Source organism: Peromyscus maniculatus, chromosome 17 (genome assembly GCF_049852395.1).
Source record: "Peromyscus maniculatus bairdii isolate BWxNUB_F1_BW_parent chromosome 17, HU_Pman_BW_mat_3.1, whole genome shotgun sequence".
NCBI classification, from domain to species: domain Eukaryota; kingdom Metazoa; phylum Chordata; class Mammalia; order Rodentia; family Cricetidae; genus Peromyscus; species Peromyscus maniculatus.
Window position 1 is genome coordinate 49,999,971 of NC_134868.1, and position 121,896 is coordinate 50,121,866.

The 121,896-nt window shown below is 45.4% G+C and overlaps 2 protein-coding genes across 3 annotated transcripts in view; one reads left to right on the forward strand and one right to left on the reverse strand.

Moving 5' to 3' along the window:
• Plat (plasminogen activator, tissue type) overlaps window positions 1–6,187 on the reverse strand; it is a 24,670-nt gene extending 18,483 nt beyond the window's left edge. Inside the window, exon 1 of one of the 2 annotated variants that reach the window (XM_006982991.4) lies at window positions 6,000–6,187. The gene's annotated coding sequence lies outside the window, so the exon portion shown is untranslated. The remainder of the gene's footprint in view (window positions 1–5,999) is intronic. The other variant, XM_076553641.1, reaches the window with a different exon arrangement.
• Window positions 6,188–67,985: 61,798 nt separating this feature from the next.
• On the forward strand, window positions 67,986–121,641 carry Ikbkb (inhibitor of nuclear factor kappa B kinase subunit beta). Its single transcript, XM_006982992.4, has 22 exons — window positions 67,986–68,094; window positions 68,371–68,497; window positions 76,433–76,527; window positions 77,757–77,874; window positions 81,368–81,437; window positions 92,124–92,212; window positions 93,196–93,285; window positions 96,184–96,308; window positions 100,682–100,789; window positions 103,671–103,800; window positions 104,301–104,495; window positions 105,063–105,177; window positions 107,064–107,187; window positions 107,765–107,916; window positions 108,081–108,142; window positions 109,675–109,784; window positions 111,023–111,072; window positions 111,166–111,265; window positions 111,463–111,610; window positions 116,672–116,799; window positions 119,311–119,401; window positions 120,335–121,641. Exons 2-22 carry the CDS (start codon window positions 68,393–68,395, stop codon window positions 120,386–120,388), a joined length of 2,259 nt encoding a protein of 752 aa, XP_006983054.1. The 5' UTR covers window positions 67,986–68,094; window positions 68,371–68,392; the 3' UTR covers window positions 120,389–121,641.
• The last annotated feature ends 255 nt before the right edge of the window (window positions 121,642–121,896 follow it).

Here is a 121,896-nt window from a genome sequence, read left to right on the forward strand (position 1 = left end):
GGCCTTTGCATGGCTCTGTCCTCTTTACATCCCTCACATGGCCATCTTTCCCCAACAAAATCTGCTCTCAGGAAGGAATTTAATAACTCGAGAGGAAGGAAAAAAAATGACTGAATGAAGAGATGAATAATGATGCTGCTCCCCATGCCTGGATAGAAAATGAACTTCCAGCAAAGCAAACCCAAGTAGCTAGTCTTGGCATCCTCCTCCAGAGCTGGTTTTCTGGGGCTTCTGTTGTGATATAAGTGGTAAATGGATAGTGTGCTTTTACTCACACACTGGCCATAGTTCCCTTCTTTATAGTATATGGGAAAGTGATTCGCAATAAAGGAACTCCGTCCATGTGGTCAACTATATACATTCAGTCGGAGATTGTGTGCAAGCAATGCTGTTGTTCATTTAGATGTCGGTGCACTAGAGGACTTGCACTCTGTACTTGAGCAAGGGAGCCAGCAGGTAAGATGAGGCTAGAGCCTGACAGGCCACTGGGAAGCCACACTGCTGTCATACTTCGTACCATATGCTACGTTGTACTGCTTCCGTCTTTGCCAAGGACACTCCAGGGGTTCTTATAGCTTTGTTGAAAAATTCCTCGGAGAGCTGAGTTGGAGAGTCAGCTTGTAAGAACAACAACAATCCCAAGATAACACATGGCCTCGAAGCCACACTTCCACCCACACGCCACCAACACAGCCCAGAAAGCCAGCCAATTAAGAGAAGTCTCCGGAACCCCTGCAACACCACAGACATGTTTTTAGAACAGATAAAGAGGTGAGGTGAGTTGTGAGTAGGTAATGGGTCTAGGAAAGGGGACCAAGTTACCACATCAGCTCCCCTCTGGCCTGGTGGCACACACCCAGAACCCTGGCACTTAGTGGCAGAGGAAAATGGACTGTAACAACTTTGAGGCCATGCTGGCCTATAAATTGAGGTCCAGCCACACAGAGACCCTGACTCGAAAGAAAGGAAAACCAGCTTATCTTTCCTTGTCCAAGCAAAGACAGCCCACCTCACCCCTATAGACAGTACAGTCTGGGGCTTTTATTTGCCTCCCTGTGCAGGGAGTGGACGTACCAGTGATTAAATCAGCATGCTGAGCAAGCTAAGCTCTACCATTGACCCACATTCTCGGCCCTTGTTTTTTTTTTTTCTTTCTGGGGCCTTATTGTTTGGTTTTGTTGTTGTTTGGTGTTAGACAGGATCTCCCTAGGTAGCTCAGGCTGACTTAGAACTTGCCGTATCCTTCAGGCTGGTCTTGAAGTTGTGACCTTCCTGTGTTTGTTTACTGGATGCCTGTATGACAGGCATGCACCACCACACCCAGCTAAACTATTTTCAAAATCGGCCAGCGTGTAAGAAACTCGAGTGCTGATGAGACGCTTCAGCAGGTCAAGGCAATGATGACCTGAGTTCAAGCTCAGAGCCCCACGTGGTGGAGGAGAGAATCAACTGGAAGTTGGTCTGTGATCCCAAGCATGAGTGCTCATGCACGCACACACACATACACAAACAAATGAATAAACAAATAAATGTGATTTTCAAAAGCAATTCTTAACTTCTCGAAAAAGTAATTTTCCATAGGTCAAATGCTTATCTTCTCTTTTCAATTTTGAACAGAGTTCTTTATAACAAAGAGAGAATTTCCCCTTCTTCCCTCCCTCTGTCTTGGTCTGTGTGTGTGCACGCCTAAGCTACATGTTGACTCTCCTGCTCTACCTTCTACCAGGAGACCTGGTTGTTGGAAGAAGTAAGCAAGTGTTGGTTGTGGGTTTAGGAAGTGTATCCTGCATCCTCTTAGGATAAAAACAAAAGAAACTGGCTTTAATGATCTCATAGCTTCAGAAGAAAAGGCGAGCTCAGCCAGTCAGTGCCATGCAATGCAATGCTCATTCCAAAGGGGTGGGGGGTGGGGGGTGCTAAACAAAGAGAGTCCAGGATCCATCTAGGCTCCCAGCCTCCTTTCACTCCCTAAAGCGAACCCCACCCTACCCAGGTGCAATGAATCAACCATGAAATGCCCCTGGCTGGTAACACTCTTGAATCAGGTCATGATCAGAAGGGTTCATCATTCCATTCCACCAATGGATCTGAATTTTACCAGCCTTTCCAGAAAGCAGCGCTGCAGTGAATGAGAACTGAGCATGGATGAACACGGACCCCCACTTACTCAGCAGGGATCTTAATGCCAACACTTGCCTGGCATTGGGTTTTTATGGTTTATTAATCACTTAAGACAACATATCTCACTTTACAGATATGAAACCAAGACAGACCTTCAAAAGAACTCTCTGAGGTGGTTGGTAGCTTGGGGACTGACACCTGCCTCCTGAGTTATCCCAGTCTCCGACCTCCTCCTCCTCCTCTCCTCTCTCTGTCTCTCTGTCTCTCTCTCTATATATCTGTCTCTCTGTCTCTGTCTCTCTGTCTCTCTGTCTCTCTCTCTCTCTTTCTCTCTTTAAATTTCAGGAGCTGTGGGTTACACCCAGAGCCTTGCCCATACTTAGCAGCACATGCTCAACCACTGACCCTAAACCCAGCCCTACTAGTAACATTCTCAGTAACAGTGCTCAGAGAGAGCTAGCATTTCTCAATGCAAGGAGCATGACCCTTGAACTCTCAACTTAGACCCCCTAAGTGCCACTTACAGGTCTGGGTGGGCAATGCTGCTTCTCCGAGCCTTAGTTTCCTGGGCTTCCTAAGGAGCTAATCCTTTCCATCTTGGGTATTTTTCCAAAAGTTAGAGAAGTAAGAGATACAGATCCTGGAGACCTGATGCATGGCCGGTATGCACTGCACTCGTCATGAATACCCTCGTCAACAGCTCAAATTGCTTTGAAGCTACTGATAAAGAAGAAGTGCCAAGCTCTCTGGGGTCCTTACAGTCTTCAAGGGTTAATAACAAATTTTCCTAGCTCATATGACAGATGATAGAATTTGTCATGCCCTTCCTTCATCCGTGTTCAGAGAGCAGTATGAACAGGAGCCATTATTTCCTGAGAGCAAAGTGACATCTTGTATCCCATCTTTAATCTGTTTTCTTATGTGTCTTTTTCAGGCCCATTTACACCACACACCAGGGCCTCTAAAGCTCTTCGGGAATTTGGAATTAGCAGCTGACACATCTAACTACTTCCGTGTGATGTCCTTAATCCTTAGGTGTAAGCTAACAGAATGTTTGCCTCCACATAAAAGACTTTCAGTACAAAAGTCTACAGTTTGTGGGGCCAGCCTAACCTTGCAGTGATCACTTCAGAGGCCCCAGGTGGACTCGGGTCTTCTAGGTCAATCCCCAAAGAAAATTCTAGAGGTCTCTGTCCGATGTGTACCAGGAGCATCGCATAGTCAGTCTGTACACCTCAGTCGGACCTGTCAATCACAGGTCACCCCCAGAATCTTGGCCAGTGGCATGGTAAGCGCTGCTAAGGACACCTAGTTCCTTAATTACTGCACCGAGAACAGCTGGCTCGTGTTTCCTGGGCTGTGCTGACACAGCTCTCCTGGGCCGCCCCTTCAAACATGCCAGAGATATGAGTGCTACATGCCCAGCATTCTGCTTCATTCTCTGTTCTGGTAACCAGGAATCGAGTTTAATCTCACCTTGTGTTCCTATCTATGAAAGTTTGTCTCCCACAAAGGTGAAAGTAGACAGTCGGGCCAGTATTAGAAGACGATGGCGCTTAACCAAGGCTTTGAGACTCTCTATTTGTAACTTCCTTTTTCTTTCCTTCCTTTCTTCCTTTCCTCTTTCTTTCTTCCTTTCCTCTTTCTTTCTTTCCTTTCTCTTTCTTTCTTTCTTTCTTTCCTTTCTCTTTCTTTCTTTCTTTCTTTCTTTCTTTCTTTCTTTCTTTCTTTCTTTCTTTCTTTCTTTCTTTCTTTCTTTCGTTCTGAGATAAGATCTCATTGTATTCCAGGCTAGCCTCAAACTTCTGATCTCCTTGCCTCTATCTCCGGAGTGCTAGGGATCACAGGTGTTCACCACCACACCCAGTTTATGTGGTGCTGGGAATCAAGCCTAAAGGCTCCCTGCATGCGAGGTGAACACTCCTCCAGCTAAGCTACAGCCCCAGCTCTGGCTCTAATTTTCTACAAATCTGGGTCATCAGCACTCTGGGTTTGAAGTGAGACCTGTCACATGGCTAGCTGGAAGCTGGCATTCATTCTCCGTTTCTGTGTTTAGTCACTTCGTGCAGAATTTTCTGCCAATTTGCCCAAAGCAAATGGCCCCCCAAAAGGAATTAGCAGAATAGTCCAGTTCTTCGTGACCCGATTTTACCAGACCACAGCTGAAATCACTCAGAGAAAACAAAGAAGCGAGAAACGATTCTGAGACAATAGATGCACAGTGGCCGAGTAGTCAGATTGCAGTAACTATTTCAACTCAGACCGCAAACGGCTCTCACTCACAGACTTGGTGTCTCAGAGAAGTGTGGGAATTTTACGATTTGAATGGACTAAGCCCACTGCCATTGCTGATGAGCCACGTTGCAGCCTCCACCACAGACTGAAAACAACCACATATGTTTTCACCTTAAAGCTCACACCAGTTCTTCCAGTTGATGAGCCCTGCAGGACTCTCTGAGTCATTTTCACTCCCTGACTGAGCACACTGCTCAGTGAGCGCTCTGAATGCATGCAGCTCTTCCTCTCCTCCTCAGTCCCAAAAGCCTTCGCAGAAACACAGATGCTCCTCAGCCCCTCCCGGCTGCATCAAGCATCCTGGGTCTGGGAGGAAGCAGACCAGCTTCACAGGAGGCTTCCCAAATAATCTGGGGGTGCCCTGGAAAGTCTGCCCTGATCCAGCTTCGGTGTGTGTGTGTGTGTGTGTGTGTGTGTGTGTGTGTGTGTGTGTGTGTGTGACTAGTATTGCTTCTACAGGCTGGCTCTCCTGAGAACATGTGAGGTGGAATAAACTGATGGGCAGTTTCCAGTAGCCAGTCTGGGATTGAATAGGATTTAACCCCGACTGGCTGTATGCACTCAGCATGCTGCTGACCTGCATTGGTTGGTTCTGGATCGGCCAGGGTCTGGAGCGCAGCAAAAAAATTCCTAAATAGTCTTTCAGTAAGTATACTCCATGTATTTGTGATTGTAAACCCCCACCTGAACCACACACACACACTTTTTTTTTATATGCCCCCACCCCATTATCCGATGTGGAAGGCCACTGTATCATTCCAAACTGGCCACCAAGTAAACCATGGCTACCGCATTTCTTGGCACTGAAGTTTGTTCTTAGTTATCTGGGAGCTCTGCATACTTTCCCTCCCTCCCCCACCCTCCGGGGTCCTCCCACTGTCTCTGTGAGGTTAGGAAAACAAAGGTCCTGAATCCCGAGAGAGATCCCCAGAGCTTTTAGACTTTTCCTACCGCAGCATGAGAAATCAAACGCACTGGTGGGTGATGAGCAAGGGGTGAAACTGACTGGTAAAATGTTGAGAGGATGTGATGGACCGGGCGAGGGACCAGACGCAGTTTTGCATCCTGACTCCAAGTGGTAATGAGAGGTTCCTAAAAGTCCCGACTTCTCTCTCCCAGCACTTCCTGCCTATTAATCATGCTGTCCAGGCAAATCCCCCTCCTTGTTGCCCAGCCTGTTTCTTAGCGGGGCCACTGAGGAAAGAAGGCAACCATGCAGCATCCGCCAGGATCCTCTCAGCTCTCTAAGGCAGCTGAATGCAGCTACTGCCCGTTAGTGCCGCTCCCTCCCGCTGTCTGTGCAGAGAACCGGAGTCATTCTTTTTACTTTCTCCCCTTACTGTGCAAGCAAAACTTCTGCAAGAAACGCATCTCTCCTGTTCTCTCCCTCTAGGAACCCCTTCAGCTTACCCGGGGTCATTGCGAAGACCTCCCCCTTAAGTGCGGATGCTAGCTGGTCCTCTTTCTGCCCGAATTATAAGTCAGTGCTTCCAACAAGCATTCCTTCACTGGCTCAGTTTATCCCCCAAACACTTCAAAAGGAGAGGAGTCGGCTGTGACATGGGCGCAGCAATGCAGCTTACCGCGAATTCTTGCTTCTTTCTCAGCCTCGCAGGGGCTTCTTCTTGGCGCTGAGCTGTTGGGTTACCGCAGGCTCTGTCTCCCTCAACAGTTCAAGCCGATTTTAAGGGTGAAGGAGGGGTGGGGCCAGCGGCTCTGTGTAGGCGGGTTCCTCCTGTGCCGGTGGGTGCCGGGTGGACCGGGCCACTCCAAGAGCCAATGGAGCAGTCTGTGTCTCTAAGGAGGGGGAGGAAGTGCGCGCGGAGGAGCACAGCCAGCCTTGGCTGGGCGCCAGCTTGATTATTCACCGTCCTGATGTCATCGAATCACAGGAATTTTCAGAGTTGGAAGGGACTTAAGAATCATCCTGTTTTCAAATCCCGGTCTCAAAGGCCTAAAAGGGACTCTTAGGATCGGCTGCTCTAAGCCCCTGTGGTGACCATGAGTTTATAGTTCTAAACAGCCCCGCCCGGCTAGGGATGTCTTCTGGAATTTGAAGAAGTAACAACACTCCAGGACTCCTGGACACCGGGCAGACGTGTGCGGGGTTGGGAGTGACTGGGGACAGTCAGCCCATGACGTCAGGGCTGTTGATGCTCTCCCTACCTCTGACCTGCTGCTCTCCCAGGCCGCTGGGCTGAGGCGCTTCCCGGCCACTTCTCAGCGGAGAGCTCTCAGGGAATTGAGAAAAGGGAAGGACAAATGGAGCAGGTCTTTTCCGCGTCGGCCCTCTGAAATTCATTACAAGCCATCCTTCCCCTAAGCCTTCCCCCTCAATGAGAGCTCCTGAAAACTGCCCTTCTGATGACCTACACCCTTTCACAACCGACAGAAGCCTCAATGGTCCCGGGGCACCAAGTCACCCAAAATTCCAGTTTAGTCTTCCTCTGCAGCTGTCTGCACATCACAGAGGCTCGGCCAGTGACCTCGGTCTGTCACTCTTGGCTGGTGAGTAGCCAAGAGGAGTGTTTCTTAGTGGTCATAGTTGCTCCAGCTTTGCTGAAATGCACACAAAGGATAGGACCATCTAAAACCGGATAGTTCCAGAAACCTCAGCTTTTGTGTTTCTACCGTCCCTGCGTTTGTTTCCCCTGTCAGACTCCAGGGGAGCCCCAGACGCCAGACGTAAGGCAAGCTGAGGCCCTGACAATGGGAACTTTGATTTTAGTCAAAGGATTGCATGGGGTGGGACAATGAAAATAAATCTTGGTGACATCACATCCTGGGAAACGTGCCTAGAAGCCCTTTGCTCTGAAGAGAAATAAAATCCACATCTGATAACAGGGACGGGAGGGTGAGAAGTGTGGAAGAAAGAATCCCTAAGGCAAGCTTCTGCAGTGGGGGTCCTCTCTGCAGAGAGTGTTGTGGGCAGAGGGCAGTGGACAGCTGATGGGCACCGGGACAGAGACCAGCATGACACCCAACACCAAAGAAGAAGTGATGTGGTTCCGAGAAAAGCCCAAGGAAAGAGACATGGGCAAGAAGCTGGCTGTGTGGCTGCGGACCAGGGGGCAGGCATTCTGTTTACCACCTAAGAGGGCCTCCTTTTAAAGGGAAGCACCCAGCTGGGGTTATTGGAGCATACCCTGGTGCTGTGCCCCCTTATGGCACGCCATGGCTGGTCCTGTCTCGAAATTAGACCCTACCAAGATCCAAGGCTCACAGACCTGCATCTCCCTGCCCCCACTTTTTCCAGAGGATGTATGGGCTATTAACAAATGCTGTGGTGGTGAGGGACTGTTCCTCTGTGATATAACTATATACCTGTGCTCCCATAGGTCACCCCTCACCCATACTCCTGTACGTAATCCTCGTTTAAACTCACTGTTTAATTCTCCAAGCTAGACTCAGGAATTCTTTCTTTTGCCTGTCTCAGTAACGTGTCTAGGGTGAATAGATAACTGTTCATATTTCCTAAGAAGTATCAGCATTATACTGTCTAGGCCTCTATCTAGACTGGAGACTTGGAACTGGCCAGCTGGACCAGATGTGTGAATTGCACACTCACACACATTCTGAGAAACAATGGATGTGACAAAGGGAAGTATGAAAGCAACTCTTAGAAATGGTGATGCCTAGGGAGAATCACTCACCAGGCATGCTGGGGGGGGGGGGGGGGCGGGGTTGTACTGTTCTTTCAAATCCCTACTAAGTTCCAAATGATAAAAATTTAAAGTGAAAAATCAGGTAATTCTCTTGAAGTAGTCCTTCATCAGAATTTTTAATCTAATAATAATAAGTTTTTAAAGTCCACATGTGATTATAATAGATCTAAAGCATTGGGTTTTGTTTGTTTGTTTGTTTGTTTGTTTGGAGACTGACTATGTAACTTAGGCTGACCTTGAACTCCCAAGACCACAACACACCATCAAGCCTGGTCTAAAACACTGTTTTGATTATGTGACACTGGAAATAATTAAGTTCAAAAATAGAGGAACAGTGCCATACAACAAATCAGTGTAGTACGGTATTGTATAGTATTAGGATGGTTGACAAAATAATTACATAGACGTATCAAAATTAGAAATATCACCTTTCCCCCAGGTAAGTGGAAAACAAGTTTGTATGTGAACTGTGGTGTGAATTCTACAAGCCCTACAGGAATGAGTGGATAAAGATTAAAACAGAACATTAAGTGTTGGAGTGCTGTAGCGACCGGTAGGTTATTTTCAGTTCCTCTCATGGTACCTGCTCACTGCTCTGAGAAAAAGAAAGTGACTCCATACTGGAGGCAGGCAAGTCTGGATGTGCCCAGCCCGTGACTGTATCTGACAGGCAAGAGGAAGCAATGGCTGTCCATAGGAGCAGCTTCCAGGGGTAGCGATTTGCCTTTAATCACGTGTCATGCACTTGTTCATGGATTTATCCAACTTCTTTCCCCATACATTCTATTTTTAGTCCATTCCTTGGCAGTGGGGATCAAGTTTCTTCGGTTGGTTCTTTGAATCTCCAAAATAGGATTTTCCCCCCTTTGGGCTTACCGCCCCTCGGTGGAGCTTCCAATCCCACGCAGAGTCACCCAAGAGCTATGTGGCCCATTGAGAGACCAGGGTCGGACACCAGGAAGTTTGTTCTCTCGTCTCTCTGTTTGCCTTGTGTTTAGATTGCTTTCTTGTGTTTCAGATGAGAGTGGTAGAGTCATAGGGTGAGTACGTGACTCAGATGGAAAGCCATGGGAAAGAAAATGCTCTTTGCTGAATGATTTGCTATTGGGGGTTTAATAAACCACTTATGGTTTTCAGGACTGGGGATGTGGGTCAGGGGCAAGGTGGCTGCCTCTGCTCAGGTGGGAAGCCCTTTGGAAGGGAAGGTTCTGTGTTTTTTCAGAGGTGGTGAAGGGGCCTTTAAAGATTTCCGGCATCAAACTTTCTCAAAGTGTCTTCTAAGGCACGCTGCTGTCCCACACATGAACAAAACCACCGTATCCAGTGCAAGCTGGAGGACAAGAGGTGTGTGGCAACTCCGTGCCTTCTCCTTGACTTTTCTATAAACCTAAGACTGCTCTCAGAGGGCTGGAGAGATGCCTCGGTCATTAAGAGCACGTACTGCTCTTATAGAGGACCTGCGTTTGGTTCTCAGCATCCACATCAACTGGCAGCTGCCTGTAACTCCAGCTCCAGGGGCTCCAACGTCTAAGCACACATGATTACAAAAATAATAAAAACATAAAAATAAATCTTCTTAAAAACTGCTCTAAGAAAGTCTATTCATTTAAAAAGTGCTTAAAATGTATATTAGAGCCATTTCTGATATTAAAACAGATCTATAAAACATATACTATACACATTATACATAAGCTCTTACTTATTTTGATGAGATAAGTTGCTCTGTGAATTCATTCACTGCCCCCTGTTTTCGTGCCAGCATATTTCATGCCCAGGCAGAAGTGCTCTGTCATACTTTCGTACCTTTAAACGTGTCCATGATTAATACGTTTAGCATAATAGAGCTATTCTAATCCAAGCTGTCGTTTCTTTCTTTCTTTTTTTCTTCTGTTTAGTTTTATTTTACTGTGTGGTACTGGATCTAGTACTCAGTCTTTATGCTCGGTGAGTGCATTCCCCCTGTCCAGCTGCCCACACCCAACCCTTGCATTTCAAGCTTGAGGACACAGAAAAGTGACAGCCCGGAAACCCTGCCAGCCAACGCTGGGACACGAGACTTCGGCCCTTACTCATCTTTTCCTGTGGCCTGCGGAATGTTTTGTTCCCTTTTAGCCATCCTGGGAGCTCTTTGGAAGTTTATTTTGTTTGTTTGCTTATTTTAAAAATAATAACAACGGCAATAACCCAAACCAACTGACTACATCAGTCCACTTCCTTCTGGTCCCCAAAGGAGTTGTGTTGTGGGCAGGCTCTGTGGGGAGAAGCCTGGAGCCTTCACTGAAAGCTCCTCAGGAGCGAGGCCCACTCCGAACCGAACTGGCACAGTGACTTAGGCAGTGGCTGCTCTTCCATCTGCCTGTTCTGGTTTCCCGCTGGGGCCTGCAAGTGTCCAGGGGAACAGGATCAGCAGTGTTTACGCTGAGCTCACCTTCCCCTGCGCACCCACCGCGGGACACCCTTCTCCGCCTTCTTCCTGGGCCAGGTATTTTCACCTAGTAAACACAGCTTCAGTATCACTTCCCACAACACCCCCCTCATGCAAATGAGGCATGATTTATAAAGATGCCCTTTTACCTCATTCTAACTGCATCACACATTTTCCCCCATGAAGGATTTATAGCAATCCAAACAAATCTGAGGTCATTTTCCTGGCCCCAGCCTTCCTTTATCTATGGGGCACAGGGTTTCCTGTCTGATTTTAGTCACAGACTGGAATGGTGACATCTTGACTGTCCCTTGATCTATCTTACCACCTTTTCAGGAGTGGCTGGGTAGTCCACAACTTTTATTAGAAAATTGAGGAAGTAAATCGGAGGTGGAATTCGGCAGAATAGGGTACCTGCCTAGCCCGTGAGAGGCTCTGTGGTCTTCCAAACCAGCAGTGAAAAGAGAGAGAGAGAGAAAAGAAAAAGAAAAAGAGAAGCCATGAGGAGGAATCAGCAGACAACAGAGCACTGAATGGACTCTGTGGAGCTGATACCTCACCTAATGCTGCCTGAAGAAAAAGACCCATTGTCGTCAGCACTTAGCTGGCAGAGCCATGGCCAGGCACTCCCCTCATTCTAAAGTTACCCGTGGCTGTGTGAGGACTAGTACAGACATTAGATTGTGATTTCGAAAACTGAATCAGGTAATAAGAGCCGTTGGCGTGGGTTTTTAGAATGCACTGTACACGAGGTCCTGACACAGGTACTCAGCACAGACACAGGTACTCAGCACAGACACAGGTACTCAGCACAGTCACAGGTACTCAGTACAGACACAGGTACTCAGCACAGTCACAGGTACTCAGTACAGACACAGGTACTCAGTACAGTCCAGACAGCCCAGAGAGAGCGGCTTTGGCTGAGGATGCAAAAGGCACCTGGTGTCCTTTGATATACAAGGGACAGGTGAGACCCTGGAGGAGGGAGCTGTCGTCATCACCTACCTGTGAAAGGTATCTTCGGTAAAGTTAGCGGGAGAGATAGTATTTAGCGCAGCCAGTGAGACCTCCTGGAGACATGATTCTTTTAAACGTGCCTAAAAGCAAGTTTCTCGACAGGAGGTGTGCACCCGGAGTGAGGAGGCAGAAAGAACAAAGGTGGTTAGTGTGCAGAGGATGGAAGTGCTCTTTGTAGATTGGTAATTACCAAGGTTAACCACGATGCTGCCCTCCCAGGGGATCTTGGAGAACTGAGGTCAGTACTCTGAGGGCTACTACACCCCGAGAACGGCTCTTAGACCCTGAGTTTCAGCAGGTCACCAGCACCAGAGCCTTATTAAGTTTCTGTTGCCCCCTGTCAGTGGTGCCACGGAGAACCCAGCACCTGTCTCCTCACGGACCGAGGCTGATAAAATTTCATCTGCCTGCTACCCATGCCGACGGCACGTACAACTCAAAATCACCACCGTCCACCAGCCGGAAGGGACCCTGCTATGGCAGATCCATGCACCAAGTGGCCTCCCAGAACTCTGACCCTCCTGCACCCGCCTCATCTTCACATGTTCATAGCAAGGCTCGTGGCTCTGCACTGTTCCAAAGACCTCAAATGGTTCTTTATCCACGTGTCTCTTGCCTCGTGGGAACAGAAAAGCCTTCTTTGAGTCTTGTGACTGTCAAATCTTTTTCCTGGGCCTTTCTGCTCCCAAGCCCTTCAGAAACTATTCAACACAGGGATGCTTGCTCTCAAAGGTCACGACCTCCTGACTGGGGGAGGGTATTGACCCCGGGTTGTTGCAGCTGTAGAGGCATTCAACTCTCATCTTTTTCTGTGTTGTCATGCCTGAGAGGACAGGTCACTCCATCCAGGGAGATGCCCAAAGCAGCCTGTGGTGAGAGGAAACTGTCCCTGTGTCCTGGTACCCTGTGGGAAGCAGAGCGATGTCAGGGGAGCATCCTGGCCCATGGCCACTCTCTGGCTGACAGAAGCAGGGATGGATGTGTGGGGGTGAGATAAGTAGACCACATCTGGAACACATCTGCCCAAAGGCTCTGACTTTCTGTGTTAGCAGTGACATTGTTGAGAACTCTAGCCATGACCAAGGTTATTTGCCGAGGGCAACTAAGCCAGGCTTTTGACTTCTCCAAGCTAGTTGTCTTGCCTGTAAATTGGAGTTTGGGAGAACCCCAAACTTTTGTGACACTGGGAAGTACACATACCACTGAATTATTTCCTCCTTGGGGATATGGCTTAGTGGCAGAGTCCTTGCCCTTGTATGAACAAGGTCTTTGGTTCCATTCCCGGCACCACGAACAAAACCCAGTCTCCACGAAGCTCCTTTGCAAAGAGTCCAGACTGGAACGGAGGTGGCGTGGAGGCTGGAGATGGGATGAGCAGCCTCGTGCGTTTCGTGGGGTCACCTTGAGGCCATCTAGCTGAGCCGTGACTGGGGTGGGGTTGACAGCAAAGGGTTGGAAAGACCTCACAGCACATTTTCCTAAACACCCCGTCCTCTCCTAAACAGGAAGTGGGCCCGAGTGCTGCCTTCCTGTAAATGACTTGAGGTAAAGCAACAAATAAGAATGCGTCTGGAGTTGTTCTATCCGGCTGGGAGTTGGGCAAAAAGAAAGGGGGTGGGGGGGTGGGAGTACAGACGTGGACTAGTGTGAGCAGGTGATAGCCCTCCTGTACTGAAAGCAGCTCTTGTCTCTGTGGTAATCCAAGCTTCCACTACTGTAATGAGGAGCTATCAGAGACCTGTGGCTCCCCCACCCCCACCCCAACAGCGTGCATTTGTACATTCCCCAGAGAGAACATTCTGGGGGCCCTGGACCTACATCCTTATTTCCCTAGGCGTCGGGTCCATTAGGTGTGGCTGGGTTCTCAGAAGTGACGGCTGCTGGCCACTGCTGCACGGTTCATTCTGCGACGCTGTATGTCTCCTCTCTGAGGTGTTCTGAAGGAGCTGGACCTGATGTGCTGGAGAAGGTACAGCACCTCCTGAGGTGGAAGCATTGGCCTGGGTGAACAGTGAGCCGGCCTGCCAGGAGCAGACCACACTTTGTCCTCCATCTCTCTGCTATGTGGGCTTCTCTCTCAGTCGGGTGCTACAGACCCTGAGTCACTGACACTGTTAACTCCAGGCTCAGATTTTACATACAGCCCGTGACCATTGACACATCCTCAGGATCTGCCTAGCCTGGGTTACAAATCTACTACTATGGTTGGTGAGTAGCATCTCTTACCTGAACAAGCAAGAGAGGTGTGCTAGTTACTCTTCTGTTACCACAACAAAATACCTGAAAATATCTGAAAGTCTCAACGTACCTTTGAGAAAAAGGTCATCTGGGGGGTCACAGTTTGGAAGTGCAAGTCCAGGAAAGCTTGGTGGAACAAAAACTCCTAGGTCCTGAGCCCAGTAGCCAAGAAGATAGAGAAAGAAGTTGGCACAGCCTCACTGAGTGCTCCCACGACCTGGGAACCTCCCACTAGGACTCAGGCCACAGGCCTGCCACCTCCCAATAAATAGCTCCACCTTACAGACCAAGCTTTTAGCACATAAGCCTTTGGGGGATAGTTCAGATTCAAACTCTAGCAAAGGGATCCAGGATCACAAATAATGTGCACAGAATACTGCCCCTCGAGGAAATGTTGCTCTTCCTCTCTAAGATTCTCCGCCCCCGTGAATAGGAAGGGAATTCTGTATTCCCAAAGCAAATACGAAACAAACCAGGCTTTCAGAATCACAGAACTATAAAAAGAAAAATCTTTCATTTGGTCTAGCTGATTATTTTACATTTTCATCTCTCTGGACTCTTGTATACTCAACCAGCCAGTGGTGTAACCAAGGCAAGACTCCAGTTCTCTTCCTAGCACATTGTGAAAGGAACATTATGCCTAAATAATTAAATCAGATGAAGTTGAATATTGCCATAAAGGCAGGGATACTGTATGCCGAAGAAGGTGGGTATAAAACGCCTTTGCCAGTCAGTGCTACTATCATTTTATAGCAAACTGACTCTGGTATCTGCACGCCCTGACGATGAACTCCCCCTCTGACAGAGGTCGTTTTAGACAGCTCTTGTCAGGTTTCTGCTCCCCACTGCCCAACTGTGTGCTTTTCCGGGGGCCTCATAGGCTCTCTCAGAAGCACTTTGCAGGCAGGCGAATCTCCTGTAAATAGTTGGGCTTTTCACGACACTGGCCAGCTGCTCTACTTTGCCATTTCATTCTAACGTCCTTATTAGGAGCTGAATAGCCTTGTCTGCGTCAAGTAGATCCAGTGTCTCGGTATTCAAGCCGCACGGTGGGCCCCCTCTCCCTATGAGCGAAGAAGACAGCAGCTGGGTTATCTAGGGAGTCCTAGCTCTGCCTCTGCCATCTTGCATGTTTTGTGTCTGGAATGTTCCCCAAAGGGCTGTGTGCTAAAGACTCGGTCCCTAGCCTCTGGCTCTGTTGGAGATAGTGAGAATCTTCTGAGTTGGGTCTAATGGGAGGGGTTAGGTCACCCAAGGTGTGTTCTTGAAGGGGGCATTGAGATCCTGACGCTCTCCTCCCCTTTCTCTCTTCCTCTTCCTTCTCCTCCTTTTCCCTCTCCTTCCCCCTCCTCTGCTCCCCACCTTCCCCTCTCCTCCTCTCTCCTCTCCTCCTCTTCAGTTCCCCTCTTTTTCCCCTCCCCTCGTTTTCCTTCTCTCCACCTCCTCTTCTCTCCTCTTCTCCCTTTCTTCCTCCTTTCTCTTCTCCCTTCTTCCCCTCCTCTTCCTCTTTCCCTTCTTTCCTCTCCCCTCCCCTCCCTTCCCTTCTTCTGGTCGTACTGCTTTGAGGCAAGTTGTCTCCATGGACACGTGGTCCTACTGTGGCGTTCTATGCTGCCACAGGCCCCAAAGAAACGTGGCCAAGCAATGATAGGCTGGAACCATGAGCCCTAATAAATGTTTCCTTGTGATAAATTATGTATCTTGGGTATTCTTCACTAAGAGAAAGGTGAGGACACACCATTCTGATATGAAACCAGCCTTCAACAAAATATAATCCAATGAGTGTCCCCGTGTTCTGATAAAACTTTATTTGGAGAATAGGGCAGTAAACTGGACATAGTGATGCAGCGCACGCCTTTAATCCCAGCACTCGGGAGGCAGAGGCAGGTGGACCTCTGTGAGTTCGAGGCCAGCCTGGTCTACAGAGCGAGTTCCAGGACAGCCAGGGTTACATAGTGAGACCCTGTCTCAAACAAACAAATGAACAAACTAACTAACAACAAAAAAAAAAAAAAAAAAATCTTCCAAAAAAAGTCAAGTGGTGATTGTCTTGACCTAAGCTCCACACTAGATGTTCAGGAGAGAAGAAGTGAGTACTGTGTACAGAGTGGCCTTAAGGAGACAGCACCTTGCCTGAGGAGGGAGTTCGGATGAAGTGACTTTAAACACAAGTGTGGATTTACCGAGCGGGCCACGCCAAAGGAGGAAGAGCCTTGCCGGACAGAGGTGCGTGCGGAAGCAAAGGCTGTAGAATGCACAGCACGGGAGTTTAGGCAGCCACCTTGGACCAGAGCGACGGGCACTGGGGAAACCGGGAGCCAGATTCAGATAGAGAAGAGGCAGGCAGCTCAGGGTGGGGCCTTGGGCCCTTCCGGGGACCTTCGGGCCTTCTTTGAAGGGTACAGCAAGGGGAAGAAGACCTAAGGATCCGCCGCCATCTAGCAGACAGGTAATCTCACTTCGTCCTCACACCGTAATGGGAGGGTTGCTTAAGTCTCCGCGACAGCCAGATCATAATTCAAAACCAGATCTTCCCTCTCCATGGTGTTGACTCCTGCTGGTCCCATGCCGAGGAGCCTCCTCCCCACAGCCTGTCTCTCAGGCTGGTTCTGGCCCGCCCACCAGCCACAGGAGTTGGAGAAGGCATAATGGCCCAGGGCTGGACTGGACACAACTTCACTGGCTGAGAGAAAGAAAGCTGAATTCTGGGTAGTGTGAGAGATCACGCCGGGGTGGGTGGGTGGGGTGGGGGTGGGGTAGAGGTGGGGGTGGGGGAGAACCCTTTTGGTTTTCAGTCCCCAGTCACCAATCCATGTTAGGCAGAGACCCCTTGGGCCCTGCACTGTTGCTAGGGGAAGCCAGAGCAGTTTTGCTCTTTTTCTGCAGCATGAGATCAGACTCGCAAGGAATTCCAGAAGGCCGGCAGAGGGCTCAAGGCCAGCTCACCTCCTCCAGCAAACCTCACCCCCACAAGAGGACTCACGCCCTCCAGCACCCTCCCACCCACCTCACCCACACGCCAATCACTTGACTGTTCACTCGGGGGAACACTCTGGCTCTCTTTTCTCTTTAAAAATGAATCTTACTTACGTGTTTGGGATGTGGTCTTTACGGCTGTTTCTGCACCACGTGTGTGTCTGGTGCCCACAGAGGCCAGAAAGACCCCCTGGGACTGGAGTTCATGTGGCCATGAGCGTCATGTGGGTGCTAGGAATCGAACCAGGGTCTTCTGAAAGAGTAGCCAGTGCTTTTAACTGCTGAGTCATCTCTCAGGCCCCAACCCTTTGATTCTTAATTCCACCATCCCCAAAATTGGCGTAACCTGCAGGAACAGGTTTCTGTTTTCCCTGCCGTATATGCCAGGCATGGGTAAGTTCTTAATAAATATTTGTTAGGTTTAACAATGGATGCTGGAGGACGCCACGTGTGCAGGTATTTCACACTTCTTCACACTTGTTCCACACTGAGACCTGCCACCACTTTACAGACCTTTGTCCTTACAGGAATCTGGCATCTGCCACACACAGTAGGACTTGAGGCGGTATTTGCTCAACAGAATTGCAGTCTGGGTTGGTGTGGGGCTCAGTGGTAGGGCCATGTTTGTGAGTCTGAGGCCTGGAATCCATTTTCAGCACAGTCAAAATAAAAAAGCAAAATGCAGAGTCTCAGGCTCCTCCCAGACTAGGGAACCTTGATTACAATCAGATCCACAGGTAATCCATAGACACATCCAAATTTGAGGAACACTGGAGACTTGGTTTGGCACTTGTATGCAGAAAAAAATCAAGGATATATATATATATATATATTTTTTTTTTTTTTTTAAATGGGGCAGGGAACTTAACCCAGGCTAGCCTCAAACTCACTCAAAGCTGAGGACCTTGAATCTCAGATGCTCTTGCTGCCACCTCCCGAGTGTTGGGTTTACGGGTCTAGGTCACCATGCCTGGTGTATACGGTTCTGGGAACTGAGCCCAGGGCCTGGTGCATTATGGGTAAGCACCCCATCAACTGAGCTGCCTTACCAGGCCTGCTCTTTGGATACTTGGAAAGTGTTACGGTGTATACATCTGAATCCAGATCTCTTCCAAGTCCAGGAGACATTTGCGGCACCTACCGGATCACGCTCCCATGAGAGTGTCTCTAGAATCATCCGTCCATCCCTGGGGCTAGCGCAAGGCTACTGCTCGGATCCCCAGCAGCTATGATGGTTGGGCTGGGTAGGTCAGAAGGAAGTACAAATGGAAAAATGGTTAATGACACATGTGAGGTGAGAGCCAAGTGCCTTGCCTGTGGAATTCCCGTCTTACACAGCCATGCCTATTCTGAACCCTATTTCATAATTCTTTTGCCAAGCCTTTTGAGGTTGAGAATAAGGTAAGGAGACCTTCCTAGGCCACAATTTTGAGGAAATAGAAATACGTGCACCCAGGGCTCTGCTCCTGGTGCCCCAGGAAGGAGTACAGTCCCCACCCCAAGGCCTTCCCCTTCAGCTCTCTCTCTTGCCACAGCAGGCAGGGACTCTATACTTCCAGCCACAGTAGGTCAGCTTCAGAGGCAAACACTTCTGCTCAGATCTGCAGCTCCAGGCAGGATGGTTAGTGCCAGGGTGGCCTGCAGTAAGACGCCTGCTGTGGATCAGGTTTCCTCTTGGTGAAATGGGATCCATATGCACGTTGCAGGATGGCTTTGAGAATTAGAGGAAGAATATGCATTCAGCCTGCATACAGCCTGCCCTGCACATACGGGAGGCTCAAAGGTTAATAGCTATCAAGCAGGATGTGATGGCACATACCAGTAATCCTGGCACCTGAGAGGGTGAGGCAGGAAGAGTTCAAGGCTGATGGGGCTACACGGTGAGGCTGTGTGTGTGTGTGTGTGTGTGTGTGTGTGTGTGTGTGTGTGTTTAAATAGTTTCATTGCTCAGAGAGTTGCTTTGGGTTGGAGCGTGTTAGAACGCTTACATAACGCGTGCTAGGCCCTGGAATTTGGGGTGTCGATTCCCTTGTTTTTTGGTGTCTTGACAGTGTTAGGATTGTAGATGTGCGTTGGCACACACCTGGCTGAGGCCCTGGGTTTGACACTAACCCTCCACAAGAAGGGAGGGAAGAGGAGAGAACAAGAAGGGGGGAGGAGAGGAAAGGGGAGACAGGGAGAAGGAGGGGAGCAGAGAGGAGGGGAAGGGAAATGGGGAAGAGTTGTTCCCAATAATGCCTTCTTCACATTGCTTCCTGCCTTCAAAGCCTTGTGACTCTCAGCTTCCGGGACAGAATGTGCAAACTCATTAGAACTTACTTCTTCATCACCCTCTGTTTTTCCTCTTCTTCCTCCTCCTCCTGATCTTTCTGCTGTTGGAATGCAACCCCAGGACCTTGCAGTTACTTGGTGAACACACTATCACCGAACACAAACCCAGATCTCCAATTTCTCTTCTGAATGTCCTGTGAAATTCTAAGACATTTCACTTCTTTATTTCTAATTTACATTAATACTATTCCACAAACATAGAAGTAAGTCTGGTGTCCTTAGAGTATTGGTTAATTATAAAAACAAAGTTGCTTAACTTTTGTATTTTAGTCATTGACAAAGAATATTTCATGTATTACAAAAGCTATTTCTTACTTTTTATTAAAGTAACCTTAAGGAGGCTGGTATATTTCAGTGGTAGGCATATACTTAGCTCAAACCCCAAAGCATACCATAAATTAACCTTCGGCTGTGTCGTAGTTAGGGTTTCTACTGCTGTGATGAATCACCATGACCAAAAAGCAAGTTAGAGAGGAAAAGGTTTATTTGGCTTACACTTCCACATCACTGTTCATCATTGCAGGAAGTCAGGACAGGAATTTAAACAGGGCAGGAGCTGATGCAGAGGCCATGGAGGGGTGCTGCTTATTGGCTTACTCACCATGGCTTGCTCAGCCTGCTTTCTTAGAAAACTCAGGACCATCTGCCTGGGGGTGGGGGAGCACCACCCACAATGGATTGGACCCTCCCCCATCAATCGCTAATAAGAAAATGCTTTACAGGCTTGCCTACAGCGTGACCTTATGGAGGCATTTTCTCAATAGAGGTCTCCTCCTCTCAGATGGCTTTAGCCTGTGTCGGGTTGACTTAAAACTAGCCAGGACAAGGTGTCTGGCAGCAGGCAGGTTGTTGCTGTGATTTAATTGAAATCCCATTTCCACAAGCCTTCCCAGGCAAAGGCCGCTTCTTCCATGCTAACACATCTTCTTGTAATTTTGCAACAAAAATGACTTCATCCCATTAACTGCTCACAAACTGTTCATTGATTCATGGAATTGCAAACTGATAAGACTTTAGAGCATAGTTCTGGCTCTGTTTATGCAAGAGATGTACGCTTTTATTTTTGGTAATGTTTATGACTATTTTGATTATCATTTACTGATAGCGTTTCTGCTGCCCTCCCAACGTCTTCACCCCGACGGCTAAATACGAACATTTTGGGAAATATTAAGCAGCTTAATTAAACAGGGAAGAATGGAAGCGAGTTCAGACTGCGCTGACTGAGCCGGAAGTGGGTTCCCTCACACAGACCCTTCCATCTGGTCCTGGTGCTCTGACTCAACTCTGGCGATCACGTGTGATTACAACTCTCCTCTGAGGTGGCCGAGAGAGAACTTTGTACAGCTTTGTTGTCAGATTTTCCTTTATCTCTTTGACCTCGAGTCCTCACAATGTGTGTGTACTTGGTTTTCATGCTAAATCCCATTCATGTCTGTTCATCAGCTCTCCTTGTGTTTGCTCTTCTAGTAAGCTCAGACTTTGCTGACACAGTGGGTAAATGTGTTCTATAGGACAATAATTGATTATAAAACAGACACTCAGGATCATCAGCAGAAACATTATTGCTTATAACCCATCACTAGCAATTCTTCCCTATTAATATGCATGAATATGCAAATTAATGAGATCCATTATATTTCCATATATGAACATGGCACAGGTTGACCAAATCCCACATCCTGGCTAGTAATAATGGTGTACACTTAAAATCCCAATATTCGCAAGACTGAGTAAAAGAGTACTCCAAGTGGAAGTCTAGCCTGGGCTACATGAGCAATTAAAAACAATCAAAACACCACCAACAAATACAATCTCTCCTGTTACACATTGGTAATTGTCTTTCTGTGGCTGGTTTATTTCACTTACTGTGTTCTGGGTCCATCTACTGTACCTTAAATGTTAGAACTCCATCCTTCTTTACAACTGAATAATATTCCATTGTGCATATATACCATATTTTTTCATTTATCTGCTAATGGAAACTATTAATAACAAGAAATTCCATTTACACAAGAACAATGTTTTGTGTTAAGATAAAAACATGAAAAAATCACTTAGTTCTTTTCGGAGTTTAAGTTTATGAGTTCTTTTTTTAATGATTTATTTACTTATTTTCATATGCATTGGTGTTTTGCTTGCATGTTTGTGCAAATGAAGGTGTTTGAGTTCCTGGAGCTGGAATTACAGACAGTTGTGAACCATCATGGTGATACTAGGAATTGAACCCTGATCCTCTTGAAAAGCAGCCAGTGCTCTTAACTGCTGAGCCATCTCTCCAGCCCCAATTTATGAATTTTCCAACACTAAAGTCAGAAGTTTACAATCCCAAATGTGGAATTCATTTAGTAAAGAATGACCTATAGATGCTAGATGTTACAGACAGTAGATGAGAGGTACAGTAAGGAGAATTTTCATGGTACCAAAATCATCTGTAGATTGTAAATTATGAAGAGAAAGCTTACCTTATAGTAGAGTGATCTGGTGGTTACCACTTTGGTCAAGTGATCAAAATAAACCTCATGAGTGGGAGACACTCTGGTTGTATGTTCCTCTTCATGAGACATATAAAGTGCTCTTTGCCTAGAATGTATAACTAGAGTCTATTTAAGGCTATAAACTTATGCTTCCAGTTTCACGGGTGTGTTAGTCAGGGTTCTCTAGAGTAACAGAGCTTATAGAATAAATTTCTCTTTATATATAGAAAGTGGATTTATTAGAATGACTTAGAGACTATGGTCCAGCTAATTCAATGATGGCTGACTTTGAATGGAAAGTCCAAAAATCCAGTGGTTGCTCAGTCTACAAAACTGGATGTCTCAGCTAGTCTTAAGTATATGCTGGAATTCCAAAGAAGTAGGTGCTAATGCCAGTGAAGGAATGAAACTTGCTAGTGAGATGAGAGTAAGCAGGCAAAAAGCAAAAGCTTCCTTCTTCCATGTCCTTATAGAGGCTTCCAGCAGAAGGCATGACCCAGACTAGAGGTGGGTCTTCTAGGCTCAAATGGTCTGGATTAAAACTGTGTCTTCCTACCTCCAAGATCTGGATTAGAAGCAGATCATCCCACTTCAAATTAAGTAAAAATATCTCACAGGTATGCCTTCCAATTTTGGACTTTAGTTAATTCCAGATATAGTCAAGTTGACAACAAAGAATAGCCATCACAATAGATTTCTGGGGCTAGACAAAAGGTAAGTGATGTCAAGGGATCAAGTACACAAATCTAAGCAGTTTGAACTGTAGAGCACCCCCCAAGACTATCAAGGTCACCAATGGAAGAAAGGCAAGGCAAAGCACATTTAACAAACAATTTCAGGGCAGTGAAGACAGTAAAAGATGCACCTGAGACAGTTTTTGGGTTTTGAACATGGACTGTGAACAGTGTTGTGTTGGTCAACTTTGTCACAAACACCTGCGATTACCAATGAAGACAGGAAAGGTATATGGCCACTCATGACTTAGAAGTTTAGTACAGCGCTCTTGGGACATGGAAAGGGAGCAAGTAGATGGCAAATTTGCTTTCCTCATGGCCAGAATGCTAAAGAACAGAGGAAGAGGCCAAGGTCCCACAATTCCTTTCAAAGGTGTGTCCCCAGGGACCTGAAGACTTTCCACTAGACCCACCTCTGAGATGTTTCCATCACATCACAATAGTGCCATTAACCAATGCATGTGACTTTCAGGGACATTCTGGAGCTAGATACCAAGTGCACTATGGGATTGAGACACAGCCTTCTAGGTCTGTGAAATACCACTGGTAGTGTAGAGAAGAGTATCCCTGTTCTTTCAAAACTCACATGCCTTTGTGACAGCGGATCACATAGCAAAATATAGAATCAACTTTATGTCTTCATCTATTACCTGTTATCTGTTATCTATCTATTTGAGAGAAGGCCAAAGGAACAGAGAATGTAGACATGGCAGATGCAAAGCATCCTTTATCTGGGAAGAAAATTTTCAACTTCTCTGTGTGTTTGAAATGTCCCCTCACTCATCACCAGAAAGAGTAACTAATATACTTCTTGTTTTCATTTTTGTTTCAGTTGAAGTTTTCCATACACAGTTGAAATTTTCCTTTATTTTAAAAAATTAATTGAATATTCATTTTCTTATGTGCTTTACTTTTTAAGTCTTATATGTATATACTTGATGGTGGGAATAGGTTTAGGTCAATGACATGAGCTTAGTTCCTAGGATAAAATTTGTCATTCGGAGGACAGCTTATGCAAAACCCCATGTATGCCTGCAATCCTAGTATTTGGGAGGCTGAGGCAGGAGAGTGTTCTGAAGCCATTCTGGGCTACACTATGAGATCCTCTCTCAAAGCAAAACAAAACAACATGAAATACAAGAATAGGAATGGCTGCAAAAATCCACTTTCATGGCATGATTTTTAAAAACCATTGCTGATCCCATAGGAACATGGTCGGATAAGACATGCCAAGTTGCCTTCTGTTGGTGTCTTAGTCTTACTGTTGTAACCAAGGAAACTTTTACAAAAGAAAGGATTTAATTAAGGCCTTGCTTACAGTCTCAGAAGGCTAGACTATGGTCATCATGGTGGGAAGTAGACAGGCAAGGTGCTAGAGCAATAGTGGAGAGCTTTACATCCTGATCTGAAGGCAGCAGAGAGAGAAAGAGAGACACTGAGCCTGGCTTGGGCTTTGGAAACCTCAACGCCCACCCCCAGTGACACACTTTCTCCAACAAGACCACACCTCCGAATCCTTCTCAAACATTTCCACTAACTATGAACCAATCATTCAAACATGAGTCTATGTGGGCCATTCTCATTTAAATTCCCACAGGTGGGCTTGGGTTACTGCCTTTCAGCTCTCCATGACCCAAAAGGCTTCCCCATCAAGCAATGGAGGCCACACACATAATTTGCAGACAGTAGCAGCAGAGCTAGGCCCACTAACTAGATTCCTGGTTCTATAATAGCCCAACTTGGATATAACTCAAATTAAATCGGGAAGTTTTATATGCTGTATCTCTACGAAAGTATAAGACAATATAATTTATATACATTTAAATCCAAGCTTAAATTTTTATAGCATCCTTTCTGACTTTAGTGTTGCTTAATAATTAGCCTTTGAATACAGGATAGCTATTGCTCTTGTAGATTCTGTAGAAACTGAAGAAGATAATAAAAAGAATGGAGCCAGGTTATTCAGAGTGTTAGGAGAGCTTGTAGTAAACTAATAGAATTGGTTTTATTTCACATTTATTTATGGTTTATACCTAACGCATGTGTGTCTCATGCACATTGTGATGGGTAATCTTGGTTGTCAATTTGACTAGACCTTAGAATTAAGAGACATGCTTTACTGTATAAGGTTAACTCTTAGAAGGATTAACTGCCAGGGGTGGGGTGGGGTGGGGTGGGGTGGGCTGTCCTCCTTACATTTGCTGTTGTTTGTCAATTTGATACAGGCTAGGGGCAGCTGAGAAATTTCTCTTGATTAAGGATTGATATAGGAGGGCCTGACTCACAGTAGGTGGTGAGACCCCCAGAGAGGTGGTCCACAGTGGTCTAAGAAATCAAGCTGTGCCCGCCATGAGGAGGGAGCCAGTCATCAATGCTCCTCTGTGGACTTGGCTTCAATTCCCGTCCTCAAGTTCCTGCCTTGAGTTTCATTTCTGACTTCCCTTGGTGTGACCTGGGAGTTAAAGGGTGAAATAAACCCATATTTCTCCCCGAGCTGCTTTTGGCATGGTATTTACCACAGCAATAGAAATCAAATTTCTAGGGTAGCAGCTCTTTCAGAGTAGGCAGGTCTAGATATAAGGTCACAGAGGAGGCTTGTTTTCTGCCTACTTTTCCGACACTAAAATAGCTGCACCTGCTTACCTCTTGTTTTTTTTGTTTGTTTGTTTGTTTTTTCACTCTAAAAGTGCTCTCTGTCCTTGAGGATGAGGTATGTTTCTTTCCTAGATGCAGCAGAAAGATAGATTCTGTTGTCTAATAGAATCTGTTCATCTTGTGCCATTTTACTAGGACATTGAGACCATTGATATTGAAAGTTATTGTTGAGCAGTGTTTATTAATTCCTATTATTTTGTTGTGGTGGTTATGAACATAGAAACATTCTAAATAAAATACTTGAAAACCAAGTTCAAGAACAAACCAAAGGGCTGGAGAGATGGCTCAGCAGCTAAGAGCACATTCTGCTCTTCCAGAGAACCAGGGTTCGATTCCAGCAAACAGGGTGGATCACGAATAACTCCAGTACAAGGGGATCCAGTGCTGTCTTCTGACCCCTGTGGTTACCAGTCATGCATGAAGTGTGTCTTAGTCAGGGTTACTATTGCTGTGATGAAACCCTATGACCAAAAGCAACTTGAGGAAGAAGAGGTTTATTTGGCTTATACTTCCACATCACGGTTCATCATCTAAGGAAGTCAGGACCGGAACTCAAACAAGGGCAGGATCCTGGAGGCAGAAGCTGATGCAGAGACCATGGGGGGTGGGTGCTGCTGACTGGTTTGCTGTCATGGTTGCTCAGGCTGCTTTCTTATAGAACTCAGGACCACCAGCTACTCACAAGGGGCTGTTCCCCCTCCACCAATCACTAATTAAGAAAATGCTCTATAGGCTTGCATATAGCCCCATTTTATGGAGGTGTTTTCTCAGTTGAGGTTCTCTCCTTCCAGATGACTTTAGATTGTGTGAAGTTGACACAAAATTATCTAGCACATGGTGCATAGACATACATTCAAGCAAAACATCCATATACAGAAATAATAAGAAAAAATTTTGAAAGAATACATAAGAAGATTATCAACTATGATCAAGTCAACTTCATCCTAGAGATGCAGGGATCATTCAACATAAATAAACCAATACATGTAATCTACTACATAAACAGATTAAAAGACAAATACCATATGATTATCTCATTAGATATAGAAAAGGCCTTTGACAAAATCCATCATTCCTTTGTGATAAAAAAAAGTCCTGGAAAGACTATGGATACAAGGGACATACCTCAACATAATAAAGACAATTTAAAGGTAGCCACAGGCAACATCATCCTAAACAGAGAAAAACACAAAATATTGCCACTAAAATCAGTTAACAAAAAAAGGGTGTTCACTCACTCCATACCTACTTAATATAGTACTTGAAGTCTTAGCTTGAGCAATAAGACAACTGAAGGAGATCAAGGGGATACACACAGGAAAGGAAGAAGTCAAATTATCCACATTTGCAGATAATATGCTTTTATGCATAAAAGACCCTAAAGACTCTACCAGGAAACTTCTACAGCTAAGAAGTATTTTCATAAAAGTAGCTGGATACAAAGTTAACACACAGAATAAGTGGACTTCCTATATACAAATGTCAAGCATACTGAGAAAGACATCAGGAAAACATTTTTTATAATAGCCTCAAAAAATATCTTGGAATAACTCTAACCAAACAAGTGAAAGGCTTATATAATAAAAACTTTAAGACATTGAAGAAGACATCAGAAGATGAAAAGTAGGATTAATATTATGAAACAGGCCATACTACCAAAAGCAATCTACAGTTTGAATGCAATCCCCATCAAAATCCCTATACACTTCTTTTTTTTAAGTAAGTATATATATTTTCATATAATATATTCTGATCACGGTTTCCCCTCCCTTACTTCCTCTCAGATTCTTCCCAAGTCCCCACCCTTCCAAGTCCACACTTTCCTTCTCTCTCTCCTAAGAGAGAAACATACAGCTAATGAAAAAAGACAAAATAGAGAGTAAGACAAAAGGAACAAATAAAAAAACAAAGAAAGAGCACAAGAAAAGTACACACACACACATACACACACACACACACCATAAAAACACAAAATCAGGAACCATAATATAAAAGCAAAAGACTAATAAGGTAAAACAAAAACAAAAAACCTTGGAGTTTGTTTTGTGTTAGCCATCCATTGCTGGCCATCCAGGGCATGGGACCTGCCTTAAGTGTTATGTGTATACCCAGTGAGACTCCATTAAGAAATTAATTTTCTTGTACCTTTTGAGAGTTGTTTTGTGTAGAAGCATGTGGTCAGTTTTCAAGAAAGTTCCATGAGCTGTTGAGAAGAAGGTATATTCTTTTGTGTTTGAGTAGAATGTTCTATAAATATCTGCTAGGCCCATTTGATTTGTGACATTATTTAACTCTAGCATTTCTCTGTTTAGTTTTTGTCTGGATAACCTGTCTATTCGGGAGAGTGAGATATTGAAGTCACTCACTATCATTGTGTTAGGGTTAATGTGATTTTAGCTGTAGTAGTGCTTCTTTTATGAACTTGGGTGCCCTTGTGTCTCATGCATCAATGTTTAGAGCTGCAATATCCTCTTGGTAGACGTTTTCTTTGATAAGCATGCAGTGTTCTTCCCTGTCTCTTCTGATTAGTTTCGGTGTGAAGTCTACTTTGTCAGATATTAAAAATGCGACGCTTGCTTCTCGTGTCCGTTTGCCTGGAATATCTCTTTCTATTCTTTTACCCCTTTGGAGTTGATATCTGTCCTTGATGGTGAGGTGTATTGAAAGATGGATCTTGCTTTCTAATCCAATCTGTTAGTCTATGTCTTTTTATTGGTGATTTGGGGCCATTAATCTGTGAGAGTTATCAATGAGCAGTGTTTATTGATTCCTGTTGTTTGTTGCTGTTGTTGTTATTGTTTGATCTTTCCCCCATCTTTTGATTTAATGGTCTGGAATTATTTACTCCTTGTGTTTTCTTGGGTATGGTTATTCTCTTCAGGTTGAAATTTTCCTTCTAGTGCCTTCTACAGAGCTGGAAAGGTAGGTAGGTACTGCTTAAATTTGGTTTTATCATATAATGTTTTTCTCCTTCTATGTGGTTGCTAGTTATGCTGAGTATAGTAGTCTGGCCTCACATCTGTGGTCTCTCAGAGTTTAGAACATCTGTCCAGGCCCTTCTGGCTTTAAGAGACTCCATTGGGAAGTGGGTCCTATTCTAATGGGTCTGCCTTTATAGGTTGCTTGTCTTTCTCCCTTATATCTTTTAATATTTTTTCTTTGTTCTGTACATTTAGTGTTTTGAATATTATGTTGGGAGAATTTCTTTTCTGGTCCTGTATATTTGGTATTCTGTATGCCTCTTGTACTTTGATAGGCTCTTTCTGTAGGTTAGAGAAATTTTCTTTTATGATTTTGTTGAAAATATTTCCTGTGCCTTTGACCTTTGTTTCTTCTTATTCTAGATCTATTATCCATAGCTGTGGTCTTCTGTAGTGACTCAGAGTTCTTTGAAAATTCTATTTTGGGTTATGTCTTGCTTGTTTTGGATTTGATATTTTCTTTGACTGAATGATGCAATCCATCCTCTTTGTTTTTAAGACCTAATATCTTCTTTCCCACTTCATCCAGTCTATCGGTGAGGCTTTCTTCTGAACGTTTGTTTGAATCCCTAAATTTTTCATTTCAAGTTTTATTTCACTTTGGGCTTTCTTTAGAGAGTCTCTCTATTGAATTCTGCTTTTTTGTATTTTGAATTGTTTTCATCATTCCATTCAACTGTTTGTGCTTTCTCCATCTTCATTATGGTATCTAGTCATATCATCTTTGAGTTCCGTAAGCTTGTTTATTGCTATTTTGAGTTAATCATCTTATATGATATGAGTCATTTTTCTTGGGGGGTATTATTATGGAAGTACTAGTTTTGGGTAAAGGATTATTGCTTTGGATATTCATGTTTGTATGTTTGTGATGGGACCTGGACATGTAGAGTTAGGTTTTTGGTCATGTTTCTTGGTACAGAAATATTGTCTCTGCTTTGTTGAGTGGGTGTTTGAAGTGCTGTTTCTGTTATCCCACGTTACCAGGTGCTTGACTTGGCTTGGATTTCATCAGTCTTTGAACAATTCAGTGTTGATGTTCTAGTGGGATATCAGAAATAGTTGTGGCTCATCTTGAGGTAAGTGAGGCTTCTGTGTCCAGGAGTAGCCCTTCTGCAAAATTAGAAGATTCTTACAGCCAACCTTCATGACCTCTCCTCAGGTACTAGATGTTTGTAGAGTTGGTGATATGAGTCTAGGATACCTACCAGAAGAGGAGGGGTAGGATAGTGAGCCCCAGAAATCAGGGATAGGACATGTGGTCCTCAAGTAAGTTGTGGGCGTGGGTGGGATGGGTCTAGTGTCCATTCCAGAGAGGGGAGGTCCTGGAGCCATGACTATGGTTAGAATTGGTGGAACAAGTCTAGTGTTTCTGTCAAGAGAAGGGATCAGGTGTGCACACCAGGGATGTGTGGAATTGGTGGGGATGGGTATAGTTAGTGGTGGGAATCTAGGCTCCTTGCCTAAAGGCTCTCAACAGGGATGGGTGGGGTTAGCTGCGATGGATGGAGTTAGCAGCAAGAGTTTGGGAGCACTGCCTGAAGGGAGAATCCAGAAGAGGTATAGGAAGGGAGGTGTGGGACTACATCCAACTTTTTTATGTGGGTCCTGGGGAATCAAAGTTAGAGTATCAGTCTTTCATGGTGAACATGAACACTTCTGTCTTGCCCTACCCGCCCCCCTTTTGTTTTTGAGACTGGAACTTGCTGTGTAGACCAGGCTGACCTAGAACTTACAAGGGTCTGCCTGCCTCTGACTCCTCCCTGTCTTAGTATAATATTTTATTTATTCTTTGACATTTCATAGGTGTAAGTAATATTTTTTTAATCATATTTGTTGCTAACTACAAACCCCAACTCTCTCCAGGCAGTCCCATGCTACCCATCCACCTTCATATTCTCTCCTTTCTTTTTAAGGGGCCACTGAGTGTAATTAGTGTTGCTTATGGGAATGTTGATGCGTCTTGTTGGCTTGATCATGTACCTAGCTGCTGAGTTCATGTTTCAGTGGTGATATCATGTTTGGATGGCAGCATTTCACAATACTCCTCCACATCCTCTGGCTCCTACATTCTTTCTTCCCCCTGTTTGTGACAGTATTCTTGGGAAGACATGAACAAACTTACCCCAGATATAGAACCAATGAGAAACCAAAGTCAGGATACCACCAAAATCCAACGTGCTCAATCAATGAGTTTTATTAGGATTACTAACGTAAGTGTGGGTAAGAGGTCACTTATAAGAGCAGGAGTGACTCAAAGATAACTATCATCAAAACCCACCTTGTTGTTGTTTTTTGCTCTTCTGTGGGGGCCCACCACCCAGCTCCCAAGTAAATCACACATGGAGCTTTTTCTTAATTATAAATGCCCAGCCTTAGCTTGGCTTGTTTCTTGCCAGCTTTCCTTAACTTGAATTATCCTATCTATCTTTTGCCTCTGGGCTTTTACTTTTCTCTTACTTTCTCTTACTCTGTGGCTTGCTGTGTAGCTGCGTGGCTGGCCCCTGGAGTATTCCTCCTTCTCTGGCTACTTCTCACTCCTCTCTCTCTTCTTCTTCTCCCATATTTCTCCTTCTATTTATTTTCTCTGCCTGCCAGCCCTGCCTGTGCTTTCTCCTGCCTGGCTATTGACCATTCAGCTCTTTATTAGACTATCAGGTGTTCTAGACAGGCACAGTAACACAGCTTCACAGAGTTAAACAAATGCAAAATAAAAGTAATACACCTTAAAATAATGTTCCCCAACACCACCCAGCGTGGGTAATGACTCACAAAATCTGGAAACTTAGAGTACACCATACATTATGCAGCTCAGCGAGTTGGAGGCTGTGTCTTCCAGGCAGTTCAATTGGTCTGGGCCATTTCCAGGAAGCTCTGCTGATCTCTGCCTCTTTTGGCAGTTGGCTGATCTGAGAATATCTCTCAGTATTCCTTACAGCTTACATATATTTAGGATGTGAGAGGCTTAATAAATCTTCTCAACTGTAGGGACTTCCTGAATTTAGTAAATTGTATACTTCCCGTGTCTTAAAGAGCTTGCCTACAGAATGGGATGTTTCACTGTTTTGTTTTGTTTTGTTTGTATAACATTCTGTGTGTTAATTAGTTTCCCTCCAAGAGTACAGTTTTATTTCCGAGGAAATTAAAACACAATACTTCCTTTTATGCAATATTCCTTGAACCTTGGGTGTGTGTATTGGTTGATATATATGTCCCATTTAGGGCTGAATACTCACTCAATAATCACTTATTCTCAGCACTTTCACCATTATGAGCCTCTGAATTAAATGATGATCATTTCAGAGAAAAACTTCTGTAGCCAAGGTTGAGACAGCACTAATCTGTATGCATAAGTATAAATATTTAAAACTTTTTAAAGATTTATTTTTGATTATGTGTCTCTGTGTGGGTGCATGCATGTGAGTGTGGGTGTGGGTGGGAACAGAGGACAGAAGAGGGTGTTATATCCTCTGAGCTATAGTTTCAGATGGTTGTGAACTCCTGACATGGGTTCTTGGAATCTTCAGTCATCTGTGAAAGCAGCAAAAGTTATTAATCACCAAGCCATCTTCTCAGCCCTCATATTATTTAGAAGTCAGCTGACAAGCATTTCCACTTAACAAGGCAACACTAGTATGTTCCCCCCATAGGGCCTATGACCTCTTTAGCCATAAAATTTTGCCCAGGTCTACAGGACTAGCCATGAGTTGTTTTCTGTGGATCAGGCCTTAAATCCAATTCCCAAATAAATGGTTACCCCCATAACCATTGTACCACTGTTACACCAGTGAGCACATCTGGTTTACCATTAGGTGATACCATTGATAGATTTTTCTCTCCCAGTGGCTTGAAGAACAACTTCTGACATTATAAAATCAAACAAACCATCAGGGAAGAAGCTTTTAGGTCAGTTCCAGTTTGATTTCTCTGTGTTCTGAAATCAAAGTGTGTGGTGTCTTCAGGAATAGGATCTTGCCGTATAGTTCTAGTGGGAAATCAAGAGCAATGGCATTGCCCTGTGTTGTTTGGGGAACCTCTGGGACCTTCCTGACCAATAACTTATAGGGAAGTATCCAACATTCCACACTGAGATTTTCAATAAAGAACTCCATGTCTTCTAGGGAAGCATTGTCCACCTGCCTTGGCTACTACCTTCCTTCCTTCCTTTCTTTTTATTTTTTAAATTATGTTCTTAAATTAGCCTACAAAGTGATACATTTCTGTTGTGATTTGAATGAAAACATTCTCCATATGCTCATGGCAGTGATGGAGGAAGTACATCACAGGGCTTGGACCTTGAGAATATAAGACCTCACCCTAAATTCCAGTTTTCTTTTCTTTTTCTTTGAGACAGGGTTTCCCTGTGTAGTTTTGGTGCCTATCCTGGATCTTGCTCTATAGACCAGGCTGGCCTCGAACTCACAGAGATCCGCCTGGCTCTGCCTCCCGAGTGCTGGGATTAAAGGCCTGCGCCACCACTGCCCAGCCCAGTTTTCTGTCTTTGCTTCATGTTTGTGGTTGCAGACGTTATCGCTCAGCCTCCTGCTCTGGCTGCCCTGACTATCTGCAGTCATTCCTCCCTGACATGATGGACTCTTATGCCTCTGGAACTGTAAGTCAAAATGAACTTCTCCTTCTATAAGTCGTCTTGGTCAAGGTGTGTTATCACAGCAATAGAAAAGCAGCTAATACAGTTTCAACAATGTTTTTCACACATCCTTAGTTTTGCTTAGCTGACCCCATTCCTCTCCTCGTTCATATCACATATATCATACTATCCCTCACCCTCTAAGGCCTCTTCCCCTCCTCCTCTCATGGGTCTTTTTTAGCTTCCTGAACTCTATAGACAGTCCAACTTAAATACATAAATCTAAAGCTTCCTAGGTAGGACCCACGTATGGGAGAGAACAGGTGGTGTTTGTCTTTGGGGGCCTAGGTCACCTCACTTAGTGTGACATTTTCCAGCTCCATCCATTTTCCTGAAAATTTCACAGCTTTGTTTTCCTCCATAGGCTACTGAGAACAATGTGTGTGCTGTAGTGTTCGGATGGACTAGTTTATAGATGTCTGTTAAGTCCACTTGCTCTATGGTGTCATTTAATTCAGATATTTCTCGTTTATTTTTGTCGGGAAGGCCTGTCGAGAGTCGGGGAGAGAGATAACCTACCCTGCTGTGCTGGGATTAATCTGTGGCTTTGACTGAAACTGCACTAGTCTTACGAACATGGATGTGTCTGTGTTTGGGCATGTATATTTGTAATGGTAATGACCTCTGAGTGGATTGCTCCTCTAGTCGGGGTGAAGTGACCGTCTTTATCTTGTCTCACTAGCGTTGGTTCGAAGCCTGTTTCCCCAGATACACCTGCTTGTTCCCTAGGTCCTTTTTCTTAGAATTCCAACCCTCTTCTTCCTTCCCGTCTAGGGTAACAGCTGTCTTCTGTGGAGAAGGGAATTTCATGGGGCAACAAGTAGGTGGCGGCCACTCTTCGATTCCATCTACTAGACTGTGTCTTTTGATCAGGTCATTGAGACCATTAATATTCAGTGTGATTATTAAAAGTTTGCTATTGATCCTGCCGTTGTTGGTTTTGTGGTGTTTGTTATTTTTTTCTTCTTTCTTCCTTTTTTGCTTAACTATTACTCTAAGCAAGGTTTATTATTTCCTGTGACCTCAGCGGTAGGTTTGTTTTTCTCTTCAGGATGGAAGATTCCTTCAGTATTTTCTGTGGAGCTGGCTTAGAGGTCATAAATTCCTTTAGTTTATTTTTATCACGGAAAGTTTTTATTTTTCCTTCAATTATGACACATGGATTTCCTGGGTACAGTAGCCCGGCTTGGCAGTTGTCTTTTAGAACTTGAAATACATCATTCCAAGTGCTTCTGGATTTAAAGTTTCAGTTGAATAATATGGTGTTATTCCGATGAGCCTGCCTTTGTAGGAAGTAGTGTTTCTCCTTTGATGTTTCCAACATACTTTCTTTGTTCTATATATTTAGTGTTTTAATTGTGATATGATGAGGTCTTGTCTGTTTGACGTCCTAAACATCTCCTGCGTGTAGATTGATATCTTTTCCTAACTCTGGGAAATTTCCTGTTGTTAATCTTTTGAAAATGTTTATGCCTTTGGAACAAGATTCTTTTTCTATACCTGTAACACGCAGTGCCATGTATATATTGGAATTCCCACTGTTACTTGCTTATTATTTTGTCTTTATCTTGTTTTATTTCTTCCACATATTTTCAGACTTGGATATTCTGTCTTGTAGAGACTCCCCAGAGAATTTTTTATTCCCCTCACTGTGTTTTTATTTCCAACATTTCAGATTAGTTTTTCTTCAGTATTCTCTTTGTTGAGATCTCCTTTAATTTTATCCATCTCTTCACTCCGTTCAGCTGTTCCTTTGTATTGTTCCAATTGTATTGACTGTACAATTATTTTCAGTCCTTTCTCTAGGATTTCATCTAACACCCCCCACACTACATGTCATCCTGTGGGGTTAATAACTTTTGGAGGAGTCACATTGACTTGGTTTGTTCATGTTTGTTTGTTTTTTTAATGTTGCTGTACTAGGATTTATGCATCTACTTTTATTTTTTTTTTCTTGGTTTACTTCTTATCACCTGTGTTCCTTCAGTGGAAGTATTTGTAGTGTTCGTGTGGGATTTGGATATAGTAGAGTCGGATGTGTAGTTTAGAAAACATCTCTGCCCAGGAGCTCAGTATACCTCATAAAAACTCTATTTTACTCCTAGAGTAGGTTATTCACTAGGAGAGCAACCACAGTTGTTTGAATCTGTCACTGTTCAATTGTTGTTCTTGCCAGTGAATAGCAGTGGCTTCTATAACTTCAATAACTGTTGGAGGATAACCAACCGACCAGTTTACTCAGGCCTTATCGTAAGGTAAGAGTGGGATTAGTAGGGTGGGTAAGGAAAAGGATTAAGCATTAGATCAACTGTGAGAAGAAAAAAAAATCAAGGTGGGTAAATTAAAGGGGTCATGACCCACAGCTTGAGAACCATTGCTCTAGGAGGTTCCACATTGTGCTGTGTGGTGGAGGGAAGAGTGGGGGCCATCCATTGGTCTCTGCAGCCTTGGCCGTCTCGGGATTCTGCCATGTGAGTCCTTCCCTGGCAGTTCCCTGGGATCCCCACCCTCCATTTTCTGATCCCGAAGTTCTGCTATCTGTGAGAAGCAGGGCTTCCCTCGCCTGTCCTCACTTTCTCAGGCGCTCTTTCTTCGTAGACTCTTTCTACTTTTATTAATACAGAATCTCTATTTCTGCTGCTTTATGTTCTTTATAATTCTTTGTCCTGAGGCACAAGAACTTGAAAGCCAGCAGGTGTTCTCCGGACTCAGATCCAAACCTGTAATTCTGGCATACTCACAATACCCTTCCTGAATCTCCTTTTGTAAATGAAATTGCAAGGTGGATTCATGAGGTGCCGTGTTCAAACTTATGGGGGAGATAGGAGTGATAATGTGCCTAAGCTCACGAGTCACAAGGAACCTGGCTCTCACTAAGCATAGCTTGTCGTTTTTTTTAATATCTTTTGGAAAATGAGCATTGACCTTGTAGCCAATTTTAATTCCATCACTGGCGTTAAGTGTCTGGCTATCAGGCACCAGGAAACACGAACTAGATCTCAGCATGAGGGGTTTCTTTGTTTCTTTGCCTTCTCGGATCTCCTTAGTGTTCTGTCTGTCCATGCTGCCTTACCCTGACAGTTGCAAGCCTTTCAGAAAAAGTCCTTGATTGTCTATGGACTAGGAATGCCTTTAAGCCAAGGCCAAGGCCAAGGCCAAATTTTGTAACATGCCCCCAGACCTTAGCCCAACTGACTCCATGATGGAAGTACCATTCAGGCCATGAAACTCAGCATGTAGGCAGCACCACCTACCAAAACAAAAACAAAGACCCAATCCGTCACAGACCATAGTTCTGGGAAAGTCTCTAAATGCACTAACCTGGGTTTTTTTGCTTCTGTAGTTCCACTTCTGGCTAACTGTTGTTGCTAACTGAATATGTCAACCCAGGATGTGGTTTTTATGCTTATCACACCCTGAGACAGGCTCAGTGCTACACTTGGATCTTGAACACCCAGTGTAGTCAATGGCTGGCTTATAAAGACTTTCTGTTGGCTTAAACTCGTGTCCAAGTGGTCTTCTCTGGTAGATACCCCACAACAGTTTTTCTGGGAGATTTTATTCACTTCACAAAGTCAAAATTATTTCCTTAAAACCATCTGGTTGATGTCCATCAGCCTCACAGGTGACTCTGTCTGTCTGCCTTAGTAATATAATGTTTCCAGTTATTTCCATCTACAATGAACAGTTTCTCATTGAACCCATACACATAACTACAATGCCACAAAGTAAGAATACTCAAGAAATTCCCAAGTTCTAAAAGAGCTGGAGTGCAAAAGGTAGATGCTTCCCAGGTCCATTTACAAAGGTACACTTTACTAGTGTTGCCAGAAAAAGTGGGGTTCCCTCTTTTGGAGTTTAAGTCACGTTCCTAAAATAATTTAGAAATGGACTCAGAAAGGAAGATTGCGAACCGGACAGACCAGCAGTAGATATTGTCCGTTTCCAAGAGGAGGGAGATGGGGAAGAAGGAAAGCCATGCAGTGGGAGTCAGGAAGCAGTGAGTGGGAAACTTCAGTGAAGGAGTGAGAAGTCCCAAATGTCCACAGAGGTTTTGGTTAGTATCAGAAAGAGAGAGACAGAAGGAAGGCAAAGGAAAGTTACAGAAGAGAGGGGAGACCATATGGCAGAGGCTCCATGAGCAGCCCTGTGAGTTAAGGCTTTCTGGGAAGGACAAATACATTGTCTCTTTAAGGGGATAATTATTGCTCCCATCCTCTTAGCATCGCTTTAGTTAAATCAGCCTCCCTAAGGGGTGGGTTCCTGGCCAGGTGACTGACATGCTCAGTTGGATTAATAGTTAAGGGAGGAGACAATTGTATATAATGTTCTAACTGTGGGAACAAATCAGAATGCTACATCTCCACCCAGAACCAGAGGAAGAATTCATCCATTTGACCAGGAGGAGGTTGTTCTCTCTCATTCTCTCTCTCTCTCTCTCTCTCTCTCTCTCTCTCTCTCTCTCTCTCTCTCTCTCTCTCTCTCCCTCTTGGTTTATCAAGACAGGGTTTCTCTGCGTAGCTTTGCACCTTTCCTGGAGCTCACTTGGTAGCCCAGGCTGGCCTCGAACTCACAGAGATTCACCTGGCTCTGTCTCCCAAGTGCTGGGATTAAAGGCATGCGCCACCACCGCCCGGCTATTCTCTCTTAATGGATCTCAACAAAGTCCCAGTATCTCTACTTTTCTATATGACCAAAGTTGATGTTTTCCTTTTTGGCATTACCAAGAAAAAAGGAGGATATTCAATACCAACAGAGGCAAATGGGTTCATCCATAATGGCCAAGGCTATTAATCTTTGTTTAGCTACCTAACAGCAGATTGCTTACTTGGAGGGGGAAAAAAGACTTAACAGTTTGCCAGCTGGAGAAAAATAGGGCTGGAGAGATGGCTCAGCAGGTAAGTATGCTTTCTACAAGACTGGCAACCTGAGGTCAATCCCCAGGATCCATGGAGTAAATGAAAACTGAAGAGAAGTTGTGTCTGAAGACATTGATTGACTTCAGACCTGTAAGAGGTTGGAATGTCACAGGTCCAAGGCTAGTTACCTTATCTTGGGCTAGTCCTAGTCCTTGGGACAGCCATTCCTTGCTCATCTCTGTCTGAACTAACATTGTAACAGGCCCCCCACCCCGGCCTTAGCATAACTGACTCCATGGTGGAAGTACCATTCAGGCCATGAAACTCAGCAGGTAGACAGTACCACCTGCCAAAACAAAAACAAAGACCTAGTCCATCACAGTCCATAGTTCTGAGGCAGTCTCTAAACACACTAACCTTGCTCTTTTGGCTTCTGTGGTTTCACTTATGGCTAAATGCTCTTGTTAACTTCAGTATGTCAGCCCAGGATACGGTTTTTGTGCTTAAAAGCTCACCCTGAGAAAGGCTCACTGCTACACTCCGATCTGGAACACTCAGTGTAGCCACTGGCCAGCTAGTAAAGACTTTCTGTTGCCTTAAGCCTGTGTCTAAGTAGTCTTCTCTGATGGATACCCCACAACAACATCTTGTGACTGATAGAAACCTTTTGGAGTCTATTAACTGAGTTGACCACTAGCTTCTTCTACCAACCCAGACGCTATGATTGTCATCAGATATCATCTTAGACCTATAGAAGAGCTTCCCCCATCTCCCTGTAGCTACCTCTCTGATATATCCACTAATATATTTTAAACATTGATTTATGATGTTCCTTGTTCTGTAAAACTATAAAATTTCATGAAACTGCTTCCACATTTGAGCATGAAATTTGGGGTAACCTAAATCTATGTCCCTGGGCTGTGATTACTCAAAATGGCTTCAGAATAAGCTGTCCTTTGTTTACTTTGGGATGAGAACTGTAGTTTGTTTGTACATTGACAAAACCAACTCCTACAGGTTGACTTTTACATATGCACCATGCCACAAGTACACACACACACACACACACACACACACATATGCACACACACAAAATAAACAAGCAAACAAATAAATAATAAATAAACGTAACTTTTTTTGAGACAGGGACCCAATCTGCAGCACTGGCTGGCTGCAGAACTCTCTATATAAACCAGGATAGCCTGCCTCTGCCTCTGCAATTAAAGGTGTACATCATTATGCCCACCTTAAATGTAAATTTTAAAAATCTACAAAAGCAAAACACTAAAGAACCAATCTATTTTAGTTAATATATGAGATTTATCACAATTTACATTTTTAAAAAATGACATTTATTATATATAGTGTTCTGTCTGCATGTATGCCTGCACACCAGAAGAGGGCACCAGATCTCACTATAGATGGCTGTGAGCCACCATGTGGTTGCTGGGAATTGAACTCAGGATCTCTGTAAGAGCAGCCAGTGCTCTTAACTTCTGAGCCATCTCTCCAGCTCTGAACCAAAGCAGTGATAAAGAATACAGTCATCCTTATCAGTTGATTTAGTCTCACTCAACTAATTCTTGATCTGTGTGATTGTATTTATTAGCTTAAATACCCATCAATTTGTTTATCAGCGTTCTGAAAGTTAACCAACCCAAAATAATGTTCTTAAAGTGACCAGAATCCGGTACTTGTCAGTTTGTCAGTCATTTACATCAATCTCTTTGAAGACAAAGATTTTAAATGATTATGTTAAAATATTTTAACAGCCCATTAAAATGTAGTTAACTCATCTATGAACTGTTAGAACAGATGAAGGGGGACGAACCTACAGATCTACAACACAGGACAACAACAGGATGTCTGAGAGGAGCCCCAGGGAGAGCCCATTATCAGTGGCATTGGGGTAGCAGAAGCCAGAGGCCTCCAGCTGGACCAGTGACTTCTGGCAATGAACACTTGCAAGTAAAGATGGATGGATTAAAGGGTCGACTGTAATTCCATGGGCCACACTACAGCTTCCATGACAAGGTTTCTTTCTCTCTCTCTCTCTCATTTTTTATTTTTATTTTTATTTTTTTTTTTTTTTTAGTGGCTGGAGAGACAGCCGTGGGTGCTGGGAACCGAACTCTTATATTTTTGGTTGTGAGCCTAGCCTTTAACGGCTGAGCCATCTCTCCAGCCCTCGTTTTGTTTCTTTGTTTAGTTTGGTTTTTCTTTTAATTTGCTTTTGGTTTTGGGGGGAGGTTGCAAGGGCAGAGGAGGGATTCAAGGGGACGGGGAGATAAGTGGGATTAGAATGCATGATGTGAACTCTACAAAGAATCAATAAAAGTTTAAAAAATGCAATTAACAGGAAATTCATGTATTTCCACAATACAATGTTTTAATAAAATAACTAGGGATATGGCTGAAAATATTCTGCTGTGGCATAAGACTAACTAGGAGTTTCATATATTTCTAGAACATTAATAACACATATTTATGTAAATATAACCAAAAACTAAGCATTTTTTTCCACAGTTTTTCCCATGGATTAAACAATGAGCTAAATTAGTTTAACATCTTTCTGGAAGATCCCAGTTTGTTGAATGTCAAAAATTTTGATTCAGATTTTGATTTGGGGAAGTATGTCAAAAAGCTTTCAAAAACTTTAAAACTCTGATTAAATGGAACAGGAGTCGTTTATCCAGTTAAATGAAGTCACGCAAGACTTCAAGCCCAAATATAGAAAGATAAATGGCTGTGATAAGAAACAAGCAAAGCAAGAACCTAGGTCAGTTAGCAACTTGACACCTGCGAAGGGGGGACCCTCAATTGATTGGCCTTTGGGTGCTGTGGATATCGCTCTATATAAATAAAACACTGATGGCCAGTGACCAGACAGGAAGTATAGGTGGGACAAGGAGAGAGGAGAATTGGGGAAACAGGAAGAAGGGGGAGAGACACTGCAGCCACCGCCAGGACAAGCAGCATGTAAAGACGCCGGTAAGCCACCAGCCACGTGGCAAGGTATAGATTTATAAAAATGGGTTAATTTAAGATTTAAGAACAGTTAGCAAGAAGCCTGCCACAGCCATACAGTTTATAAGTATTATAAGCGTCTGAGTGATTATTTTATATGTGGATTGTGGGACTGCGGGGCTTAATGGAACCTGGAGAGAAGCTCTCCAGCAACATTTGGGAATGTCTGCAGGGGCATTTTCTTGATTGACAGTTGGTGTAGGAAGGCACAGCCCACTCTGCGCTGTGCTGTCTCCAGGTAGGTGAGCCAGGGCTGTATGAGAAAGGTAGCTGAACACGATGAACCTGGGAGCAAGCCGGTAAGTGGCGCTCCCCCGAGGTTTCTGTTTCAAGTTCCTGCCCTGCTTGAGTTCCTACTCCAGCTTCCCTTAACAGTGGACTGCAACCTGTAAAATGAAATAAACCCTCTGCCCCAGTGTCATAGATGGTCATGGTGTTGTCATGGCAACAGAAGCCAAATTCAAACACCAACAACAGAGAAGACTTGGATTTCCTAACTAACCGAAAGACTTGATAAAAATGTTGCAAGGGCAGAGGGTGGATAGGAAGGGACAGGAAATGAATGGGATCAAGATGCATGGCGTGAAAAACACAGTGTGTGTGTGTGTGTGTGTGTGTGTGTGTGTGTAAAATGAAACAAAAATATGGTTTTATTTGCTTGAAACAGGGCTGACTTCAACTTGGCATATTCATGTCTCTCCCTACCAAGGCAGGATAGGACATAAAATCTTCCTGGGAAGACCCTAGATTTCTAGTCACATGACTTAGAGAGTAAGGTGGCAGCCTCTCCAGCATTGTATCAAGAGCAACTGGATATCATAACAGAGAAGACAGAGCTCCGGTTTGGCAGTGTTTTTATACTAAATCTCACTTTTATGAGGTTTTCTCCACCGCCCCATTAATGCTTGGAGTAGAACCCAGAGCTTTGTTATGCCAGGCAAGCTCTCTACCACTAGGCTATACCCCAGCCCATTTTTGAGATTATTTTAACAAATTAACTGTCTTAGTTAGGGTTTCTATTGCGATGAAACACCATAACCAAAAAACAACTTAGGGAGGAAAGGTTTATTTGTCTCACACTTCCCCATCACTGTTCATCACTGAAGGAAGTCAGGACAGGAACTCAAACAGGACAGGAACCTGGAGGCAGGAGCTGATGCAGAGGCCAGGGAGGGGTGCTGCTTACTGGCTTGCTCAGCCTGCTTTCTTATAGAAGCCTGGACCACCAGCCCAAGGGTGGCACCGCCCACAATTAAGGAAGTGCCTTACAGCTGGGCCTTATGGACGCATTTTCTTAATCGCATTTCAGATAGCTCTAGTTTGTATGTGAAGTTGACATAAGACTAGCCAGCACTTCACTTAAGTTTACATAGTTTAAACATGTGAAATTCTTTAGCTGCCCTTTCTTGGTCAATCTTTCTATAGCAATTTAATTAGCTCTCTCTCTCTCTCTCTCTCTCTCTCTCTCTCTCTCTCTCTCTCTCTTTCTCACACACACACACACACACACACACACACAGAGAGAGAGAGAGAGAGAGAGACAGACAGAGAGAGAGAGAGACAGAGAGAGAGAGAGACAGAGAGAGAGAAATTCAGAGAATATATTTTAAATGGTAGTTTTGTCCTAAAGTAAAGAATTGCCATTTCTGGGGCAACTGATTGATATTTTTAATTTCACACGAATTGTGAAATTTGTATAACCTGGGATATAGAAGAGTTTCAAACTAAATTCCTATGATACAGGGACTCCAACCAACACCTACTTAAGAGATTCCAATGTCCTCCCTCTAAAGATGGATGAATTAGGGAGTCTGCTTCCTCTTGGATAAGGATTTCACCTCTCATCAGTGTGGAAGAAGGTATAGAAAAGCGGTCATCATCCTTCATCTCCTCAGAAAGACTTCTGGGACCACAGCTCTCAGGAGAGTCAGATGTGGAGAAAGATGCATCAAGATTAAGTATGAGATAAACCAATGTCAGAGGGAGACTAGAACCTGTAACTACACAACAGGTAGCTAAATAGAGCACGCCCAACAATGCCTGCAGTCTCCAAACATCAGAAAAAAAAAAAAATGGGTGCTGTGTAAATGACCTGTGAACATCATGATGCAAAAGCTTTTGAGTGTTGGACCTGTCCCAGTTCTCTGGCTTTTCTCTTTAATGCTTTCCTCTTCCTCCATAAACTGTCTCTACTTCTATTACTCATTATGTCTATGAATTCCTAGTCTAATTCTAAAAGGATATTTATTTTCATTTTATGCATACGGTGGTTTGCCTGTTTGTATGTCTGTGTACCATGTGTATGCAGAGCTCACAGAGTCCAGAAGAGGGCGTCAGATCCTCTGAAACTGGAGTTACAGATGGTTGTTAGCAGCCGGGTGGTTGCTGACAATCCAACTAGAGCCTCAGGAAGAGCAGTCAGTGCTCTTACTGGCTGAGCTGGGCTGCTCTGCTCCCCTACTCTGCAGCCCAATTCTGGGAACTCTTGCTTCCGGGTCTCCACCCTTCCTGGCCCACTCTATCTCCTGTTCTCGTCATTTGAGGTTCTAAGCAGTAATCGGACTTGCAAAAAGTTCAATAGGAGGTGCTGTTATGTCCAGGAATGTTGTTGTTACTGTTGTTGTTTTGGTTTTTCGAGACAGGGTTTCTCCGTGTAGTTTTGGTGCCTGTCCTGGCTCTCGCTCTGTAGACCAGGCTGGCCCTCGAACTCACAGAGATCCGCCTGGCTCTGCCTCCTGAGTGCTGGGATTAAAGACGTGCGCCACCACTGCCTGGCCTTGTTATTTTTATTCCTTAGATGCCTGTTTGTTTTCTGAGGAGAGACAGAAAGGATATGGATCTGGATGGGAAGAGAGATGGGGATGGGACTGGGAGGAGTAAGGAGAGAGGAAACTGTAATCTGACTATATTGTAAATAAAAAAAAAAAAACTCTATTAAAAATCTATTTTCGGCCGGGCGTTGGTGGCGCACGCCTTTAATCCCAGCACTCAGGAGGCAGAGGCAGGCAGATCTCTGTGAGTTCGAGGCCAGCCTGGGCTACCAAGTGAGCTCCAGGAAAGGCGCAAAGCTACACAGAGAAACCCTGTCTCGAAAAACAAAAGCAAAAAAAAAAAATCTATTTTCAATAAGAGAAAGCAAAGACAAGAACACTAAAAAAATTGTAGAAGTGGATGGTTAGAGTCAATAGCGAATACAAACTATCCCAGCTACCTCAGCACCACACAAGCTGTTTTCTCTGACACCAACCCCCCGGATGGAGGGGTAAGACCTTGATGACCTTAAAAAAAATGGATGCTGAGTGCTTTGTGTGTGTGTGTGTGTGTGTGTGTGTGTGTGTGTGTGTGTGTGTGTGTGCTGTAGATAGAACCTAGAGAGGGGAACTTTCTAAGAAAGACTCTAACCACCACAATACAGGTTCCACTATGAAAACGTTGTTTTGTTTTGCCTAATTTTTATGTGTGTAGGTGTTCGATTTGCATGTATGTCTGTACCCCACATGAGCACCTACAGTCTGAGAAGGCCTAATGAGAGAGCATTAGATCCCTTGCAACCGGAGTTACAGTTGGTTGTGAGGCGCAATGTGGGGGCTGGTGTGATGGCTAAAGTTGTGTTTTAAGTTTAAATTACCGTGTTTAAGAGATCCATAAAACAAAAATGCCTCTAGCCTGTGAGCCCTACTCACCCAAGGACAGGTAACTTCTTGTAAAATAACAAGCCATGTGTTTTCACTTCCGTAAATAAGCATGGTTGCCCCAACTGCCACAAGATGTGCTTGATCACATGTAGGCAGGAACCATGTCAGGATGTATGCTTGCCCTGATTGGATGAAAGTGGGACATACATAACCTTGTGGGTTTTGCCTTTATAAGCCTTTGACTAATGTAATTTCATGTCTTACTCTAGGAGTCCCAGGTATGGACCTTGCCAGGGTCCTTCATCCTGGCCAGTACTTAATAAAGCTTGCTTCAAATTTGACTCAAATGTGGTGGTAATCTAATTGTATTGAAATATTATTTTGATTTGTACTGAAATATTAATTTGATTGTATGTTAATAAATAAAGTTGTCTGGGGGTCAGAGCTATTAGAGCCATAGCAAGAGTGTGGCGGTGGTGGCACACGCCTTTAATCCCATAGATATCTGTGTGTTCAGGGTCAGAGCTATTAGAGCCATAGCAAGAGTGTGGCGGTGGTGGCACACGCCTTTAATCCCATAAGATCTCTGTGTGTTCAGGGATACAGCCAGCATTGGAGACATATGCCTTTAAGACCTAGGGGGCTGTACATTCAGACAGTGACGAGGCAGTCATGTGTTTGGGTTTACAACCAATGAGAAGGCAGAACAACATACTTTAAAAATACGAACCGACAGGAAGTAGCTCTCTTTTTCGCGAAGCTGGGACAGCAGGAGGAAGGGTGAGATTTTAGCTCTGAGCTCTGACCTCTCGGCTTTCTCTTTTACATTGTTTCTGTGTTTCTTATTTAATAAGACGGTTGGTTACATCTACATCTGGCGCCCAACGTGACAAGAATCCATTAAAAACTGCTTGGCTTGGCGGCAGGTCCGCTTTCCCGCAAGGGCAGCAGGCGGCCCGCGGCGGCGGCGGCGGCGGCGGCGGCGGCACACGGCGGCAGGCGGCGATCGGCTTCTTAGTCCGAGCTGCTGGCGTCCTAGTCCGGGTAGCAACTTCTAGCCCGGGCCTAGGTCTGTGAGCAGCTTGCCTAAAGCCGGTGCTACAAACAACTCAGACCTGCCCTGCCAAACAGGGCCCTGCCTGTAAAGCCAACGCACGTGGTCGGAGCTTAAGGAAGCCAGACCCAAGCCTTGACTCGGCACAAGAGGGAACACGTGGCTGCATTTAAGCTTTAGCCGGCTACGCTTTCTTGTGCGTTCTCTCTTTCCTCTCTCTCTCTCTCTCTCTCTCTCTCTCTCTCTCTCTCTCTCTGGATTTACACCTGGGACACTAGGTGGCTGCTTTGAAAATCCCCTCGGATTTCTACTGTTCTATGCAGATTTGGTAAGTCATAATATATCAGATATTTTAAAGGAAACTATCTAAAAGAGAATTTTTTTCCACATTAAAAAACAAATGGGTTTTATGTGTACATTGGAAGAAAATTGGTTTTTGTTCGAAATTTTAGGCAGTCTGGCAATGGAACAACTATATAATATTAGTATTGGTGGAATTATGCACCTCATCACTATAATAATCCACATTTTAATATTTAAAAAGATAGTCAATTTAAGTGCCAGGATAACAGCGTTAGAAGAACTTGTTAAACCTGTAAAAATTCAGACAGAAGAAATTAACAGTGAAGTTGTTTCAAGTCGGGATCATAAGGTTGCAGAAAGAAAGCCTGTTTTCACACAGTCACCCTTAATTTATCCTGTAACAGTACAGCAGATGCCTGATCAAATGGCTACACAAAATACTTGGGCTCCAATTGAAATGTTGGATTTAAAAAGGTTTAAGGAGGCAATAGTATCTTATGGCATGCATTCCCCATATGTAAAGCAAATGTTAAACACTTGGTCAACATATAATAGGATAGTACCACAGGACTGGCGGGACCTCGCACAAGGTGTTCTGGAACCCAGCCAGAGACTTCAATTTCTGACTTGGTTTAAGGAGGAGGCTAAAAACATAGAAAAACAATGGAGGGATAAAGGAGTACAAGTTTGCCAGGATCAGCTTATGGGCGAAGGCCAATATGCTTCAGCACAAGCACAATGTTTATATGATGTCCAAACCCTAATTTTATGTCGAACGGCAGCCTTGAATGCATGGGACAAAGTTGAGGAACCAGGAAAAAAATCTGAGTCATTTACAAAGGTGAAGCAAGGCCCAAAAGAGTCTTTTACAGATTTTTTACAAAGACTGGCTTCAGCAGTAAAGAGAACGGTCTCGGATTCAGAAGCTGGTAAGGCAATAATTGAATCTTTGGCCTTTGAGAATGCGAATGCAGCATGCAAAAGAATAATCAGGCCATTAAGGGCAAGATCTGCACCTATGGAAGATTGGATTAGAGAAACAATTAATGTTGAAGCTGATGAGCATGATGATACATGGGTAGGAGAAGTAATTTCAAAAGGTTTGAGGAGTGTTAGATGTTTTGGATGTGGAAAGCAAGGACATTTGAAAAGGGACTGTAGACAGGTCATTTCCAGAAACAATGTTTCTTCAAGGAACAATGGCAACAGAATGCCCCTTCCTTCTGGAGTATGCAGAAGGTGTGGTAAGGGAAAACACTGGACCAACGAATGTAGATCAACAAAGGACAGACAGGGTAATCCTTTGCCTCAGTCTTCGGGAAACTCCCAGAGGGGCCTCAGGCAGGCCCCCAGTGCAAATCCAGTTCAAACCTTTCCGGCAGCCATAGAGGAAATGCCTGCTCTGGAGAGCGATTAAATAACCAAATGCCTATTGGAATAAATCATGCTGGTCAGAATGATGAAACAGAGAGAATAGAAAATTCAGGAGAAAACATAAAGAAAATTTTTTGGCAAACTTCTATTAATGAACAAAGACCAAAATTAACGATAAAAATAAATGGTGTTTTGTTGTCTGGTCTGGTAGACACAGGTGCGGACGTTACCATAATTGCACCAGAATTTTGGCATCCAACTTGGCCTCTTCAGGAGGTAAACGTTCAACTGTTAGGAATTGGGACATTATCTCAGGTGAAACAGAGTGCAAGATGGCTCGAATGTATAGGTCCAGAAGGACAGAGAGGAAAATTAAAACCATATGTGGCTAACATAACTATGAACCTGTGGGGTCGAGACTTGTTGCAACAATGGAATACTCAGATTAACATCCCTCCAATCTCAGAAACAAATCATAAACTAGCACATGTTACTGAGAGAAATATTAGAAGATATTGTTCTAATGAGTGGTCACCAACCATCCATATTATACAAGAACAGGGCACAATAACTGATGATCTTCCAAAGACACCAACAGCTCTACCTTTAAAATGGTTAACAGACAAGCCTGTATGGGTCCAGCAATGGCCTTTAACAACAGAGAAACTCCAGGCTTTAGAAGAGCTGGTAGAAGAACAGTTAAATGCTCAGCATATTGAAGAATCAACCAGCCCTTGGAATTCTCCTGTATTTGTTATTAAAAAGAAATCTGGTAAATGGAGAATGGTAACAGACCTTAGGGCAATTAACAAAGTAATTCAGCCAATGGGTTCTCTACAATCTGGGATGCCTTTGCCTACTCTGTTACCAAAAGGATGGCCTCTCATAGTTATTGATTTAAAAGACTGTTTCTTTTCAATACCCTTACAAGAAAAAGACAGAGAAAGATTTGCTTTTACAGTGCCTACTTATAATAATTCTCAACCGGTTAAAAGATTTCAATGGAGGGTCCTCCCACAGGGAATGTTGAATAGCCCAACTCTGTGCCAATATTTTGTACAACAGCCATTGGAAGTGATACGTAAAAAATTTCCTAAATCTATAATTTATCATTATATGGACGATATTTTACTAGCTGACTCAAATGCAGATACTTTAGAAATAATGTTTGAAGAAGTAAAGAAAATTTTGCCTCGCTGGGGATTACAAATTGCTCCTGAAAAGATACAAAGAGGAGATTCTATTAATTATTTAGGATATAAAATAGAGCTACAAAAAATTAGACCCCAAAAGGTGCAAATTCGGAGAGATAGACTACAGACTCTTAATGACTTTCAAAGATTATTTGGAGATATTTCTCATCTACGAACTATTGTTGGGGTAAAAAATGATGAACTGACTAATTTGTTCAAAACCTTAGAAGGTGACAAGGACTTAAATAGTCCAAGAGAATTATCACCTGAAGCTGAGAAAGAATTAGCATTGGTAGAAAAGAAAGTGCATGAAGGACACGTGAATCGTATTGATCCAAAGCTGGATTGCATTTTGGTTATCTTACCTTCTAGGCGTTCTCCTACTGGAATATTAATGCAGAGGGAAGATATTATATTGGAATGGATATTTTTACCAAATAAACCAAATAAAAAATTAAAAACTTATGTGGAAAAAATCTCTGACTTGATTTACAAAGGAAAATTGAGACTTCGTCAATTAGCAGGCATAGACCCAGCAGAAATTGTCGTACCATTAACTAAGGAGGACATTGAAAAATTATGGACAGAAAGTGAACCTTGGCAAAGAGCTTGCAGTAATTTTTTGGGAGAAATTAACAGCAAATATCCCAAAAGCAATAGAATTGATCTTATAAAGAGAGCTGAATGGATCTTGCCTCGAATTGTACGGCAAAAACCCATATCTGGAGTTCGTACATTTTATACAGATGCCAACAAAGAAGGAAAGGCAGGTTACAAATCAGAAAATTTAAGTAAAGTGGTTCAAAGTCCGTATAATTCAGTGCAAAAATCAGAATTGTATGCTATTCTGTTGGTATTAATGGATTTTTCAGAACCTCTCAACATAGTAACTGACTCTCAGTATGCTGAAAGAGTGGTGTTACATATTGAGACTGCAGAATTTATCCCTGATGCTTCAGAATTAACTTCACTATTTATTCAATTACAAGATACAATCAGGAAAAGGAATCATCCTTTATATATAACTCACATTCGATCCCATACTGGTCTGCCAGGCCCTCTAGCACAAGGCAATGAAGAGATTGATAAATTATTGATAGGAAATGTGCTGGAGGCCTCAGAATTTCATAAAAAACATCACGTTAATAGTAAAGGTTTAAAAAAGGATTTTTCCATAACCTGGCAACAAGCCAAAGAAATAATAAAGAAATGTCCTACTTGTTCCTTCTACAATCAGACGCCATTACCAGCAGGATGTAACCCAAAGGGTACTCAGAGAAATGAAATCTGGCAGATGGACGTGTTTCACTTTGCAGAATTTGGAAAATTGAAATATGTACACCACACTATCGATACTTATTCAGGATTTCAATGGGCAACTGCTTTGAGTTCTGAAAAAGCTGATTCTGTAATCACTCATTTGCTAGAAGTTATGGCCATCATGGGTATACCTGCACAAATCAAAACTGACAATGCTCCATCATATGTCTCTGTTAAAATGAAACAGTTTTTTGCTTATTACAATATAAAGCATATTACAGGCATACCACATAATCCTACAGGTCAAGCAGTTATAGAAAGATCAAACAGAACTCTAAAGGATATGCTAAATAAACAGAAATGGGTAACAAAAACCCCCAGAAATAGACTGCATAATGCTCTTCTAACTTTGAATTTTCTGAATGCCAATGAGAAAGGAACAACAGCTGCAGAGAGACATTGGATAATAGAAAAAACTACAGAATTAAATCAGCCTATATACTTTAAGGATGTGCTGACCTCAGAATGGAAACCAGGGTATGTATTACATTGGGGACGTGGTTTTGCTTTTGTTTCTACAGGAGAAGATAAGCTGTGGGTACCATCAAAATTGATAAAGGTTCGATTTGAACAAGAGAGACCTCTTAATTAGAGGAGGTGATAGTTCATCAACCAGCATGAACATCCAATTTAAACTAACTTGTATCAATAAAACATGCCTTTTCATTTCATCAGATAATAACTTGCCAAAAAGGAACATCCCCAAAATTAGTCTTGGGGAAAGGTTTTTGTTTTTGTCTTTTAGGAGAATGAAGGTTAAGGAATCTGAAGAACACTGGACAAATGAGACAACTGAAGAAAAGGGACAAATCATCTATCCCAAGAAACAGAGTGAAACGATGTATGGGTATATATTATCTAAAAAAATTTTATGTCTTCCTAAATGTTTGTTTCTGCTTTTCTCTAAAGATTTAACACTATTGGTCTTCTAACAGTCCCAGTTCAATTAAAATTTAAAGCTGACTTTGGAGTTGGAGAATGGCTCTCTCCTTCTTTAAAATCAAGCATGTTGTTAAAAGGAAAATGCAAACTCCCTGTATCATGCCAGAATAAGAGCCATCTTCTGCTATGGTACAGGACAAAAGCAAAATTAATTAAGGGACTATTCTATTACTAATCTCAACTCTTTGATTCTATTCTGATTCTTTAAACTGTTCTCAAAGTATAAATTTTATATCAAAATTTACAAGATTAATATATATATATACATTTTAAACTTTGTTAAGATATGAATGGTCACATAGAGTACTAACTAATTCTAGAAAAAAGGCTAGCTGCATATATATGTTTTTGTGTTCGAGTCTCTTATCAGTTTTCTGCAGGAAATCACGGCCAGGCCTAACATCAACTGAAGTCTCCAGAAAGAAGATGGGGCCCCACAACAACAACAATTCCACGTGGACAATAATAATATCATTAAGCTGACAAACATCATCCACAGATCAGCTTTGAACTACAAGGTGCTCAGAGCAAATTTGAGATGACTAGCTGAGATGATCCAGTCTCAAAGACTACTTGAATAAGGACTTGAGATAAACCCTGAACTTTGGCATTATACACAGACTGGATAATGAAGGATATAGTTACCTCTCCTAGAATTTGACAATTAACCTAAAATTTTTCTTTCAGGATAAAGAAAACTTCGCCCATACCCAGCAGGAAGCAATTTTAAGAATACGACGCCCACATTCCCAAAGAGGTGGTGTGGGGCGGGTGGTTTTTTGGTCTTTTTAATGGGTTTTGGGTCTGGGATAATTTTCAGTATTTAGGGGGGTTGGTTACAAGTTATTGTCAAGGGTTAGGAAAAAGGCTAAGCAAAGGAGATTAGATTTAAAGTTCTTGTTTAAAAAAAAAAAGAGAAAGAAAGAAAAGAAAAAGACAATTACTAGTTTTAAATACTTTACATTGGATTGAATTGTTTTATATTGTACACAAATTTGAAACTGATATTGTTAGAAAATGCTATATGTATATTTCTAATTGTATTTATTCCATCCATTTAACAATGTAATGCAAATTTCTGATCCTTGAATGTTATTATTATCAACTATTAGGATATAAAGAAATGAAAGCTAGTAGTTAGACATTATCATAGAACTTGTAGTCATATTAGATATGTTTTAAAAATTGAGCAGAGATGTTTTAGACAGGTCATCTTCAAACCCTTCAGAGATCTACAGAATATGGCATTTAAAATGTTTTAATAACTTAGAAAATTTTTCTTTTTTGAGACATGTCGGCTCCTGGCAGTACCAATCTACTTTAGAGAAAATATGGGCATTGAAGAAACTGCATATGGAGTCAACTTTCATTCTGGCAAAAGTTAGCCACTGGACAACAAAGTATCCTCGAATCAACAGGACAAAATGGACAGACAGATCACGACAAGGGACTACTGATTCTTGCCAAAACAAGTGTGGTTATGGCTTTATCAAAAGGCATCTTCTGAGGCCAGGACAATATGGCCCCATCCCTGAAGTGGCCTTCGCATCCGGAAAAGGTACGGTGCCCTTTTCTTCGAAGGCAGCTTAACAGGCAGAGGGCCGATGGATTCTGTTGTACAATGGAACAGCAGCTGAAAGCTCATGCCTCTCAAAAGTAGACTGGCATTTAATAGAGGGATGTGGAGAAGAAGGGGATGCTGAGATGAAGCCATATATACACAGCCAAGAAGAATGGACAGCTGAATTAAAAAACTGTCAACAATTTCCAGAATTTAAAATCCTGAATCATGACAGGACACTAGTGGAATTCAGGTGTTTCTGGTACGTGGACTGCTCTCACCCAATGTGAGGTTGAACTGTTGACCTTGTGTACATCCTACTTCACAAATGAGTCTGTCAGATACACTAAGCCTATAGGCTGAAGATGATGCCCCAACACTGCGGAGAAACCTCAGGTGACTGCCCAGGCAGCTGGCTGTTTCTGTCAACTCACAAAATTTTTTTGGAAGTTGCTTGCATGCACTTCCTGTTTTTATTTTTGTTAGCTAATATTATTCCCTTCTTGGGTCTCTGAGGGAGTTGAAGATTAGTTAGTTATGGTTGAAGATTAGTTAGTTATAGTTGAAAATTAATTAGGATAGAAAGTGCATTAGATACATCTTGGATTTACCAAAATAGGATAGATAATGGAATTATTTTCTCTGATTCGTCAAATACCTGTTTAGGTATTTATTACTTGTATATATTGTATATAGTTATTGTACTTTTGTATATAGTTTTTCTTTTGTTAGTCATAACCTTTTGCTTTTTTTCTTTTTATTAAAATAGAAAAGGGGAAATGTGGTGGTAATCTAATTGTATTGAAATATTATTTTGATTTGTACTGAAATATTAATTTGATTGTATGTTAATAAATAAAGTTGTCTGGGGGTCAGAGCTATTAGAGCCATAGCAAGAGTGTGGCGGTGGTGGCACACGCCTTTAATCCCATAGATATCTGTGTGTTCAGGGTCAGAGCTATTAGAGCCATAGCAAGAGTGTGGCGGTGGTGGCACACGCCTTTAATCCCATAAGATCTCTGTGTGTTCAGGGATACAGCCAGCATTGGAGACATATGCCTTTAAGACCTAGGGGGCTGTACATTCAGACAGTGACGAGGCAGTCATGTGTTTGGGTTTACAACCAATGAGAAGGCAGAACAACATACTTTAAAAATACGAACCGACAGGAAGTAGCTCTCTTTTTCGCGAAGCTGGGACAGCAGGAGGAAGGGTGAGATTTTAGCTCTGAGCTCTGACCTCTCGGCTTTCTCTTTTACATTGTTTCTGTGTTTCTTATTTAATAAGACGGTTGGTTACATCTACACTCAAAAATTGTTGTAGTGGCCTTATTCTCTTCCGGTGGGATTAACATTGGGAATCTGAAAGTGAAGCCAGTGCTCTTAACCGCTAAGCCATGCCCAGCCCGCCAGTAAAGTTTTATTGAGTACTGATGGTGTACCAAGGAGTAGTAAGGATGTTTCAGTAAGCAACGTCTTAGATCCAATAGGGTAAGAACAGGCACTCGGAGAGGAGCCAAGAATGATTAGCAGCCAGGTATGCATCCTTCGTATACAGTTTCCCTGCCACCACAGCCTGCTAACAGGTCTTTGGGGACTTCTATAATCTGAACTTACAGAAATAGGAGCCTAGGTGGGTACAGTCAGGAGCGCTTCCTGAATGATTTCCTCTCCTAAGACACTGTTCCTTCAGAGAGGGGGAACTCAGGGCTTCAGGTTTTCAGTACCTGAAGCCTGTGCCCTGTGTGGTCTGACTCCTTGGGAGTTTAGCCATTTCTCAGTATACTCATAGGTTCTTACCCCTACTCCCCTCATTCTGCAGACCTCTCGCTACTGGGTCACAACGGTCTGGCCAAGGCTCACTCTTTCTATCAGCTCACTCCCTTTTACCAACAAAAGATAGATTTCCTCATGTGCTCAACTAAATGAGTGTTTTCCTGACTTGTCTGGCAGAGGGCTATTTGTTGACAGGGCAAGACTCGACTCACATGGCCCTCTCTCTGAAGGCTGGCCTTAAACAAATGTTGACAGATAAGGAAGGAGTAGCTGACTCACTGAGTCTGGGATGCCTCCCCATCCTAAGAGCTCTGTTTTATTGCTTTCCTGTCCCTGAGACCAGCTTCTCCTCCTACGATTCAGCTTCAGGCAGTACACAAAGTATGTTTTTCTCACTCAGAGGAGCTCAGGGTTGCTTTGTCTGCTGTTATCAGCTGAGTGAGCAGAGTTTAATTTGCTGACAGTATAAAATGACCAAGAATAATTATTTTCTGTGACTTTCTCTGAGAAGAACATTTTTATATTAAAATCAACAGTGTAAGGAAATTCTTCTCATCACTACTGCAGTTCTACCTCTGCAACAGAACCAGAACCAGAACTCGAATCAACACTGCCTACAACTTATTTTGTCCTCATTCCATGGCTCTCTCTGGATGTTATGTCCCCCAGAAGATTCTAAGCACCTCCGAAGCAAGCTATGTTACTTTGGTCTCCTGGAATCATTGATGCCTACGGCTCTGCCAATCTGTTCAGTAGTTCCTCATTGCATTCAGTCTTAGAGCCTACAAATTGAGTAATGACCTGTAAATGGGCTCTTCACATCTGCAGAGTGAGGCTGAGATCTGCTGAAGGCAGTGATCTGGTTATGGCCTTTTCTGGGAGGGAAAGTGGGCTTAAGTTGATAAATACCTTAGGACATGACAGAATCTGTATCCCAATCCAGGGCCATCATTTATAGCTGTCTTGTTTGTTTGTTTGTTTGTTTAACTCTTTACTCTTTGCTCTTTGGGGTCCCACCACCCAGATCCCAAATAATCATATGGAGACTTATTCTCACTCATAAATGCCTGGCCTTAGCTTGGCTTATTTCTAGCCAGCTTTTCTTAACTTAAATCATCCCATCTACCTTTTGCCTTTGGGCTTTTACCTTTTTTTTATTTCTGTATATCTTTTCTTTCCTTCTTATTCTGTCTCTGACTGTGTGGCTTGCCTCTGTCACCCTCCTCTCTTCCTTTTCTTGTTACTCTCTCCCTCTTTCTATCCTTCTTTTAGTTCTCTCTATCTGGCAGCCCCGCTATCTGGGGCTATCTACCTGGCTATCCCCCTCCTGCCTTGCTATTGGCCATTCAGCTCTTTATTAGACCAATCAGGTGTTTTAGACAGGCACAGTAACATAGTTTCACAGAGTTAAACAAATGCAACAAAAAAGAATGCCACACATCTTTGCATCATTGAACAAATGTTCCACAGCATAAATGAATGTAACACATCTTCAACTAATATTCCACAACCATCATTAAAACTATTTAATATTTAACTTTATCAGACTATGGTTAGTTGAAAGCAAAAAATTATTTTGAGCTGAGCAAGATGACAACTCTTAAAAGACATTGATGTAAATTTGGGACATGACAGGACATCAATGAATATGTCCCAACACAAAATGGTAAACTTACTTAAAATATTATAAGATATTTTGTGACGTTCTTTAGGTGAAGTTCTCTCTTTTCACATGTGTCAAGTTAATAGTCAAGATCAGGCATCATGAGAGATGACAGGAGAATTCCTTCGTGACATCATTCAGGTTGTCTCCTAGGCAACTGCAGATCTTGTCAAGTTGATAATGTCAAACCATTAGAATGGCAGAACACTTGCTTTGCGTGCTCAAGACTCCAATTTTAATCTCCAATACTGGGGGAAGAAATCACAAAACTCATTTCATTTAAGTATCTATTCGTGCCAAAATGTTTTTAATGACCATTTTATGAGTGGATATTTTGAAGTGATTTTAGTACATTTATTGCCCTATGTACCTGTGAATTAGAAATGTGCAGAGGCATATGTATCATTTTTATGATGTATGCAAAATCTTGGGAGTTAAAGCATATAAATGTACTCTATTCAAAGTGACCAATAAGTGCTCTGTGTTATACACATGTATCATATTGAGATGCAACATGTAAAATGGGCAGTGAAAAAAAATAAAAAAATAAAAAAAATTATTTTGGTACCTCTACTATTTTTTTTTTTTTTGGTTTTTCAAGACAGGGTTTCTCTGTGTAGTTTTGGTGCCTGTCCTGGAACTCACTCTGTAGACCAGGCTGGCCTCGAACTCACAGAGATCCACCTAGCTCTGCCTCCTGAGTACTGGGATTAAAGGCGTGCGCCAACACCGCCCGGCCTACTTCTACTATTTTTAATCAGTACTATTCATATGAAAAATACGCATTGGGGCAGCCCTGCTATTTAAAGTCCTGCTCTACATCGATTGCTTTGACTGTTTGTTTGTTGTATATGTGGCATGCCCTTATACACCAGAAAATGAATGTCTGTGGTCATTAGAACTAAATTTTTAAAGGATTTTTTTTATTTAATGAGTATGTGTGTTTAAATGTATGTATGTGTACCACATGTGTGCAGAAGCCCACAGAAGTGAGGATAGGTCATTGGATCCCTTGGAACTGGAGCTGCAGGTAGTTGTGAGCCACCATGTGGATGCTGGGAATTGAGCCCGGATCTTCTGTGAGAGCAGTACACTTTCTCAATTGCTCTTCATCTCGCCAGCCCACTAGCACTAAATTTGTAACAAGTCTAATGTTCTGATTTTTGTTAATGAGAAAGAGCCGTTTTCATACTGACTCAAAAATTCTAATTTTTTTCTTCAAAAATAGAACCTGAGTTAATACATAGATGACTTCTGCATAGTTTTTCTGTGTAATGATGCTTAATTGTTGCAAATTCCTTTATATGTCAAGTACATTTATGTATCTGCTGTATTATATAAGACTTCTAAAAGGCAAAACTCAGGAGACCACTTTACCAAGATGTGTCCTCCAAACTAGATTTGTTAGTGGTCCTGATCTTTTCCAGGTCTGTGTTCATGTGTTCCTAATTGTATTATGAGTATTTTCTTTAAGCAAAGGCAATTAGTCATAATCTAATACCATGTATCCAAGCAGCATCTCCTAATAATAAAAAGGCATCAACCATTGGTTCCCTATGGAGTACATCTGTATCTTAGTCACTCTTCTATTGCTGTGAAGAGACACCATGATTAGGGCAACTCTTATTTTTAAAAGAAGAAGAAGGAGGAGGAGGAGGAGGAGGAGGAGGAGGAGGAGGAGGAGGAGGAGGAGGAGGAGAAGAAGAAGAAGAAGAAGAAGAAGAAGAAGAAGAAGAAGAAGAAGAAGAAGAAGAAGAAGAAGAAGAAGAAAGCATTTAATTGGGGGCTTGTTTACAGTTTCAGAGATTTAGTCCATGATCTTCATGGTAGGGATCATGATGGCATGGTGCTAGAGACATAGTTGAGGACTACGTCCTGATCCACAAGAACACAGAGATAGAGATAGAGAAATAGAGACAGACAGACAGACAGACAGACAGACAGACAGATAGGTAGGTAATAGATAGATGAATAATTCTCTGTTGAGGAGCCCCACTTGGCAAAGCCATGGAGTTACTGACTGTAAATGACTGGTTGCTCCCATCTGTAATTTCTCTCATAAGCCACTACATTTATTCCTTAAGAACTGATATGGGTGGTTTCCCATTGCTTGTGTGTTTATTTCATGAAAATATTCCATCTTTGATCACACTTATAGTTGTAGATGATCAGGAAGGTGATTTCTGTTTAAGCTGTATAATTATGATGAATAGAAATACTAGAATATTTTTCATAAGCTGACACAGGAAAATAACAGTATTCTCAGTCACAAAGACAGCTAATTTTAGACTTCAGAACAAATCCAGAAAATACACAAAGACAAGATCCCAGGTGTTCGTTGCTAAATCAAGGTCAGACTTGAAGCAACTTTGGTAGACATAACCCTCTGCAATAATTCTCTTTCTGCACGTACCCCAACCACTCAAGTTTCAGCCAGCTAACTGTTATTGTTAAGTCCTAAATTTCAACGCCATTTTCTGTCCGGGAACCCTGACCAACTCAGAGCTACATGCTTGGCCAAGCATTACTGACCGGTTAATGTGACCCTTCTCTCCTGAGACCCTGAAAAAAATCATGTGACTCCTTATGTGTATCAGTTTGGCTCTATCTCTGATTGTTTACTCAAGAAAAGCCTTGTGGCCCTAAAAATGTAACTCATATGTGTGCAGAATGTGGCTGGAAAGGAGGGATGTGAAGGAACTGTGTACAGCAGTGAGGGGGTGAGGGAGTGTGTGTGGGTGGTTTGCAGAGGAAGCTGTGTAAAGCTATGGAGAGAACCCCTGTAAAAAGAGCTGTGCAGAGGGTAAGAGTGCATGTGTGTGTGGGTGTGTGGGTGGGTGTACAGAGGAAGCTGAGGAGAGAGAATGAATAGCTAGGCAGGAGAGAAAACAAGAAAGATTTTAAGAAAGGATTTTTTTCAAGATGAAGTAAAAGAGAAAGTTACCATCAGAAAGCATGTGTTTCCTTATTTTCCCCTCAGATAGATAGAAACTTATTTCTTTTTCTTTTCTTTTTTTCTTTCTTTCTTTCTTTTTCTTTTTTTTTTTTTTTTTTTTTTTGTTTTTTTCAAGACAGGGTTTCTCTGTGTAGCTTTGTGCCTTTCCTGGAACTCACTTGGTAGCCCAGGCTGGCCTTGAACTCACAGAGATCCACCTGCCTCTGCCTCCCGAGTGCTGGGATTAAAGGCGTGCGCCACCACTGCATGGTGAAACTTATTTCTAAAGACCCTCAGATAAAAAAAGTTTTCTAAAGGCCTGCACTCTGAGGTCTTCTATTCACAACTTGGATCAGTTCAGGGAGCTGGACTCCCGGGCTTTGGTAGATAGATAGATAGATAGATAGATAGATAGATAGATAGATAGATAGATAGATAGATAGAAGATAGATAGACAGATAGACAGATAGATAGAAGATAGATATGATAGATAGATAGATAGATAGATAGATAGATAGATAGATAGATAGATAGAATAAGTGAATGGATGGATGGATATAGATGGAGACAGAGACAGAGAGAGGGGAGAGGGGGGGCTGGCATGAGCTTTTGAAACCGCAAAATCCACCTGCAGAGACACACTTCCTCCAATAGGACCGCACCTCCTAATCCTTCTCAAATGGTGCCACTCTCTGGTGAGCAAGCATCAAATATATGAACCTATGAGGGCCACTCTGATTCAGACCATCACAATCTGTAAACAAGTATTTCTTTTTTAAGATACCTTTTCTTAAATATTTACTTTTATAGGTTGTACTTTTGTAAAACTTTGTAATTGTTGTCTGTTAAAAGTGCAACTTCTAACAAAAGAAGTAAAAGAAGAGTATTTTTAAAATTTTTAGAGCCCTGAGTTTGAGGCCAGCCTGGTCTACAAAGCAAGTTCCAGGATAGCCAGGACTGTTACACAGAGAAATCCTGTCTTGAAAAACAAACAAACAAACAAATAAAAATTTTAGAGCCCACCTTCAATCCTCTTGGGACGCAGCCTCTTGGTGCAGATCCATGGTCTCCCTGGTTTGCCGAGGGCTGTGGCAGTATACAGCAGGTGACAACTAGTGTTTGACAAGTTGAGCCATCAGATGTATAAGTTCCTGATGTGGAGCCCCACCTGGAAAAGCTGTCGGGTCATTGGCTGTGGAAATCCGATGTTTTCTGTCGGTAGCTTTCTCGGGTGCCACTGCTATGCCTCCCTAATAAGAACAGCTGGGGGTGCTCTCCACAGCCCTTTGGTGGTGTGCTTAACATCTCTGGGCACACATTTAGCTGTGGATTTCTGTTTAAGCTGTATAATTCTGATGAACAGAAATATTACCAGAATATTCTTCTTTACTGACACAGGAAAGTAACAGTATTCTCAGTCTCAAAGACAGTCTCCGACATATTTTGCAAAGACCTTAGAACAAGTCCAAACAGACTAAGCTGCCCCTCCAGAATATACACAAAGTCTAATTCCCAGGTGTTGTTTATTGCTCAATCGAGGCCAGGCTGTTTACGTTGAGATAGAGCTCCCTGCAGTGGCTCTCTTTCTGCACGTACCCTGACCGCTCAAGGTTCAGCCAATTGTTTAATGTCTGGGACCCCTCACCAACTTAGAGCTATGTGCATGGGTCAATGTGACATTACTAGCCTAAGAGACACTCCGTGACTTATCTTGTGTTGTGAGAATGGGTAGGACCTGAGAATGTAACTTATAATTGTCCCGAGTTTGACTGTGGGCAGCAGTGGTGGTGTGGAGAGAGATGGCTGTGTAGAACTATGTGAGAGCTGCTGCAGAACGTGAGTGAAGTGTGTGTGTGTGTGTGTGTGTGTGTGTGTGTGTGTGTGTGTGTGTGTATGTGTGTGTGTGTGTGTATGCTGAGTGAGAGGTGAGGAAGAAGAAGCGTTAGGGAATGTGAGAGAATGAGTGACAACAAATGATGTGAAGGAACAGTATAAGAACTGGCCAGAGGGTAAGAGTGAATGTGTGAGTGTGTGTAGGCGTGCGTGCTAAGTGAGGAATGTAGCTGAATGGGCAGAGAGAAAATGTAACATAGAACTGTCCAAAGCTGGGCAGAGAAGAAGAAGAAATATGAGAGTAAGATGAGAGAATGAATGAATGAAAGTTTGAGTGAATAAATGATGTAATAATATGTGAAGGAATGTAACAGAGAGAAGAAATGTGTAGATGTAACTGTGCCAAAGAGATTTGTAACTGTGTGGAGACAAGGAAAATGAAACTGTATAGAGAAGACATATAGAAGAAAAATGTATGTAAAAGAAAGATGGGTAGCCATGTAAAAAAGATGTATGTATGTAAAGATATGTATCTGTATGTAGCAGTGTGGAGATATGTAGCTGTATGGAGACAGAAACAGTCAGAAACCATTTTTTTGTTTGTTTGTTTGGTTGGCTGGTTTTTTGGTTTTCTGAGACAGGGTTTCTCTGTGTAGTTTTGGTGCCTGCCCTGGATCTCACTCTGTAGACCAGGTTGGCCTCAAACTCACAGAGATCCGCCTGACTCTGCCTCCTGAGTTCTGGGATTAAAGGCGTGTGCCACCACCGCCCAGCCAGAAACCATTTTTTTTTAAACCTTTCTTTTTTTTTTTTTTTTTTTTAGATTTATTTATTTATTATGTATACAGCATGTATGACCAGAAGAGGGCACCAGATCTCATTACAGATGGTTGTGAGCCACCATGTGGTTGCTGGGAATTGAACTCAGGACCTCTGGAAGAGCAGTCGACACTCTTAACCTCTGAGCCATCTCTCCAGCCCCAGAAACCATTTTTTAATATGAAATTTTTACTTCTTATTTTTACCAGTCAGATAGACAGAAACTTATTTCTAAATACCCTCAGATAGAAAAAGTCTAGCTCTCGCCACCTTCATGGACTTTCTTGCATTATCGTGGCGGTAGCCTTGGAGCAGGCTCTCCATGGACCACCGATCCTGGCTCTTCCTCACCGCCCTCCTCAGCCACTCCTTCACCCATCTCCACGGCTTTGTAACTCCCTGCTCCCTCTGCGGAACTGTTCTACACCAGGTGCCCAGTTAGGCTATCCGTTCTCTCCTTCCTCTAGCCGTTCCGGTCTCTGTAGGGTTCTCTGAGAACTGTCCCTGCTGCGCACCTCGGCTCCATCTCCCAGCCTATCTTTTTTCTCAGTAGGAACTCATGGTTCTGAGTTCTTCCTTACCACTCTCCGCCATCATTCCTTCCAGATCACCCGTTCCTGTGTGACACCCTCCTGTCCCCAGAACTACTTTCTCCCAGGGACCCCACAGCCACCACTCCTGACTGGGACCCAAATAGGCTACCTATGCCCTACTACCCCCTCCATTTTTATGTCTTTAAGTTACTGCTAGTCCAACCTTGTATGCATGCCTCAGCTATTCCTCCCAGCCTACTTCCATTGCCTTGGGACTTTCTACCAACCATAGCAAAACCCAGAGTACGCCCAGTTCTTCCCCTGACACCCTTTGTGGAGCCAGACCCTGAGTCCTACTCAAGAGAACTCCAGAATCAGTCCACTTTCCATGCCTATCGCCCACCCCACCCATTGAGCCTAATGGGATTGCTTGGAGTCTGAACAAAGAGTACTAAACAGAACTTTAGATCTGGAAACAATTGTTCTGAATGTTAAACCCCAGGGTAGCCCAAGACTGAAAGCCTGGCATCATTCTACTGGTTCACAACCTATTAGATTAGGGTAAAAGCATTAGATCAGAAAACAGCATCCATCTTTCTGCTGCCTCCAAGAAACACACCTTACCGTCAAGGACAAACATCCATCACGTTAGAATAAGAGGATGACAAAAGGTATTCCAAACCAATGGAACCGAGAAGCAGACAGGCACAGCCACTTTAATACCAGACAAGATAGACTTCAAATGAAAACTTACCAGAAGAAAAGGTAAGGATGCTACATTCTCATTAAAGGAAAAATTTGACAAGCCATATAGAAACCTACTACTGTGAAAGTTTCCTATAATACATAGATACATAAATGGAATTTAAATGGAGTTACTATATAATGGGGGAGGGTGGAGAATGCCCCAACTAGACATCATAAATTACCAAATAAAATCCTCAGCACGAGGAATAGGTTACATCTTGTTGAGTCATTGGCCAAAGGGTTCCCATAGATGCCCCCCCATGCAAAAGCATTACAGACTATTACCAGTGTTATTGGTTGTCCTCCATAATCTAATGGCAACACCCTGTTGCTGAAGACACCATATATTTATATCATCAAATGTGGAGAACCCGAATTGATGCTCAACTAGATGCTTCATTTACTATTGATTAATCTTGATGACACTGGAAGGTACTCTGCACACTGCCAGAGGGGACAGGTATTCACCACTATCACCCGGCTATAAGCTACAACCCACAACAATGACCCGCCTGCAAAATATTTTGGGACAATAGTGGCACAAACGCTATGGAAGTAACCAATCAACCACCATTTGATTTGGAACCAGTGCCCACTTTAATAGATGAAACTCATACCCCACACTGTTAAGGAGGCAGAGAACCTGAGACTAAACAGGTCATAGGCCTGGGAGGAAACTCACTATAATTATTCTGATAGATTAGCATAGCACGACAAAGGCTCCAATGCCACATTGCTATGTTCACAGGTCGGTGCATTGCTGCACCCTCATCAGAGACACTTCTTCTTGCTGTAGATGGAAATGAACACAGAGACTCGCAACTGGACCACATACAGAGGGTGAGAGACTCTGAGGCACTCATCTCTGAGTGGGGGATGTCTGTATTACACTCCTCCTCTCAAGCCTCAGGGATCGATGTGGAAGAGGAGGTAGAAAGATTATAGGAGCCAGAGGTGATGTATGACTCCAAGGAAACGGCATTTTCCAGACCACAACAGGATCAGTGCACATGTGAACTCACAGAGACTGTGACAGCATGAACAAGACCTTCAGAAGTTCAAGCCAGGCAAGAATCCCAGCATGGAAAAGGAGAGTGTACACAGTTCCACTCCTAGCCAAGAAGCTATGGAGTGCTCAGGAATAGTTGGCCAACACAAAGTAGACTCCATATTTTTTTTTATTTTGTGTATGCATGTGCCTTTGTTCGTTTATTAAAGAGAAAGAAAGAATATGATGTAGAGTGGGTAGGAAGAGGGCATTCTTGGAAGAGTTGGGGGAAAGGAAAGAATATGACCAAAATATATTGTATGAAAACTTTTAAAAATAAATAAAGAAGAAAACATTTAAACTACATTTATTTGGTACATATGCACATGTGTGTCTCAAGGTGTACTCATGAAGGTCAGAAGACATGTTGGAGTTGGTTCTCTTCTTCTACTACATGGGGTCTTGGGATTTAACTCAGACTCTCAGTTTTGGGGGCAAGCACCTTTGTCTACTGGAGCCATCTTGGTGGTTTCTGGAAATATTTTTTTTTGTTTGTTTTTTGAGACAGGGTTTCTCTGTGTAGCTTTGCGCCTTTCCTGGGACTCACTTGGTAGTCCAGGCTGGCCTCGAACTTACAGAGATTCGCCGAAATATTTTTTTAAGTAATATTTTTCATTAATTCTTTGACAACTTCCTATAGTATATCTTGATCATATACATTTCCAAAGTCTCCCCTCTCACTAGTCTCAAATTCTCTCCCTGTAGAGAAAATGTTTTCTGTAACCTACTAAGTCCAGTTAGAGCTGCCTGTTGAGACATGGAGTGATTCTGTTGGCTTGACTCGGGTAGGTGACCACAGCTGCTCTGATTTCATGAGTGCAACAACTGTGTCCCATCTAGACATCAGACCCTGGAAAACACTCCTTCCCATCCTCTGACTTATACATTCTTTCTGCCCCTTCTTCCTTGGTGTTCTCTGTGCCTTGGGGTCGGGGGAATGCTGTCTAGATGTCCCATTTCAGGCTGACACTTAAGAGTCACTGACTGAATAGTGTTTTTGAAATGCTAGGACATCATCCACAGGACAAATGGAATTAAGAGTACGAGAACAACTCTTCTGTAACTCTTAGTTGTTTAAAATTTATGTCACAGGCCAGGTAACATCTGCTCCTCTGCAGGATCAGCTCAGAGGGGTGCATCTCATCCCAGTCATGAGATGCAGTTGAGACCAAACCACCAGATGGCTAATCAGTGGTGCCTTCAGAGAATGTCCTTCAGAGGCAAGGGAAGAAGTTTTCAGAATCAAAATGCAACTCCTCAGGCATGGTAGCCTCTGCCTATAAATCCCAGCTCTTGGAAGGCTGACCTGAGGCAGGAGGATCATAAGTTTTAGACCATCCTGGGCTTCACAGCAAGACTCTGCCTCAAAGCCAACAGCAGAATGGAGTTTCTTGTGCCAGCCCTCCCCAAAATAATTCAAGCCAAGAGGTTATGGAGAGATGGTTCTTGTGTGTGGTGGCCCGTCACATAGGCCCTGGAACCTCCACTCATTACCCACCTCTGTGTCAGAACTAACATTCTGTGACTAATAGATTTTAAAAGACCTTTGGAAATTAACTTAGTGGATTGGTATCTTCCACTAACCCAAACGCTAAGAGTGTCATCAGATAACATCTGATGATTCAGAGGAGATCTTACCCTATCTTGCTGTAATCACCTCTGGTGTATCCATGGATACATTTCAAGCTTGCCTTGATTAACTATTTTCTTAGTTCTGTAAAACTATAAAATGTCTTAAAACTGCTTCTACATTGGAAGCATTACATTTGGGGAGACCTAAACACATAATCCTGTGCTATGATCACCCATATAAGCTTCAGAATAAACTATGTTTTTTTCTTCCTTTGAGGTAAGAGCTGTTTCTTTTGATGACAAGGACCACCCTTGATTCCTTCTTTTATTCTGTCTATATTTGATTCATACACAGGAATCTTTTATCTCAAGACTGAAGTGGAAAAAAAAACCCCAGAGGGAAATGTTGTAGAATACTATTTCAAGGTATGTTACTTTTCTTTATGCTCTGGAACATTTGTTTAATGATGCAAAGATGTGTTTGATTAAATAAAACTCACCTGCAGTCAAGAGGCTGCAGCAGCAACTAGCTGACAGGAAGTGGTAGGGAGGAGCCAGGTGAGAAAGGGTTTATATAAGGAGAGATGAGGAGGTGAGCTACTTGCTATTCAGCCTCTGAAAAGCAGAATTCCACCTTAACCTTTGAATCTTGAGTTCTTTAGAGGGAGAGAGGTTCAGTTAAGTTCCCTTCATAGCTTTGCAAGAGTTGGAGCCTGAGGGAACAGATTCCCCTCCCGCTATGGCCCTTGCTACTGGGTAGTGGTGGAGTTACAGTTGCTGATTGGGACAGCTGTGGCTTAAAAGGCAGCACCCATTGAAAAAAGGACAACAGGAAATGCAATTGTCCCGGTAGGAATGAAGATATTCTAGTAAGACACTGGAGCCCCTCTTTTTGGCTCCTAAACTATAGAAACAACAGGCCCCGAGAAATTGGAAGTTCCCCAGGAGTATCATGCTGCGGCCATGTGGGAAGCCTGTGTAAGAAAGCTGTGACCTTACTGTGAACTATGGATGAGGCAGAGTTTGGAATGTTCTTCCCACAAGGTGGCCTTCTAGAAATAATTGCATAAACTATGATAAGTGGATGTACTGGACAGCAGGGACATGAAGGGAATGCCCTGGGACGTCCACATTATCTCTGTTAGTGGGAAAGGCGAAGGCCTGGGAGGGATATTCTTGGCTCTTTTCACATGACCAAAGACGATAAGACGGAATGCCAAGTGTATATTCCCGTGTTGTATTTATATTTGCTTAATCTCACTGTAAACTCACATGTAAAACATGTGTCTCATGTTGCTTTAATAGTAAAGGAGCGAGAAGTACTTTGTTTGCATTACTCTTGAGTTCAAATACTTGGAGCACCCAGTTATCCAAGGAAGATCTGTGGCATATCCTTCAATCCACTGAGACTTCATCTTGCTGGTCGCTGCCCAGGCGGGTATAAAAGGCCGGTAAAGCCAGGCGGTGGTGGCGCACGCCTTTAATCCCGGCACTCGGGAGGCAGAGCCAGGCGGATCTCTGTGAGTTCTAGGTCAGCCTGGGCTACCAAGTGAGTTCCAGGAAAGGCGCAAAGCTACACAGAGAAACCCTGTCTCGAAAAACCAAAAAAAAAAAAAAAAAAAAAAAAGGCCGGTAAAAGTCAGAAGCCTTGTGCCAGACATCAGAGATGCTTGTCTCCGGCAAAGAGTTTTCACACAGTTCTGACAAACGTCACCCGACTGGAGAGGCTGGAGCCTAGAAAACGATGGTGGACCAGAACACACCTTGAGCAGGACTGCTTAGTTATACACACCTCCTGCCTTTCACTTAAACCCAAACCTCATGTCGGGACCCCAAAATTGGGCTTGGGTTGGCAGAGGCATGGGTGGGAGTGATTGGGCCACTTTCTGTCTTTTCCCAAGATAGTCACATTGAATAAACCTCTCTTTCTGCTTTTGTTAGTTATGTGGTGAATTAGGTTATGGAGCGTGAGTGCCTGAACCTGACTTATTAAAGGGGGGAGGTAGAGCAGGGGAGGGGGCAGTGTCCAGATTCTTGACCTAATAACTAGTAATTTCAGATGTTCCCGTTGTTACCAGTGCTGCTGTGGGGACCCACAGAGGTTACTTAGTGAGATCTGAGCTTGCTTTACCCAGTAGGGCTGCATTAAGGGATGGCTTGAACGTTCGTGCTTACCAGGTGTTTGGAAGGGTTGCCCCACCCCTTGGCGTTCCTGTAAAAAGCCCCTTTGAAGAGACAGAAGGGGCCGGTGGATATTGATCCAGGCCCTCCGTGGATCCTGTGTTTGTCTGTCTTCTCTCCCCTCTATCTTTCTACCTAGTATTTCTTTCTTTCTTTCTTTCTTTCTTTCTTTCTTTCTTTCTTTCTTTCTTTCTTTCTTTCTTTCTTCTTTTTTTTTAAGATTTATTTATTTATTATATACACAGAGGAGGGCGCCAGATCTCGTTACAGATGGTTGGGAGCCACCATGTGGTTGCTGGGAATTGAACTCAGGACCTCTGGAAGAGCAGTCAGTGCTCTTAACCTCTGAGCCATCTCTCCAGCCCCTACCTAGTATTTCTTTCTTTTTTTTTTTTTTTGGTTTTTCGAGACAGGGTTTCTCTGTGTAGCTTTGCGCCTTTCCTGGAACTCACTTGGTAGCCCAGGCTGGCCTCGAACTCACAGAGATCCGCCTGCCTCTGCCTCCCGAGTGCTGGGATTAAAGGCGTGCGCCACCACCGCCCGGCCCCTACCTAGTATTTCTTATCCCTCTCTCCTCAAGAGTACCCTGGGGAAAAAGTGGGAGCTGGCCTCCCACAAGCTGCACCTCCAGCGTAGGTAGACACTACTAGTTTTTGTTTTGCTTTGTTTTCGTATTTCCCCACCGTTTTGTTTGTTTGTTTGTTTGGAGGGGGATGGTGGTGTACTACTTTCTGAGGAGCATCAGTGTTGATCATTCTTAGCCCTGCACCAGGAGCATTCAGACTCATGAATGGGCAGTGTGTGTGGGGGGGGACAGGAAGGCAATTCTTACTACAGTCCTGGAGGGGGCTCAGCAGATTTCCCCTCCTGCAAACTGCCTAGCTTGTGGGATCAAGCTCAGCCCGGGGGGGGGGGGAGGGGGGGAAGCGCCGAGGTAAAGAATTCTCCATGCCCCGCCACCGCCAAGTCCAGAACCCCCTGGCGGGCTGTGTGGCTCCGTCTCGGCGGCTCGCGGCTCGCACGTCTCCTTTAAGAGCCGCCGAGTCCCCGTGACGTCAGGGCAGGAAGTGTTTGAGGAAGTGGCGCTGGGCTGGCTGCGTGGGGACCCTAAGTTTTCATGTCCTCTGTGGGTGTCGCTGGCGGCCCCGCGGCCCCTGGGGCAGGTGAGTCCCACGCGAGGGGCCGCTCGCGGCGCGTGGAAGGGCGCGCGCTGCGCCTCTTTCCCCCCGGGGGGTTCTGTGGCTGCGGCGGCGATCGGTGGGGACCGGACCCGCCACCGGGCCACCGGGCCCCGGCAACTTTTATTTCTGAGCTAAACCAGAGTCTGTTTCCTTCCCTCACCTTGAAGGGCGGCAGCCGCTGCTGCACCCCCTCCCCCGTCCCTCCACCTGCCGCTGTTTGTCCCTCTGAACTTGTCCTCTCTTCCTCCTTGCTTCTAGAGTGAGCAGGGAGGGCATCGAGATGAGCTGGTCACCGTCCCTCCCCACCCAGACCTGTGGGGCCTGGGAAATGAAGGAACGCCTCGGGACCGGGGGATTTGGAAACGTCATCCGATGGCATAATCAGGTGAGGACTCTGGCCCCGGGGACAGTAGGTGGGCTTGCTTGGTGCTGCTTCTGTCGTGGCCGGTGTGCATGAGTGGGCTCCCTCCTGTTCTTGGCATGATCTCATGGGAGAAGTAAGAAAGGGGGTCGCCAAGGGGTGTGGGGGGGTCTGAGAGCTGCTAAACTGACATTTAAAAACCTTATTAGCCATGCTACTTCAATAAGAAGAGTAAGCTGCCATTCTAAGTATTTCAAATTTTATTTCTACTAATACTAGACTAACATGTAATACATGGCATGCTGGTGGACGTTGTAGAATACGGACAGTGTTAAAAGATGAGAGCAATAAAATATTTTAAATAACTTTTACATTTAAAATTTGTTTTTTAAGTAGTTGATGGTTCCGCGGTCTTTTGCAGTACCGTACTGAACAAAACACAAGAGTTAAGGGTAATGGGTGAAGATGGGCAGCGCATGGGATGCCGAGTGATGTGGATTGATCTCTTTTTGGATCTGATTATATTCTCATTACGTTAGCCCTTAAGTGTCTGGCGTGAGTTTCTTGTGTTAGAAGTTTTTGTTCTCCCGAATGTTTTGGTTTGTTCTGGCGGTTTAAGTACACTGAAATTCTTTGCAAGACTCCCTTTGAGACACCCGTCTCCTATATGAGAGTTATTTTATGCAATTTGAATAATTAGTCGATAGTCATTCCTAAAGCATACAGTCACTTGTGGTATTTCTGTAGCTCCATCCATCCTTCTGCTGCAGACCACTTACTTCAGACCAGACATGCTGTATAACTGTCGAACTTGGGGGTCACAGCCTGTGCCCTAAGCCACCTGTCCTCAATAAGCCAATTAAAAGAGTCAAATTAATAGTGGAAAGCAGGAGATGCCATCAATGCAGTCACATTGGGAGGAGGGACAGAGAGACCCCGAAAACCTCCCAAGTCCGTCTTCAGGATCCTAAATGGGTTTAGGCTTAAATAGAAGGCCAAGGATATTCACATCAAAGCAGCCCAGTGATCCAGCCTACCACTGACTCATTTTTTGTCATCCTCTTAAGATTTTCTGAGAATTTGTTACAAATCTCTTCTCCAGAAGACAAACCCTCCTCCTGGGTGGTGCCTATTCCTTTCCCAACATGAAATTTCTGGGGAAATTTACATCTTTTTGGGGTTCAATGTTTGAAAATGTTTCTCTCTCTCTCTCTCTCTCTCTCTCTCTCTCTCTCTCTCTCTCTCTCTCTCTCTCTCTCTTTTGAGACAGGGTTTCTCTGTGTAGCTTTGTGCTTTTCCTGGAACTCATTCTGTAGCCCAGTCTGGCCTGGGACTCACAGAGATCCGCCTGCCAGTGCTGGGATTAAAGGCATGTGCCACCACTGCCCAGCTTGAAAGTGTCTCTCTAGAGTATCTTCATTTCTGCCTGGCCAGTTCCGGGACCTGCTGATGGACCCAGGAGGGTGCTCTCCAGAGGCGCGTTTTTACTTTGTATTTTTTGGAATTCCAGTCTTGGGTAACACTTGAGATACATAACCAAAATTGGAAGCCACCCTTAGAATCCTTCCTAAGCAGCTCCAATTAAGGTCTTGACTCAGAATTGAGTGGTCCAGGTGAGAGACTAGCCTGGCTGATGGTGGTGATGATGGCGAGAAGTGGGCAGATTTAAGATTCATTTCGGGGTAAAATGAACAGGACTTGGCTGGGATAGAGGGCATAGGGGGTCGGAGTTGGGGAGGGGGAGTCCGGCTAAAGTCCTGCTGTCAGAAGAACCTGCCTGTAGCCCTCTGATGTCCTCATGGGAAAACCAGGGGGCTGCTTTGGATGCCTAGAAGCAATCTTTAATCCACAGCTGAGATCAGAAGATGCAGCGTGTTTTCCGTTGGATGTGCCGCTGCATTGAAGAATGCAGCTAAGAGGTGGTAGTTGAACTTGGCATCAGGCTTCTTCCTGCTACACACCTGCTTTCTCTTGTCTGTAAGCAAGAGAATACATGTAGCTGTCCCAGGAGTGCCCAAGTCAGAAGTGCTGCCCAAGAACCAGGGTCATTGCTGTAAACCTACTGCCTGCCAGCCTCAGGTGTCTTCCGAGTGGGTTTCGTTTTGCATTACGCTGCTGCTCAGTGCACCGGTCTTATCTTACAAGCTTCACTTCCAGGGTGGACAGCTCTAATTCCCATTGTGTAGCCAAGGAAACAGAAGCCCGGGGGACTTAGGTAATATGCAGAAACGTGTTAACGTTACATCTGTTTGGACCCAGACCGTATACCCCACCCCGGCTTCTCCAGGTTGGAACTAGAGTTTAGGACACGCCCAGCACATTCCCAGTTATTTTGGAGGCACTATTTGGTTCTTTACAGTCAATCCAAGCCATTTTTGAAGCACTAAGGAGAAACGAAGAGGTGCTCGAATCTGTATTCCCCAGGAAAAAGAGCAGTGTAGTGATGACCCTACTCCAGTCCCCTTGGTTCCTGATTGCCCCCTGCGGCGTGGGCTTGACAGTCTTTGCTACATAGGAACACCCCTAAGTCTCTCAGCTCAGGACCCAGCACAAACTATTTGTGGTTCAGGTAGTCCAATGTTTTCAGAAGACCTTGAGATATAAAGAGAGAGGAAAAAGATCCAACTCCAGGGGCCTCAGCCTGCAACTCCTTTTGAGGGGAGGCAGGGGAAGGAGTCACAGTCTCACAGTCACACAGAACGTGGTTGGGATTCTGACTGTCACTTGCCACATTGTTGGATTTGGGTCGCAGCCTCTGGCGTGTATTCTCAGCATGACTGGAAAGACATGAGGCAAATCCCTGTGGAAATGTCTCAGGATCTTTTGCAAATATTACATCGTCTGTATGATCTAAGCGGGAGGAGGCTAGCCAGTCTGGAGGACCCGTGTGAGGATGACAGGAAGTAGTGAACGTGCTAGCTGTTAGAAGGCAAGGTGTTAGCAGTTATTCCTCCTAAGAGGCAGTGCTAACCTTTACTGATAAGGCTAAGATCACTCTGTTTGCCTCCGTGTTTTAATGTGTGATCTTGGAACTCCGGTCCTTAAGGACCTGCTGGGCATGGCCCTGAGCTCCATGCAGGCAAATAAAGACAAGACACTGTCCTTAATTTGTCTTTACTCACACTGAATGAATTCTTAGAAATATGACTAAGTCTAGATTTAAGTGCTCATGTGTGAAAGTGATAATGACTACTGCTTATCAAGAATATCATGTGTCAGCGAGGCATGGTGGCACATGCTTTTAACCCCAGCACTTGCAACGCAAGAGGCAGAGGCAAGTGGATCTTTGTCAGTTTGAGGCCAGCCTGGTCTACATAGTGAGTTCCAGGACATCCAGGGCTACACAGTGAGACGCTGTCTCAAAACAAAACATCATGCTAGCTGGGCCAGGTACTCTCTCCATAGTCTCTTGCTTGCTCAGTAGCAAGGGAAGACTTTGAGGAAATAGAACTTCGTCAGGTTCTTGAGAGGAAGTGGACTTTAGGTGGCCTGTCAGGAAACGAGGCGATTACGTGGGTAGAGCATCATCTAAGGAAATGATTGATAGTTTCAGACTTTGCCCAGGGCTTCCTATGGATCAGACCCTGCATTTCATTTTAGTTGGCATCACTGGATGGGTGGAGTTTTTTCTCCATCTGTGGATGAAGAGCCAAAGGTCTAAGGGATTCAGTGCTGCGTATTTACTTTGCTCAAGGAAACGGCAACACGTTGGTCCCTTGAGTCTGTTCCCGACATCTGTGGGCAAGATTGGAGGCCACTGTGTCGTCTTGTGTCTGCACTGCGGGAAGACGGGAGAAGTTGTAGCCCTTTCTCATGTATCACTTGGTACGTCAGGGATAAAGATGCATCTAACGCTTTTTTTTTTTTTTGAAAATTATTTTATTTTTGAGATTATAGTATAATTACATCATTTCCCTTTTCCTCCCTCCAACTTCCCTCATATACCCCTTCTTGCTCTCTTTGAAATTCATGGCCTCCTTTCTCATTAATTATTGTTATATACCTATCTGTATATCGATATACATATATGTTCATAAATACAACTTGCTCAGTCTGTATAATGATATATGTATAGATATAGATACACACACACACATACATGTATGTATGTATGTATGTATGTTTTCAGGGCTGACAATTAGGTATTGGATAACCAATTGGCGTGGTCTTCCCTGGGGAAGACTATCTGAGCGTTCCTTAGCTGCCTGTAGTTGTTCGTGTAGGTTTGAGGCCTCCTAGGCTTTCCCCTGCCCACGTTAGCACGTCTTTTCTTTTTGTTCTCGGTCAGCTCACCTGCAGGCAGTCTTGTTGGTAGGACTTGATTGGTGTAACTTCTGACATCCCTAGGAGACATAGTCTCCCAGCAAACCCCCAGTTCCTCTGGCTCTCGCCACCTTTCCTCCTCCTCTGCGACGATCCCTGAGCTTGAGGTGCAGGGGTTGTTGTCCGTGTGTCCCAGACCTTCACTTTTAAGTGCTCATTTGAGAATTTTGCACAGTGTATTTTGATCGTACTCAACTTCTGTCTCCCGACTCTGACCAGCTCCCTCCCTCCCCACCCCCTCCCCACCTAGCTTTCCTTTTTTTTGTGCCTCCTCCCCCTCCCACCCAGGTGTGGTTGACCTATCACAGAACATTCCCTTAAAGAGAACTTATTCTCCCTCTCTAAGCATCTATGAACTGCCTAGCTAGGGGTGGTGGGACTTACCGCCTCCCTCCTTCTCCAAGCTCGGATTTCCCCTGGCTTGGGCCTGTGCCTGCTCCCATAACTGCCCTGAGTTCATCTATTTGGTTCAGAAAACACTGTTTTGTTGTGGTCACCCACAACCTCTGGCTCTTACAATCTTTCCCAGATGATCCCTGAGTTTCGGGAGGAGGGGCGTGATACAGATGTCTCATTTAGGGCTGAGCATTCCACAGTCTCTTCACTTTGATCGGTTGTGGACCTTTGTGTTAAATGCCATTCACTGCATGTAGAATAGAAACTTCTCTGAAGGACAAAGGCCTCTACGTGATGACGTCTCACCCATAGCTGCCTTACGACCCGATCAGCTCTAGGGAGTCTCACCTCTTAATACTGTTACGGAAGTAATTAAATGTCAACATTCCAGCCTTAGCATACAGCATTGGTTGGATTTGCTGTTGATGAAACTGCCCTAGAACTGGGCAAAAAAAAAAATTTGAATCTAAACACTAATAGGAAGTGAAACTGAAAACTAAGCTCCAGTCAGTTTGTGAATGGGCAGACCACTTGGAAACTCCTGATCTCGAGGTATGGCATTTTCCGAGCTGTGGCCTCGGAGAATGTACATCAACTAGAGAAATGCTTTTCTAATATGGCTTCTCACTCTCCAAGACCGTAGATGGACTTCTCCCTGGGTTTGAGTGTGTAGCCACGGTGATTGATTCAGCCTCAGGAGGAGCTATAATATGAAAAGGAAGTCAGCTCTTCAGAGAGAGCCTTGAAATCCTGGCTAAAAATCAGGATTCTGACAGACAGACAGAAAAGGAAAGGGCGATGTGGGGACAGAGCCCAGTTAATGACGCCACCTCCTGTGAGCTGGCCTGTTGAAGTCACAGAAGGGGACACATAGCTACAGCATGAATGGACTATGGAGATGTGTCTTTAAGTGATAAGGTCAGTCTAAAATTATACATGTGTGACTCAATTTACATGAAATGTCCGAATCGTGAAATCCATACAGGCAGCAGTAGATGGGTGTTGTCTGGGGCTACAGAGACTCCAGGGAAGATGGGAAGTGACTTGTACTTCCCATGGCGTGGGGTTTGTGGGTGGGGACCCTGCCCCGACATTCGTCATTATTTTGGTTGTATACTTAGAATATAGCAGGAAACTAGGTGTGGAGATTGCTGCGTTTTGGATAACTCAAGCACTAGTTTCGGACTACAAACAGATCTGAGAATACTTTGGAGGTTTTGTAATATTTGTGCTCGGGCATTAGAGTGGTAATGAACACCACCATCCATTCCTGAAGCTTTCAGGCTGACTTGTTGATCGGTGACCACATTTAGACAACTGCCCCGCTGTGTCTGGAGATTTCCATTTTCCTTCTCTTACCAGGTAGTCTAAGCCCTTGTGGGAGTTTGGGCCGCTGGGACAAATACGAGGCAAGCTGGATCCTAACGACAGCCACCTACACACTGGGAGGTCTTGCCGCAGTTCCCTGCATGTCATTTTAAGCCCCACTCATTCAAGTGTGTGAATTGCACACTTACAAGATAGAGGATCCTTTTCCTAACATGTACAAGTGAGGAAAATGGTCTCTGGGGCCTCTAGGACCTCCTTCACAGGGGCTGACAGTATTATCTGTGTTGACTGTAGTTGATTTTGAAGGTCTTTAGAGGTTTCAGTCCTTTGCCTTTTATACATGGAAGCAGAAATCTTATTGTGTGTGGAAAATAACCCACCATCAGTTTTGAATGAGTGAGTTTTTATTTTAAGTCTGTAGTAAGCAAAAGCGGAAGGACAAACAGAAATAGCATGCAGCTAGACAGCAAAGCACCATCGAATTGGGCGCTTAGAACATTCAGAGGACATTCCGGAGCAGTCCAGTTGGCACCACACACTAAAGCCTCATCAGGTAGGTGATTACATCAACCATCAGAAATCCACTGGGGAAGCCCCTGCCGAAATTGTCGTGCTAGAGTTCCCAGATGAGAAATTCCCAGGCAGAACAGAACATTCTTTCCATGGATAAACTTCTACTTTCCTGTTCCCACTGTAGGCGTTTTTTATAGCAATAGATTGTAGTAATCTCTGTCGGAAAGGATTTCTCTTTCTTGCTGTTCCCAGCAAACTGGCTGGTGTCACTGTGAATGGGGAATACTGATAACTATTGTCCTTCAGCCTTCCTCGAGGCCACCACTTCTGTCTCCAGGACACGTCATACCAGGGCTTCTCTGTGCTGCTCCTGCCAAAACCATAGACTCTGAACCCTCTCAACCTTCATGTTCAAAGGACTCCTTTGTGTACCTGTTAACCAAAGGAACCAGTCACCCAGCTCATTAGTCACAAAATATTGATTTTCCCATTGCAGAGACCACAGTGCGGTTGAGAATGTACTTCAGTTGGTAGAGCGCTTGCCCAGTGTTCACAAAGCCCTAGGATTGATCCCTGTATGAGCTGCACAGTGGTCCATGCACACCTGTAATCCTAGCCCTTGGGAGGAAGGAATCAGGAGGATCAGAAGTCCAATGTCATCCTTGTAGCCATAGTGATCATCAGTCGGGCCTGGGGTTCATGAGACATTCTAAAGTAAATAAGTGTGTAAACTGACAGTGAAGCCGAGCTTCAGAAGAGAGAGCGTATGCATCATGCTCAGGACTGTCCTCTTGTGAAGCTGCCAGATACCCGCTGTGGGCGGGCTCTCTGTCTGTGTGATGTTGCTACATCCTCATCTTCATTCATTGAATCGGGGCAGGTCAGTGTTCCTGTTTCATAAAGACACAGTCTCTGCATGGTTTACCCAGAGGTTGCAGAGCCGGTGAAAGGTGGAGTTTGAGCTGTGTCCCATTGACTACCCGGTCCTTGTCTTGTCTCTGAAGAGAGAACACTCCTGCGCGAAGTAATGGAGACACCCACTGTGCCAATATTAAGTCGACTCACACGGAAGTGCCATTTTTATATGTGAAACTGGCCAGTCACCAACAATGCCTTGTGGTTTAACCTAATATGGCAGCGGTTGGGATATGGAGAGAGACGTCCCTGGACAGGAATTTGCTACAGAGGTTTTGTGGCGGGTACAGGGACAGAGCAGGCTTGGAGGATTGGTGTCCCTGGTTGGGGAGAGGAAGCAAGCGAGCTGTGATGTGGGGACGCGGAAGAGGGCAGCCAGGCTCTCCACTTGTTCTCCAGGGCGTCTGTGTGGCCGGCAGGGCTCTGTGGTGCTCGGGTGTTTGGGGGTTAATTGTTCTGACACCTAGTGTGCCCTTTCTGTAGGCGACAGGCGAGCAGATTGCCATCAAGCAGTGCCGACAGGAACTCAGCCCGAAGAACCGAGATCGCTGGTGCCTAGAGATCCAGATCATGAGAAGGTGAGGGCCTGGGCCCATACCTGGGGACGCCACTCCCGCAGCCCTGCCAGGCTGGAAGGGAAACCACAGCACGTTCTACCTGCTGTGTCTAGAAAAGAATCCTAAGTCTCTTCCAACACCGCCTGGGCTGCCCCGAGAGGCGACTGTCCTCAAGGCTTCTAAAGGAGTAACATTTAAATACTACATTGACTTGGTGGTCAATTCTGTTACATTAAATCTAAGATAGTCGTCATAGCTAGGCATGGTGGTGTGTTCCTGTAGGTGCAGCTACTTGGGAGGCTGGACACAGGAGGAATAGTTGAGCCTAGGAATTTGAGACCAGCATAGGCAACATAAGACCCTGTCAAAAATTACTCAAGTAATTAAGTTAATTAAAATAGTCAATCATGATAAGTTTTTATATTTCAACGAAAATCCTTGTTTTCCCTATGTTTCTAATTCCAGAGTGGCATGTGACCCTCTGCTGCTGTTTGCTCTCTGTGGATATTCACACAGTGTGGAGATAGGATCTCTCTGTCCTGGGTGGATGCTATCCTTCCACCTGGTGAGACCTGTAGATGAGCACTGTGAGAGTTAGCTTGAAGTATCAAGCAGATGCTCCCCCTGCTCACTTAACTTTCATTTTTTAAAAAGTATTTCATTTTTATGTGTATGAGTTTTGCCTACATCTGTCTGTGTCCCTCATGCATGCTTGGCGCCTGAGGGGGCCAGAGGGGGAGTTGGATCCGCTGAAACTGGAGTTGAGAGACAGTTGTACTCCAGCATTCAGATGCTGGGGCTCAAACCCAGGTCCTCTGGAAGAGCCCCGAGGTCTTAACTACAGAGAGAGAGAGCAGTTGTCTCCTTCATCAATGAATCAATGAATGGTCACCTGCATGTTACATCATCCCTCCCCTTCAATGGCATGAGGTCCCTGTCGCCACCTGTCAGAAGCAATCTTACAGTACAAGGAAAACTTGAAATCGGACCCTTTAAGGATGATTAAATGATACATGATATGCTTGTAGGGAGTTTGAGTTTGGAAGGCTAAGGAAGGCTGAGTAAATACATGTTAACTTACTGAGTACCAGGTAAGTCTCCCATTCCTGGACCCCCATCTTCTCCTGTTTGATTGGCAAGGGGACTGGTTATTCTGTGCTTTGTTGGAAGGTGAGATCAGCTAAGATATGGAACAAGGGGGTTGGATTTGAACTGAAGTTTGAATGCTTATTGGTTTCCCCTCTTTCTAGGCTGAACCATCCCAATGTGGTGGCTGCCCGGGATGTCCCAGAGGGGATGCAGAACTTGGCACCCAATGATTTGCCTCTACTGGCCATGGAGTACTGCCAAGGAGGAGATCTCCGAAGAGTGAGTCTTCCTGGGTTGTGAGATGTAGGTCCATCTAGGCAGGGCTGGGACGCTGGGAGGGGAGAAACAGAGAGACCATTCACCATCATCCAGCAAGCTCAAGGAGTCAGTGAACTAACTTCGTCTACACGGACTCCCTCTTCGATACCGCCTTTGGGGTGGTTTCTGTATGTGTAAATCTAAAGGCTGAGTCAGAAGTGCCTGCAAGAAAGCTGAAGACGGGCTGTGTCACATGACCACTAACGTGACAAGGAAGAGTACCATCAGACCTGGACCACAGGGAAGAAACAGAATGAAGTCTCAACACAAACTCTTCCCCCTCTGGCATGTTAGGGCCACTGCAAGCTTTGGGGGGGGTCAGCATCTGGGCTGTCCAATGGGGAGAGACTTTCTTTTGAGGTCAGCATCTGTGCTGTCCAATGGGGAGAGACTTTCTTTTGGGGTCAGCATCTGTGCTGTCCAATGGGGAGCGACTTTCTTCACAGACGTGACCATGCTCCTCAGAATCACAGCGGGCGGAAGGGAGCTAGCTTAGTCATCAGGGAACAGGTCCAAACCCACACTGGGCAGAGGGCAATGGCAGTTCTCCCTGGTCACAGGGACAGTTCTGTGTGCCACCCAGATGCTCTTTATGCTTTTGTAGGGTGCCCGCTTTATGGTTTCAGCATATTGGTACCCAGATAGAATCCCTGCACTGCAGGTAGATGCCATGGCCCTGCGACATTAACCAGATACATCACCAGCTACATACAGTGGGCGCGTGGAGCTTGGGTCACAGACCACCCCAGGTGTAGGGCATCTCCCCATCTGTGAAGCTGGGCCGTGTCATTTAGTGTTGGGAAAACTAAAATCTCCAAGTGGGTTGTTTTTCAATATACTCATGCTATAGCTCCGGTCAGCTCTCGCCTCTAAAAGAGTCACAGCCCGGGGCTTGGATGCTCACTCACTTCTCTCTTGACATAGCAGTTTCCCAGACGGACGTCATGCGCTACGCTCGTTATTCTTTGGGGCCTTTCCCCTTATTTTAAAAAAGGAAAGTTTCCATGAGGGATTCTCCCGCTGGAAGGGTGGGAAGTCCTGAGAGTGGTGTAGCTTGGGAACAGGATATGACCTGTTTCCGTAAGTAGGATGATAACGGGAGAGGAGAAATGGAGAGCTTCACGGCACCACCGTGACTCTCCTGGTCTCTGACCTGTGACAGTCACCCGATTGCTATCTGCGGTTAGGTGGAAATGCCACCGTGCTGTTGTAAGCTGTTAGAATCAAGTGGCAAGTTTGTCGGGCCCTGACTGAGAAGTGAGTGGGTGTGACCAGGTGACTGGGTGCTCAGAAATGCAGTGGAGATACACACTTGCCCTTTTGGGCAGCAAAGAACCCGTAAGCCAAGGGAAAAGATGATGGAAATTTCAGCATGACTCTTGGCATGGGCTGCAGGGTGATCTAGGGAGAGGCAGGATGTGGCTGCATAAAAGGGCCTCTGTGCTGTCACTGGAAAGGGCACTGGGAACAGCTTTGATGATCTTGTTCTCTTTGTTTCCTAAATAAGGTAGCCTGCCTTTTCCTTCTCTTAAAAGTTCAAAATCGGCCTGGAGAGATGGCTCAGAGGTTAAGAACATTGGCAGCTCTTCCAGAGGACCTGAGTTCAATTCCCAGCAACCACATGGTGGCTCACAACCACCTGTAATGGGATCTGGCGCCCTCTTCTGGCTTGCAGGTGTACATGCAGATAGAGCACCATATGCATAAAATAATGAAACAAATAATAAATGATTTTGGTTTTTAAAGTTCAAAATCTGTATTAGTGGCCAAAATCTATGTTATATCTTAGAGCAGTGGTTCTCAACCTTCCTGACACTGTGACCTTATAATACAGTTCCTCATGTTGTGATGACCCCAACCATAACATTATTTTTGTTGCTACTGTTGTGAATCGTAATATACATACCTGAGTTTTCTAATGGTCTTAGGCGGCCCAGCTCCCTGAAGGGGTCGTGACCCACAGGTTGAGAACCACTGCCTTAGAGAGATCAGCTTCATCAGCAGATAGTAAATTTAGGAATCAGAGTTAATTTCAAAACTTAAGTCCACCATGCTTGGTTTGGGGGAAGTTAAGACAGGAGACTCCTTTTTTCAAGAATTTGAGATCAACTTATGAAGTATGGTGAGACCCTGTCCCCTGCGCCCCCCCCCCCAAAAAAAAAAACAAAACCCACAACCTCAAAGCAAACCAAAGCCATGAGAAGAGTGAAATGTATGGTGCAGAGGTAAACAGACTTTGGCATGGTCATGAATTTGAATGTTAATGACCACAAGCTGACTCGCAGCAGCATGTGGAGCCCCTCGATAAACCGGAGAGCCAGAAACCAAAGGATTCAAAGCTCAGCTTCAGGAAGTTTAGCTTCGCTTTACAGCCCTGCCTCTCAACTGTGTGTGCCGCCTGATATTAGACTCCCCAGTCTGTTTCTTCACCTCTGAGGTGGAGATTTCAGCATCAGGGCCGTGATGCTGGGTGGAGCAGGTAGAGGACAGTGGGACCCAGGGCAGTGATGCTGGATGGAGCCGGTAGAGGGCGCTGTGGGACTCTGGACAGTGATGCTGGGTGGAGCAGGTAGAGGGCGCTGTGGGACTCGGACAGTGATGCTGGGTGGAGCAGGTAGAGGGCGCTGTGGGACTCTGAACAGTGATGCTGGCTGGAGCAGGTAGAGGGCGCTGTGGTGGGACTCTGGACAGTGATGCTGGGTAGAGCAGGTAGAGGGCGCTGTGGGACTCAGGACAGTGATGCTGGGTGGAGCAGGTAGAGGGCGCTGTGGGACTCTGAACAGTGATGCTGGCTGGAGCAGGTAGAGGGCGCTGTGGTGGGACTCTGGACAGTGATGCTGGGTGGAGCAGGTAGAGGGCGCTGTGGGACTCAGGACAGTGATGCTGGATGGAGCAGGTAGAGGGCGCTGTGGTGGGATTCTGGACAGTGATGCTGGGTGGAGCAGGTAGAGGGCGCTGTGGGACTCTGGACAGTGATGCTGGGTAGAGCAGATACAGTCCGCTGAATTCATCCCTGCAGAACTAGGCACAATGCCAGGCACTCAGCAAGTGCACATTCTCCACATTAAATTATCCAAGAAGACTCTCTTAGAATGGCTGGAGGGTGGCTTTTGGTGAGTCTTCTCTGCCTGCCCTTTCTGCAGGAGTCTCCAGAGCAAACTCAGTTACTACTGACGTTAGACCCTGGCCACTTTCTTCAGACTTGCAGCCGCAGTGAAGCTGACTCAAATGCTTCCTGCCAGGGCCAGGGAGGTGAATACATGGATACCTGCAGACGGCTGCCTCGCTTTGACCCTGGAGCAAGTCCTAGTGCCCCAGCTCCTCCCAACCAGCTCCCCTGGATCCCTGGTATAGGGCCAGCACTCAGCTGTCTGAGTGACAGAAGACGCTGGTGGGCTTCTCAGGGGTCCGTGACCACCCACATCTGACCCCCCGCTTTTCATGTTCTCTGTAGTACTTGAACCAGTTCGAAAACTGCTGTGGCCTGCGGGAAGGAGCCATCCTAACCCTCCTGAGCGACATTGGTAAGTCCCCGCCCTAGAAACGAGGCCAGGCCCTGCAGGGTAGATGTGTGTCCAGTCAGGCATTTGGGGAATTGTCTCTGCCGCGGGTGTGGTGAGATGTGGAAAGGACCTACTGGCGTAAGGAGTTCAGCCAGGGCTCAAATAGAGTTCCTTCCTTCCTAAGTCATGGTGCAAATGACTGTGTGTGCACAGTAAGAGATTTCCCTTCCCACCAAAGAGATCCACTCCCTGCTTTCCTGGAACGGCCAGTGAAATAGGTTGTCATCTGAATAGTTCATCCATTGGTAGTGAAGTTTCCTTCTCTCACAGCGGCAGTCACTTGCCAGCCACAGGCATAGAAAAACCCGCTCTTCAGCACACTGGTACTGTGGGTGTCCATATTCAAATGCTTGCAGCACCCTGAGAAGGCTGGCCCCAGGGAGGAGAGTCACGTGGGCCTGTAGAGATGTGTGGTGTCCCCTAGATCCTGGGGCCCCACTAGGGAACTGAAGTGGGGCTCTGATGGTCAGCTCTGCCTGTCCCCAGGAGAAGCAGATATTAGAAGTGCCACAGAGCTTGCTTAGGGCTTTAAAGATGATGATGATGATGATGTCATCGTCCAAGGTTGGTGCAAACTGATAGTTTGGGTTCTAGAGTTATCTAGAGTTTAATCCTTGAACGTATGTCCCCATTTTGGGGAGTGACCCCATCTTCATCCCCATTTCATCCTTTCAATCTATACGTATATGATTTGTTTACTCAAATTTAGTTTTTCCAGTTGGCGTACAGAAAGTGTGCAGTGATGTAATGATGTCATGGGTCCTTTCCTTAGGTTATCTGGTCGTTAGCTTTTACCCCATTTGTGCAGCTGTATTCTCTCATCTTTCAGAAACTTTGCCAGCTTGAGTCTAAGGCTCTTACTCTGCTTCTTCAGGTAGAGGGGAGGGAAGGGGTGTTGTGAAATGGGGTCGATCTTCCATTTTTTTTTTAAAGATTTTTTTATTATAATATACAGTGTTCTGCCTGCATGTATCCCTGCACACCAGAAGAGGGCACCAGATCTCATTACAGATAGTTGTGAGCCACCTTGTGGGCGCTGGGAATTGAACTCAGGACCTCTGGAAGAGCAGCCAGTGCTCTTAACCTCTGAGCCATCTCTCCAGCCCACCATGTTTTTAAGGGTGAGATCCAAGCAGTGTGACGGAGAGTTTCCACCTTCCTGTGCATCCCACGGTTTCCTTTAGGATGGAGTCCTGTGGAGGACTAGGTGACATCACTGCAGTCTGACCTGCTGGGTCAGGGGGCAGGCACCCCTTGGCCTCTGGTTTCCCCGTGTGTTGGTGCACATGTGTCTGCAGGAAGGGCCCTGTCTGTACACCTGCGGGATCTAATCCAGAGGTCTAGAACTCCGTTTGTTTTTGTGACACCATGTCTCACCCACCTGTGTTTTGCTTAGATGTTTACCTGATTTTATCTCTTAAGTCCATCAGCCAAATTCCTGATTTGCTCCTGTTGGCTTGGGTTGAAGGCAGGACTAGAAGGTGGGGGGGGGGGGTGATTTTCTTTTGTTCTCCATGGCTTCCTTTTGGTTACAGCTTCAGGTCGCTTTCCTTTGATGTTATTCTCCCAAGTATTTTTTATTCTATTCATTAGATTATTTCTGCAGCTCTCATACAGCAGTGAAAAGTCTCTAAATGGGGACAGGTGGCTCCCACCTGTAGTCTTAGTTTTTGGAAGATAGAGGCAAGAATATCCCTGTGAATTTGAGGATGGCCTGGGCTACAGTGGAAACGCTGTCTCAAAGGAACAAAAACGGAAAGCTCTTTAAATAATTGGTTTGTGTTACACTAACTGGATTACTGCTTCACATGACATTTTACTTCCTTGGGAGTGGTGCCTTCAGTATTATCTATTCAAGGGCCTCCTTGGTGCGGGTGGAACCGTGGCCTCGCACGTGCTGGGCAAGCTCTGTACCACTGAGCTCCACCCACTTCTTTGGCCGGACTTCTTAAAATCAGGACCTTTGGTCACTGCTCTGTCTTTAGCATCTAGAAAAGTAGTAGCTGGTATATACCGCCTTGTCTGTAAATATTTATAATAGATCAAATGCTCCGAAAGGAATTAAAATTAAAAAAAAAAATCTGGACATCTCTGTATTAATACCCAGCTTATAAACCAGCTCTTCCACTTCCTAGCCATGTGCCCTGAAGCATGGTACTTCATTTTTCAGAATGTTGTTTCATTACCTGTAAGTGAGAGCCTTGCTCACCTCCTTAGCATCGTTGAACGTAAAATGAGATGCTATACATAAGCTCTTGGCATAGTGCTCTTCCTAGAATGATACACAGTAAGTCACTGTGGTCCCCCACCCCCGTCCCCCCCCCCCCAGCTGGATCCTGAAAACCCTCAGTCCCTACTGTGGATTTCTAATGAGGTTGGAGCTAGCAAACCCAATAGGTGGGAGGCTCATGAGATGCCTTTCCTGGAAATGCCTGGTCTTCCCCAGACACATGCATTGCTGGGATGCATTCCTATCCTTTGACTCTGGTTGAAGTTGCTGATAGATTTACATTTTACTTGCATACCCCTGCCATTTCTGATTTGTATATGAGACCATTAGATTTAGTCTCACTTCTAAGTCAGTTTAAAAGCTTGACTTCGAGTGGCTCAGCTAACAACCGTTTTGTATTCGGAAACCGCTCCTGAGCATATGTCGTTCCAAGTGCAACCCCACATTCTCTTTGCTGGAGTCACCACAGCTGTTCCCTGCCTGGTTGATTCCAGTTGATTAGCCAAGCCACACTCCTGGTGACAGGGTCCAGATTCATTGCCTTCTCATTTGGGTTAAATGTATTTGCGCCTAATATCTGGGCCCTAATTTCTTAGGACGCCCACATAGAACATCATCAAGGTAACAGACACACAGACAAGATTCTTCCAGTGATTTTAAGGTGCCAAGTACAACTCCAGCAACTTGTAAGTAGAGTATACATGTGAAAACAGGTAGATGCCTGGCAGACACAGATGAACCCTGCTTCCTAGAGCAAGCCTGTCTGGTCATTGCCTTATACTGGCAAGAGATGCTGGGATAGACATGGAGGCAATGGTAACAGTTTGGACTTCCCCACAACATGACCCCGGAATAGCCCACGGGAGTCACAGTTACACTGAATGATCATTGTCCTTTAGAAAACCTCAGAGTGTTTTTTCTTCCTGCCAGTGAAGCAGCAGATTCCCAAGCAGTCAGGACTGAGCGGCAGGTGGCAGCCCTCTCTGTCCTACCACAGAGTCTTGGTCAGTGACCCTAGGCTGTCACTGAACTAACTCATGGACCCCTTCCCTGAATTCCTGAATATTAGAACTGTAGGCATATTGCACATGTCCAGACCTCACCTCAGCTTCCACGCTGCCTTCTCCTTGCTTTTCTTTATTCTTGCCCCGTCCCATTCACCTTCCTTTTCCTGGACCGGCTCTGCCCTGCTTTACTTATTGCTGGTTTTGCCTGCCTGGCATCTTGTGGCATCTCTCTATCAACCGTACCTCCACACACACACACACACACACACCGAGTCTGTGCTCTGATATCTGTGTCTGCAGAATCTCTCTCCCAAAGCCACTTCCAAATTGAACCCTAGACTTCTTTTCACATGATCCCTTTGTGGTATCTTTTTCACCGGACCTGTCTTTCCGCCTACCCAGACATGAGTGTCAAGTTTCAATCTCATCTTTTGGGTCAGCAGTTAAGAGGACTTGCTACTCTTATGAGGGATCCAGAACTGGTTCCCAGACCCCATATGGTGGCTCACAATCCAAGGGATCTAAAAACCTCTTCTGGCCTCCATGGGCACCAGACATGCACATAGTACACATGCATGCAGACAAACACTCATACACACAAAATAAATCTTTAATTCTCACCTTTGAAAATCATCCCCTGTTGCTGCTTCATACCTTTCTCCCTCTGCCTGGCTGAAAGGACACTAAAGGACACAATCACTCTCCAAACTGAGCTGGGGCTGTAGCTCAGTCAATAGAACGCTTGCCTAGCATGCATGATGCCCAGTGACTCATGAACTAGACAGAGTGGCACATGTCCCAGTTCTGGGGTGAGGGTGGGGAGTAGGAGCAGCAGGATCTGGAATTTAAAATCATCTTTAACTACATAGTTTGATGCCAGCCTGGGCTGGAGACCAGAGGCCATGCCTCAAAGCAGGCAAACAAAAGGATGAGAATACAAGGTCACCAAATCCAGTGTGTCTGTCGTATTATGTCCTGTTCTCCCGTCTGTCCCTACAGCCTCCACTAATATGTTATCGCCGGAAATCGTTGTCATGACCTCATACCGGCCTCCTCATTGGCTTTTGCTAGTCTGTTTTTCAGAACGGTGCCTTCTCTTACATTTTCGAGACAAACCTCCTATGTATCGCAGGCTTGCCCTGAACTCACCGTGGAGCCTAGTCTGGCCTCACACTCAGAGCTGTTCTCTCACCTCAGTTCCTGAGTGCTGGAGTTATACAGATGTGCATTACCATGCCTGGCCGAAAGGAGACTTTTACCATTGTCTGCTCCAGACCTCTCCACCCACCTTCTTTCCAAAGTCAGTGGCTAGCCTGCTGTGCACAGGACTCCTGTGGCCGGCTTCTCCATTTCCCGGCTGCCCTGTGCCTCACCAGGGACCCTCAGCCTTCCCATCTCTTAGCCTTAGGCTTCGCTCGTCACTCTGGATTTCCTTCACAGAAGTTTGCTGCTCTTCGTGGTCACTGAGCAAATGAGAAAATGACGCTACGCTTTGATCTTAACACTTGGTCTTGCCATTTTTCTGCCCTGCTGTTTGCACCAGACTAAGTCTGTTTTGCCTGGCAGGTCCCACAACAAACTGGGCAGCTCACGGTAGGCTCAGCGTTTTAATGAAGAACACAGACATCCTCTTTTATTACCCAGTGGCAACTTGGACCACCCACTGGTTGACCTCCCCCCATCCCTCCCTCTCTTCTCTTCCTTCCGCCCCTCCCGGCCCCAAATAGTCTACCACTAAGATACACCCCTGCCTCCTACCTGTTGCTTTCTGACTTTTCTTTTTCTTCTGATTTCTACCCATCCCCTCACTCCACCCCAGAATCTTCTGGTCCCTTTGTCTTCCCATTTCTTCCCAGGGGAACTTATCTCACACAAGCATCCTGAAAAGAGCTTACCAGGCTCTTAAGACTTGTAGGAAAAATCGGGATTTCACGGGCACACCCCTTCCAAAACACTTTAACCTGCCTGAAAGCCTGGCTGATCTTGTCTGCCCCCAACTTGTAGTTTATCATCTAAACAATGTGCTTTGGAATTCAGGTCGTATTCTTCCTGTAAGCCCAGGGAGATCCTGGGTGTAGATGTGGGTACCACCCTGACAAGGAGCACAACGATGCTCTTTGCTATGGATACTGCACCTGGATCTCTCTGCAGAATCCACACGATAACAGGCCAAGGTGTAGTCCGGGGAACTGTTTGTCTATACTGCACCTGGATCTCTCTGCAGAATCCACACGATAACAGGCCAAGGTGTAGCCCAGAGAACTGTTTGTCTATACTGCACCTGGATCTCTCTGCAGAATCCACACGATAACAGGCCAAGGTGTAGTCCAGAGAACTGTTTGTCTATACTGCACCTGAATCTCTCTGCAGAATCCACATGATAACAGGCCAAGGTGTAGTCCAGAGAATTGTTTGTTTCAGTGCTGGGGATGAAACCCAGGAACTTACGCGTGCTAAGCCCTACAGTGTAGTCTAAAAAGGAGTGTTTGTTACAGCTTGTTTCCCTAATTGGAACATGAGGGGTTAGTTATGTTTTTGTGTATTGGGGTTTTCAGTTTTTAGGGGTATTTTCTATCGTTCCATCCAAGGGTTTAAACACAGCATTATTTTTGAGTTTCATCATTGAATGTTTCATCCAGTTTAAACCAGTTTAGGTTCTCCCAGTGAGATCATCTTAATCGGCTTCCTGACACTGTTCCTTAGGGCTATTTTCCAGACGGCCTACAGCCCATCGAGGACCTGTTTTTCAAACGAAGCCCTTGCCCGTCAGAACGTTTAGCCACCTGGGGTTCACTTAGTCCACAAAAGCACCTACGATTCTACCTGTCTGATTTCTTAGTTCTAGACATGGTTAAGTCAGGGAAAATACTTGAGAATACACAACTACACTAAAACGAGGATCTACATTTGTGAGCAGCATTGCTTCGTCAAAGTCAGTAGCCATTAATACATCGCGAGGTCTGACTACCGCCCGCCGTCCCTCCCCTGCACAGGCCTGGTGCAGCCTGGGTCAGGGCAGCCTAAGGTGGCGCGGCGTGCTCTCCGCCGTCCATGCGCTCCTCCTCCTGGACGGGGTTCTTGGGACTCCTGCCAGCTCGCCCACGTTACGGGCCTCAGATGCTACACCTCCAACTGCAGGGCCCTTGTTCTAGGCTGTGTTTGTTCTTGCTCAGATCCAGTGGGACTCAGCTTGCACACGGCACATGCCGTCACACATCCTCTGCAGCAGCTGAGCGCCGCGAAAATGGCCGCCCTTTGGACAGTGTTTCAGGTTGTGGCCTGGCCTGGCTCCTCTCTGCCCATGGTTCAGGTTCAGTAGCAGTACCCCTCCTCTCTGCTGCGCTGTATGAGTGTCATGGTTCGACTTTTTATATCTTCACGCTAAGATTGTAGGCCTGCGCCACTGTGCCCAATCTTTACTTTAAAAAAAAAAAAATGGTCATGGGGTCCAATACAATCCATTCGGCAGTACATCAACACCTTTTTAAGTTAAAATCTATAGACCTAAATTGTTGTAAAGTTGCCTGTTTTAGTAACTGGAGAGATGGCTCAGTTCAAGTATTGCCTATGTGTTCTAGGTAGATTTCTATCACTTCAATAAAACACCATGACCAGGGGCTGGAGAGATGGCTCAGCCGTTAAGAGCACCGACTGTTCTTCCAGAGGACCCGGGTTCAATTCCCAGCACCCCCACATGGCAGCTCATAACTGTCTGTAATTCCAGTTCCAGGGGACCTGACACCCTCACACAGATACATAGGCAGGCAAAACACCAATGCACATAAAATAAAAATAATTAAAAAAAAAAAAAAACCACCATGACCAGCTGGGCACGGTGGCACACGCCTTTAATCCCAGCACTCAGGAGGCAGAGGCAGGCGGATCTTTGTGAGTTCGAGGCCATCCTGGTCTATAGAGCAAGTTCCAGGATACCCAAGGCTATATGGAGAAACCCTGTCTTGAAAAAACAAACAAGAAAACACCATGACCAATTTTACTAGTAAAAATCAAAGTACTGTTGAGAAGCATTAGGTTTTATAAGTCAACAGTTGAGTAGAATTCTTTGGGTCCATGGTCAGCAGCAAATCTTTGGCTTTGTTTGGATAGCAATTGGACATAGCAGTCTACTGTTGACCATTATGACAGAAAACAAGAAGCAAGCAGGAAATGATAGGGCCAGGTTTGAATGGAGAAATATAATCAGTACAGTATGGCTTAATGTTCTGAGTCTGAACTCTCTTCACTCAGTGGTTTTGCAGTGTGGCTGATGTGGCTTAGTGGTTCTGAGTGTGAACTCTCTTCACTCTGGTTTTGCAGTGTGGCAGATGTGGCTTAGTGGTTCTGAGTGTGAACTCTCTTCACTCAGTGGTTTTGCAGTGTGGGTGATGTGGCTTAGTGGTTCTGAGTGTGAACTCTCTTCACTCTGGTTTTACAGTGTGGCTGATGTGGCTTAGTGATTCTGAGTGTGAACTCTCTTCGATATTTGACTGCCAGATATGGTTTTAGGGAACACCATCTGAAAGTCTTCCCAGAGTCAGCCTGCTCTCTTGATTTCTGTGGAAGACTTGTCTTCTGCTCTCTGCTGGTGGGTACCCATCTCCCCCCACTCCCCCTGCCTGCAGAGATGACCACCTCTTCAGTTTGCCGGAGATTCCAAATGACTCAGTCCATCCTGATAGGGGTGGTTTCTGTGTGTCGTATGTTTATGCATAGGTATAGATTAGTATGTGGACATGCTTGTACATTTGTGATGTGTCACCGAAAGGGCTTGATATTAAACCTCTCAGTGTTATTGATTTTATCCCCTGCCCTTTTTTAGACGGTGTCTCTATGTAGACCAAGTTGGCTTTGAACTTGATATTTAGGTTAGGGTGACCTCTGCCACATGGTAATCTTCGTGCTAAGATTGTAGGCATATGCCAACTATTATTTAAAAAAAAAAAAAAAAAAAAAAAAAACACTTGTGGGGTCTGATACTATCCCCTTGGCAGTACATCATCAGCATCCTTTTAAATCAAAAGCCGTACACCTAAATGGTTTTAATGAAGCTGCCTGTCCTAGTAACTGGAGAGATGGCTGAGTTGGTGAGGTGCTGGCTATGTATCCCAGGTAGGTTTCTATCACTTCAGTAAAACACCATGACCGAAAGCAATGGGGAGGAAAGTTTACTTCATCTTACATTTCCACGTCACGGTCTATCATCCAGGGAGTCGAGACAGGAACCTGGAGGCAGGAACTGAAACAGAAAGAGGACATGCTGCTTCCTGGCTTGCTTCTCATGGCTTGCTCAGCCTGCTTCCTTAAAGCACGCAGGGCCACCAGCCCAGGGATGGCACCACCCACAGTGAGCTGGGCCCTTCCAAATCAGTCATCAATCAAGAAAATACCTTAGAAGCTTGCCCACAGGCCAATCTGCTGGGGACATTTTGTCAATTGAAGTGCCCTCTTACACAAGTCCAGCTTGTTTCAAGTTGATGTAAAACTTGCCAGCACACTGTGCAAGCAGTTACAGCACCCAGAGTGAAAAGAGTGGAAGCATGCACCCGTGATCCCATCCCCAGGGAGGCGAAGGTAGAAGGGTCCCAGGAACTGCTGGTAAACTGAGGGAGATGAGTGCTGAGCTCCAGGTTCCGAAACTCTGTTTGAACACACACACACACACACACACACCACACACACACACACACACACCACACACACACACACACACACACACACACACACACACACACACACACCCCACACACGCACACACACACACACACACAAGAGATAGGAAATGATGGAGGAAGACACCTGAGTCTTTGGCCGTCACATGCACATGACGTCACATATGTCAACACATACAGTACACACAGGCTCAAAGAATTGCCTAGCATAATGTGGCTCTATCGTAATAATCCAGGCAGTCCTGGATTATTAACTAAATTTCAGCCTATTTCTAACTGTTGCTCCACATTATGCAGTACCCACATGTGTGTGTCATGATGCTGTTTTGGGAGAAAGATCTTTTGAGGCAGGTTCTTCACACAGAACCCCGTGCTCGCCTTGAACTCATCACCCTGCAGTTCCTGAGCCCCGGAATTACAGGCACCGCCACATCCAGATTTTCTCTTTCCCTCTCCTCCCTCTCTGCTACTGAGCCACAGTCCTGGCTCCCCTTCTTTTGATGATGTGAGGAAGGATTGAACTCAGCCCTGCACCTGCTAAGCAGTGATGTTTTCAATTTTATAAGCTAGTTTTTCAGAGTGGAAACTGTAGGTCAAGTCAGATATATATATTTATTTGACATATTACTTTATGTGTACACACACACACACACACACACACACACACACACACACACATATATATTTGGCATATTACTTTATATGTATACACACACACATTTATTTGGCATATTACTTTATATGTATACACACACACACACACACACACACACACACACACACACACATATATATTTGGCATATTACTTTTCAAAACTACACATTTGTATTCCTCCCAGCAGTGTAGTGGAGTTCTCTTGTTACTGCTTGCTCTGCAGTTTTTGATACAAGTATGAGCAGTTCTTCAGTAACTTGTTTGCCATTTATATTTCTTTTATAAATCACTGTTTTCTTTGCCTTTGTTTTTTTTGTTTTGTTTTGTTTTGTTTCCCCATTACTGGGTATTGAACCTAGGCTTCCATTCTTGTTAGGCAAGTGCTCTACCACTAAGCTACATCCCAAGCCCTTTTTCTTACTTTTGATTTTGAGACAGTCTCACCGAGTTGCCCAGGCTACCTGTGAACTTGCCATCCCCCTGTCTCGGGCTCCCGAGTAGTGGGATCACAGGCCTGTGCTGCTTCACCTGGCTCTTTGCTTCTTGATGATTTTTAAAGGCTGTTTGTGTGTTAGCTGTGTTTGCTGTGGGACTCATACTGCAGACGCCCTAGTCCCTTTGCTTGAGCTTTGTTTAGGATGCCTTTGACCAGGAATTTTCGAAATGTTTTGTCTTCCTTGCCCTTTGTTAACCAGGGCCTCCTGTAGACCGGCCTTGGCCTTCCCAGAGGAGGATCTTAAACTTGCCCCCACCTCAAGTGCTCCCATACCCCACCATGGCTTGTCTTTTTATGCAGTACTTCAGCACTTGACCAATGCTGGGCGAGCACTGTCCTCACTGAGCTGCACCATCAGTGGATGATCCAAAATCTCCCAGTTAAATTCTGCTCTCTTGGCCTGATCCCCTTCACCTGGCCTGAGCAGTGTCCACTCCCAGGCTGCTTCTGTCCCCTGAGAGTTGATACACCAGAAGCCAGAAAACGTGTCAAGACAACACTATATCGTCTTTTACAGGCTGGTCAGTTCTGAGGGAAAAAAGCATGTGCTAGACATAATAAAAATATCATTCTCCATTGCACTCCCTCAGCCTCGGCTCTTCGATACCTTCACGACAACAGAATCATCCATCGGGATCTGAAGCCAGAGAACATCGTTCTTCAGCAGGGCGAGCAGCGAGTGAGTGGCCTTCCTGGGACTTGGGGGGTCCCTAGGGCTGCTGGGGTCGGCTCTGGCAGGGGAGGGTTTCTTAAGCTGCTCATTTCTGTATTTCCTCGAGCCGCACTCCGGTTCTCTTGAGAATTTCTTATGTTTTGATGCCTTTCTGTTTTTGAATCAGCGGTGCAAACTGTTCTTGCTGGCGGATTGAGGCAAGCTCGGATGTATCACGTTCTTTTTATTTATTTTTTTTCTCTCCAGCTCTGAATGTATTACATTGTTAATCGCCCAAGTTGCAGGAACCCGATAAGGAAAAATGTTTATTATTCCAGCCTCAACCCGACACCTCTTGGAGATAGACTTTTTCTTTTTCGTTTGTTTGTTACAATGAGCCGAAGCTGGTTGTGGATGTGGTTGAGAAGAGGCAGGCAGAGCTGGCACCTGCCCATCGCGGGCCTGCTCCGGCTCTGCCATTACACACGAGCTGTTCATGGCCCTTCTCAGTGGTAACCTCCCCACGGGCTTAGATACCGTAGTCTTTCCCAACTTTGTTCAACGAGGGGTCACCCATCCCTCCCAATACAGCTTCCCTCACAGTTCCTAGCCCAGCCCATGACTGTGGCAGGCTCATCGAACACTCATTCTTCCAGTAATTCCGGATATTTCCTGAGCAGGGCCTGGCCTGGCCTCTCACATTACAGATCCAGGCTCGGGGACCCTGAGGTCCGATATGTAGGCTCTTAACTGATAGATGGCAAAGCAAGGAAACGTTTGCCCAACATTCTTATAGTGCCCCAAGTGTACCCTGCTGAGGGCATTCTCCTGTGAATATGGTGGCCTTAAGGTATTAGGAACCAACATTAAGGTATTAGGAACCAACATTCTTTGGGAATTCAGAATGACTTTGTTGTAATGGCAAACCAACTCACGCTGTGGAAGGTGACTGCCTTCTTACAGCCTTCAGATTTCTTCTCCTCCCCCCCACCCCCCCTTTTTTTTTCCAGTTAATACACAAGATTATTGATCTAGGATATGCCAAGGAACTGGATCAGGGCAGCCTGTGCACCTCCTTTGTGGGGACCCTGCAATACCTGGTAAGCAATGGGCCCAAGTGTTTGCTTCTCAGTCTCTCTGATGCTCCTGTCTGTGGGTCTGTTTGTCCTGCCTGCCTGCATCTCAGGCCTGCTGGCTCCGTGGATGTTCAGAATTATTGTGTGAGTTCACAGTTGATAATTCACTCACGTGAGTGTTTTTGTGCCCTCTGCTCTGATGTGAGAAGGGCTGGCCTGTGTGCCTTTACCCAAATTCCGGAACCTTTCTGTGCCACGGAGTTCCGATTATCTGTAGAGGCTGTGTTCTTGAAGGGTCACAGGAACCAGTGAGGAAGAGGTGGGGCTGTGACTTCTTCTCTGTGTGTTGTGTGGTCTGAATGCTGCAGTATGATTTGATCAACTCATTCTTCTGGAACATTGTGTGCCAGACAGTGTGCACAGAGCTGGCAGTACAATGAGAAAAGAGATAAGCATTTCACTACTCATTGAGAGCTTAGCATTCGAGAAGAACGCAGGCATTAGTCACCGTGATATACAGATAACCCAGAAACCACCATTGCCACGAGTGCCACTGATAAAAGCACAGCGTCGAAGGCTGTGTGAGGAGAAGGCCGTGGAAGGATGGGGAGAGGGGACCCTGGCAAAAGCAGAGCGCACTGGAAGACACACTAGTGCGGCTCAGGCTTAGAGGATGCGGAGAGGGTCTGAAGTTGAAACTGGGGAGGAAGAAGGGACAAGTTCTTATCCCTTTCTGCTGGCCTGAAGGGTTTTAAACCATATGGTAAAAACCTGTGGAACAGCATTGGGGGGCTCCACACTGAAGAAGCTGCCATGGAATGATGTGGAGAGTGAATTGCAGCGAGTGAGTGGCGGGTGGTAAGGCAGCCGTTGGAATAGACACGTTCACAGCTGGGCAAGGAGGGTAGGAGGTGCAGAATGATTAAATTCAAGGCAAGCTTGCTCGGCTGGGACACAGTTTTGCACAGCTGTCATCTCAGCACTTGCCTGTAACCTAAGTGCTTGGATAGTGGAGACAAGACAGCATGAGTTTGGGGCCAGCCTGGACTACATAGTGAGCGCCTGTCTTCAATAAAGCGTGGGTGGGGGTAGGTAACAGACACTAAGGAAGACTTAGTAATAGCTGACTTATTGGTGATAATGGCCGTCAGATTGGGGTTGAATAATGGAATCTGAGTTCAATGAACAAAAAAGGTTGAAGGTCTCAGGGCTTAAAAAAGCTTAAGCATCCCATTTCTTAAGAAAGAAATTATGTCTTGTTTTTCTGAATTCATTAATGTTTCCTATGTAGACTACCAGTTAGAATGGGATCCCTCTGTTTCTCTTCTGCTGTATGGAATGCGGCTTTCCCAGCGGGACTGTGGGATGTGATTCAGGCAGTGCATCCATGGGATACTGTAATTATATACATCCTGCTAAGTACCCTCTGGAGTCCTCACTAGCTCAGCAACAATGAGGTGAGGTGAACCCGTGCTCTGACCACGATTGGCAAATCCTCGTATGGCTCCAGGAACTGGACCTGACGAGAGATAGCGAGGGAATGAAGCAATGACTGACGGCAGGAATGCTGGGACTGGGTGGACTGAGCTCTCTGATGGAGAAACAACCGCACCTCAGAAGCTCACTGTGTTAACAGAGAGGCGAGGTTACAGTTGAACATGGAGGTGGGCCAAGGAGCTCGGTGTGGGTTGGAGCAACCTTCAAGCCATAATATTTGGGGCACGGGAAAAGCTATGGTGGACATTTTTTGGCACACACATTTAACAACATTTATACCTGGGCCCTCTAGAAAATCTTTGCCATCTCTCTGAGCCTCACCCTAGTCGGGAAGGCTTTGCGGTTTTCCCATGAGTCTGAGGCTACGCCTTTTGACATGGTGGCGGCCATGTCAACAGCACACGTTCACTCGGGTCTTCATTCACTCAGGGCTCCCACTCAAGACGCTAACAGTTTTTCACCTGCGTGAATTAAAGGCCCACCCATAGCCACACCTGGAGACTGAGCTAATCATGCAATTTTAGCCCAGTTCCTCCTGGGTTTGACTCCCTGACCCATCTATGACTCTTGCATGTCCACGTAGATCATGACTGGTCCTGTCTTTGAGCCTTTGCTTGGTGGTATTCCTTCCTGGGATGGTTCTGCTGTGTGTTTCCTGCAAGCCTTGTGAGCCCAGTTCCTGTCCTGCCTCGACTTTCTCACCCTCCTGGGTCACTGTAGCTCTCTTAACCTGGACAGCAGTCATGCATCTTGGCTTTCTCCTGCTCGATTGTAAATATCCCATTTCGTTGTATGGCTCTATGTTACTTGATTCAGAGTTACCTGGTTTAATATATATGCACTGTGCATTGGGTGTGTACAAGCTGATGTCTTTTTGTTTGTTGGACATAGCTTGGCTCTCCGTCTCCTATGGTCTGGGTCCTGCATGTAATCTTCAATAAATACTACAATCTCATTTTTAAATACGGAAAGATTAAATGACTGTGAAATGCACAGTAGATTTACTCTGGTCTACCTTGAAGTGATTCCTCAGGATCCTGACTCCTCAGCTGTCCTGTCCACACTTCTCATTAACACAGTCTCATTAAGATTTGAAGTAGAGTCGGGTGGTGGTGGTGCATACCTTTAATCCCAGCACTTGGGAGGCAGAGGCAGGCCGATCTCTGAGTTCAAGGCCAGCCTGGTCTACAGAGCAACTTCCAGGACAGCCAGGACTACACAGAGAAACCCTGTCTTGAAAAACCCAAACAAAAGGATATGAAGTACAAAAGCCCTTACGTACCCACAGCTGACCCTGTTCAGGTTTATCTCGCTCTTGAGTGGACATACTCTGCCCTGGTGGTGAAGGCAGGGAGCTGGTTCTCCTCCTGGTAGCTCTTCCAGCCAGAAAGAGGGCAGCGTAGGCAGCCCCGCTGTGTCTTTCAGGCTCCAGAGCTGCTGGAGCAGCAGAAGTACACTGTGACTGTGGACTACTGGAGCTTCGGCACCCTGGCCTTTGAGTGCATTACCGGCTTCCGGCCCTTTCTTCCGAACTGGCAGCCCGTGCAGTGGTGAGTTGACCGGGTACTGGGGCGAGGGCGATCTCGAGGGGAGAGCGAGCCCCTGGCTCCACGTCTTGTCACCCGGTCCCTTTCTGGTCCCCAGGTTAGGCCCACATGGTCTGTGGTCTGTTCTCCCTTAGGACCCAGCAGTGGCTGTTCAAGCTTCTCAGCCTTGGACAGAGGAACGGTTGCTAACAACGTCTGTAAATAGAGCCCTGGTCCTAATAGGGTCAGTGTCAACAAGGGGGTCCACTCCAGACCATGGCAGGACTGTTAGCAAATGATTAGTAAAGGGAACAGGTGTACACACAGCAGGTAATGAAGGAATATTTACCCTTGTAGTAAAATTTGTCAACAGTAAGTCTCTATGTAGAAAGTTTTTACTTAAAGTAGTTTTGTAGTAGTAATAAGTTTATGTGTTTTAAACGTCGAAGTATAAAAGAATAATAGTGTAAAAGATTGTCTCGTGAAAGTTTCCATACCCCTGGTCTCCCTCCCCAAAGATGTGATGACCACTAGTGTTGTGTTCTTCAGGGATGCCTATGCCCTCCCCCCAGGTCGTCCTGGTTGTTTGTTTTATGTCGGCCTCTCTTTATACTCCAGTGGTGTCATAATCGAGCACTGCTGTGTGTGTGCCTTGAAAGCATTTGACACCAAAACTTTCTTCAGAGCAATTTATTTGACATACACAGACACACACACACATACACACACATACACACACACACACACACACACACACACACACACACACACACACACACACAAAATCCCTGTCTGGGGCCTAAAAGTGCTGTACCGTTTGCCCCACAGATTAATTTTGTAGTATTTTGTGCATTTGAAAAATACAGAAATAATGGAAAGTCCTGACTTTGGTAGCACATACACTAAAATTAGAAACATTTTTTTTTTTTAACTTTAGAAAAGAATCAGCTATAATCAGATTATCTGGAAACAATCATTAACCACTTCCGTCTATCTTCTTAAAGACTAGCTCCTTCTTCGCCCTTTGATATAGCCTGCTTTCATGCTCAGACTGAGCATGCTCTGTCTTCCTGGGCTTTGGAAGGTCTCTTTGGTGTTCCACTCACTCACTGAAATGCAGCTTGCTTTTGGAAAGTTGAGTGGTTTATGATTGGTGCTTCTTAAAATAATACCACAAATAACATCCTTGTAGGTAAGCTGTTGCTCACAGCTATTCATCTGGTTATTTATACATTCCTATAAACAGAATGAACAGATTTAAAGAGCACACACATTTTAAAGGCTTTGAGGTGTCTTGTGCCACCTGCCAGAAAAGGCTGTACAAAAACATACTTCTGCAGGAGTACACCAATCTGACCTTTTCCCTGTGCCATTCTTAATGCCGGGGTCTTCATTTTCCTAAGTACATTGTAAGATTAGTAAAAAACACCAACTTTTCAAAGTACAAGTATTTACACCAAGAAAAACTATGTAGCAGAAGATGACCTTAACCTCGGGTCCTCCTGCCTCCAGCTCCCAAACGCTGGAAGTGCAGGCATGTGCTCCCACACCGTTTTATCCAGTGCTGAGGATGGAACCCAAGACTTTCTTGCATGCTGAGGCAAACATTCGACCAACTGAGCCACATCTCCATGAAAATAGTTTCCGATAAAAAAGGAACCATGGCCTTTGGAATCAGTTCTAGAAGGAAGGTTGGGGTGGTGGCAGCAGACATCAATTCCACAATTAGAGCCACATGCTGGCATGGCAGAGGCAGAGAACACTCTGGAAAGCCACTGTTCTATGATAACTACTTACAAACCAGGCTTTGGTCTTTCAGCCCATGGGTCCTGGGATATGGGAGAATTAGGTACTTAGTTCATAGTCATACATTATAATGTAACCATAAAGTAGTAAAATAGCTTCAACTTATTTGTACTCTGTTGGTTTTAGTTGGCCAAGGGATTGGCTGTTTTCTTTTCAATTCAAAGGTTAACTCTTCAAAGTTGGTGGGTTCCACACCTCAAATGGAGGAAAGCGTCACAAATGTTGGCCTTTTCTCTGCTTATAACAAGATAAGTGAGACCCAATAGAACTGAAAGAAGCTGGGTGGTGGTGGTGCACACCTTTAATCCCAGCACTCAGGAGGCAGAGCCAGGCGGATCTCTGTGAGTTCGAGGCCAGCCTGGGCTACCAAGTGAGTTCTAGGAAAGGTGCAAAGCTACACAGAGAAACCCTGTCTCGAAAAACCAAAAAAAAAAAAAAAAAAAAAAAAAGGAACTGAAAGAAAAATACTGTTTGAAAACGCCCTTCGTGGCTCAGCATCTTCGCAGTGTATCTGTTGTCTGCAAAATCTTTTCCCTAGAACCACCCTTACTGTTGGCTGCTTCAAAGTCACCTTCACTGAAACCCAGTTTCTGTGGGCTGGTTTTCCAGAGGACCTCATTGCCTCTGCTGTTAGCATCACTTCCTCTCAAATAACAAGATGCAGCCTGAGCAGTCCGTGCTTTCCTTGACACAGCTGCTTCTGGTTTCCTAGGAGATGCTCAGTGGTTAAGAGCACCCACTACTCTTCCAAAGGTCCAGAGTTCAATTCCCAGCAACCTCATGGTGGCTCACTACCACCTGTAATGACATCTGGTGCCCTCTTCTGGCCAACAGTCCGTGCTTTGCTTGACACAGCTGCTTCTGGTTTCCTAGGAGATGCTCAGTGGTTAAGAGCACCCACTACTCTTCCAAAGGTCCAGAGTTTAATTCCCAGCAACCTCATGGCGGCTCACTACAACCTGTAATGAGATCTGGCGCCCTCTTCTGGCCAGCAGGGACACATGCAGGCAGAAAACTATATACATAATAAATAAATCTAAAAAAAAAAAAAGAAGAAGAAGAAGAAGAAGAAGAAGAAGAAGAAGAAGAAGAAGAAGAAGAAGAAGAAGAAGAAGAAGAAGAAGAAGAAGAAGAAGAAGAAGAAGAAGAAGAAAGACTGTTTTCTTAGGAGCACATCCCGTTTTCGTTAGGAGACCCTGACTCCACCCGTCTGTTTCTACTAGAGCTGTATGATGCCAGCGCCCTTTGCCAAGCACATACCACCTTTTCATACTTCCTCTCTGCCCTAGACGGGCCAGCTTGCTGGTTGCCAATGATAACTGTTTAAGGCTGAGGCATTTTCTTTTCAGTTTGAGTCCCCCTATTTAGGGGAGAGATGTATTTGGACTTTCATACACTAGAAATTATACCAGATTTTGAGTCCTTTGTTCTGGCCCTTTCTGGTTGTCTAATATTGAACAACACCTACTCATTTCCTTACCACTAAGTGGCAGACTAAAAATAATGTTACCACATGGGGTTACCGCTGAAACCAAAGGGACCTGGCAAAGTACTTGGTTGTTTATAAAGCATTATTCAAATTTAAGTTGGCCTTTTTACCAAGAAGGTTGGAAGCCACTTGGATTTAATTTTTCCCCTTCCAGCACTACCTCAAATACCTTTGAAAGTTCCCTACATTGGGAAATATGAAAGCTCATTTATTCTAGAAAAAATGCTTAGCCACATAATTATAAAGTATGGGCTTCCCTTGCTTTACTAGGTAGCTAAGTGGAAAAGGCGTATGTCATCAAGCTTGACAACCTGAGGTCTGTCTCTGGGGCCCTAGTGGTGGAAAGAGAGAACCAGTTCCCTTACATTGTCCTCTGATGCCCCATGCATGCCATGGCAAGTATGTGCATGCATGTACATGAGCATGCATGCATGCGCACACTCGAGCACACACATGAATAAATAAATAAATGTAATTTTAAAATGAGGCAAAGTACTTGTGTGCATACTTTACATTTCAAATAAATTGGATGTGCACACAGTGACCATGGTTCAGAACCCCAATTTTATCCTCTATCAAAACATGAGAGCTGGCCTGGAGAGGTGGCTCAGTGGTTAAGAGCACTAGCTGCTCTTCCAAAGGTCCTGGGTTTGATCCCCAGCATCCACATCAGGCAGCTCACAGGCGTCACATATCCACACATACATATATGTGTAATTGAAAATTAAATCTTTTTAAAAAATGAGGGCTTCTATTTGATAAATGAAGAGTAGAGGAAACCAGAGACGTAATCAAGGATGAGACTGGGGTCAGCCGTGCTTCCTGAGGTCATGAGGTCATGAGCGACCTTGCTGGGGGTTGTCTTTCAGCCTCTCTTTCCGCAGCACTGACCACCCTTTGTTTAAATGCTGGGGACGGAACCAGAGCCGCACTCTTGCTGAGGACTCAATGCCACTGAGCTAACCCCTGAGCACGCTACAGACCACTCATAAACCTGTCAGCCTCGCCCATTAGTTCAAAGCTTACACAGTGGTGAAGTTACAAGTGTAAACCGGGTATTTGCCTGGGTGACATAAGGGACCTCTCCACATGGCCTTTACAGGCACTCCAAAGTCCGGCAGAAGAGCGAAGTGGACATTGTTGTCAGTGAAGATCTGAACGGGACAGTGAAGTTCTCCAGCTCTTTGCCCTTCCCCAACAATCTTAACAGGTAAGGCCGCCCGGCATATTCCTCTTGAATACATTTGTCTTCTTTAGAAATACAGGGGTAAGGTGACATTGGATACATTTGTTTGTTTGTTTGTTTTAATTTTATATGTTTGAGTGACTGGTACCTGTTGAAGCCAGAAGAGGGATCAGATCCCCTGAGACTGGAGTTGCAGACGGTTGTGAGCCACCATGTGGGTGCTGGGAACCAAACCTAGGTCCTCTGCAAGAGCAGCCAGTGCTCTTAACCACTGAGCTATCTCTAGACCCTCTGGTAACGTTTGAATGGTTAGCAGAATGCCATCCTGTGCTTGAGAACTTGACCAGTCCGTCTCAGTCTCAACATTAGACATAGGATGGGGTCTCCCTAGAAATCTTGTTTTATGAATTGGTTGGCTGTTTTTTGCTGTGGTGGAGATGAAATCCCTGTCTTTGTTCATGCTAAGCAGGCACTCTACTCGTGAGTTACATTCCCAGCTCCCAAACCATCTCTCTGCTAAATTCACGTAACAATTTATTTGTGTACCTTACTGGTTTTGAGGGAGGCTAAGACAAGAACTCAAAGCAGGAACCTGAAGTAGAAATGGAAACAGGACCATGGAGGATGCTGCTCGTTCCCTCTGGCCTGCTCAGCCTACTTGCTTCCTTTCTTTTTCTTTTTTTCTCTCCCCTTTCTTCCCCCAAGACAGTTTTTCTGTGTAGCCCTGGATGTCCAGAACTTGCTCTGTAGACCAGGCTGGCCTTGAACTCAGAAACCTGCCCGCCTCTGCCTCCTGAGTGCTGGGATTAAAGGTGAGCGCTGCTACCACCCAGCTCAGCCTGCTTTCTTATGTAGCCCAGGCCCACCTGCCTAGGGATGGCGCCGCCCACAGTGGACTAGGGCCTCCCCATGTCAACTGACAAGTAAGAAAATGCTGGGCTGGAGAGATGGCTCAGAGGTTAAGAGCATTGACTGCTTTTCCAGAGGTCCTGAGTTCAATTCTCAGCAACCACATGATGGCTCACAACCATCTATAATGAGATCTGGTGCCCTCTTCTGACGTGACATGCAGACAGAACATTGTATACATAATAAATAAATAAAATAAATCTTAAAAAAAAAAAAGAAAGAAAATGCCTCCTAGACATGGCCACCAGCCAGCCTTTTCAAAGCAGTTCATTTGAGGCTCCCTTTTTCCAGGTGACTCTGGGTTTGACGTTGGCAGCAGAAGCTGACTGATATGTCTCTACTTTGAAGTGTGTTCACTTCAGCTTAGGGTTGGTCTCTTACTCCACGGGAAGTCATTTGAGGATAGGGATTGTACCTTATTCCTCTTTGTGTTCCTTGTCTGGCCCGAACAAATCAATCTTTGAGGTTTGAATGGCTTTGCGATCTAGTCTTCGAGCTAGAATATAAGCAGTTATTTAGTGAATCAGAATTGGGTCATAATACAAAAGGAAGCTCCAGGTTGAAGACTACTGCGAATATTCGGGGACAGGAGAAGGAGCCATCTGGATTACAGTGGTGTGGAGTGACATTGGGTGTGCTGTAGTTGGGGGAGGGGTGGGGAGGGTTCGAGAAGACATGGACAGATGAAGACAGAGGAAGTTCAGCGGGGAAGGTTAGGCTGAGCAGAGGCACATGGGATTGGCCCTAAGGGGGCGGTGTGGGGCAGCAGGAGGAACTTGAGATTCTCTCAAATCAGCAGCTCAGGGTCCAGACCAGGGCTACTTAAAACTTCTACTTGGAGATGGTGGCACACACCTCTAACCCCAGCACTAGGGAGGCAGAGGCAGGTGGATCTCTGAGTTCGAGGCCAGCCTGGTCTGCAGAGTGAGTTCCAGGACAACCAGCATCCAGGACTACATAGTGAGACCCTGTCTCAAAAACAAAAACACAACCTATAATTTGGGATCCCTTTGTGCCCAAGAAATGTTCACATTACTCCAGGTATGTAAATACAGAGTATATAAACATATAAAAGCATGTAAAGTATATATAAAGATTAAAGTATACAAATAAAACATCTGTTGATAAGTCGTAAAGAGATTTATTCATTTTTAAATTCTTTGGTGTATATAGTTATACCATTTATGAAAGACAAATATTAAATTTTATTGAAGAAAAATATTAAGTATATACAGATATTAAATTTTTATAAGATTAACAAAATATGTGTGCTTCATCTATTTTTACACAAAGAGTTTTAAAACTTGGCTAAATTTGTTTTTCCATATTTTCTCTGTGGGTGTATGTTTACACATGTGTATAGACCCAGAAACTGTGCTGATCACGAAACCACAGAGCCAGGCATGCATGCTACCGCTGAGCTACACCCCAGCTCTAGAATGCGTTATCAAAGCTTCGAGGTCACCCCAAGTCCTAGGGGGTGACCCTGTCAGAAGGAGAGAAGCTCCTAAATTGTTACGTTGTTTGGAAATGTTTATGCATTTTCTGTTGGGTCACTTGGCTTCATTTTTGATAATCATTTGGTTGCCACCGTGTGTGTGTAATGCTGAGACACACTCAAGGCTGTGCTGCGTTTAAAAATGAGCGTATGTGTTTCATGTCTGTGTATGTGTTTGTGTGCGTGTGTGTCTGCAGGCCAGAAGGCAGCCTTGGGTTTCAGCCCTCAGGGCCTGTCCACCTTCTTTTTTTTTTTTTTTTGAGACAGAGTTGATCACTGGTCTGGGATTCAACAAATCGGCTAAGCTGGCTGATTCTCCAAGGATCCACTTGTCTGATATTAGCTTTTTTTTAATATATGGGATCTGGGCTCGAACTTAGGTCCTTGTGTTTGCAAAGCAAACCCCTCACTCCATCTGAGCTGTCCGCCAAGGGTGTGCTTTGGAATCTGCACCTCCAGGCGGCCTGGCTCAGGCCTCTGTACCTCTGCTCCCCTCAGTGTCCTGGCTGAACGTCTGGAGAAGTGGCTGCAGCTCATGCTCATGTGGCACCCTCGGCAAAGGGGCACGGACCCCCAGTACGGCCCCAACGGCTGTTTCCAAGCCCTCGATGACATCTTGAAATTGAAGGTAAGAACAGGGTCGAGGCAGCTCCAAGGCAGCCGCTGTGGTCCCCAGTGGGACTTAGCAGGTCATGGGACACTTGGCTTGTGAGGAAATTCAGGTTCCTCTGAGTCTCTGGGCTAAGATAAGAGGACGGGAAGCCTGAGCTGACGGACATTGCTGCCAGCTCGCTGGCGAGGAAAATGGGACTCAAGCTAGCCCTTAACCTGCAAGTATTGGGGATAGCAGAGAATCTGGGCCAATACATGGACCTGTCTGTAAAGAAATTCGCTTTCTGGGTTGGTGAGATGGCTCGGTTGTCAGGTAAAGACACTTGCGGCCAAGCCTGACAACCCCTACAGCCTGCCTAGTGAAGGAGAGAACCAGCTCCTTCAGATTGTCCTCTGATCTCCACACATGCACGGCGGCATGCACATGCCCTCCCCTCCCCCGGTCCACGTACAAACACGGAAGGCAGATAAGTGTCAGGAGGACTTTTTCTCCAGTAACGTCCGGTTGTGTTGCAGCTGGTTCATATCTTGAACATGGTCACAGGCACCGTGCACACATACCCTGTGACTGAGGACGAGAGTCTGCAGAGTTTAAAAACCAGAATCCGGGAAGACACGGGAATCCTGGAGGAAGACCAGGAGCTGCTGCAGGAGGCGGGGCTGGTGCTGCTCCCTGACAAGCCTGCTACTCAGTGCATCTCAGACAGCAAGGTGAGTCCCTGCCTTCCTGCACCCTGCCCTGTCTCCCTCTGACTTGGTCGCCTAGGAGACCGTCAGCATGACAAGCAGTTAGTGACACTCTACAGCTTGCTCGATGGTTCAGAAATCCCGTGTGGCTTGCTGAAAGATGCGTCATTCCATAGTCAGTTTGTCACCTTGGTTGCCAACATCGTGCTCTGTCCTTCTGGTCAACCAGAGCTATTTGTGACCACACAGCTGTGCTGCGCACCTGTGCTCACCCCATCCATGTGCGACACGGAGCCTGCCCCGAAGTGCTAATGGATTGACGGGTGGAGGTCACATTAACGTCTGAGAACCAGGCTTCACAGGGAAGTGTGATGTGTGCAGGGAACTGCCACACAGGAGAATCAGTCAGCCTAAGTAGAACATGATGTAAGTTAGGGGCAGGCTCAGATAAAAAGATGAGAAAGCAGGCTGTGGCGTGTTCTTCGTAGGCTGAGGTGCCGTCCTCGGTGAGCGGTTGGCAGCGCTCTGACAAGGTGTAGCTGGGAAGGAAGTGCAATCCACAGGTCTCATTCTGTTCTTGTCCCTTTGCAGCCAAATGAGGGTCTCACGTCGGACATGGACCTTGTTTTTCTCTTTGACAACAGTAAAATCACCTATGAGACTCAGATCACTCCCCGACCCCAGCCGGAAAGCGTCAGCTGTATCCGTAAGTGAATCGTTTATTAAAATCGGTCAGTTGTGGTATTTAGGGTAAAGTTGGAGGGGGAGACATGAAGGAAGCGTGTTCTTCTGGTCCTGGGGTTCTAAAGCCGCCTTTAATTGAGATGTGCAGAGACCAGTCCAGACACTCACTAGAGTACTGTACAAAGGATAGGAAACGCTACCTGCTTCTGTGATTCAGTTTTGAAGTTGCATTGATATTTTAATAACAAATGTGTATTGGAGGGTAAAGGCAGGAGGACCAGGAGTTTAACTTTATAGCAAGTTCAAGAACAGCCTGGGCTACATGAGACTGTTTTTAAAATAATAATAATAATAATAATAATAATAATAATAATAATAATAATGCCAGGCAGCAGTGGCGCACACCTTTAATCCCAGCACTCAGGAGGCAGAGCCAGGCGGATCTCTGTGAGTTCGAGGCCAGCCTGGTCTACAGAGTTGAGTTCCAGGACAGGCACCTAAACTACACAGAGAAACTCTGTCTCCGGAAATAAATAAATAAATAAATAAATAAATAAATAAATAAATAAATAAATAAATAAATAAATAAATAAATAAGTAAGTAAGTAAGTAAGTAAGTAAGTAAGTAAGTAAGTAAGTAAGTAAATAAGTAAATAAATAAAGTATGCACATGATACAAAAAATAAAACTCAAGCCTTCAAAAGACACCTCCCAAAAAGGATGTACAGTGAAAAGAAAACACTTTGGCTCTAGTCTCCAGCCAGTAAGCTCGCCTTCCAGCAAAACTGCCGTTATCAAACACTTGGGCATCGCCCTCAAAAAAATGATAACCGGGCTGGAGAGATGGCTCAGAGGTTAAGAGCACTAACGGGTCTTCCAGAGGTCCTGAGTTCAATTCCCAGCAACCACATGGTGGCTCACAACCATTTGTAATGAGATCTGGTGCCCTCTTCTGGCCTGCAGAGATATGTGCAGACAGAACACTGTATACATAATAAATAAATCTTTAAAAAAAAAATCTTAAAAAAATGATAACCTAAATATGCACTGTTCTGTAGCTGCCTTTTTGCTCAGTATGTTCATTTCTTCTTCCTCATATCAGGGCACACAGAACTGCTTTGTTTTGAATGGCTGTACAGTATTCCATTGCATGATTGTTTGGGGGACATTTTAATAATGGACCTACTCCCATTTTCAGGCCCCCTGCCTCACAGATACGTACTTAGAATAAACAGATCAAAGATCCAATCTCTCAGAGTTCTCCCAGGCTTCTCGATTATTTAAACATTTTTAGTACATCTGGCTAGTGCTACATTTTAAAGTGCTTGCTCAGTTAATTTCTTTATTATTGTGGGGAGGGCATATGTGCCACAGCACACATGTAGAGATCAGAAGAGAACTTTGTGGGATCCCTTTATGTGGGCCCCACAGACTGAACTCAGGTCACTAGGCTTGTGTGGCAAGAGCCATTACCCACTGAGGCATCTCACCAAATGGTGTGTTTTCATGTTTCATGAAAATATCACACAGTTCTAAATGTGGTGATGATAAGAACATCTGTTAAATATATGGGCATGTACACTTGGGATGATGTCTCCAAGTGGTCCATAGCCCAGGCTGACCTTGGACTAACAACTATGTGACCAAAGCCTGCTTCAGACTCCCAGCCAACGTCCTGCCTCGGCCACCCAAGTGCTGGGATTGCAAGTGTGTGTCACCAGGCTTGACCCATGGGATTTCTTCAAATCAAATTGGTGGTAGCTTTTTGCTGGCTGTCTACACTATTGATGGAACACCGAAATGTTTAAACTAATGTGAACCATAATTCCCTAAAAATACTAGCGATGCTGTGGGCCAGGATGTGGTTCTTTGGAGCTGAGGTACTCTCTGACAACTATTTGTTTCCAGTTCAGGAGCCCAAGCGGAACCTCTCTTTCTTCCAGCTGAGGAAAGTGTGGGGCCAGGTCTGGCACAGCATCCAGACGCTGAAGGAAGACTGTAACCGGCTCCAGCAGGGACAGCGAGCGGCCATGTACGGTGCCGGTTTTCCTCCATGTATTTAAAATGGCTTGTGGGCTTTGGCTCTGGAGAGGTGGCTGAGGCAGGGATCCAGAAGCAACTCTAGGGAGGGACAGGAGGAGACTCTGGTTTGGATGAGAGGGAGTGGTTGGGTGGCCCGGCTGGAGGGCGGCCCTTGGACTTGCTAAGGTCAGGGGTTGGCAAATGGGGCAGGAATGCAGAACTTGGGCCTGGCAGCTCAAAGTCTCTGTGGGATCTGGAGCTTGGAGAAGCTTAGTGAGCCTTGGGTGAAGGATGCTGCCCTGGCTGGTGTGCAGGGGACTTGCTGGTGGATTCTCCAATTAGGACCAGTGTACTGGGCTGTGTGTAGTATTTTACCCGGTTCCAACGTTGGCATAGACCTCTATGTGTTGGTGCGGGCTAGGAAGTTGTCCTTACGATTGATTCTAAGAGGCTGTTTTGGTAAGCGGTGACTGCTGGTGATTACAGCCGAGCCTATCTTAGCAGAGGGTTTTGTTACTATACAGGAAGTATCCTTAGATGCCAAGTGTGTCCCAAGGTTCTGTTTCTGTTTCTTACTATCCCCGCAGGATGAATCTCCTTCGGAACAACAGCTGCCTTTCCAAGATGAAGAACGCCATGGCCTCCATGGCACAGCAGCTCAAGGCCAAGTTGGATTTCTTTAAAACCAGCATCCAGATCGACCTGGAGAAGTACAGAGAGCAGACTGAGTTTGGGATCAGTGAGTAGTGTGCTCTGCGGGGAGCTGGAAACACCCCTCCTCCCTTCTGCTGCTTTCATCCTGAAGTTTCTCTGTCCTCTCAGAGTTCAGTTTTTAACTTCTGTTTTGGTTTTATGATGTTTTTTTTTCATATTTTTTCCCCTTTCATTTTTTTTTTTTTCCAGCATCAGAAAAACTGCTGCTGGCCTGGAAGGAAATGGAACAGGCTGTGGAGCTGTGTGGCCGGGTAGGAGACCCATCCTAGGGTTCTGTTTTGTGCTGTGGCTGGAGCTTTGTTCTACAGTTTTCCACTTTCTTATCCAATACTGGTTTGAGCTGCTTTGTCAAAACTGAAGGTTTCCTCACCACATCCTTTGACCTCAGCCGGATTTGCTGGAAGGGGACAAGACTAGTAGCCGCAGGGAGCCCTGCTGGGACCAGACTTGAGAGCTGGGCAGAGTGTGTCCGGATTTAGGAAACAAGCAAATTGTCAGATGCCCTTGGGAAAGTCAAGGCCACCTGCTATTAAAATGGGCTTTGGCCGGGCAGCGGTGGCGCAGGCCTTTAATCCCAGCACTTGGGAGGCAGAGCCAGGCGGATCTCTGTGAGTTCAAGGCCAGCTTGGTCTACAAAGCGAGATCCAGGACAGGCACCAAAACTACACAGAGAAACTCTGTCTCGAAAAACCAAAATAAATAAAATAAAAATGGGCTTTGGATGGGAGATCAATATCCCCTCTTCACAAAGGTTTCTGCTTAAATTCGTTGGAACATGAAATCTGTAATGAAGAAATGGTTGAAGCAGAATCTCTTAGGAGAGTGTACATTAGATAAACCCCTTTCCACAAGGTCAGAGAATAAGTGTAACTTGGTGCATCGTGCGCAGATCCAAGACCCTACATGCCAAAGCTTCTCCTGTCTTCATTTCCTGTGCACTGGACAGGGACTTGGCCTGTGTGACTAAGTGCCTGACTTTCTAAGTGAGACCTAATGGGTTAATGCACACTTACAGGTATGTGGAGACGAGGCCAGCAGAATGGCTCAGTGGGTAGGTGCTTGCTGCTGCAATAAGCCCCCTGACTTGAGTTTGATGTCTAGAACCCACTTTTTAAGCAGCTGGTAATAGCACACATCTGTAATCTCCATACTCCTACAGCAATCTGACAGGCAGAGACCAGAGAACTGCCTGGAAGCTCACAGGCCAGCTGTTAGCCTGGAGTACACAATGTGTCAGCACCAACAGCAGAATGAGAGAGCCCACTCCTGAAAGTGTCCTCTGACCTGCGCACACAGAGGCACCATGGCACACACATGCCGGCATGCACACAGGCAGAAATAAATCTTAAAAACCTTGTCTGATCCTGAAGAAGTGTGTGTCTTCTTCGCCAACTTGACACTCGGCTACAGCACCTGCTTTCGGGTAGACCCAGTAAGAGAAGACGAAGTACTGAGCATTGGGCATCTTCTCTGCCAGATGTGCACTTACTCTCATTTATAACCCTGCAGTTAAGCCCGATTAGAGGTGGTTTTGTGGAAGGAAGCTGTGGCTTACAGTTAAGTGACTACTGAGGGTCCCACAGCTCGACAGTGGTAGACATGAGATCCAACTTGAGACTGTCTTACTCCTCAGCCCACATTCTAGCCAAGCAATTGAAAGTCTCCTGTGGGGTAGGAGGGTCTCCTGTGGGGTAGGAGGGTCCCCCCAGCCGGCCCCAGCACATCGCCTCACGTCAGGATGCCCTTTTCACATCAGTTGGCATGAGCGCAGCTTTTTCATCAGGATGACGACGTGAAGCATCTGGTAGAGAAGATGATGGCCCTGCAGACTGATATTGTGGACTTACAGAGGAGCCCGATGGGTCGGAAGCAGGGGGGCACTCTGGATGACCTGTGAGTACCACCAGGGAGGGGCTGCACTGTTCCCCAGGACACACTGACCCCCTGTAGAGTTTCTGCTGTGTTAGGATGGCCTCAGGAGGTTCCTTCTGTGGGGCATGTCTCCTGATGTATCACCTTGGCACGTTCCCTGGGATCAGCCAAGATAAATGACTGTCACTCTGCACCTTGGCATTCAGGTCTGTCAAATGACAAGGAAAAGTGACCACACAGTGTGTAAGGAGCCATTCAAACCACACATTTCAGAAGCAATAACCTTTAAAGGCTGTGGAATACACATGCACTCACGCACGCACACACGCATGCACGCACACACGCACGCACGCACGCACGCACAGCTTTCCCATGGCAGCAGACATCCCCGCTCTTCCAGCCCACCCTTGTCTAGGTGTGGCTCCCAGAGCAGGAAGTAGAACAGAGGGAGGAGCCTGCTGAGTCCAGAAGTTTGGCAGAGTGTCCAAGAGGGGTCCAGGCGTCCTCACAGATCCACCCTACCTGGAGCACCCAGCATGCAGCCCTGTGCTGACCGAAGGGTTCCTTCCAGGCAGGGGGTCAGCTTGTCAAGGGCTCTGTCACCTGGAGTGATCAGTGTCCCCTGAGCTCTTACTAGAATTCTTAGGGTGAGAAATCTGAAAAGAAAGAACTATTTGTTCCCACTCTATCTTATTTTTTAACCCTTTATTTTCTTCAAGTTTCCAAATGCGAATCTCCTCTCTGTCTCTGTCCCGTCCCCGTCCCGTCCTGTCCTGTGTGTTCCCCCCACCCTCTTCTCAAAACAGAGTATCACTATGTAGCATTGGCCGACCTGGCACTTGCTAGATGGCCAAGCCTGGCCTCAAGTTCACGGAAACACTGCTACTCCAGCTTCTAGAGTGTGCAGGCTAGGTGTGTGCAGCCAGGGTCGACTGGCCTTCTGACGCTCTTGCCTGTATCAAAGGCAGAGACAGGAATTTATATCTACCCTTGGACCTAACGTTTTTTGAGGGCAAGTATTTTCTTAGTCAGGTCCAAAAGTGGCACCTTGAATCGCTCTTGTAGCCAAGCAGAGAAGGAATGTAATCCTTAAGTTCGCTCTTGTTTGGGGCATTTGGGTTTTATGAACAGTACCCAAACTGGCAGGCTTTTTCCCACTGAGAACATGTGACCAGCTGTCTGAAAAGCAGCGGTTCTGCTGGTAAGAATTAGCAGACTAGTTCTTTAAATGTCGTGGGTGGGCCTTTTCTCTCTTCCAGAGAGGAGCAAGCGAGGGAGCTTTATAGAAGACTGAGGGAGAAGCCAAGAGGTAGGTGGATGTGGCGCTGGCCCTTTGTCTTGTCCTTGAGACACTGGTCTACCCCGGAGGCCAGGGGGAGAACTATGCCACTCTCCTCCGCAGACCAGAGGACAGACGGTGACAGTCAGGAAATGGTCCGGCTGCTGCTTCAGGCGATCCAAAGCTTCGAGAAGAAAGTGCGAGTGATTTACACACAGCTCAGGTAGGCGCTCCCTCTGCTGCTCCAGGACGGGATGCGGAGTTACAGCAAAGCCCAGGGTCAGTCAGATGGGTGCTCCTGCTCTGGTTCGCCTGCACAGTGAAGAAACAATCTACGGTTGCTGATAGGATCCATAATAGTCAGGAGCAACGCCATGCCAGCCCAGAGCTCAGGGAGTGTGGCTCATTTATTCTTTACAGTAAAACCGTGGTCTGTAAGCAGAAGGCGCTGGAGCTGCTGCCCAAGGTCGAAGAGGTGGTGAGCCTCATGAACGACGACGAGAAGACTGTAGCCCGGCTGCAGGAGAAGCGGCAGAAGGAGCTCTGGAACCTGCTGAAGATCGCCTGTGTGAGTGCCCCCTGCTCCATCCTCCCAGGTCTCCTCCCGTGTGTGCCACTGCCCTCCGAGGAGGCGCCTGCCCCTCAGCCCTGCTCGACAGTGAGCAGGGAGGCTTCCTGAGGGGAAGGTTTATGTGAGGTGTTTTTATTTCCCCATGTGGTCGTCGTTACCACAAGTAGAGGGGCTTCAAACAGCAGACATCGCTCTCTCAGAGCTTCAGAGGCCGGAAGTTAAGAATCCAGCTGTCGCTGGGCAGTGGTGGCGCCCGCCCTCAATCCCAGCACTTGGGAGGCAGAGGCAGGTGGATCTCTGAGTTTGAGGACAGCCAGGGCTACGCAGAGAAACCCTGTCTCAAAAAAACAAAAACAAAAACAAAAAAAGGGCAGAGCCACCCGTGCCCCATCCCTCCCCACCCCTCCTCACCCCTCCCCACCCCCACTTTAGTGACTCAGGCCTTGTGTCTGTGTCCTCAGGTGACATCAGTGTTTCTCATCTGAATGTCTCTTACAAAAACACATTCAAAAACAGGAATGAAGCTCAGTAGAAAGATGCTTCTTGCCTCATGCATAAGGCCCCAGATTCAGTCCCTAGCAACACACACACACACACACACACACACACACACACACACACACACACACATACACACACACGCTGCACACCTATAATCCCAGCACTTGTTGAGACAGGAGGATGGTGAGTTCAGGCCAGCCTAAGCTATGAAGCCTGTCAAGGTGTTAGGGGCCAGATGAAGAGAGGTGTCCCTGAATTTGAAACTCCTGGTGATCTTGGGCCGTAATCATATCTGGAAGGCCACATTTGCAGGATCCGGGACTCGGAACATGGGCATCTCTTGCTCAGCACTGGTTGGCCCTCACCCTGGTCTGTGCTGCTCTCCGACTGTAGCCCAGACCTTCTTCTGCACACCTTTTCCTTTTCAATGTTCAGTTCGTGTCTAGTCGTTGTACGTAACAATTGGGTTTCATGGGGACATTTGCATACAAAGATCTAATGTGCTGTGACCATGTATTCCTCCTCCATAGTCCACCAGTCTTCCATTTTCACTCACCCTCTTATTTCCTTCATTCTCTTCTGCTTTATGTCATGCGTAGATATTTTAGACAACTCTGGGCTCCACAAACGAGAGAAAACATGTGATACTTGTCTTTCTAATGACTTAATTTGCTTCATAAGATTGTCTCCAGCCCCATTTTTCTGCAAACAGAATTCCATTCTTTGTGGCTGGATCAATTCCGTTGTGTCTATGTACGACGTTTTCTTTGTCCATTTCTGTTGCTGGAAACCTAAGTTGTTTCCGTAACTTAGTTATTGTGACTAGTACTACAAAGCTGTTGTGTAAGTCTCTTTAGTGTGTTCATTGGGAGTCCGTCAGCTAAATGCTGAGGAGTTACGGTATACCGGCTCTTATGGTAGATCTACCGTACTTTCTTTGAGGAACCGCTATACTGATCTCCATGGTAGCCATTGCATATTCCCACCAGCAGAGTGTAAATGTTCCCTTCTGTACATATCCTTGCCAGCATTTGCTGTTTCTTGTTTTCTTGACGGCCGCCATTGTTAACTAGGATAGCTGGAATCTCAAAGTAGTTTAAATTTGATTTTCCTAATAGCTAGTAATGTTGAACATTTCTTCCTGCGTTTATTGGCCATTTGTATTTTCTCTTTTGAGAGAACTGTCTGTTTATTTCATTAGCCCATTGGATTGTGGATTTCTTGGTCTTCAGGTTTTTGGTTTTTTTTTTTTTTTTTTTTTTTTTTCCCGAGACAGGGTTTCTCTGTGTAGCTTTGCGCCTTTCCTGGAGCTCATTTGGTAGCCCAGGCTGGCCTCGAACTCACAGAGATCCGCCTGGCTCTGCCTCCCGAGTGCTGGGATTAAAGGCGTGCGCCACCACCACCCGGCCTAAGGTCTTCAGTTTTATATATTCTAGATATTAATTACCTGTCAGATGAGTTGTGTTTCTTTAGCTGTGCTGAAGTTTTCTAGTTTCATGCAATGCCATACACCCAATCCGTGCTGTTATTTCCTGAGCACTTGGAGTTCTTTGCAAAAAAAAAAAAAAAAAAAAAAAAATCCTTGCCTGTGCCTGTGACATATTTTCCTTATACTTGCCTCTAATCATTTCAAACCTTAAGGCTTTTGATCTTTTGGAGTTGCTTTGTGTGTATGTGTGTGTGTGCAGAAGGAGGTAGGGACCCATCTTATTTTTATGTATAGACATCTAGTTCTCCCAGTACCGCTTGTGGAAGAGACTGCCTTTCCTCCCTGACTGTTCTTGGCATCTTTGTCATGGAGCAGCTGTCTGGAGCCGGGTGGATTTATGCCGGCGCTCTGTCTGTCCTGTTGGCCGGTGGGTCTGTTTTTGTGCTGGTTCCGTGCTGCTTCTCCTGGGGAACTTGAAATGAAGTGTGTGGTAACTCCAGCATTGCTTATTTTTCTCAGGACTTTTCCTGCTAATCGGGCTTCTTTGTGCCTCTATATGAGTTGGAGATTGTTTTTTTCTATTTCTCTTTTTTTTTTTTTTTTTTTTTTTTTTTTTGGTTTTTTCGAGACAGGGTTTCTCTGTGTAGCTTTGCACCTTTCCTGGAACTCACTTGGTAGCCCAGGCTGGCCTCGAACTCACAAAGATCCGCCTGCCTCTGCCTCCCGAGTGCTGGGATTAAAGGCGTGCGCCACCACCGCCCGGCTATTTCTCTTTTTTTTAATTGTTTTTTCTATTTCTCTTTTTTTATAAGTGATTTTGGTAATATAGCTATTTTCAAAATTATCTACCAAACTGTGAGCATGCAGGGGTCTTTCCATTTTCCAAGTTTCTTCAATTTATTTAAAAGTTTTCACTGTCTGGGTTAGATTTATTCCAAGATGTGAACTTGCTTGTTCCCTCTCAGTCTGTGTCTGTCTGTCTCTGTGTCTGTCTGTCTGTCTGTCTGTCTCTCTCTCTCACACACACACACATACACACACACACACACACACACATACACACTTGTCAACATGTATACACTATTGTAACGCAGCTATGGTACTACTAAGGGAGAAAAAGTAAGACAAAGAAAATCTGGCAAAGGGGGGAAAAGAGCCAGCAATAGAATGCCTTGGTATCTGGGAGCTGCTGGGAGAGGGACCTGTTGTCGAAAAGATACCAAGAAGAAAGAGACGATGCCAAAAGAAAGTCAGTCATTAGTAGCTTCAAGAGCAAAGAGAGAACCTAGCGTGGTGGCACACACCTGTGATCCCAGCACCTTAAAGTCTGGAGCAGGAAGTTCACGGTTAACTTAGATGATATAGTAAGACCCTGCCTCAGAGGGCAAAACAACCCAAAGGGGGGGGGGGGAGGTGGCTTATTATAGAAGCAAGATACAAAATGACGGGGTATTTTTGTTTTGTTTTGGTTTTTTTATGTTCATTGGTGTTTTGTCTGCATGTATGTCTGTGTGAGGGTATCAGGAGCCCTGGAACTGCAGTTACAGACAGTTGTGAGCTGCCATGTGGACACTGAGAATTGAACCCAGGACCTCTGGAAGAGCAGTCAGTGCTCTTAATCACTGAGCCATCTCTCCAGCCCCTTTGTAAAAACTCTTGACTGGAGCATCTCTATAGGACAAGGGAGGAGCCGGTGTACTGGGAGATCCCCAGTGGCAGGAAACAGTTCATGGTCACCTCTGAGAACTGAGGGGAGTCAGAATCTGAGCACCACTAGCAGATTTGCCTGAGGATGGGAGCCTGGGGCTATTTCCCCCTGTAAGAAAGGAGGGGACGGGGGATCTGAGATAATACATGCCGCCTTGCTCTGCCGCCGGCATTCACCGAGTGTCCAGTGTGAAAGCACAGGTATGTGGGGAGCTGAGTATGGCGTCCTCTGTCATCTGGTGAGCGTCGCAGTTGAGGACTTGAGAGAGAGCACTCTAGACTGAGTAAAGAAGTGTAGAACCCTGAAGTGTACAGGAGTAGTGGCGTGTGAATTCAGGGCAGGAACGCCAGCTCTCTTAGAAGCGAGGGAACAACCAGAAAGGCTCCTGGAGTTATGCGTGGTGAGCACATTCCAGAAGGGTGTGTGCTGTCCAGACGGTAAAAGTGGCTTGGAGCAGTGGCCATAGTGTTCAATCGAGGGTAAGACTGGACAGGGGTAATACTGCCGTATGTGGGACACCCCCTATTCTTAGAGGGTGGAGAAAACACTGAAGGGGTCGTCCTTCCTTTCCTAATGACGGCACTTCAGGAGAAATCACTCACATGGTAGCTAGTGACAGAATGCGGCACTGTCAAATCTCAGCACGAAGAGACAAAGGCATTTTGGTGAGAAGAGTCGAGGCGTTCCTGTGGGGAGTAGGCTACCCCAGCTGTGGGAGCCGGTCTGTATGGAATGACCTTCCAAGCTTGCATGCCTAGGGTAGAAATGGAAGCAGGTATCTGTGTGTCTCCACCGGTGACGCAGCAGATGGGTGAAGAACAGCACAGAGCTGCTGATGTAAAAGGCGTGTTGAGGGTGGACCTTGGCGGTTAGCCAGAGGGGAGGGGACTGAGCCAGAAAGGAACTCCAACCTGAGGGCTGAGGGTAGGGCCCTACAGCCTCTGGCAAAAGAAGAAGCTGTAGGGCCCTACCCTACAGAAGAGGGTCTTAGTGGGAAGAGCAGGGACAGCAAAGAGTATATGAGGTAACCCAACCAAGGAGAGCCAGAGGCTCAACTGGAACTCGCTCTGTAGAACAGGCTGACCTCGAACTCCGAGATCCGCCTGCCTCTGCCTCCTGAGTGCTGGGATTAAATGCGTGCACCACCACTGCCCGGCTCCTTCCTCTTCTTTTAGACTTATTTCAAATTGTGTGCATGTGTCTGCATGTGGGTATATGCACAGGAGTGCAGATGTCTGAGAGGCCAGAGGCATTGGGTGCCTGCCTCTGGGACTGGAGTTAAAAGCATTCGTGAGCCACCCCGTGTGGGTGCTGGGAACCAAACTCAGGTCCTCCACAAGGGCCCAAATAGCCACCGAGCTATCTCCCCAGCCCACTGACTCCATAATTTTGTTGATGATCTTTTTTAATTGTCGTGCAGAGCAAAGTTCGAGGTCCAGTCAGTGGAAGCCCGGATAGCATGAATGTGTCTCGGCTTAGTCACCCGGGCCAGCTAATGTCCCAGCCGTCCAGTGCCTGTGACAGCTTACCTGACTCCGCCAAGAAAAGGTAAGCTATGCTTCACAGTGCCAAGCGTAATGTTCAAGGGCATGTGGGGAGAGGGTGGATGTCCATGCTCGTCACCAACCCCTCCCGCCTGAGCATCTTGGGTGTGCTTCTCTGTCCCGTGTTTGCCAGGTCCTGGGGACACAGGCATGGTTTTTAATTCTGTTCCTGACGTCCCTTGTCCCTTGCTAACTACTTTCCCTGTCCAAGAGTTGGATGACAAGTTGTTTAGCGAGAATGTTGAAATGGTTAGTCGTGTTGTACATGGCTGCTAATTGTTCTTTAAAACCCACTTCCGGTGTGCCGTCCTCGTCACACCTGAGTCTCTGGCCTTCTCCCTCCCAGGCCCCTCCGTCCAGTGTGACCGGGCTGCCGTTCCCACCCAGTCCCTCCCTCATCCTCCAGTCAGCCCTTTTCTTTTCCTTTTTAAAATCTTTATATATATTTCTGTGGGTGGGAGTGTGTGCCAAGGCACACTGCCGGCGGGGTCAGAGGGCAGCTTGTGAACGCTGGTTCCCTTCTTCCACCGTGTGGGTCCTGGGGATTGAACTCAAGTCACGAGGCTTGGCCGCAGGTGCCTTTACCTGCTGACCCATCTCACAGACCTTCTTTTCTCCTGGCAGATACTCGAGCCCCTCCCTGGCAAGGCTTTTAGCTCTTCTTTTGCTTCCTGCCTCTTAACTTCCAGCCAAGCCTTCTGTTTACCTGGGGTGACATTCTGACCAGGTTGTTGGATCAGTAACCACAGTGGGTTTCTTCTCCATTCTAGATCAGGTCTCAACTATTTAAAGCGTTTGTGAACGCCTTGGTGTGGTTCTTGGGTTAGCCTGTTGTCTCGCACAGATGGCTTGCTTAGTCTAGTCCAACCTGAAGCAGCAGCAGCAGCAATAACAATAGTTTGAAGGGTCCCACTGGGACCCTCTGAATTGGAGTGGTACCCAGCAGATCTGACGGTTCTGCTGTACACTGGAGCACAAAGACTTGCTCACTGACCACACAGACCCGCCTTCCTCAGGTGTCCTTAGTTGTGATTTCTACCTGCAAGGCACACTGCTTCCGGGCCTTCGCACTCACTGTTGTTCATTTCTTCTGCATACTGGGCCCCCTGCATTACAGGTTCTTAAAGCAGTTCCCGTTGGTAAGTCTTTCAGTATAGGGAGGAGGTGGATGATGGCCCACAGTGAGTGTGGGGAGAGATGAACTGACTGGTAATGGGTATACGGTTTATTTGGGGGATGATAAAAACCTTTCTGTAAGTAGATATCAATAGTGATGATTGTGAAGCTCTACAGATGCCGAAGCCATAGGGTTGTTACCATGTGAACAGGCAAACTCTATAACAAATTAGATGACAATAAAGCTGTTTTGAAAACTCTCATTGTTGCTCCTAGGGAGTAGTCTTCGGTATTTAATTGTATGTTCCTGTGGAGTCTTAATTAACTCGCCCATCTCTTGTAAGCTTCTGGAGGTCAGACACTGGGTCCTGGACCTCTCAGATCTCCAGAGCTGACGTGAGCCTTTAGCCTAGCTAGGAGCCGTATGGATGCACTCCTGCTTCTCTCCCCCACGAAGGTCACATGTGAAGGAGAAGGGAGGTCTGGGACTCCGTCTCTTGGTCCTTTTCCTCCAGTGATCTCCCCAGTGCACAGAAAGGTTAGCCTCTGCGTACGAGCAGGGGTGGGGTGACTGTCTTATCTCTGTGTCACACGACTGTGGTTGGAAAAGGACACGGTTTGTTTGGTTTCCCCCTGTGCCACGAAGACTAGAAAACTGAGTCTAGATGTAGTCCCTTCCCAGAACTTTGCACTGTGGAAGCTCATTTTCCATTTCAAAAACTGAGTTGGGGCTATAGCTCCGTGGACAGCACTTGACTAGCATGGATTCAAGTCCCAACACTCTTCCCCCCCCAACCCCCAACCCCGGCCACCCAAAAAAACCTTCAGAACACGGGTGATGGAAACATTTTTAGATTTTGGCACTTTGGAAAGAAATTTAGTTATATGTAAATCAAAAAGAAGTCCTGTGGCTAAGACAGCCCAACAGGTAAGAGCATTGGCTGCTGTTGTGGGAGACCTAAGTTCAGTTCCTAGCACCCACATGGCAATTTACAGCCATCTGTAACCCCAGTCCCAGGGGATCCAATGGCTTCTTTTGGCCTCCATGGGCACCGCATGTGCAACGTGCACAAACATTCATTCATGCAGGCAAACGCCTATGCACGTCAAATAAAAACAGATCCGTTTTAAAAGTCTTTTGCTTTTTTATTATATGAAGATCTGTTTCCTGTTCCATCTTTTCAGCCATGTTATCTGTCTCTCATGGGATCTAAGCATCTGTAAAGTATTTAACTGGACACATGAAATCACTGGTCAGCGATGTGGCGCATTAAGACCCGAGTCATTCCTACATTGTTTTTAGAACTGTATGCGAGTTCTCTAGCATATTCTAAAGCAGGATGTTAGCTCTGGTAAGATCCTGACAACCTTGTTCTGGTGATCTAATCATTGTCTTCAGTGAGGAGCTGGTGGCTGAAGCCCATGCCCTTTGCACCCGGCTAGAAAGTACGCTGCAGGACACCGTGAAGGAGCAAGACCACAGCTTCACGGTAACCACCCTCGGGGACCCCGGCTTGTCCACTCCCTTCCTTTCTGCAGCAAAACAGGGGAGGAGGAGGAGAAGGGACTTGGTGTCAGCCCTGGCTGGGCAGGGACTCAGACATTTTTAAGTCTCTTGTAATTATTTCATGCTTCGAAACGCCACGTTCCTTCGTTATCCTAACCCTTATGAGACTTAATCCCAATGAGGTGGCAGCAGCGTTCCCAGAAGCCCCTTCCCTGTCTCTGGGACTGTTGCAGACCATCTGTATGTGATGGGCACTGTGCCGGCCTCCCTGACAAAAGAGGAACCTGTCATAACCTCATGGCTCAGGGACTCACGGTTTAGCCACAGGCAGTACTGGGGTCGGGGAAACTGACCTGAAGAAAATCTAGCCACAATTCAGTTACTTTCAGACAAGGCATCAATGATAGCAGCTGTCCAATGGCCTTTCTGCTACTGCAGTCGTTACTAACTGCGTTCACGTCTAACTGGGGGGGAATCGGAAGAACCTGCTGCCCGCCGTCATCTCTAACTGCTCACGGGTCTCGGTGGTGAGCCTTCCTAAACTCCTGATGCTTTCCACCTCACTACGTGCTTGCACTTTGACTAGAGCGAAGGGAAGCCTCCTCCGGTTGGCATGGAAACAGATAGCTGAGATAGTACCATCTCCCTGCAGTGAGGGTGTAAATGAACTCTCCACTCTGCAGGTAGTACTAAAATGACCTCCACATCCCATAGGCACAGAGTTCCAGGAACTTCAGCTAGTCCAAAGGAAATCTGCTGCACGTTTGACTATATAACTCACTTGGCTGAAAGGTACCCTGTAGTACCAGGACTGATGCTGATAAAGTTTAAACATACTTCTAGATTGTGTTGCTTGCCTCCTGAAGAGGAAAGATGGCCGGGCCACTGAATGTTTAATGTGCCTGTTAACTTTCAGACTCTAGACTGGAGCTGGTTACAGATGGAGGATGAAGAAAGGGGTAGCCTGTGACTGAGGTTTCCACGGACTGGCGCCATGGCTCTGGATGTGATGATGGTCTGGTGTCTCCAGCACCCCTCTCCCAGCGGCTGTGATGTTTGCCCTCGGCAGCCGACTGCTGGCCCCGTCTACACACCGGACCTCCTCTACCCCAGAAGCACAGGAAGTGCCAGTTACAGGCATTCACAGCGGCAAAGCTTCCTCAATGCTTCCTCTGCTGTAAGAAGAAAGCTCTGAGTAGTTTGCCGCACGCGACATATGGCAAATGTCCATTTTGAGTGTTTCCAGACAGCAGCCAACTTGTCCCCTTTGGACCCCTGATGGGAGGGAGACCTGCCCTGCCCATCCTTCCTCGCCTTACAGCTCGGGCTTCATCTGAATCGAGCCTCTCTTGGACTTGTAATCATAAGTTTGATGGTCCCGACTTTCTTCTTTTCACCTCACTGCTGGTAAATATTCTTTCTGCTTCCTGTGCTGGTCGCTGTGGCAAATGACCTTTGACTCAGTTGTGGTGATGCCAAGCTCCCTGCTGTCCTGGCCCTTTAAGCCACAGAGTGAGCCACTTACAGAGCCAGGCAGAACGGAAAGGCAGCTGCCCTCTCCTGACTCCCAAAGATCACCTGGCATCCGTTGTCATGGAGACAAAAGGAAGATGAAGGGCTTCTGCCATCTGCTGCTCTGCGGAAGGACTCTCTTCCACCCCTCCGTACCTGTCAGGTGTGTGCATGCACAAGTGTGCGTGTGTGTGGGGGATGGGATGCGGCTGCCTCTTACGTTAGCTAGCAGCATTATTAAACTGGTGTATTTTATAAATAGTTTCTATATTTTTGTAACATTACTCAGATATATATATATTCTAGTCTCAAATGTGTATTTCTACAATATACCATCACTAGTTCTTTTGAGTTCAAAATTCAACACCATAGAAAATTTTGTAAAATTAAATAGCGTATATCTAGATCGTGAGCCATTTCAACAAAATGTGTGTGTGTGTGTGTGTGTGTGTGTGTGTGTGTGTGTGTGTGTGTGTGTGCATATATGTATAAAAGCAAAACAGTCTCAGGTTATCATAAACAGGTATATTTGGTTAGAGAATAAACTAAGCTGGAACAGAGGAAGTCCAAGGGGCCACCACAGGGACAACATGAAGCACCAATGGTCATGTGTTCAGAAGGGGCTTCACATTTTAATTGCTTCTTAGAGAATCATACTGGCCACTCGTAAACCATCTGAAAACTTATAATAAAGACGCTGGCTTTAGCTAATGTAAACACATCCGTGAGTAATGTCTTTAGACCACAGAGCCCCGCCCCTCATGTGCGCTCAGTGTTTACTAACATCCAGAAGTACCGGAGTCAAAGCATGGTTTTAGAAACCCTGGAAGGGGCGCAGTGGGAATAAGACCAGAAAGGATGGGAGGAGAGCAGATTCGGGAGGGAATGAATGTTGGGCTAAGAGCTGTGGTTTAATAAGCAATTAAGAGTCACAGGAAAACTTTATGTAAGAAAATGACTTTAACC

Bases quoted from the DNA above. Each gene is read 5' to 3' on its own strand.
- Ikbkb (XM_006982992.4), top strand. From the start codon at position 68,393: ATGAGCTGGTCACCGTCCCTCCCCACCCAGACCTGTGGGGCCTGGGAA. The intron at 68,498-76,432 runs GTGAGGACTCTG...CCCTTTCTGTAG, and splicing joins TCATCCGATGGCATAATCAG to GCGACAGGCGAGCAGATTGC. The intron at 92,213-93,195 runs GTGAGTGGCCTT...TTTTTTTTCCAG, and splicing joins TTCAGCAGGGCGAGCAGCGA to TTAATACACAAGATTATTGA.